The sequence below is a fragment of the Cyprinodon tularosa genome, unplaced genomic scaffold (genome assembly GCF_016077235.1).
Source record: "Cyprinodon tularosa strain WSP-4 unplaced genomic scaffold, ASM1607723v1 ctg376, whole genome shotgun sequence".
NCBI classification, from domain to species: Eukaryota; Metazoa; Chordata; class Actinopteri; order Cyprinodontiformes; family Cyprinodontidae; genus Cyprinodon; species Cyprinodon tularosa.
In genome coordinates, this window is record NW_024039092.1 from 37,946 (window position 1) to 181,735 (window position 143,790).

The window sequence follows — 143,790 nt, forward strand, 5'->3', positions numbered from 1 at the left end:
TATGGTTGTGGGCAGTTGTATAGGTTTCGGTGGCTGCTTCCAGGGCACAAGAAATCCCATTCTACACCCGATCTAACAGAAAATCAGGTCAAACGAGGTTGTGGCGTTAAGCACTCTTTGATAGTCAATGGGAATGATCACACCCGACACAGTTTTCTGTCAGAGGGCTTGCCCAGCTCCTACTGAGATAGACCCCAGGTCTATTTTAATCTGATTCAGCAGCAATTTAGTGGGTCGGACAGGAAGAGAAACGCGGTTACAAAGTAAAACACAAAGTAAAACACGTCCACTTTGGGGAAAATGCTAAATAAAATTTCTTAAGCACACAGGAAAACAGACCGTTTTGGAGTTCCACATCACATATATATAGAGAGAGAGAGACTCGGACAAAGAAATCAATTAAAGATTTAAAAACAATATTTTATCCATGATAGCAGTTGAGAAGGACAAAAAAAGGATAAACTAGTGATTCTCTTTGAGCCTCGCAAAAAAGAAATGAGGGGCATACAGTGCAGGTAATCACATTTTATATCTGTCCCCTTTTTAGGAGAAAAAGAAAACAAAAAATATTCAACAAACTTCCCAGATCTCTCTCTGAGAATCACCTCACTGCCTCAGTCAGCATATAAGCTGTCCAACAGCTTTTATTGCTGCATTTTCCTTTTCTTTAAATGTAGTTCCCATTATATTTTTATTGTAGGCCCTTGAAAAATATTTATCTGTTCTGGTTTGAGATGCTGCACAGACTCGTGAAGTGGGGCTTTCCATTAGCTGCGCCTGTTTTTTTTTTTTTTTTTTTTGCTGTACATAATCTGTCCAATCTACTGTGGAAAATAATTTAAATTTGTGTGGCACAGAGACATAAGAAAAATACTGCACAGATCTGTTAGGACTCCAGTCTGTGTGGTCTGTGTGTTTGTGTGTTTGTCTTTCTTCCTCCACCAGGCGGCGCCTGGTTCTGATTCTCCCCCTCACACACCTGCACGGGGTTACCTCGTTAACAGAGTGTTCTTAAGCTGCTGACTGCCACTACCTCGACGCCAGAGTTTTTGCCAGTTTTGGGTACTCTAGCCAAGCTGAGTTTTGCTGAGTCAAACTAAGTTTTTGTTAATCTGAGTCTTAACTTTGTTTTTTGTCTTTGCCTCTTGGCAGGAAGTCATCCTGCAAACTGGATTTTTCGGACCTTCTCTCCCTGGAAGGATCACCTGAGCTTCAAACCCAGCTGAGGATACAAACCGGAGGTTTGGATCCACTTTTCCCCGAGAAAACGTTTGAGCTTCATACTGAGCAAGGGATTCATCTGCACAACAGTCCATTCACATACCGCAGGAAATCTGAGTGGCAGTCAGTCTTTCTCCGTTCATCTACAAACAACTGCATTCTGGGTAACCCTGTCCGCCTTCCTCCGTATGTGACAAACACCGGAACACATTCCTCACAAGCTGTAGTCTAAGAGAAAATCTAATCTCTGGAAACACGAGTCTGCCAACCTTTTCTCCTTTACAATTTCGAGAATCAATTCTCCTACTGAACCTGAACTAACCGCAGTGTCTTCCCCTAACCTTTCACTTCCGGTTGAGCAGTGTTCAGAGCAACACTGGAACCTCCACAAAACTTCTCAATAAACCTGTTAAACTTTTTCCCTTGTCTCTCTGGACTGGTTTATCTGCATGTGGGTCCGAGCTCTTGATAAAACCATGACAAGATCTGCTCACCCTGCCTAGTCAGAGCCTCTCTATATGCAGTCAGAGTGACATGGAAAAAAGTTGCAGAAAAAGTCATAACCAACTGGTGTGACCCGTCCTTTTAGCTATGTTGTAGCTCTGGTCAGTCCTTTTCCCTTAGCTTTGTTATGTTTGTTCGATTTAAACCAAGGTTCTATTTATTTCATTAGCCTAAGGGCAAAAGCTGATCTAAAAAAGATTTTTTTTTTATATATCTTTTAGTTTAAGAGACATCTGGTCTCCCCAACTACTCACTTTCATAGCTCTCACTCACTTTTTGCGATTTTGGTTAAAGTAAATCTATCTAAAAGTGGTTGTACATCAGATTAGCGCACTGGCAGTGATCTGTTGTGAAGGAAACTTTGTTTTTTGTTGTTTACAGTCACATGTAATGAAGCTTTGATGTTACCTAAGCTGCATCATCATCCATTATAGGTTATTACCTCACTTTTTTGTGCTCCTCTACATAAAGCTCATTGTAAATAAAACAAGTGTTTAAAATGTGCGTGTTTAAATGCTTTCAAAACCAATAGACATGCCTATTAGGATTAGTTAACATCTCAACAGCAACAATGAAATCAGAACATTTTACTTTATTATGAATACGAATCACTTTACAACATAAAAACAACTATTTTTGTTACCTTTATTATACAAAAAAGGTTTTATTCATCTTTACACTTAAACACAACAACCAGCTTTTGCTTCATTATTACAGATACTGTACCATGTAATTCCCCAATAACTGAATGTGTGTTAAATGCTTTAGCCCTCTCTGATATATACTGTACAATAACATATATGTAGTTCATAGATTGATTTTTAATGATTTATTTAACAAAAAAAGTATAATTTAAAATATCATTCAGCTGTCTTTGATTGCAAAAGACCTAAAATTACACTGGATGTTTCCACCAATGAGACTCAGGAAGTAGGAAGTAAAAGGAATTCAGTGCCTAAAGTGACGCCCAACTGCTCATGGTTTGGCCCTTCAGGACTTGATTTTGCAGTAAAGTATCATTGAGACAATCATGGCACACACCTAAGAAGAATTAAACAAAAAAACCAAACATGTTATTACCCCCAAAAGTAGCAAAATATTCACAAGATGTATTTATGTTTTATTTCCTTAAATTGAGTTCTGGATCTTACCTCCAGGGCAGCAATCCCAAGACCAACCGCCACAATCACATTTGTGTTCTCACTAATCAGCTTCTCGATCTTATGAAAGCATCCATCTATATTCTTTAAGAGTGGAACAGAAAAGTTTAATTTAAAATGGATTTGGGGAAACAAAATATAGTAAGAGAAAAATTTTTTCTTTCAGATTGAATTTCAGATTCATACTTTGACGATAGCTGTAGCTTCAATACAGGGCAAGTCGCTCTGGCAGCACTGCGTCGGATATTTACCACCCTGATTATTATACGGGGAACCTTTGAAGTCTGTGTAGTTGTAGAATCCACAGCATTGTAACTGCAATTAGAGATCAGAATAGATCATTTTAGGACAATTTTGTATGGAAGAACTCATTATAAGCTAAGAAGACTTATTTACCGTATCCATGGTAGAATTCCAGAGTCCAGTAATGTCGTCGTTTTTCCCATATTGATCCTTGATGTTCTTGACCACTTCATCGCCAAACTTTTGAAGAATTTCCCCCGCCTATCAAGAAAATCTAATTTTAAGTCTTACATCCTGTCAGTGAAGCTGTTACTTTATAGTCACCACTCACTCACCAGAGGTTGGAACACCAGAAGAACCACCGCCCCTGCGACTTCCGCGATGAAGACCAACAAGATTATGATAAAGAACTGCAAAGAAGATCAGATTGATAAATGTTTCTGATAGCAGCTATACCTCACAATTAAAAATGCATGTTAGACACATTTTCTGTAAATAATTGAAATTTAATTAACAAAATCTTATACTGGGTTATAATTATGGAGAGAAAAATAGCATTCCAGCTGGTCAGCAGTACTGCTGGATTTCCTATTTGAGGTGTGTGGTGGGAAAAATAATCTATTTTTCCTTTAATCCCATATTTACATATTGTGGAGTTAGGAGGGTGAGACAGAGGCTGAGGTTCAGATTTATTTAATGTCCTCAGACGGAGAGATAGGGATCTGACTGGGCAAAGCTCATTACATACTTTTATACAGCAACTCCCAATATACACACTTCCCCCCAGGGGAACCAACCCACCCCCTGCATAAAGAGCTTTCTTAAACTCGAACATTTAGAGGAAAAACATCTTGAGTTAATCAAAGCCGTTCTCTGTCAGGTTAATATATATTTCACTGGCCAGATGATCTTCTCAAAACAACAGTCCTCCCCTTCATGCCATGAAGGAGGCTGTATAACTCATTCTTATCTCTAATGACCTTCGTTTGGAGCCTGTGAGGCTAAGAACAGACATATCTCAACATTTTTTCTCAATATTTTCAGTTAACAGTGCTGAGTTTAATTCATTCAGGCCTCAGTGTTACAAGGCTACAAGAGGTTTAAAGTAGAAGGGTGTTAGGGTTCCAGTTTGTGGGGGTTGTTTTTGTTCTTTTGCAGTTCCTCTGTGCACCCACCAGATGGAGCCATTTTTCTCTGCTGGTCTGGAGGGCTTCCTGTTCTTCTCACCTCTCACACCTGCAGCCTATTGGGTCATCGCTTCCTGAGGAGTATTTAAGCAGCAGACTTTCTTCACTTCCTCACCAGTGTTTGCCAGTATTGGGTACTCTAGCCCCTCAGAGTTTGCAGAGTCTAACTTTGAGTCCCAGTTTCTTCTGAGCTCTCAGCGCTAACCAGGTTTTGTCTTTTAATTCTCCGGCAGGATATCACTGATCCACTGGGTAAGCCAGGCTTTTCAAGTCTTGTAAGGGACTCTCTCGTCACACTGAGAATAGGAGACAGATCTCTTCAGGAACTTTGTGACATTCTGCTCAGCTGCTCCTCAGGACCACCATAGTCTACCTGTCTGCCCTCCAGCAAACACCTTCTACAGATTAAGCCTTCACAAACGGGAACTCTGGAAACCTCCCCAAACAACCACAGTAAGACCAAGTCTAACCTTGAATTCAGACAAACGGCCAGTATTCCCACAGTCCTTGAACTCACCACTATAATCTCCTCTTAGAGCTTCAGCTTACGGTTCACCTGATCGCTGGAACCTCCCCAAGCAGAAGAACTGTTTTTTTCCTAGTCTCTGTACTGTTATCTCTTCAATAAACTGTTTAACCTTTTCCAATCTCTGTGAGTGCTTCTGCATGTGGGGCAAACACATTAGACCCATCATGACAAAGGGTAGTAGGGAGGGTTTGTGATCAGAAAAATTGTTTTCATAACAAGCTAGACTGGTTGTAATGTTTTTTTTATTAATATTTTACTGCTTTCTCCAACTGCAATTGTTTTGACTCATGGTATGAGCACTTCTGCAGGGTTTAAGTTAGTAAGAAAACTTGTCTAAGCAAAGGAGGGCCGGATATCATGCCATCTTTTTTCTTTGCAAATAGAATAAAGTGCCGACTGAGTGATGATCTCCTTTATTAAACAGGAGTGCAGAGTTGAATATCTTTCTCCCACTACAAGTGGAACTAACTACTAATAGCCTGACGCTAGCCACTGTTAGCTGCTCTCCATTTTATGTGTTTAAAAACTGATGCAAAATACAGTAATATCTGTACCATTGGGATTCACATTACATGTTATCCAACCAAATGATCAACCAATAATTTTAGTTTGATAATTTTCAATTATTATTATTATTATTTTTTGTATTTCTGACTTGCTTTCCTTTAGAAAGAAATGTAAATAAAAAAATATGTAATATTTTTAAAAAATATTTGGAAAGTAACCCCCCCCCCAAAAAAAAAACATAATATGGAAAAAAAACTAAGTGAAAATATAATATTTGGAAAGCAAACTGTAAGAATATTGGATGACATCTTGCATATAAATAAAAAGAAACTCTTAAAACTAAAAAGAAACTTAAAGTTGAACATTTTTACAAGCATGTTCTTCAAATGTCCTTTTTTCGAACCTCTTCTTGTCCCCTTTCTTGTTGTTTTCCTCTCTATGTTTTGTACGCTGCTGACTTCATGCTGTCTCAAAAGGAAAGGAGGATTTTTTCCAACCTCTAAACTAAACACTTAGATAATTGCTCCTTCCTGTGTTTCCAAAAAGGCGACCGCAAAAGTAAAATAACAGTCCTTCTTAGAGACATAGTTAATATTCTAAGCGTTCTAATGGCATTTTAGCAAAAGGATTTTTAGCAAAAACATAATTAATGTGCACAAATAAGGAATAGTTGTATTAACCGTACATGTAAACAGAGTTTTATAGGGCCCCAAAGAAATTGGGACCCTAGGCAACTGCCTAGTATTGCCTAATGGTAAATAATTGATGCTGGTTTAGGGTGGCTCTACAAAAGTAATGTAGCCAATGTCCCTCTTACTTGTGCAATTGGTGTACATCCTTTCCATCATATAAAATATCCATTAGTATACAGTAGTTGAACACAACATTATGTAAAAAGAGCTTTTTGAGCGCTGACCTTTTCTGAATCACTGTTCTTATGGCTTCAATGACAATCTGTTGGACAAATGTGAAGCTATCTGTGCTCCTTATGATTGGGAAGGTCATGGCAAAACATTTCTGTACAGAAATAACTTTGTGTAATGAAACTGAATTTTTTTTGTTTTTATAAGCTGTATGCCATTATTAGGAAAATAAATGGAACATAACACTTAGAAATGAATTCAAAACATTTCACTGACAGGATTATTTTCAAATTAATTGTACAACCAAATTTCTTATGTTACTTAAAAAATAGAAACAAAAAGCCCCATAAAATTACTGCTTTGGACTTTTTAAACAATGAACAGAAGAAATCTTACCAGCATCAGCATACACTTGCTCTCCCTGATGGCCCCACAGCAGCCAAGGAACCCGATGATCACAAGGACACCACCAATGGCAATCAATAGGTATCCCACATTGAGCACCTGATTAATTTCTGGTGGAACATCTTCAATTTCTTCTAAGAAGTTAAAGATGGAGCCGCTGTCAACCTTTACCCAGATTCCTACACCCAGGATGGCAATCCCTGCCAGCTAAACAGAAGAGAAAAGAAGAAGGAGAAATTTGTTAGAAGATAACTCAGACTGTTTAAAGAGAGGGTGGAACCACCAGAGGCGGTTTAGACATTTTCTAGCATGGAAAGGGAGCGGTTAGGTTTTTATATGGGCACCAAACAAAAGCACTAAAACAAAAAGCATCCAGGGTTGCAGATCCCTGATTTAGCAGATACATTTATCTTAATGAGGTTTAACCCTTATGTGGTGTTATGGTCTTTGCGACCCGTTTTTATTTTTTACCTAAAGAAAAATGATACAATTAATACATTTTTCACACTCAGACTCACTGGCCTTGGATCATTTTCTGTTAGGAACATACATTAGAAAACAATTTTAAAGGAGTAATCCATTCTGTTGGTGTAAAACCTGCCAGGAATCCGGAGTGATTTTTCCTCTTTGTGCAAAGCAGAAAAACCTACAAAATCTTGGTCTACACCAACGGTGCTGAAGTCCAGTCCTCTAGAGCCAACATCCTGTAACTTTTAGATGCATCTCTTCTTTAACACCTGAATCTAAAGGCTCAATATACTAATTTAGTTCAGCAATCACAGTAATAAGCCACTCATTTGACTCAGTTGTGTTAAAAACCGGGTGCATCGAAAGTTGCAGGATAGAAGCTGTTGGACTTTAGCACCCCTGGTCTACACAAAGCACAATTTTAGCTTCCCTTCTATATTTAGGTCAATCACAAGAGGATGCTATCATTACCCCGTCTTGCTAGTAACCGTCTGTTCCACCAATCAGGGTCTTTCCTACTTGCAGTCAGAACATGTTGCTGTTAGTGTAACTTTTTACCTATTGCATAATAAACCAAGAAATTATGTCTAACTGCTAATATTGCTATCTCTATATCCACATTATGTACAATTTACACAACTAAAAATTCAAATGAATACTCTACAAAGAAAAATAAGGGCATCAATGGGGGTCTGAATGATCTCACATTTTTTTCCTCCAAAATGTATTTACCATGAATTTAAAGACATCTTCAGAAGGATTGTATAATTAAAATATCAGGTTATGACTCTTTTTATTTTAAAATAATTGTTAAAGTAGAGGGCTGCTCACTGGAGCAGTGGAAGAAGTTTTTGGATTTGATTCTCAGCCCTGTATATTTCTGCTTGGAGTTTGCATGTTCACCCTGAACATGTGTAGGTTCTCTTAGTGAACTGCTTCCTCAGGCAGTTGCTGAGTCAGTGCATCTTTCTTTCATTTAAAGTTTTTTTTTTTTCTTAAATTGATGTAATTGATTTGTAATTGGATTTTGGTTTATTGATAGAAAAATCTTTGTTTTGATCAACCAAAAATTATATTACTTCAAAAGAGAAATAAAAAAATGGTAATTTTTTGTCACCTCATTGGAGCATCAAATGTGACATGGTGTCATTGCTGCTTTAACTCAGCATTACATGCCTTTAGAACCTTGGTTATGATTTTAGACGGGGGAAAACAAGTCCTTTCATCCACAGAAATCTCAGCATAGGTGTTACATGTAAGTAAGGGAGCAAGAAGATGTTCTGCACAATGCATGAGGAGATTTAGCTTTTAAAAAGGATTAAACAGTCTGTAGTTATACCTACAGGTTTCAGGACAAAGCTTTGACCTCCTGAGCCACAAGGTTTAAAATCTTTCTTTTTCTTGCAGAAGATGTTGCTCTCCGGATTATTTGTTTTATCTGCACACAGTCAAATTAGGTTATCTTATGAAATAATGGCGGCTGAACAGTACAGCAGGGGGAAGCAGTGCTGCCTTGCAGCATGACGGTTCTGGGTTTGATTCCTTTCTGCCTGGAGTTTGCACGTTCTCCCTGAGCATGCGTTGGTTCTCTCCGCGTACTGCGCCTTCCTCCACAGTCCAAAAACATGACTGTTAGGTTAACCGGTTTCTCTAAATTCTCTTTGTGGTTTGAGTGTGTGTGTGAATGGTTGTTTGTCCTGTTTGTCTCTGTGTTTCCCTGCGATGGACTGGCGACCTGTCCAAGGTGGACCCCGCCTCTCTACTGTAGACAGCTGGAGAAAGGCACCAGCACCCTGACATGCTGGGATAAAGTGTGACGGAAAATGAATGGATGGATGTTAAAGTAGACTGTGAAGGTACCTTTATCTTCGTTAAGTCTACTTAACTTTCAAATAAACAATAAATGAAAAATGAAAAAATGAAACTTAACAAAAGTTAGTCTCAGTCCATCGCAGGGCAACACACAGACATAAACCATGCAGACACACCTAAAGAAAATGTAGATTATTTAGACAATTCAGTTATTTTCCTGGACTGTAGTAGGAAGCCAGAGTACCTGGAGAGAACCCTCCAATGCATGCGGAGAACATGCAAACTCAATGAAAAAAGACCCATGACATTCTTGCTGCTAGGCAACAGTGCTACAGACTACTAAACCGCACAGCCCACCAGCCCATCATTTCAAAGTTTGGCTGACAGATCCTTTCTGTGTTTAATTTTCCTTGAACCATATGTCTGATTTCCTGATGAAAAGCATGGAAACAAATTGCTCTTAAAGGACAAATGTTAAATATCTCAAAAATCATATATCAAATATAAAAATCATATCTCTATTTATACATAAATTAAAAACAGTTTCCCGTTTTCTAAAATGTTCTGAATCACAGTTAAAGATATCAAACGTTTTCTTTGTAAATTTCATCTGTTTATTAACTTTCAAGAATTTCTTTAATGACACCAACAGCATACTTCAAGATAATTTTAAAAATCTGATTTATCTGAAGTTAGCAAGCAACTTTAAAGTGCATTTAAGTGCATTAAATTAGCTTAACTCTAAATAAAGGAAAAGTTCACTTTTAATTCTAAGTATTAGTAATTTTCACAACAAAAGTGACCAAAACTTCATTAATATTAAGTCATCTGTAAAAAGTCTGAACAGCTGTTGGATTTAACAGTGAATTGAATGCCTCATTATGTCAATCTTTCATATTCAGTAGATTTTTATGAGAAACGGCAGCCACATTTATAGTCACAGAATTTAAGCACCAAATATCTGGAAATTTTGCTTTAGAAGTTTAATTTGGAGCTTTCTAAAAAAAAGTTCTTAAAAATAACTTTTAAAGTTGCACTGTCACAATTAAAGAAACATAACGTGAATTGTTAAATGGACTAAAAAGGAGAGTAAAACAAATCACCAAGCTGTGTGCTAAGAACACAAACTTAGTCATTTTCTCTACAGATCCAGACCCAGATTATTTAATTTGGTTTAAGTGGATTTGAGATTAAGGCTTTCTGCAGCGTGGCCACTAGATGTCTGTGTTTGCCTGCAAAATCATTCCTTTACTTCCTGAAAGTTTAGAGTCTGACCTAGAACATTGTGTCTAACAGACTCTTTGGAAAAGTTTGGTGTGAAAGAATAACCCATTTATATATATTAATAGGTCATTCAAATGATTTTTAGATGTTTAACAAAGATCTATTGATGAATGTGTCCCATAGTTACATGTCCTCTCTTCATTTGCATGTTTTTTTTATCCAAATCATTTACGCAGCAGCATGTTCTGACTTTAGATTCTGGTCAGACAGAGACGTTTGTGTAATATGAGAGCTGAATTAGTTTTATTTAAAAAATGTAAAAGTTACTTACAAAGATGATGCCGTTAAAAACAAACATCATGCCTTTGAGGAATCCAAAGCATCCCATTTTGTCAGCTGATAGTTTCTATAGAGGAGAAAAAAAGGCATGTTTTCACATTTTATCACATTTTGTTCATGTTTTTCAGTAATTTAGTATCTTTTTTTGTAAATCATACTCTTTATCATTGTACCAATATAACTGAATTTTGGGTATGCATATCAGGATGATGCATATCAATTAGATGATTAAGTAGGGGGGCCTTTAGAGTCACTTGAATAGTGAACTACCTCACAACTCTGCTCTTTATATCTCAATATGCGCTTAATAAAACAAATTCCATAGTCGAAGAACCTGCAGAATTTATAGAAAGACTGTGACAGAAGAGAAAGGGTGAGGATTGAAAAAATATGCTTCTCTGTTTCACCTTTTTCTTTTTTAAAACATATTTCATTGTGAAACTGTAGGCAAATAAAGAAGGCAAACTTAGTTGTTGCTGAGGAAAAACATTCCCGTGTCTCTTTGCATAGCGAACTCTGTGGTCAGCTCTCAGAACACATGGTTGTTGGAGCAGCTACGGTTTGATCAGAAGTCATCATCTATTCATAATCACATTCTCTGTAAAAAGGACCCAAAGATAGATCTTACAACACTCACATGTTGTCATTTCCTCCTTTCTTAATTCCAATTCACACCCTTGAAAAAAAAAATCTTTTCACACTAGTTATGCAACCCTTGCTTTATGGTCTGATCTATTTAAAGTTAAGTGCATTTCTGATTCACTGAGGAGATAAATAATCACTAAAATATTCTAATCTCATACAATTTAAAATACCATATTTTAGGGGTAAAGATGTTTTTTTTTCACCTAATTTCTTCAGATTTTGGTTTTGATCAGTTTCACTAACCTCTTCCTGGCAGATTTTGTTGTTTTTAAATTTATAAGCATATAAAAAAAAATTAATAAAAAAAAATAATGAATCATCAGTCAAGGAAGAAAGTGATGGACTGATGATTAATGCAGATTTTCTAAAATATTCCTATATTCCTCTTTGAGGAAATAACGAGGTGTGATTGTGTGGCTGATAAATGTTTTTTAAATTCAGTCATTTTCGGTTAATCAGAGGAGATTTTGTAATATCTGAGATGTGAAATGACGCAAACAGAGCTTAAAACAACCAAAATAGACATTTCAAGTACAGTACATTGGTTTAGAACGGTTAAAATGGGAAGTGGGGGATGTTTATGTTTTTTATCTACTTCTGCATTATTGAATTCAGGCTGTTTAAAAAAGGTCATTAGATCTGTTTACCACTTTGCTAATTTATACTCCCATTTCTTCCACTACAGAAGCAGCATTACAAAAGTACTTAAAGAAGAACATATCAGACTTTTTTAAGTCAGGTAATTTTATGAATTATGATCAGAAGCTGTTCTCATTAGATAAGTTGAAATTTGAACTTTCTTTTAAAATTTCTTATGAAATTTTAAAATTAAATTTTTAAATCAGGTCTAATTTTACTCAATTGTGATTTCGATGTCTCTTAAACCTAGTTGACTTGGCTTCACCCAATATTGCTGTAACTCTAAATGGTTAAAAAAAATGCTTAACGTTTTATAGTTTTCAATTTTTGCTTGTCAAAGCAGGAATGAAACATCTTCCAGGCGAGTGCAAACTGACCTATGGACAGGAAAGAGAACTCTAGTGAGTGCTAGTTTGGTTTTATATATATATAAAAGTGCAAAGGCGGTTAAAAGAAATTTACACCTAGAACACGGAAGTAAGTCGGGATAAAGCAGCTACCAAACCGGGACATGAAATGATTGGAAAACATTTTTCTATTCAGTTTTTTTACACAAACACTTAAGAAACATAGAAATAACTCCCTTCCATTTTACGACATTTTACACCAGTTTGCTTTCTTTGAAAGCTTTTATTTCTGTGACCCTCCAGGGAGCAGAACAGAGCTCTTTGTGTGGTGCAACAGAACAAATAAATTGTTGTTACCAAATACAATGACAAGGCAGAGGCCCATTGTCTATAACAAGAAGCTTCTTCTAAGAAAAGCTCTTATCAGCTCTTATTTCCTGTAGTGTTATATATTTATGCCTACTTTTAGACAAACAAGTGTTTCCTCAGGTGTTCTTTGAGACAAACAAGTTGTTTTTTAGTGCATTTGGCCGTAACTGATCTGTTAACGGAAGGCCTAAAGTTAATCATACAGTCACGGACCGGATGATGTCCAAAATTTAATGAGCTGTTGCATGGGCATCCCCGAAACTCCAGCAATGTTTCCTTTGCTTCCTCATGGTCAGTAGTTGCACTCTGACACCAAGGAGTCAGCTAAGTGATGTATTAACAAGCTAAAGTCACATGAAAATCTTCCAGTGCTCTGGTAAAGCTTGAAAAAATGCCCATCAGCAGAACTTCAACTAGAGACGAAGAAATATTGATGTTTTTGCTTTTAGGAGAATCATGTTAAATATTTATATTTCCAAAGTAAGACGTTTTCTAACCGTCTCTCATTCACCGACTTCATCAAAACAAAGATGGACAAATCTCAAAGGGTTGCATTCAGGGGAATAATTGCAGGCAGGTCCCATTTAACAAAGGATCATTGTTTGATGGATCCCTTTCCATGATGCTGCAGATAACAAGGCTGGAAAACCCGAACAGATGAATCCCTTTCAGAGGCCTAAAGCCACAAAGTAAGGTCACTCAATGACTTACCTATTAGAGTAGAAATCCAAGGAAGAGCTCTGTGGCTTGTCTCAGTCTCTACCTTCGCTACTGAGGTGAAGCTGTTGTGAAGGGAAACGGAGAAGTCACAGGAGCACAATATCCCTCTGTGATTTTTCAATGACCCAGAATATATACACCCTCTTCTTAGTTCCTCTCTTTCTTTGTCGCAACGTTACACCCAAAAGAGCCTCAGGAGTACTTTCTAAGTAATATCATATTATTTTGAGGCTACCAACTGGTTATAAGTAGTAGAAAGGGGAGGGCGAGAGAGTGGGTGTGATCAAAGCAGCTGAGTAATAACACATCACCATGGAGCTGGGAGTTTTAGCTCCAAAGGGAGGGAGGGAAGGGAGGAGAAGAGAAGGTCATGTATATCACCTGTAGGCTTCGACACAGGCACACCTGTCAGCATGCATGCAAATAACCTAAAGGCATGCAAACCATGAAAACATCCACCTGTTTTCCAGTGTCTTTGTAAAAGCAATTTCACTTTTAGAAATGTGATTCGGAAATTATTCAACTGTATTTTAGATTAAAAACAACCAAGAAAGCAACTGCATCTTATAACCACAGACTATTGGAAAGCAAGTTGCATGTCGTCCCTTTTTGTTCCATAGAAAGTACCCACTTTGGTTTTAATAAGCTCATACTACTGCATGTGTGCTCTACTTTTCCCAGTAGAAAGTGAAATGGTCTAGCACTTTTTGTTCAGTTCTCCTAGAAAAGGAAGATTGTTTGTTACCTGAATTTGTGTATCCTCTTCCTCTTTACTGTAGAAAGTACCACAGACCCAGTGCTTCAGTATTTAGTTTTCTCTATTCCTGAGATGGAGCCATTGAAGAAACTGCCTGGCCATTAACCTGGTGTACCTTCCTTGGTTTTCTTAAACTGTGCCCCTGGACTGGTGCCATCTCTTTATTCCTCTACCCGCTATCCTTTCATTTTCCAACTATTTCAGGCAGATAGTTGATGATTATGAGCTTAGTTATGCTGAAAGATTTTTTATTTCTTTGATCATTGTTATGTGCGTCGGGCACATTAATTATTTTGTTTCTTTTTTTTTTCCCTTTAGGTGTTGTATAGACCTTAGTCGAGTCACTTAAATTTTAGAGTTGATAATTATTTCTTTTTTCTTTTGTAAATGATTCGATTACGTTAATTGGTTGTGATATTGGTCAGCCTATAAGTAGGCTGGGTTTTTCTCTCTCTCTCTTTCCCTTCGAACCTTCTGATCGAGCCACCGTCACAAAGAGAGCGTCCAGACGTGATGAGCACGTCTCACGTCTTTTGTTACTTTGACCTGGTGGGACCGGTTGTCCTGTTTTCGTTCTTTTATTTTTTATTTTTTAGGGGTTTAACCGTTAGTTCGGTACTAGCAGAGGCTTCGACGGCCCTGTATAGGGTTGGCCCTCTGCTGTACCGTTTTGTTTCTTTGGATCGGCTCACCAGGTCCAACTTTCTCTTCATACTTTGGGGGTTTTTTTAGAGTTTTTTTGGACACGGGGAACTGGGAAAAAATCTGACTGTTTTTTTTTGTCTCTTTGCAGAAAAACAACACAACTGATCTAAAAAGAAGTTCCAGAGATTAAGAATAAAATAATTCTTTTGAACCTCATGTTTGTCTCGTGTCCTCAAATATGTTGTTGCCTGGGTGGTCGTAACAATAATTTATTTCCCATAGTATAAACATTAGGCCTTTATGACCAGCTGAATACATTTTACAGTGTTAAAGTAACACTTTAAGTAACACACTAAGAGTTAAAATTTAACACAAATCCGAGTGGATTAGGTCCCACTCTGAATTAGTGTTAAATTAACTCTCTATATAGTGTATATATTACTCCAGTTGTTGTTGCAATAACACTAAAAGAGTCAATGTACTTTGACACTACATATTTAACACTTTGGAATTTACTGTTTATTATATTTAGAAGAAATTATCAGGATTTTACAGCTTGATATCCCTAATTGAAATATTTTTATTTTAGTTTAATTGAGTTTAACCCTACAGAGATATAAAACATTGTTGTTTCAACTGTCTCTAAATAAGTAATTCAAATTTAACCCATATGTGGTGCATGAAAAATACATTCTGTAGAACTGTTAGGTTGCATCTGTATTCTGTAGTTATTTCCAACCTATATTTCATACCCTTTGTCACAGCATGCAAAACAGTATTCTATACATCCAGAAGGGAACTGAGGAAAGTGGTTGAACTGGTCAAATTAGCAAACAAACAGCGCAGGTTAAGTATCAGAGTGAGGAAAAAAGGGAGATGTTTGCCTTGATGACGTATTGGAGATGAGCCGCCGCAGCCTCATTGTAGTTAAGGTTATTTTTAACGTTCAATCAACACAATAAAAAGGCTTCTGTTCTTTGAGAACACAGATCCACGTACTCAGACTCATTGCCTTCAGGTCTGAAACCACCACCCTCTAATCTTGCTTGTTGTTACCTAATGCAAAATGTTCACAACAAATGTAGCCTTTTTGTATCAAAAAAGTAGAACAGTATTTCTTTTTTGTTTTTGTAGGGACCTGTTAATAGATTTCTGTTAGATATTCAAAAAGAAGAGATTCTAACTGGGTTTTCTTGTTGTTGTTTGTTATTATATCTTATGTTTCCTGATTTGGATCATTTTGAATAACCAAAAAACTTATTTACATTTGCAAAATGTCAGAATAAAGAGAGAGATAATTTATTTTTGGCACCTCCCACAAGGATCCTGTCACAGTTAGCTGGAATCTTAGCTTACATCTAAAAAAGGAACTGTTGAGGTATGCTGCCTCTCCCACACAAATCTTTGCAACTCAACCTAGACATTTCATTGGTACCAAGATCATATATTTTGTGTTTGCCTCTTATAGACATTTATTTTATTTCTATCAAACAAATATGAAATGAACTCGCAGTTAGTTTAGGACCATTTTTCATTCTTCTCATCCATTTTTGCCAATCTTTAACAGCCTGAATAATGCTTTCAGATGTTGCCTTATTATTCTGATGTTGTTCTATTCTCATATATTTTGACGTATATTGTGTGAAATGTGTGGCAGTGTTAAATCTTTCTTAGAGCAATTCAAAATGTACTTCCTTGACACATTAACAAATTTGTTTTGAACAAAAATATCCAATTTCCGGACAACATATAAAGGTATGGGAACATTCAGCTCTCTCCTAAACAGCATCATGGATAAACCAGCCGATAAAAGAAGAACATTAATAGTAACTGATGATGCTGTGAGTGAGAATAGATGCTTCTGCAACAAGAAAAACACAGAAATAATGAATGTAAGCTGTAGCATGGTATCTGAAATAAAAAGAAGATAAAAAAGATCATAAAATTACACCCAACGTTAAAAACTTAGTCCTTTAAATTGGAGGACATGGATAAAAGGAAGTAAAAATATTAAAGAAAGACCTGATTGTCCTGCTTACTACTGTGAAACTAACACATTAAAATGATCCTTAGTGAACATGTAGGAAATCCTTCAGCAGCAGATTTCAGTGTGAATAAATGGACCAAACAAGCCTGCTCTGTATAATCAGTTGGCTTTAGTGATAAAGAGACACCTCTTCAAGAGAGATTAATTTCACCTGTATAGGTCAGATGCAAAATTTTTGGCTTCCAACATTTTCTATTCCCTGAAGTACATGAATGAAAAAACTGATAGTGTCTCTTTGACGATAAACATCAACCCCCAAAACCCCCTCTTCACCTCCTCTTTGCAGCCAAACACCAACTAAAATCTACAGGACTCCAACTCTCTTTCCTCCACATGCAAATGAAGCTGGCAGTGTTGGCAATCAGGACTTTAAAGTTAACTTTCTTTGATGTTCTTTGGGTTCTATTGCTAACTTTATTAGAACTGATCCTCTCCAGAAAAAGCCAGGGTCCCAAAAAGAAGATGGATATAAAATTTCAGTTTTAATAAGTGGTGGAAAACACTGAGCTTAGAGGCAAGGCAGGTTAATTTATACATCACAGTTCAGCACAAAGACAATTCAAAGTATTTTACATGAATGAAAATTAGATGCAGAATAAAAGGAAGCAAAGATTTAAAAAAGTTGGACCACAAATTTAAATTAACTCAGTTAACAGTTAAAAGAAGCTCTAAACAAATGAGTTTTTAACTTTGACTTAACAGAACTTCAGCTTTACTGTCTTGGGAGTTTGTCCCAGAGAAGTGGAGCATAGGAACTAAATGTTACTACTCCATGTTTGGTTGTAGTTCTGGGTGAACAGAAGATCTAAGTGGTCCGGGAGGTTGATGCACTGACAGCAGATCTGTTATGTATAGAGATGCTGACCATTTCAGTGATTTCTAGACTAACAGGATGATTTTAAAGTCTATTCTCTGAGCTACAGGGAGCCAGTGGAAGGACTTCAGAACTGGGCTGATGTGCTCTGCTTCCGTAGTTCTAGTGAAAACCCAATCAGCTCCTGTCGTCTGATCCAATTTGTAGGCAAACCTATGAAGACACTGTTGCAGTAGTCAATTCTAATACATAAAAGACTTTTTCTAGATCCTGTTTGGACATGACTACTTTTATCCTGTTAATGTTCTTCAGGTGATAAAAGGCTGACTTAGTAACTGCCTTTCTATGCCTACGAAGGTTCAGGACTGAGTCCAACATGACACAAAAATCAGAATCCTTGGTTTCTAGCTGTAGTAGCTACGCTGTGAGCCAACTCTGGATCCCTCCACCATTGGTCGGAAGATTATTACCTCTGTTTTGTTTTTACTCAGTTGGAGAAAATTATGGAACATCCACCTATTGATCGGTTCTAGCCAATGTTCTGATGGGTTCATATTAACCTGTAGACATTGTGACATAAAGTTAAGGTGTCTCTTGAAGAGCCCCACATGTGTTTCTCTTCTGACACATAAACGTCCCTATCCTTCAAGTAGAAATTAAACCTCTAAAGTGCTGTACCAGAAAGGCCAACAAAGGTTTCCAGATGCTATAATAAAATCCACTAAATCAACATTGTCAAATGTTGAAATGGGGTTCAATAATACCAGCACGGTGCTTCATCCAAAGTCTGAATTTATATGGATGTCATTCAACAGTTTAATCAGGGTAGTCTCTGTACTGTGATTAGAAAGGAAAGCTGACTGGGAGAAATCAGAGCAGCTGGTCATTTTTAAGAAGATATTTAAATGTTGAAACACAATTTTTTCAATAATCTCACTGATGAAGGGAGGTTTGAGATGGGCCTGTAGTTCTGCAGGACAAAATCTCTTTTTCAATAATGGTTTGATAATTCCTGTTTTAAAGGCTGGGTGAATAATCCTGACCCAAGTATATATAAATGTTTTATCGATAGTTCCCAATAAAGCAGAAAACAGAACAGATATTTTAGTTATTAGGCCCTTATCCTTTGGCACAAACCACCAGTTTTAGTCCATGAGGCAGACCCTCTGTCTAACTTTAAGTCTCAGTCTCGGTTTATTATTACAGCACTAGTTTTAAACAAATGTCATTTCAAGGCACTTTACAGAGACAATAAAGTCAGATTGGTTAAAAGTTTATGTCAAGGGAAACTATTCGATTGCATCCAGTCATTGACTTCCAAGAAATGCTCCTCCTGGATAAGCTTGCGTTGACAATTTTAGCTTACATTTTGTCATTGACTCTTCAGCAATCCCTCACACCGAGCATGCATGTAGCGACAGTGGAAAGGTAAACTCCTTTTAACAGGAAGAAACCTCCAGCAGAACCAGGCTCAGTGGGAGAGGCCTTCTGCCGAGGCCGACTGGGGTTCAAGGAGATAGAAGCAGATATGCAAAAAGACGCAGTTAACTAGCGCCACATGCGGCCCTGTCTAGGTAAAACATAACCAAGCAGACAAGGTCTGCGCCAATTCTCATGTCAGAAAATATAAGGGAGCACATACAGTTAGTCACAGTAAAAGAAACAGGACTACCTGAAAAAACAGGCCAAGCCCCAGCATCTCTATACAGATGTTGATGGCAGCTGCGCAGTTGATATTTCTCTCCAGGATGGTGTCACAGCCAAACAGGTATAGACCAGATAAAGCTACTATTACAGGAAAAGCAGAGAGTGTAAAGTTTTGATGGGAACTTAGCAAAAATTGTAGAATGGGAGAATATAGATAGAATAAAGCAGAATAAAAAAGGTCCCTACTGTATGTCCTCCAGAAGCCTAAACATATAGCCACATTAATATAGCTCAGGATAACCAGTTATATTGGATGAGATATAAGAAAGGTAGAGCCACATTAGGTCCAAGGTAGAGCCAAGTGTAGTCTTAAAAATGTCCTTTATGATATCTATCCATCCAAGAAGGACACATCCAGACTGGACAAACTGATCAGACGGGCCGGCTCCGTGGTTGGCATGAAGCTAGACTCTCTGGTGACGGTGGCAGAGGAGAGGACACTGAATAAACTGATGGACATCATGGACAACAGCAGCCACCCTCTGCACACCACCATCAGCAGCCAGAGGAGCCTGTTCAGTGACAGACTGCTGCTTCCCAAGTGCCGGACCAATAGACTTAAAAACTCTTTTGTCCCCCACGCCATCAGACTGTGCAACACCTCACTGTGGGCTAGGAGGCGACACAGGACAGGGGGAAAAGGGAAGAAGTAGCAACACTTGTATTTTTTATTTTTTCTGTTAAATGTGAACTCCATATTTATTTGTATTTTGCTTAATTTTAACTTAATCTCACTTAATTCTTTTTTGCACTGTAAGCTGCTGGTAACCTTAATTTCCGGAGGGAATCTTCCCAAGGGATCAATAAAGTACTGTCTAAGTCTAAGTCTTATAGTTAGAGGTGCTCAGGTTACTCTTGGTTATCTCTATATATGCTATTATAGGCTCAGACTGCTGGAGGACATAGTGATCACTTTTCCTTATTGCATGCATACTTTAACCAATCTGACTGTATGATCTGGTTAAATTGTCTCTGTAAAGTGCCTTGACATGTGTTTTGAGTTGGGCCTATATAAGTAAACTGAATTAAACAATGTGATTATTGGACGTAGTTTTTATACGTTTGTGTAATTATTTGTACTGATCAATGTTTTACCCTCAGACACCTTGGAGTTGTGCCCACAGTAGAGCTAGGATTGTAGAGGTCCACAATTCTCTTCCTTATACACTATATTTCAAAAGTATTCGCTCATCTGACATGACTTGCATATAAACTTAAGTAATATCTCTATCTTAACTCACAGGGTTCAGCATGATGTTTGTCCACCATTTGTAGCTTTAACAGCCTAACCTCTTCTGGGAAGGCTGTCAACAGGATTTAGGAGTGTGTTTATGGGCATTTTTACGATTTTTTCAGAAGCGCAGTTGTGAGGTCATAGACTGATGTTTAACAAGAAGGCCTGGCTCTGAGTCTTTGCTCTAATTCACGCCATTGTTTGACTGGGAGCAGGTCAAGCTCTTTCACACCAAACTCTCTCATCCATGTCTACATAGACCTGGTGCACAGTCATGTTGGAAGAGGAGGAAGCCATCTCCAATCTGTTCCCACAAGGTTTGGTGTATGGGATTGTCCTGAATGGTTTATGTGCTGAAACATTCAATTTTTCCTTCACTGGAGCTTAAGGGTCAAGCCCAGCTCCTGAAAAACACCAACAACAAATTACTACCTCAACTAAACTTTACACTTGGTACAACACAGACGAGTGCAGTTCACCTACACTCTACACCCAGACTTCACAATCCTTTAGTAAAAAGTCAACATGCCTAGATGTCTGATTTGATTTCAATTCAATTCAGCTTCATATAGCGTCATTTCACAACACGTCATCTTAAGGCACTTTACTACTTAACCAGATCATACAGTCAAATTGATTTTAGGTTTTCTATCTAAGGAAAACCAGTTGATTGCATCGACTCATTAACTTGAAGGGATTCGAAGAGACAAACGCAGACATAGAAAAAGAAGCAGGGATACAAAAGGCACCTGTAACCCAGCTCCACAGGCAGCCCCGTCCTGGAAACACACAGGCAGGCATACAAGCTCTGAGCCAGCTCCCATGTCAGAGGATGAAGAAAGCACATAAAGTTAGTCACAGTCAGAGAAACGGGACTACACTGAAAAATAGGCCAAGCTCAAACATATATAAAAAAAAGGCGTTGATGACACCAGCACAGCTGATGACTCTGTTCAGGATGGAGTCACAGCCAAACAGGAACAGATCAGATGAAGCTACTATGAGAAAAAGCAGCGAGAGCAGAATGTTAGAGATTGAACTAACAGATTCTGCAGAGTGGGGGAATAGAGAGAGAATGTGGCAGAATGATGAAATAGGGGTCCCTATGTCCTCCAGCAGTCTAAACCTAAAGCAGCATAACTATATAGATCGCTCAGGATAACCTGAGCCACTGTAACTATAAGCTTTATCAAAAAGGAAAGTTTTAAGCCTAGCCTTAAAAGTAGACAGGGTGTCTGCCTCATAGACTAAAACTGGTAGTTGGTTCCACAGGAGAGGAGCCTGATAACTAAAAGATCTGCCTCCCATTCTACTTTTAGAAATTCTAGGAACCACTAGTAAACCTGCAGATTGAGAGCGAAGTGCTCTGTTAGGAACATAAGGAACAATCAGATCTCTGATATAAGATGGAGCTTGGCCATTTAAGGCTTTATATGTGAGAAGGAGGATTTTAAATTCTATTCTGGATTTAACAGGAAGCCAATGAAGAGAAGCCAGTTTCATCAGAACTCTGGCTGCAGCATTTGATTGGATCAGCATTGGATCAGCTGAAGCATTTTATCTATAGTTTGTGGACTTCCTTTATGACATATATTTTATAGATGTATGACAAAGGAAATGATTTACGTAAACTTGGGTTTTCCGCTGTATGGGTGCGTGAGCGACACTTTCGTTATTTTAGTGCTTCTTATATGATGTCATACAAGGAAGCAGAGTATTGCATTCATTGTCTTAAACAAATTCATTGGTTTAACCTTCACTAATCTTGTAAATTAAGCTTTTTAACAAAGCAATGAGAATGTCTGACTTTCCCAAGATAACACCTAAATACATTTATGAAAACTTCTGAATTTCAAGAAAGTGATGAAATATTCAGTTACTTGTCAGATTGATTTAGTAACCGTCAAAAAATAAATAAAAAAATCCTAAAACAATGAACAATAACATCTGTTCATTCATTGTATGGCCTTCTTCATCTGTTAAGAATAAAGGAAGATATACATTAAAGACATACACTATATTGCCAAAAGTATTTGCTCACCTGCCTTGACTCACATATGAGCTTAAGTGACATCCCGTTCCTAATCCATAGGGTTCAATATGACGTCGGTCCACCCTTTGCAGCTAGAACAGCTTCAACTCTTCTGGGAAGGCTGTCCACAAGGTTTAGGAGTGTGTTTATGGGAATTTTTGACCATTCTTCCAGAAGCGCATTTGTGAGGTCGCACACTGATGTTGGACGAGAAGGCCTGGCTCTCAGTCTCCGCTCTAATTCATCCCAAAGGTGTTCTATCGGGTTGAGGTCAGGACTCTGTGCAGGCCAGTCAAGTTCATCCACACCAGACTCTGTCATCCATGTCTTTATGGACCTTGCTTTGTGCACTGGTGCACAGTCATGTTGGAAGAGGAAGGGGCCAGCTCCAAACTGTTCCCACAAAGTTGGGAGCATGGAATTGTCCAAAATGTCTTGGTATGCTGAAGCATTCAGAGTTCCTTTCACTGGAACTAATGGGCCAAGCCCAGCTCCTGAAAAACAACCCCACACCATAATCCCCCCTCCACCAAACTTTACACTTGGCACAATGCAGTCAGACAAGTACCGTTCTCCTGGCAACCGCCAAACCCAGACCCGTCCATCAGATTGCCAGATGGAGAAGCGCGATTCGTCACTCCAGAGAACGCGTCTCCACTGCTCTAGAGTCCAGTGGCGGCGTGCTTTACACCACCGCATCCGACGCTTTGCATTGCACTTGGTGATGTATGGCTTGGATGCAGCTGCTCGACCATGGAAACCCATTCCATGAAGCTCTCTGCGCACTGTTCTTGAGCTAATCTGAAGGCCACATGAAGTTTGGAGGTCTGTAGTGATTGACTCTGCAGAAAGTTGGCGACCTCTTCGCACTATGCGCGTCAGCATCCGCTGACCCCGCTCCGTCAGTTTACGTGGCCTACCACTTCGTGGCTGAGTTGCTGTCGTTCCCAAACACTTCCATTTTCTTATAATACAGCTGACAGTTGACTGTGGAATATTTAGGAGCGAGGAAATTTCACGACTGGATTTGTTGCACAGGTGGCATCCTATCACAGTTCCACGCTGGAATTCACTGAGCTCCTGAGAGCGACCCATTCTTTCACAAATGTTTGTAAAAACAGTCTGCATGCCTAGGTGCTTGAATTTATACACCTGTGGCCATGGAAGTGATTGGAACACCTGATTCCAATAATTTGGATGGGTGAGCAAATACTTTTGGCAATATAGTGTATATTGGAGATTTTTATTCCATGGAAATCAGTTGTGAGAGATCGAGCTAAAAAACTCTTGGAGTTTGACCTTTTTACTTTATTAACCATGTTATATTTTAACCTCAGACGGAACTGAAGAACATAAAAAATAAAAGACAATAAAAACAGATTTTTTTAAACAAAAGATAAAATTCCAAGTTTTATTTTCAACACAATGAGTTAAAAATATGACATGTTGGGTAAACGATGAATTTGAAAGGCAATCAAAGGCACATTGCTTGCCAGGGAAAAATTTAAAGTTTCAATTTCCCCTTTAATAGTAACTTCCTGTAATCTCCACCTTTCATTTACATAGAGGCAATGCCTGTATGTTCAGCTGCTACTCGTATTTCGTAAGCCTAGCTCAGAAGTTAAGTTTCTCTTTCTCTGCAGTAATTGAGGAAAGTTATTCTGTAATTAACAATCTTTTCTACTTGCTATGTTTACCCTGACCAGATTTTTATTCTACTCTCTGTAGAAGGTACCCTGGGGCACTACCATTTACCTGCATCTTTAATCCTTAAAGGAGTCGCTAATCCTTAAAGGAGACTTTAAGGATACTGTCTTGTGTTGTAGCCTTTACAAATATTTCTTAATGTATAAATCATTCAAAATCTATACCTTAAAGATAGATTTTATGACGCAAGGTGTCACAAGAGCTTTTATATGTTTGTTTTATTATCTAAGAGCAGCTAGACTGTGTCATAAGTGCGCACACGGTCCAGGTTGGGGTGACGCATGAAGCAGGAACACACCGGGTTGCATACAAGAAAGTTCTTTTGAAGAAAAAAATACTTTATTAAAAAAAAAAAAAAAAACTCAGAACATAGTGGTTAATACAAAAAGGAAAATTGCTTTTATTGAGGTCAAGAAACAGAGAAATTGAAGAAAGAACAAAAAGGATTTTATGAAAATTCCTGAGCAGAGTTATTAAAATCACATGGGAGACACAGATACTGTGTTACTGACCCAATTCAACTGTTTCCTCATCATAAAACCAAGCATGATGTCTAACAGATGACTCGTAGTCCAGTATTTTTACAGCCTAAACTTTTACTGGATATTTACCACTGGTCATATTTCTTTATTATCAACCGACCTCTCTGGTTTACAAACTTTTTATAAACAGTCGGCAGTAAAAGGATAATTCAAATTCCCACTGGTTACAGTTCTGCAATTTTTGGTAATGCTGAATCCCGGACTGGCCCCCAAACAAAGACACTGACCAGTTTCTGATGTTCAGGAATAAAAACATGATCTGCATCACAGAATAATGCAATCCCTGAAAAGTAATAGTTACTACTGTAAACGATAAGGTTGTTAGTGCATATTAAGAACATGTTGAGCCCCCTTTGTATTTTCCTGTGGTCGTAATGTTAACTCAGCAGCTTCTACTGTCACAGCCTGTGTCCTGCACAGGGTTGGACTGTCTCACTAAGCTGATATCCCCTATAAAGAAACATGAGCCGTTTGAACAGAGGAGACACTCCCCTCCAGAGACCTCAGCTTGTTTGTTTTTCAGGGTGGCTTTTCACTTTATGAAATTTAACGCTGTCCAACTTCTCGAACCGCTTGTTGCAGAACTCACAGGAGAAGTTGTAAAGTGCCTCCGGAGTGTGTTTCTTCATGTGCCAGTTCAGGGAGGCACGCTGGCGGCACTGGTAGCCACAGATTTCACATCTGAAGTGGAGAGGAAAGGGGGGAAAAACGGCAGAGAGAAGTTTCATGGTCAGGTATTGTGAGTTCTGCTAGATCATTCACAGAATTTATCACAGCCATTCATGTGTTTATTTGGGTTTTTATGTGTTAAATAAACACACAGTAGGGCATAATAAAAAAAGAAACAATTGTTCTTTGTTGTGTTTATACTAAATAAAAACTGTAAATGTGGAGTATTGTTCATATCAAGACTCAATGGCGCAATCCCAAACCAGCCCCAAAGCACTAACCCTGAGCACTAACCCTCCATTTGCGCGTTTTCACAGAGGGTGTGCCACATTAAGTGCCATCCCAAACCAAGTAGTAGGTAGCCCAAGTGGAACGTTCATCCCTTTAATAGCAAGTCTGTCTCAGTTGCAGGCTTGCTGGAATTAGGCAGCAGGTTAAATAGCGGCCTGTTGGCAGAGGAAACACATTACCCCATGTGTAAATTCTGCCATTTTGCTGCATCTTCGTCATTCTGACAGAAAATCACAAGTTAGAAAATGAAAAAACAAAATTTATTCCAAAGTGGAAGCTCCTCTTTAACATAGTTTCATTTGACCGTATACATTTGTTTTAAGAAAGGGGCAAATACAGCCATGTACATGGGGCATCAATGTGTCGCTATAGCAATGACTGCTTTCCTTTTCTGTTGGAAGGAAGAAGCCCTCCCATTCTAGTTTATATCCCCCCCACACACACACCTTCAATTTAGGCACCCTCCACAGCTGCAAGTGAGACTTCCATGGGAGTGACCCTTGATTGTTAAGGGTGCTTAAGGGGTTGTTTGGGATTCAGCCAATATTCCTTTAATTTGAAAAAAAAAAACCCTACCAGCTTTGCATATCTAAATTAGAGATAGACAGATATGCTCATGTATTCTCTTATTCATTAGTGCATTCAGCAAACGTGCCTTGAAATCATGTGAAATGCATATATTGCCCCTTGCCACCCTCCATTGGTCTTCGTTGTTAATTTCCTTTGATTAGTTGAAGCAGCACTAATTATTGAGATGTACTCCACCTACAGGACCTTTTCAAAATAGAAACGTTGTAAAAACTGACTGCCCTTGGTGTTTGCCGCACCCAACACTGTCACACTCAAAGCAAGAAATGCAAATCTTATGTATGGAGAGAAATAAAAATCTCTTTCAGCTTTTTTTTTTTTTGTCCAAATTTGTCCACAGTAACAGCAGACTATGACATCAGTAACTCACTGGAGCGGCGTCTCTCCTGTGTGCGTCCGCCGGTGGACTTCTAGATGATTCTTACGCTTAAATGATTTCCCGCACGTTTCACAGATGAAATCTCTGACCCCTGGTAGAAATAACCACATAAATAAATGAGTTAGTGTGAAGAATTGCCTTCGAGTCAATAAGTCGATGCAATCAACTGGTTTTCCTTAGATAGAAAACTTTGAATTAATTTGACTGGATGATCTGGTGAACAATAAAGTGCCTTGAGATGACGTGTTGTGAATTGACGCTATATTGAAAAAAGCTGAATTGAATTGAAAATAGCGGTGCTGGTCTTCTGGTAAGAACCCACCTGAGTGTATGATCATGTGACGGTGGAGGTGGTTTGACAGGTAGAACTTCTTCCCACAGCCAGGATGAGGGCAGACCTTGGTCCTTCCTTTCCTGTGAACTAGATTCACGTGATTCTAGAGACAATGGACAGCTTCTTTTAATCCATTTTAAGGATGACAGATGAGAGATGCAAACAGAACGGGTCACGGAGTTCTACCTGACAACTGCTGATTGCTACGTAAACCTGACTGCAGCCTTCATAAGGACAGTGGAACATCTTCAGCATGCCGTCTGCTTCAATGACCGGCCCTCGCCTGTTTCTCTTTGACCTGCAGGAAACGGACAAAGACGGGGTAGATTAGAACATCATAAACACCCAGGATCTCAGCAGTACGTCTGCTTCATACCTGCTGAGAGTCCGCTGCAGCTCTCTGCTGCTACTCAGCTCCAGGTTATCGATCGAGTTCTGGACCAGCTGCGTCTCACTCAAACCTGCTGGGATTAAAACCCCAAAGCTTAAGTGATCTTTATTCACATCTAGGGCTCACACCATAGTAAAAAGGTAAAAGTGGATATCAGTAGCCAGGAAAATATTTAATACTGGACACCATTTAAAAAAACAGGGAGTTAGGACAAATTGTAAAAGAGATAAAGAATATTTTTTATCAACATTAAAGCTCACCTTTTTGTAACCAAATTATGGAACACGGTTTCTCACATACGACGGAGTATTAGGGCCTGGCTAGAGATTTAGTTTTTCTTAAATTTCAAGAATAAAGTCATAACATTACGAGAATAAAGTCACAAGGAGAATAGTCATAAAATTACGAGAATAAAGTCGTAACATTATGAGAATAAAGTTGTAACATTACGAGATTAAATTCCTAATATTAGGAGAATAAGTCCTAAAATTACGAGAAACAAGTTGTAATTTATGACAACTCTTACAAGAAGCACTTTCTGCCCTAAAATGAGGAATGTTGAGCATCATGAGAAGTTATACTTTGTCTCTGTTTTGACAAATAAGGAAATCTTTTAGGCAACAGCATCAAATTGGGCAGAATGTCAAAGTGGAGGTTGCTGATTGGTGGAGCTGGTCGGCCGTCATATGCTGGTCGGAGCTCCAAGCTTTCTTTTTGAAAAGGGTTGTTGTATGACGACTTCATTCTCATAATATTACAACTTTATTCTCGTAATTTTTTTAATACTTTATTCTCATAATTTTATTACTTTATTCTCGTTACGTTACGACTTTATTCTCAAAATAGAAGAAAAATAAATCTCTAGGCTGGCGCTAATACTCCGCCGTACTCACAGAATCACAGATTATAGTTAGAAAAGTTTGTTGCTATCTCTAAACCCATCTATTTGGTGACCCCCCCTCATCGCATGTTGAACAGTGGTGTCAAAAGTACACACATTTGTTACTTAAGTAGAAGTATGGATACTGCAGTTTAAAAACACTCTGGTAAAAGTTGAAGTATCAACTTGACCTCTTTACTCAAGTAAAAGTGAAAAAGTATTTTGCTCCAAAAACTACTTAAAGCATAAATGTATAAAGTAACCTTTAAAAAAAACAGCCAGATGCCACTGTATGAATGAAAGCTTAATTTTTCAACTATTTCAAAAATTTCTTTAAGATTGGGCCAAGGATGAGGGAGGTCTTGTTGGTCTCCATCTCCTGATACGCTCTCGCCTGTGTCCGACCTTTCAGACATTTCAACATCTTTTTCTGAATCCAGCATTGTAGCATGGCATAGACAATTCACGTTAGCAGTTTGAAGAACACCTGCTTACTTCTGATGATTTCCTTTAGCTAACCAATGAGTGTTTGCGTTATATGACTCATCCAATTACACTAGTTTTCACTAGATGGGGATGGCGCCAATGATCTGCATTGGATGGAGCACATGACATTAAATAAGTATTTATAAACATTAAACCAGGGGTACCCAATTAAAAATCATCGGGGTCTGAATAAAGAAAATCATCAACCAGTAAAGAGACATTTTTAATGATCTGTTACTTTAAACAGAATTTAACATTGAAATAAAATGAGTTTTTTTTGCATTCATGTTAAATATTGACATTTTAAATAAAATATAAATAACAAAAAAATAAAATTATCCATTTTAAAATCAAAAAAAATTTTTGAAGTAAAGAACAACAATCTTTCAGTTTGGTATATAGACAATTTCCTGATTCTCATATTTTATAAAACGCCTGAACTGACTGTTTATTTATTAATTGATTTTTCTTTTTTTCTGGCTTAATAAGAGCAGTTGGCTTTAGGCTGCTCCGCTCCGGTCCGGCCAGGTCAAGATCCGCTATTGCAATCTCACCAAACAGGAAAAAGAACAGCAAGAATATCCGGTTTGTCAAATTAAAATATAGTAATAACAGATAGGTAATAACTACAAATTAGAGCATAATTCCTATATATTTAAAAAAACCAACACAGATTATTTAAAAGATTGGATGCAAACTATTGGTACTTCAACATAAAAGGAAGCAGATTTCTCATCTCCATCAGAAACCGCACATATGCAGGATGCTGATGGGGATTTTTTTAATATGTCATATTAAATTAAGTGTTAATTCCTGCATCTTTTGCTCCTAGGAATTTCATGGTAATATTGAGCATGCTCTCCTCAAGAAAGGAGAATAAGTCGGAGCGCAGCAATATGGGAGGAACAGCAGAGGCTGTATGCTTTGCATTGCGCAGGAAGTCTGGAGTGCTGCGGGGCGGAGCGGAGACAAAGGATGGAGGATTTCAGGGCAACAGGAGAAGTGGCGCGTTCCGCTAATCCATGACCTCTGCATTAAACTGAAGCCAAGAGTAACGAGGAACGTTTGTTTTAAAAATGTAAGGAATAGAAAGAACAGATACTTGTGTGAAAATGTAATGTCTAGAAGTCAGAAGTAGGAGGATAAATAAGTAATGGAGTAAAGTATAAATACCTAAAAAGTGTACTTATGTACTTGACACCTCTGATGTTGAACAACTATAGTTTCAGGCCCCGTCCACACGAAGTCAAACCCTGGCCTAAATTCACTTATTTTTCACCAAACCAGCCTCTCATCCATACGAAGCCGGCGTTTCGGGGGTCTGTAAACGATCTTTTTTTAATTAAGCCTTCAGAGTGGGAAGATTTTGAAACACTGTTTTTGCGTTTCCATCTTTAAGCTCTAACCGCATTTTTTTTTCTTACACGCATGCGTCATAGCGTCGCCTCTAAACACGCATACGCGACACAGTATCACAACAACAATGGCGCCGTACTGTGTTGAACGGTTGCTGCTCATGCTACTCACCCTGCTGTCGGGCTTACAACAGAATCTTCTTCTTCTGGAATATCTCCAGGAAGAACAGAGCAATATCGACGACATAGTTCAGCACCTGAATTTGACTGAACTACGAAAATGGACCCGCACGGCCATTTTCCGGTTTTCTGGTTTGGTTGTTGTATAAATATTACTGCGCATATGCCCAACATTTCGTTGCCTGTTTTCGCCTATTTTTGCTTTGGCACCACAGCGCCACTTACAGGCCTGGCATACTTTTTTCAGCGTTTTCATGCATTCATGTGGTCGATCACATTTATTTTACGTCTCCGTCTTTAAGACAAACGTTCTGGAAAATATTAGCGTTTCGTGTTCGTTTTGACTTCGTGTGGACGGGGCCACAGTGTCTTCAGACTGTAACCCCAACAACAGATTGTTTGATAACAAAAAATACTAAATAAATGAACGAGTGATTGAAGTCAATGAATGATTGATTCATCCTCCCTGTTAACTGTTCCGACTTTTTCTCCCTGAATGAACTGCAGACAATCCTCAACACTTTAGAGGTCAATAAGACAATGGAAGTTCTCCTTCAAAGAGTTTCTCACATCCCTGAGCTTTCTCTGACCTCCTTTCATTTTATCTCTCTAGTGACACTAAAACCTGAGTCTTTGACACCAACCCCATTCACATCCAAAGCGGTTATGGTCATCAGATAAGATGCATTCACTGATCAGCAAAGGACATGATGTGCTGTTTGCTTATTTAATGAGCATGGACACTATTTATACTTCCAGCCATTTTTCTGAACTTTGTCTACAACGAGAAAACCTTACAGCATTTGACCAATCATATGTATTTTAGTTATTTGCTTATCTATGTTATATCAGCATCCTCAGATATACTTAGACTACTTATAATTCAGTGTTTTAAGCATCAGTTAATGATTAACATTATTTCCACTGCAGAGACCATATGAGACTCTGCCGTCTCAGCTTTGTTCACCATAAAGCAACCACTGGCTGGTTACTAATCTTCTTAGATTTAGGAGGATGTTCGTTGCTCCCGGAAACATTGTGGGGAAAATTCATACTGATAATTTTTAACTAACACTGCATGATGTAGTTTTACAGGCAAAATAAAGTCAAACTTGAACGGAAACTGTCTGCGTTCCAGTCCTTCCATAAAACAGCGATGATTTTCTGTGGATGTTGTGGAGTTAGAAACTATAGGAACTAACTAACTGAAAGGCAGGAAGGAAGGTTTTCACTGCTGCGCTCTACTTCCTGATATTGGCCCAATCCCAGACTGGCCTCTGTACATTTTCTGTGTCAGAATGTCCACCTTAACCCCTATATAGGGCTGTATATAATGGTTACGCCATTTTAAATGAGTGTCTGAATGTCTAGTTGATGAAAAAGAAGTGGACTTGAAATTTCCCACAATGCACCTTGAAAAGTAGTGATCATTCATGGTCTATGGACGAGCAGATATATCACTGAATGCTTGCGTGGAGAGCTCTTCTCGCAAAGCATTATGGGATTTGCTGTCACAGCGGCCTGCTGTCGCCATAGTATGTCGCTACCTGACGGCAGCGACTAGATGCGGAGTTACGTGACCAGCAGAAAGTGAAAAGTAGTGATCATCTTTCCGAACTCTCAGTTAACTGAGTTCACTATGAAGCTCACTATATAGTCCCCGCTCTTTAAAGTTATCAAGGGAATTAGGGGTTAGGGTGGATGTTCTGACACAGCCACTAACCCTGAGCACTAACCCTTCCTTTGCATGTTCCAGCAGAGGGTCCCCCATATTAAAGACCCAAAAGTTAGGAAAAAGGAAAAACAAATCAATAAGTCAAAATACTTCAATTACATATAGATTTGTTTTTAAAAAGGGGCAAATGTTTGATTTAATGTAAACCTGCAAAGCAGAGCTACAGCCAGACTTATGGGACGTCACCGTGTTGCCATAGCAGCAACTGCTTTCCTTTTCTGTTTGAGGAAAGAAGCCATCCAATTCTCATTTATACCCCCCACATTCAATCAAGGCGTCCTCCACAGCTGCAGGTGTGACTTCCTTGGGATTGACCGCCCCCTAAACCACAGGGGGCCGACCTGATCAATATGGATGGAAATTTTAATGGCTTTAGATAAAATACTGGAATTTCTAACTTCCACAGGAACACAGGAACTTTGACTTCCTCGTGAGGCAACATGAACCGTGTCGGTGATTTGCATTAACAGCTTTGATAGCTGAGTAAGCTGTTACTCTTTAGCCAGTTTCTCTGTTGCTTTTTCAGGAAAATCAGTTGCAATCAGGAGTGTCAGGAATGTTTTTGTTTTATTTAGCCTCTCTGTTCAAACCAGAAATGCCCACAAGGGGGCGCTCTCCACAGAATATCTCCATGAATAACGCAATTAGTGAGAGGGGTCCCGTCTCTTTTCAGATTCTCAGAGAAACATCTACTCCTATGAAAGGCCTGAACACACCGTTTGCGTACAACTTTTTAATCTGCTCTGACTTTTTTTCCCCATGTCACACAGACTGTGTGTAGAGAGGCTCCGACTAGGCAGGGTGGGCAGATTTTTTTCACTTCTGTTTCTGTGCTATTTACAAATTAAAACATCCATTTTCTGACTCACTTAATCCCAAGTGGGGTCGCAAAGGGTGCTGGTGCTTATCTCCAGCTGTCTACAGGCGAGAGGCGGGGTACACCCTGGACAGGTCACCGGTCCATCGCAGGGCAACACAGAGACAAACAGGACCAACAACAATTCACACTCGCACTCATACTGAAGTGAAGCCAATTAACCTAATGGAAGCCAGAGTACCTGGAGAGAACCCATGTATCCTCAGGGAGAACATGCAAACTCCCAGAACGCAGAACCTCCTTTCTGCAGAGCAGCAGTTCTACCTACTGCATCACGGAGCAGCCCCCAACAATTAACACAATATCCCACATTTGCCTCGGATAGATTATGTACACAACAAAAAAAAACAACAACTAAATGAATCTGTGCTTTATTGAAAACATAATGAGATCATAATGAGATTGCACCCCTGTGGAGCAATGACAAATAAAGAATTCTGATTCTGATCTACGTCTAAAGAAAAGAAAAAGATTCCAGAGAGAAATCTGGAAAGTTTATCAGAGATTTTCTTTCCTTTTTCCTAAAGAGGTGAGAGAGAGATAGACAGCGATAACCTGCTCTGTCTGCCCCTCGTTAGTTTATTTGTTGTGGTGCTCAAAGAGCATCAGTAATCTGTCCCGCTCACTATATATGCAATGTGCGACTCCAAAACTGACTCTTTCCTTTTGCAATTAACGTTTTATTTCGGATTTTCCCCCAAAGCAGATGTATTTTATATTGTAACCGCGTCTCTCTTCCTGTCAGACTGACATATTGCTGCAGAATTGCTGAAATAAGTAAAAATGTCTTAAATTAAATGTATCTACCCTTAATTTGTGTAGAGAAATTAGATAGTTTGCCAATCGAATGAGTGTTTTTCTCTTAAAACAAGATAATTAGATAATATGCACTTGAAATAAGACAATGCAGTTGTGTTTTCTTATTTCAAGTGTAAATTGTCTTGTTCCATTGGTAAAATTTCTCTTTTACCTCCTCAATCCAAGAACAAATGCACTTATTTTAGGAAAAAAATGACTTATCTAGATTTTGATTTTTCCAGTGAACCCCCCATTGCATCGTGTCAGGTGTGATCATCCCCACTGACTTTCAATGAGTGCTAAACGCCATGACCTCATCTGGTACGATTTTCTGTTGGATTAGACGCAAAATCGGATTTGTTGTGTTCTGGCCTCCTGCCATCAGGTTTGGGCTCTTAGTGAGATAAAATTATATTTACAATGGTTTGTCGTAAATGTTTGCTACCTGTTAGGGAATCTTCCTCTGCTGCTTTGACTTTAAAGTCGGGCACACACAGCTGGTTGTAGGCGACACCACCGATGACGGTGCAAGAAACCTCCTCCATGTTTCCGCTGCCCGTGTTGAGCTGGACTCCTTCTGACGCCAAGGCTTCATAACTGGAACCACTGATGATGATTAACTGGGAAAGAAAGCAAGAAGCCAAATAGATTCATTAAAAGGTCTGTATTTGTTTTTATTTAATCATTTCCTACACTCCTTCATCCAACCCTTCAGGGGCCGGTTCCTGGTCCAACACATCATCAGGTATTTAGATAGGATATAGAATTATAGGAGAGAGGTGGCCACTCTTTTTGAAGAGACACTGTAACTCTTACGCAAGACCACACAAGATCACCCCCCTAGATTAAATCCTACACCAGAGAACAATGAATATGTCTGATCAGGTTGGGCTCATATCTGGTTTGTTGCCTCACAAGGTTTAGCTTAGATAGCTCAGACTGCTGACCAACCTTCGCATGGTACAGAGGAGAGTTTTAGAGAAGAGGAACCAGCAGGAAGCATCAAAGTAATAAATATTGACCTGAAAAATCAATTACAACACCTCAAACTAAACTGATCGTTGGGTCAAACGTTATACTGTGTTGGTTTAAGGCAATCATTTGAATTTATGGCAGATCATTTTACAGCAGAAAACTTTGATCGTAGTAAATAAGAGACAGGATGAATGGAAGGATAGATGGAAAAGAAAGAAAGAAACAAAGAAAGAAAGAAACAAAGAAGTATAAAAGTAAGGACAGTTGGAATAAGGAAAGGACAAGAGGAAATAAATAAGGACTTTCTTGATTCCTAAAACATGAAGCTACATGGACGTAGTGCTAATCTATTATATTATGCTGTAATTAATCAAATTAAAATGTGTTACCGTTTTTTTCATTTGGGTTAATAGTTTGACCCTAAAAAAATGAAAAAATAAGATTTGCATTTTAACTGCAAGGTTTTGTGGATCAGACTGCTTCTGGCCAAACTCTGCTGTTCATAGAAAAACTTTTCAGAGGTTATTTAATGGCATGACCATCTTACCAACTCTTTACAGTTTACTTTAACATACTCTTTTCTGACCTGCTGCTTTCCAGGCAGTTCTTCCTGACCTTCTGACCTCTATCCGTTTGTGAAATCTCCTGTTTCTAACCTGTGAGCCTTCCAGAGGCGTCGGCTGGGTAGGGATCTGGCAGCCGGTCGCTGCTGTGTGCAGAGGCCGAGGGTGGAACAGCTCCACCTGCTGGTCGTGGACGGCTGGTGGGACGGACAGCTCCAGCTGAGAGCTCAGCGGGACGGAACCATTCAAGCTTTTAGAGTGCTGATCCAGTCTGTCTGCTTCAGATGCCTCACTGGAATCAGACCCAAGAGTCCTGATTTCTCTCTCCCTGAGACTTTTACCGTCTCCTTCATCTGTAACTGGACTCATATCCTCAAGCTCTGCTGCCTCCTCTTCCTCAGCAGAGGCAGAGTGTAAGGATGCTGCATCCCAGGCAGGCTGCCGGGTCCCGCTAGCGTCCTGAGATGAATCCTCTACTCTGGATTGGTTGTATAGGCCTCCATCTTCTTCAGTCTGGTTCACAGCTTCAGTTAGTTCATCTATGGGAGAAAAACACAGAAAAACACCAGTTAGAAAAATAATCACATTAAATCAGACCTCATCGTTATGACGCTGCACCTTTACACTTTCTATGGCCTCCCTTTCTTCTCTGCCTGCTCCTGGTTCGTTTAGCCGTGTCCACTTTGTCGGCAGCCTCTCCATCACTGTTTCCATCTCCTCTCTCTTCCTGCTCAGAGTCACTGACGTCCTTCAGGGGCGAGTAAAGAAACTGCATAAAGGAGTGGTCTGAGAGGCACTGCCAGACGGCGGCGGTGGAGCGGTCAGGCCTGGGTTCCAGAGCTCGGAGCTGCGGTTCGTGGGGACATGAGGCCGAGTGATCCCGGTACCAACTAACCAGACTGTGGAGGCTGGAAACTCGCTGCTTCCTACCTGATAAACAGCAACACATTAGATGATGATGAATATTTCCAGAAAATATAAACTTGTTAGTGCCTTCGAAAAATATTTTTCACACATGGACAAAATGCTGGTTCCCCTCCTTTAATTAAAGAAAAAAAACAATAGTTAGAAAAATAACTTGAATTTTACAAAAGTAACAATAAAATTCTATGAAAATTACTTTTCAAAGGTGCTTCAAGAAAATGATTTGAAAGTATAAGCTCATCAAACAGGCCTGGATGAAAATGATGGTACCCTTAATTCCAAAAAAGTTAAAAACGATTCACTGGACTTTGTTTCCAGGTTTGAAGATGTTTCACTTCCCGGACGAACAGGTCAGCCTCTTTAAAATGGGGGTCGCTAGGGACGACCCAAATGCATGCATGCATGCATGTTTTCTAAGCAAAACAAGGCTTTATCTCTGGTCAAATCTATAAAACCTTAAACTCAACGCTATTCCTGACATTTTGAATTGAAAAAGCTTCCTGGATGGGAAAAGAAACGTCTTCAAACTTGGAAACCAAGTCCAATGGATTGCTTTTTAACGTTTTTGGAATGACTATGACCTGGATGACAGGGAATTTTCACCAGTATGCTACCCTTAACTTAATATTTTGTTGCACAACCTTTAACTACAGCGATCAGTGGATTCCTGTAGCTGTCAGTGAGGCTTCTGCTCCTCTCAGGAGATATTTTATTTCCACTCCTCATAAGCAAGCTAAGATCTTCATTTTTCCTTTCAAAGATGCACATTAGGGTTTAGGTAGGGGCTCCTGGGGGCCACTTCAGAATACGGTAGTAGAATGGTTTCTGGTGCTGTTTTTGGCTGTTTTGGGTCATTGTCCTGCTGAAGACTAAAGACCTGCGACTGAGACCAAGCCGTCTGACACTGACCAGCACAGTTCTCTCTATAACACAGCGATAGTCTTGAGGTTCCATTGGATCCTGCAGAGTTTCAGAAGACCCTGTACCAGATGCAGCAAAGCAGCCCCACAGTATAACAGAGCCTCCATCATATTTACAGCAGGGAAAGTGTTTGCTTCTTGATATGCTTCGTTTTTTTTTTCCATCCGTGAAAATAGAGCTGATGTTAGCAAAAAGTCCACATTTTTCTAATCTGTCCATAGGACTGTCTGGTTTGTCAACATGTAATCTGGATAATTTCAGTCTGAACAATAGTGTCCTCCTTGATCATCTCCCATTAGGTCAACTTTGGCTCAAACGAATACACATTGTGGATTAACTGATCTATCTTCAAGCATCACACGACAACCATCACCAAGACTTCTATAATGCGGTTTTATTGGCTTTGGTAAGCAAACAACGTAAGACGGGAAACATTTGAAGAAATATAAAATTACTCCATATGCCAACCGTCACAACGATGTGCGTGACAAGGAAGGGCTATATATATTGCATGCATCATTTAGGTGGTTAACATTGTATTACTTCTTGAGCTCCTTCAGTTATTTACTGTCACAGGTAGGAGCTTTGGTCGGAGAGGAAGTGTTGGGTCCGGTATGATTAAAGGAGGGCCGGCCCTCGCACGCTGAATTTAGGACCGGCGATACCACAGATTAAAGTCAAAACCTGGTGAGATCTGACACTGATGTTCCTCGAGCCTGAATTTAACCTCTTCTGTTACCGCTCATATTATCCGTCTCTTTGATTCGTCATCTATTTTCCTGCCCGCTTCCAGGGAGGTTGGCTACTGTTCTTAAATCTCTCTAATATTGTCCTTTAGTTCCTTTGACCAGTGTTGTTATTGGCCATCTTAGATTTAGTCTTAGTTTTATTCTTCAAGACAAAAACTATTATTAGTTTTAGTCACATTTTATTCATTAATATAAGTGATAGTTTTAGTCGGATTAAGTCGACTAAAACTTAAAAAGATTTTAGTCTAGTTTTAGTCAGTTTTATGTTGCAATTCATAAAACAGCTAACCTTTATAATGTCGAATAACAACCAGATTCCTGTCCAGACTGACAGCTCTTTCCTAGATGCTACCATTCCCCGTTATAGAATGCTGTCATGCAGTTCATTGTTGCTGTTAGGCAGAAAACTTTGATATATAGAATTACAATTAACTTCTCTATGAATTAATGCTCTACTTTATAAAAAAAAGTGTCTCACAAAAGCTGTGAAAATAGAAGATCCAGTTCAAACATCATATTGGTTAAAATAGCTAAAAATCTAAAAAAACAAATAAATAAAAAATAAACGAATGGTTTCAGACAAACAAAGTTTCCATCCAAAAGCAAACACTTCCAGATTTACTAAAAATTATTTTTTACACACCAATCAATCAATCTCAGTCTGAGTCTTTATCCAAAAATAAACAATATCCAATAAAATATTTGCTTTAGATAAAATTTAGAGATTCCTTTTGGTAGAAATGAAAGAAGTTTTAGCATCACCTCTTGTGAGCTGGAAAAAATAAATCATTGATAGTTTGACAAAGGGACTTTTATGCTTGTTAGAGGATGATCAGCCATATAGTTTATTAAGTAGTGAGGGCAGGAAGAGCCATACTGCTGAGAGCGAACCATCAGAGTGGAGCATAAAGTGCAGACTCTGAGCTAAGCCCCGTAAAGACGCATTTCTGCTAAAGCACAGCTTGAAGAGCAGAGTGTGTCAGAGAGCAGCACGGCTCATACTTGTTTCTAACAGTTTACAGCACAGTGATGCTTTTTAAATGTCTGACAGACCACCCGCTATTTTTTTTATTTAGTCTCGTCAATGAAAACTCACCCATGACTCATCATGTTTGATTCATCAAAGATCCATGTTTAGCTCGCCAGTTCTCGTTATCATTGTGAAAAAAAGGAGCGTCAACGAAATAATTTCATCATCGTTGACGAAAACAACACAGTGACTCAAACACATTAGTCACAGGAACATTAGGTTGCTACGAGACGGTCTAACAGCTTTACCTTCAACATGTTTTTCTAAAATTTGTATTTCTAATCTACTAAAACTACTCTTGCCTTTGCTGTCTCTGGTCCATGTTGAGTGTGGTACACACCATGCCACCTAACAGCACAGTGACTACCTGTAGCTCAACATATAGGCCCAATGACTGATTACAAGAGTTTAGACACCTGTGATACTAATCAGTGGTCCCTTTGGTCACATTATTTTCAGTCTTTTCTAAACCAACCATAACTTTTGTCCAGGTCTGCTTCTTCGGTTTATCTATTAAAGTCATTCTGGTAAATAGTGGTTAAAAAGCAATGTTTGACATTCATTTGTTCATTTTTATTGAATTTTCATTCATAATTACTTTTTATTCAAGTTCTGTCTGTGACCATTGAGGATTTTTCTTTCATTAAACCAGGCGTACCAAGACTTCTGTCTATGAGTGCATCTACACCTTCAATTATTCCACATTAGTTACGTACATTTACATCCTGATTAACCAGCTCATTGTGGTGGTTAAGGTTGAAATGACATGAAAAAGTATTTAAGTAAAAGCTGGAAAAGTTTAGGGTACTTCTGTATCATTATTACTTTTTTTTACTTTCACAGCATCTAACAGGCTGTTTGCAGGTATGTTCCTGCTAAAGGCACTGTCACACCATAATGCAGCCACCGCTATCTGTCACAGATGGGAAATACACTTTAAATATTCTGCTACTCATAACAGTTTGAATTTAAAACATAAAATCCAACTTTTGTCTGATCAGAGATTTTATTTAAGCATCTTGTTTCAACTCATCACTGTTTAAAGAATGTGTTTGTTCACCAATGCTTTCCAACAAACCTCTCCAACCTTCTCAGAACAGCTGGATTAATATTAATGTTAAATGTTGAATTATAGATCAATTGTATTGGCGACTCAGAACAACTAAGACGCTGATCGGCTGATTAGGGAAATCCTTGTTGACGCGCTAAAAAGTTCAGGTCAAGATGCAGTTCAGATCCTTTTGTTTTATTGATCTTCAAAACATGCAATGCAGCATATAAGAAAAAACGAATCCACAGGTATGAGACGTGATCAAGCGTAAAATAGAACAAAAACATCCAAAGCTTAAAGGTCAGCAAAAACTCCCCTCACCCACTCACTGAAACTCACCAGGTGAGCAAAACAGGTGATCTTACAAATCACTGCTGACATCTCGTGATCCAAACCATGCCTATCCACCACAAAGTTATTTTTGAACGCAGATGTTTCACCACAGCAGCTACCGTCCCCTAATCTTTGGATGCATCCCTTCTATAACACATCTGTTACCAAACTCTCTGCAGACCTGAGTCAGCTCTCCTTCAGCAAGGATGCATCTAAAGGTTGATTTTTATTTGATTTTTTTGTATTCCAATAAATAAAAGGAGATTTGGAGCTACGATGAGACACAAGGTAAACACTTTTGATAGTGATGCATCTGAAGAAGCAAATGAATGACAACTAAACCATTTTTGACATCTTTATAGTGGATGTCAAACTGTAACTTGATTCAATCTCAGACTTAAATAAAAAAGGCTATAAAAACAAAAAAAATATATATCACAATGAACTCACTTTATCTAACTTTGTACATTTATACCTGGGCTTTATCTTATTTTTTTGTTTTGTTTGGTCAATTGTTTATTCTTCAGTTTTTTTTTATTTTTATTTTGACTTTACATGTCACTTGCTTTTTAATGCAATTTTTTTCCTAAAACTACTGCCATGGATATGAAAACAAATTCTTTAATAAAGTTTGAATAAATGCTGCATAATCGTGGGTCATCCCTTTATCAGTGCATTACTACAGCTCATCTATACAATGGTGTATGAAACTGGTTCCCTTTCCACAGTCCTGTTAAGTTTTCTAATTAACTTTTTAAGTAAGAAGCTCAAACATCATGAGAACAAATCCTAAAATGATTCATGTCAAATAAATAAATGAAAATACAAACCTTTCTGCTTCCCAGAATCCTCTGCTTCTGCCTCCTTTCTGAAACACAGAAACCGCATCCCCGTTAGATTAGCTTTACATGCAGGTGTGTGTGTGTGTGTGTGTGTGTGTGTGTGTGTGTGTGTGTGTGTGTGTGTGTGTGTGTGTGTGTGTGTGTGTGTGTGTGTGTGTGTGTGTGCGCAGCCCTCCTACCCGCGCTGCTCCTGCTGGTATCTGTCTCCATAAGTGGAGTAGAGCAGGATGAGGAACTCAGCCAGCCCAGCATCACTCAGGCTGGTCCTCCTGCGGAGCTCGCTCCACACCTTATGCGACTCTCCGAGGTAAACCCTCCTAACGTCGTACTTCTTTCGGGATTCCAGCCTCCTCTGAGCTCGGTCTGAGTCCGTGAGCCTCGGTCGACCCCTGCACCGCCTCAGAACACCTCCGGTTCGGTCGGTCTCAGAAGGACAGCCTACCGGACAATGCGCCATCTTGGAATTAATGCCAACAGCTGATCCCGTGATTAGCTGGAGTTGTGTCAAACATCAGAAAAAGCATTTTACTTTGGTTTAAGTTTTTCTAGTTAAACTTCTCGCAAAACAGAAGGAGTGAGAATTAATATGTGGAAGAGTTTATGTGAACATAAAGCAGCAATATTGAAATGTCCAATTATTTCGATGGAGGAAGTGCGCTGGTTTCTACCCGGAGCATATTAGGTGACGGACCGGTGTCCCACCTCGTAAACATTCGCGGGAAACTTTTGAGTTTTATCTGGTTTCACTGCTACTGTTAGTTTTTTTGGTGATGACTGACATCCTAACGTTGGTGTTCAGGACCTTTTCGTCACAGACGGGTCAAAACAAGGACCCCGGTGTTTGTCCTCCAGCAGCAGCAGCAGCCCCCCGATGCAGCAGCCTGGTAGTGGGGCAGCATCGCCTCAGCCGCTCCCTGCTGCTGCTGGCAGCCGTGACCGCAGCCTCGGAGCTCGGCATCAGAGTGACTTTCTTCGCGCAGAGCCAGATCCAGAGCCTCCCGGTGTGTCTGCAGCGATGCAGCACGACCCTGAGCCCAGATGGTCTAAAGGTAAACAACAGTAGACACTACTACCGTAAAACATGTAGCAGAATACCTGAATCTGTACCTATTAAACTTTTGCATAATTCGTCTCTTTAAAGCAAAAAAATATCCCATTTTATCCCTTTATTCTGTTAAAGGTCAGAAAATGCAAAGAAAAGATCAGGACTGGAACTATCGATTAATTTAGCTTTAAACTGTTGATTATTTATTCGATTAATAATCAGACAGGCTTTAAGATTCCCTTAAAGAATATTTATTTACAAAAAAACAGGTGAGAATAAAACTTTTCTACTTGAGGAGTTCTGGATAAAGCATATTGACAGACGAAAATGTTTTTTTTTATGTTAAATGCAAAATGTTTGCCATTTTTATTTATTTCTTAACAATTTTGTTATAGTTCCTGCTCTGAGTGGGCCGCTATGTCAGCTAAAAAATGTTTAAGGTCTCTACACTCCTGTAACGATTATTCGATTACTAAATAAGTTGACAATTATTTCAATAATCGATTAATCACGATTTATCCAATTAATTGTTTCAGTCCCAGAAAAGATAGTTTTTTTTATTAAGCACCCCTCAATCATACCCTTAAACCAAATTTAGTGGCTCTTAAAGTCTCTATTTAATAATCTGATCAAAGTTGTCTATAAATAAAACTCACTATTAGTAAGTTGTTGCATGTTGGTGCTCAAACTGCTTGGGTTTAAACGTTATAAGCTCTTATCAGACCTCAGTACTATGGAAAACTTTAAGATTTCGGTAAAACAGCGGCGCCTGGTGGTCACCTAGCCCAATAGCAACCTTTCAGGAGAAGCAGGTTTTTACATCAGCAGTGAGTATTCAGAAATTAGATTTTTTATTTATAATTACTGGCTATATCATCATTCCTATTTATATATTTGAATTCAATATTAGATTGTTTATTGATATCACATAGACTTTATATTCACCACCTATATTTTTGTTCATAGAAGTAATGAAGTTTACAGTGCAAAAGAAAAAAAAAAGCTCAGAAACTTACGCACAAACCTTAGAGGCATCGCTGATTAAATCAACATAATGCTTTAGAACATCTCAAGCCATTTTACTAGAAAAATTGAAGCAATAAATTAGATTTAGAGCTCCAAATGCTGTCAGTCATGCAACTATTATTTAAACACCTGTGTTAACCTTTCCCTACATATAGAATTAAGCAAACTCTAAAACCTCTGTTTCATTTCCTTATACTACTAATGTAGGACCATTAGTTAGAGAAACACCTCAGTCACTCACTGCTCTGATCTGCAGCTGAGGTGGGAGATTTCACTTGTTGATGGACCAACCAAATGTTTATTGCCTTTATAGAAGAGTGGAAAGAACTGTTTAGATAATCTGTTAATGTCTTATTTTATTTCTTTTTAGTTTGTCAGCAGCCAAAAGGGAAAGACATAAAACATGTGAAGGAAAATTATCTGGTCGGAGGATCCTAAAATTGAACTTTGCTGCAATGCCATGCTTAGCAGAAAAACTCACCTTCCACAACATGAAGCTTGGTGGAGGCAGCGTCATGCCGTGGGGATGGTTTTCCCTAGCAGGCACTTTTAACCTTCTTTAGAGTTAAAATGAGGATGAATGGAGCTAAATGGAGGGAAATCTCAGTAAAAATTTGATAGAAGCTGTTATGAAGCATCTGTTCTTTGCTTCCGTTTAACTTCCTTCCTGCATAACCTGCTGTTGGGAGAAAACATCGAAGTCTGTGTTTAATGGAAGCAAATATGAAACATATTCATGTTTTTCAGAGACTTTAGTCAGGTGCCATATCTCCAGTACATAAGTTGAATTTATTTTTATTTAACATAAAGAGCCTTCCTTTATATGTGATGTTTGTTTTAGGATTGCTGTAAAGTAAGAAACTATTACTTGATTTGTAGTCTTAGTTGAAACTCCAGATGCAGATGTGCTGCAGTGTTAGTAGTTATAGTTTCCAGCTGTTTTCAGTCTTTCTATGTTTGTCATTTTGGTGTATTTTTTTTTTAGAAAATCACGTTTTCCTATCCCCGGACGCTAGAGGAGCTACTCCAGCGGGTTGCCAGCCTCCATGAAGCCCCTCTACCTCCCTCGCTCATCATCATCGACAGACTGGACGGCTTCCTGCGGGACCCCGGCGCCGGCAGCCACGCTGGGTTCCACTCAGGAGAGCTGTCCCGCGCTGCTCATCTCGCTGCTCTGCTCTGTGACACAGCTGCGTTTCTCACAGAAGTCCTCCAGCAGAGGGGGCCCAGCTCCGACCCCTGCCGCGTCATCGCCTCCTTCCTCTCAGATGTTGACGGCGGCCAGGAAAGCAAGGATTCCTCAGCCACAGATCCAGTTCTGGATGTTCTTGATCGCTATTTCCAAGCACGCTGCACTCTGGATCAGGACGAAAGCTATGAAGCAGCAGCAGCTGCTGCGCAGGAGATGTGGCACATATACCTGTCTGGAAGAAAAGTCTCAGAGGAGGGAGCTGCCTTAGCAGAGGAGTGGAAACTCCTCTGCTTTCCTGATGGTCTAATGAAGTTTAAGTCTGTTTAAAAGACTGGTAAAAAAAAAAAAAAAACTTTAAGGAAAAACATTTCTTGAGGACATTAAGTAAACATACATTCCTGTTATTCTGATGTATTTCTTAAACTGTTATTTATCAGCTAATGATTTCTGAACTCTTATCTGAGGTTCCTTTTTCAGATACAGGAATCAGACTTTTCCCTGACTGATACTGATTGTTGTTTTCCTTAGGGGGCCGACATGCCCTTTGCATTTCTGTTTCCCTTCATAAACTAAATTACAGAACAAGGTTCTTTGATGGAGGTCAAATCCTGTTTACGGTAAATTAATTAATTAAAAGTAGTTCCTAGTTAATTCCTGTTTAATCCCACAGAAAACGATCAGATTTCAGAGTTATTAAAATATCTGCATCTTAAATCCTGCTGGTTGTTTTTTTTTTTGTTTTGTTTGTTGTTTTTTTTTACAGGCAAACTGGTTTTAAGGAGTTTTAGTTTTGATCAGTTTGATGGACAAGGAAAAAAATGTAGTTTTTCATTAATTTACATGATGATCAAGCAAATTTGTCCAACCCCAAACGTTTTATTTAGATATATATATATATATATATATATATATATATATATATATATATTCGAGATGTAAAATGTATTTGACTCATTTGTAATAATCAGAGCACTTAATGCTTTAGGTTCAGGTGAATTAGTGCATCAAGCGTATTTCCAACAGTCTGTTACATTACATTCTCTATGGAGTGAATTGTGTTCCATTATTGTTCCAGGGAACGAATGGGTTTTGTAAAAATGCAGTCCAGAAATGAAATCTTGAAAAACAAGATATTCTGTGTGTGATGGGTGACACCTATTTTTTAATATGGAAAGGGGGCAGGCAGAAACTTTTGGGCATCTTTAAAAAGAAAATAAAAATCTGTTAAATATTTGTGAAACTGTGAAAAAAATATTTTTCTCAAATTAATAAATACATAAACGAGAAAGAAGATTTCTTAGATCTGTTTTAGTTTAATCTTTTATTCATATGTTTGTATTAAAAATATCTTCAAAACTTATTTTTAAGGCAAAGAAAGCATTTAACTTCAGAGTAAATGTATCACAAACAAACCATATGTATGCATATAAAAAACTTGGATGTGTGTATTATACAGAGTAGAAAGTTCAAGTCACCATGGAGACGTGTCAGGAATTGAAAGTGGCTGATTGGAAGGCAAACAGCTGCAGAATGCGCGATATAAAACAAATGCTTAGAAATGCAATAAAAAGAACATAATTTCAGATGCAACATATTGTGTCATTCACTGCAAGCAAATAATCATTTTGAAAAGATCATGAAGGATAATCAGAAAAGCAATAAACTAAAACAATCCTGTCAAACAGGTTCTGCTCTTTATATGGCACAATTAACCCAAAGATGTATAAAAATAAGAAAGTTAAAAAGTACAGTTGCCTTAATTTGATTGATGTTTTAAAGCAATGCTGCAGAGCATACAGTAACAAAAAATTTACTGACTTTAAAAATTCTGTCTTTGCCAAAAACAAAACAGAAATATTACTGTCTGCAGCCCGAGACAGATAATAAAGAATGATTTAACATCTTATCCAAATAATTTAGGTTTTAGATTTAAACACGTCAAAAATTGAACTCTACAAAATTCCTATTTCATTAGGCTAAATATTTTTGGAATAGCCCATTCAGAAAAACATGATGACAACTGAACAAATTATTTTAAATTCAACAAGAGGAAAAATGTATGGAAATTTAACGACATGATTGGCACTTAGCTTTGCTTCCATTTTATAATAATGCTCACTAACTAATGTGTTGCATTTCCCTTTTAAAATTCACCTTTCTGAATATTTAAAATAAAATCTTTTTATGTTACATCAACTTTCCAATGAAGTTTAGAAGTTAAAGATGATGCTTTTGGATATGAAGGCTAAACATGTTAAAATGAGATTCAACTTTAGCTTGTTTGATGTTAATTGCTACATGTTAGCTTGCTAACAGATTAAATGAAGATTTTAAATGAGGTACTGTACATGATAACCTAATAAACAGCTTATCTGTGGCAAACGTGTTAGCAAGCTAACATTGTAATGAAATGCTACTAGTATTTTAACATGCAGGTTTATGGCACAGAAAAATACAACAGAATATAAGCGAATTGGTTAACTGTTAATTGATATTGAGTGATATTATCAGTATGCAAGCGTTTTAATTGATATTAGCTTTAAAACTAAATATGGGATATCGGCTGTTCCACCAATACATTCACTGCTATGACAAAAACGTGAGGATTATGCCTTCGTCCGCAGGTTACTTGCACCCAATTGATGGCTTATGGCTGGTTTATACTCGGAAACCAGGTCGTCTGCGTGTGTCGCAGACACTCTGCTGCACCTCTACGAATATGTAGGTGACCGCAGACAGTCATGCAGACAGGAGGACTCTGATTGGTCAAATCTACATCTGATCTACACTATGCGTATTTCGTGCTAGGTACTGTACCGGCTTGTTTTGTTTGTATGACCGAAATTGTGGAAAATGACTCATGAAGATGGACCAGCTAGAAGAGCGAGGTGCGCGAAAACGCGTCTAGATCCCGGCTCTTTTTCGCCCCTCTGTTGTCCCAAAAACGTGCCCTTTGCGTTTTTCCACTTCCTCATCGCCTGGGCCGTATCAAGACCTGCAGCTAGTCCGTGATTGTCCCTCTTACATTTTGGCTTGGAATAACATAGTGCAGACCATGTTTAAATATTGGGCATAAATCAAAAATGTCTGCGACAAGCTCACTGCGACACACTTATGCAGGAGTATAAGCAGGCCTTTATTCTGTCACAAGTTGTTTTTCCATCAGCTTTTTCTAATGTGCATTTTGAAGTATCCCATCAAAAAAGTTTGATGCAGACAGCAAAATAAAATAAAAGAGCTTTTATTCTCGCTTGGGGTGGTTTTATGCTATTGCGAAAAAGGGTTGATACTCAAAACGGGGGATGGAAACACTTCAGATTAGCTTATATTGAACTTTTAACTCACATGACTGATCAGCTGTTTCTGATGTTGTCGTCTTCCTGCAACCTCTACTTTCTGTTGATTACAGCAATGTTTGAGGACGTACTTTGGACAACAACATTACGTGGCGCTTGGTTAATAAGCTTTAAACTGAGAGGAGACACCACAAATTCGCATTTCCTTTCTAAGAACTTTTAAAAGTTCACTGAAAGTTCACAGTTCTGTTGGTTGGAAACATGGGTAAAGAGGAGATGCTGAGGCAAAAATGACGGTGGTTTGGTTGAATTTGAGAAACATCCAAAAGGCTAAAAAGGAGGAGGAAAACTATCTAGTGTCTCAAAGGCCAAGTTCACATTGCAGACCTTAATGCTCAGTTCTAATTTTTTTGTGATATCCAATTTTTTTTCAGATACAGGTCATATATGGGCAAAAAAATCGGATTTGGGTCACTTCAGGCTGCTGTGTTAAAGTAGCCTAAGTAGGTCTAGGGCAGGCATTCCCAAAGTTGTTCCAAGAGGGCCGCTGTCCTGCAAGTTTTAGAGGTTTCTCTGCTTTAAGCACAGCTGATTCTAATGATTGCAGTTAAGCAACAGCCTGTTAATCAACTATCAATGTAAATGAGCTTTGCTGGAGCAGGGAAACATCTAAAACCTGCAGGACAGTGGTCCTTGAGGACTGACTTTGGGGATGCCTGTGTAGAGGGAAAAAAATCGGTATTGGTTATTGGGCAGTTGGGTTGCAAAAAAACATCATAAATGTTATGTTATACATACAATGTTAATCGAAAGTTTGGATTAGCATTTATTATAAGAGACAAAAGAGTTGGAAAACTTAGAGTGCAGAACTTTACTATTACTATAGCCAAATACTCCTACAGATAGTTACGCTATTAAGTTACGCTATTAGTTACTTAGTGCTGCATTTGATACAGTTGACCATAATATTCTTTTAGAAAGACTTGAATATTTTGTTGGAATTAAAGGAACAGCACTAGACTGGTTTAAATCTTATCTATCTGATCGAATTCAGTTTGTTCATGTTAATGATAGATCTTCAACACGCTCAAAGGTTACCTGTGGAGTACCACAGGGATCAGTGCTAGGACCAATTCTCTTTACTTTATACATGCTCCCAATTGGTAGAATTATTAGACAGCATGGGATTAATTTCCACTGTTATGCTGATGATACCCAGCTATATCTGTCTATAAATCCAGATGAAGCTAACCCATTACATAGATTACAGGCATGTCTTGAAGACATAAAAACCTGGATGACTCTTAATTTTCTGCTTCTGAATGCAGACAAAACAGAAGTTATAGTCTTTGGACCAGAGTCTCTGAAAAAGAAACTGATTAGCCAGTCACTTCATTTGGATGGGATTAAACTGAATTCAGATAATAAAGTAAAAAAATCTTGGTGTTATTTTTGATCAGGACCTGTCATTTAAATCCCATATCAAAGAGGTTTCTAGAATTTCCTTCTTTCATCTGAGGAACATTGCAAAAATTAGAAATATCCTGTCCAGGGGTGATGCTGAGAAACTAGTCCATGCATTTGTTACTTCAAGGCTGGACTATTGTAATTCTTTACTATCAGGAAGTCCACAAACTGTAGTTAAAAGCCTTCAGCTGATCCAAAATGCTGCAGCCAGAGTTCTAATGAAAATGAAAAAGAGAGATCATATCTCTCCTATCCTGGCTTCTCTTCATTGGCTTCCTGTTAAATCAAGAATAGAATTTAAAATCCTCCTTCTCACATATAAAGCCTTAAATGGCCAAGCTCCATCTTATATCAGAGATCTGATTGTTCCTTATGTTCCTAACAGAGCACTTCGCTCTCAATCTGCAGGTTTACTAGTGGTTCCTAGAATTTCTAAAAGTAGAATGGGAGGCAGATCTTTTAGTTATCAGGCTCCTCTCCTGTGGAACCAACTACCAGTTTTAGTCTGTGAGGCAGACACCCTGTCTACTTTTAAGGCTAGGCTTAAAACTTTCATTTTTGATAAAGCTTATAGTTAGGGTGGCTCAGGTTATCCTGAGCTATCTCTATAGTTATGCTGCTATAGGCTTAGACTTTTGGAGGACATAGGGACCCCCATTTCATCATTCTGCTTCATTCTCTCTCTGTTCTCCTATTCTGCAGAATCTGTTAGTTCAATCTCTAACCTTCTGCTCTCTCTGCTTTTCCTCAGAGTAGCTTTGCCTCGTCTGTTCCTGTTTGGCTGTGACGTCATCCTGGAAAAAAACATCAGCTGTGCTGCTTCTATCAACACCCTTGTTAATAGATGTTGGAGATCGGCCTGTTTTCCAGTGTGGTCCTGTTTCTCTGACCGTGACTGAGTGGATGTGCTCTCTTCGTCCTCTGGCATGGGAGCTGCCTTGGAGCTCGTCTGCCTGGCTGTGTGTTTCCTGGACCAGGCGCCTTTTACAGCTGCTTTTTGTATCTCTGCTTCTGTCTCCTTGAACCCCAGTCGGCCTCGGCAGATGGCCGCTCACACTGAGCCTGGTTCTGCTGGAGGTTTCTTCCTGTTAAAAGGGAGTTTTTCCTCTCCACTGTCGCTACAAGCATGCTTAGTGTGGGGGATTGTATTTGAGTCAATGAGTCAATGCAATCAACTGGTTTTCCTTAGATAGAAAACTTTGTATCAATTTGACTGTATGATCTGGTTGAACTGTAAAGTGCCTTGAGATGACATGTGTTGTGAATTTGGCGCTATATAAATAAACTGAATTGAATTGAATTAAAGGAGACCATAGAAGAAGGGTTCATTGTGAATTAGTTGCTTGTTTAAGCTTTATGCCACTACGCGTTCCGTCCTGCACATGCACAAGCAGATATACATCGGGGCGTCCATGTATAATGTAATTATGGTACTAAAATTACTTATTTCTATCCTTAATTTTCCAAATAAAGCTAAAACACATCTTTAAAAAATGTTTCATGACTTTTGTGAGACAATTTTAATGCTTTTTACATTTTCTCAGTTAAACTGCTTCTCTGATGCATCATCGGACATAAGCTGATAGCACATGCGCAGAACGGATCATGCTTCCGGGACGGATCGGGTAGTGGCAGTTTGTTAATACATCTTTTCACACTAAAGCAATACCCAGGGGGAAAGTTAGAAAAATCATGTACTGTGCAAGTCTCATTGAATCTTACCACTGAAGAAGAAAAGAAGTACATTTAGCTAGAGTATAAACACTGGAAAATCTTACTCGGATCTAATCCTATTGATAAGGTGGATATGTATGCATGATGCTGAAAATAAGCATTTGCTGTAACTCACAGTTGATACTGCTTCATGTGTGCCATGTTATGTCCTTTACAGATTATCCAAAGAATCATTGTCTTTGAGTCCTTCAGCTGATGTCCGTCAGCTCTGTGTTTATTTTCTTAACAGTTATTGCGAGGCAATCAATAGCTTGCCCTGAATACCCATAACTGGTCTCCAAGTCATCGTCCTCTCAGCCATCGTCGTTGACAGAGTACTGCCTCACCAGGAGAGGTCTTCTATGATGAGGTATCTCATTTTTGTAGTCATTGGCGTAGATAACCACTTTGCCAACGTCGTCAGCTCTGCTCATAGGGCTGTAATCCATGGAAACCCCAGAGTCTGCAACTGCCATGTAGGTGTATCCCTGTTCTTTGCCTATCCAGGCATTGTTAGGATACTCAAAGCTGGACTGAGATGAAAGGTTCCCAGAACCGGTGCTTTGCTGCACAGAGCCCAGGTCAGAGTGAGACTCACTGCTGGGAGTCTTTCTGGAGTCAAAGAGAACCCCAAGCGGTGAGGCTTCCTCAAGAGCGTCCTCTGTGTGCTCTTCTTCGTTGCGTTTGTTGCCGCTGAGGGTGATGTAGGTGTCTTGGGATTCCAGTAGAGAACACTGGGAGCTGGGGAGGGGATGCTGTTGGAACTCCCGAAGACGATCCAACAGCCAGTGATCATGATGGGGGGCTCTCCACTCTGGTGTTTGAACAGAATCAACTCTGTCCACTGACTCTCCATCAGGGGAACTTGTATTCAAAACCCCGCTCTCATTGCTGACGATGTTCTGCGCTTTTGAGGCCTTTGGTGGAAGTGGTGGTGATGACAACGGCGGGCAAAGGTTGAGTTCTGAGAGTACTTCCAGTGGAGAGGGGCATTCTTCAGAGAGGATGAAAGGGGAAGTCAGCCATAGGCTTCCACTGGTCTGTCCCAACCACTCCTATGTGGAAACACAAAGAAATGAGTGAGCATGCTCACAAAAACCACAAAATCAAAGGTAACCATGTTTCTAAGACGTTCTTACCTGGAAGTCCCCACCGTATACTGTGAAAAGACCTTGAAATTTATTGTCAGGAGTTGGAATAACCGGCCAGAATTTCTTGATAAGGAATCTAAACAGAAAGAAAGAATTGAATGCAACGTTCCGCAACTTTTACATTCATAGTTTTTGGGTATATTCAGCCAATGAATCATTTTGTAGCATCGAAATAAGCCATAGATGTGTTTAATCCTAGAACACTGACCTGTGATGGGACAGAAGCATAGCAACACAAAGCAGAACGAGGATGAAAAGGATGATGAGGGTCAGAGACACAATAAGTGGGTCAAGATCTGTAGGGTAGAAGGAAAGTTAAGGTTGATTTAGATCAGTTTTGTCCACATTTTTGTTATTTGGGGCAAAATCATTAGATGGAAAGTTCACACAGCCACAACACATATTTAACACAACAACAGTTCTGTTTTTTTTTTAATTTACCTGCTCACCTATGATCTAAGGATGCAATAGAAAAAGAATAATGTCGTCATAGGAAGGCGATAACCAATTAAAAACCAATTAAAAACCAGCAGGGTCCGAATAAAGAAAATCATCAACCAATAAAGGTCAGGGGAAATTTTTAATTATAATCTGTTACTTTAAACATAATTTAACACTTAAATAAAATTAGGTTTTTATACATTTTATGAATTTTTAACTTCAAAAAATAGAAAGTTTTTCCATCTTAAAATCAAAAGTGTTTTTAAACTAGAGAACAAAAATCGCTCAGTTTGGTATATAGACAATTTCCTGATTCACATATTTTATAAAAAAGTTTTTATTTTATTTTTTTCTGGCTTAATGAGAGCAGTGGGCTTTAGGCTGCCCTGCAAGGCTTTAAACCTGGGTTTGAATGGAGACTAAGCCATTCTAAAGCACAGATCAAGGTGCTCATTTTGAGCCTGGATCCATATTTATTTTTGATTCTGTTCATGGTGGAGAATCCTGCTTCACAGCAGCAGGTTGACCCAAACATCCTCTAAATGTTTGAGCAACATGCGGTAATTTATAAATCTTTTGGTCCGGATTAGCCAGCAGGTGGGTTAGGATCCGGACCGCGGTCGGCTAATCTGTGACCTCTGCTCTACACCAATACCTAAAATTTACTTTCATAAAGTAGGATTGTGCAGTAATCGAAGGTAAACTTCTGCTGGTGAACCAAACCTCTAATTCTGTTTAGGGCCAATATATAAATAGTCCAGGGGCCACAAATGTTCCCTGGGCCACAATTTAGATCTTTAAATGTGCAGATAATACCTCATATATCACTGCACAAACGATCTAGAAATAAGTAAAAATGTCTTAAATTAAGTGTATTCGCCGTTAATTTGAGTAGGTAAATGAGATAGTTTGCCAATGGAATGAGTATTTTTACTCTTAAAATAAGATAATTAGGTAATATGCACTTGAAATAAGTCAATGCAATTGTGTTTTCTTATTTTAAGTGTTAATTGTCTTGTTCTATTCGCAAAATGTCTCTTTTACCTCCTCAATTCAAGAACAAATGCACTTATTTTAAGAAAAAATGACTTAACTAGATTTAGCATATCAAGCACAATCTTTTTAGAACATTCTAATTTAACTGGGATGCATTATAATATGATCATAAATAGGAAACATGCAGAACATCTACCTGCAGGCAAAGTCTCTATGAACACAGGGTCACTCCAGGCGCTCCAATAGCCATCATAGGCGATGCCATCCAGGTTCACCCGGACTTGAACCTTGTACTTTGTACTAGACTCAAGGCCCCTCAGGATCATCTCAGAGCAGGCCTGTATCTCCTCCACCTGCAGACAGAGAGTGAAATTCACTGCATGCAGTGAAAATTCTTCCATGTTTCTTACACTGGTGTGGTCACTAAACAGCCTTCATACCTGCCCAAGTTCACTGTCCACCGGAGCATAACGAATCTCATAGATCATGGTGTCACCCATGTACTTCGGGGAGGGCGGCACCCAGCTCACGTTCAGCTGCCCCTGATGGCCCGTGGTGCTCACCGTCACATTTTTAGGAGGATCGAGCAGAACTGCCAGACAAACATGAAGGTAAACATGAGGTAATTATTTTAAAAAAGAATGAGAAACAAACTTTCTTTCACAATGACAACTTTTACTAATTCTAAAAACCTAACATTGTTTTGTTACATATAAAGTTAGAGGGAAAAGTATTTATTTTAAAACCAATCCAGTTTTTTCCAATACATCCGATACTTGGACTGAGAATATCGCCGATATCTGATAACAATCTGATTCAACAAATAGATTATATATCTTTTCACATGAGTGAACATGAACATTGTTAAAAGAAAGTTAACAAATGAACAATAAATGTGCTTTATATTATTTATTGACAAATAAGCAGCGAAAAGAAATAACAGTTCCATGTGAATTGCACTGGATTGTTTCTCTGATATCTGATATTAAATCATTGATATCTGATACCTGGATTGGATATCGGTGCCTCTTTTTGGATATGTTTTCACCAAGATTTTTGATGACAAAAAATGTCAGTTTTAACCCAACTTTTTACAAAAACAGTCTGATATGACGGAGAGTTCATCAGTTTTAGTTTGGTCCCAGTTTCTTTATTAGATTTGCAGCAGATCTGGATTGTAATAAGAGGGATCTGATCGAGCTTTAACCTGCACCGTTCCATACAGCAGCTTTAGTTACACGTTTAATGCTGCTGTCCTGCCGGTGTGGCAGTCTCAAGTTTCGTTTTGTTTGTTTTTTTACAGCAATTAAATTCTTTTCCTGCAGAATTTTCCTGCAGCTCAATCCATGCTGCCACCCCCGTGTAGGGATGTTTTATTCCAGTTGATAATTAAGTCAAACTGGATAACTTCTAAAGGAAAGTGCACTGGATTTTTATTTGGAATATACAGGTGCTGGTCATAAAATTAGAATATCATGAAAAAGTAGATTGATTTCAGTAATTCCATTTAAAAAGTGAAACTTGTATATTATATTCATACATTACATACAAACTCATATATTTCAGATGTTTATTTTGTTTAATTTTGATGATTACAAATGACAACAAATGAAAATCTCAAATTCATCATATCAGAAAATTAGAATATTACTGAAGACCAATAAAAACAAAGGATTTATAGAAATGTTGGCCAACTGAAAAGTATGAACATGAAAAGTATGAGCATGTACAGCACTCAGTATTTAGTTGGGCCTCCTTTGGCCTGTATTACTGCAGCAATGCGGCGTGGCATGGAGTCGATCAGTCTGTGGCACTGCTCAGGTGTTATGATAGCCCAGGTTGCTCTAATAGTGGCTTTTAGCTCTTCTGAATTGTTGGGTCTGGTGTATTGCATCTTCTTCTTCACAATACCCCATAGATTTTCTATGGGGTTAAGGTCAGGAGAGTTTGCTGGCCAATTAAGAACAGGGATACCATGGTCCTTCAACCAGGTACTGGTAGCTTTGGCACTGTGTGCAGGTGCCAAGTCCTGTTGGAAAATGAAATCTGCATCTCCAAAAAGTTGGTCAGCTGCAGGAAGCATGAAGTGCTCTAAAACTTCCTGGTATGTGGCTGCGTTGACCCTGGACCTCAGAAAACACAATGGACCAACACCAGCAGATGACATGGCACCCCAAACCATCACTGACTGTGGAAACTTTACACTGGACTTCAAGCAACGTGGATGAAGTGCCTCTCTTCTTTTCCTCCAGACTCTGGGACCTTGATTTCCAAAGGAAATGCAAAATTTACTTTCATCAGAGAACATGACTTTGGACCACTCACCAGCAGTCCAGTCCTGTTTCTCTTTAGCCCAGGCAAGACGCTTCTGACGCTGTCTGTGGTTCAAGAGTGGCTTGACACAAGGAATGCGACAGCAGAAACCCATGTCTTTCATACGTCTGTGTGTGGTGGTTCTTGAAGCACTCACTCCAGCTGCAGTCCACTCTTTGTGAATCTCCCCCACATTTTTGAATGGGTTTTGTTTCACAATCCTCTCCAGGGTGCGGTTATCTCTCTTGCTTGTACACTTTTTTCGACCACATCTTTTCCTTCCCTTCGCCTCTCTATTAATGTGCTTGGACACTGAGCTCTGTGAACAGCCAGCCTCTTTAGCGATGACCTTTTGTGTCTTGCCCTCCTTGTGCAAGGTGTCGATGGTCGTCTTTTGGACAACTGTCAAGTCAGCAGTCTTCCCCATGATTGTGTAGCCTATAGAACTAGACTGAAAGACCATTTAAAGGCTTTTGCAGGTGGTTTGAGTTAATTAGCTGATTAGAGTGTGGCACCAGGGGCCATCAATTTTGAACCTTTTCACAATATTCTAATTTTCTGATATGATGAATTTGAGATTTTCATTTGTTGTCATTTGTAATCCTCAAAATTAAACAAAATAAACATCTGAAATATATGAGTTTGTATGTAATGTATGAATATAATATACAAGTTTCACTTTTTAAATGGAATTACTGAAATCAATCTACTTTTTCATGATATTCTAATTTTATGACCAGCACCTGTAGAGGAAAAGTAAAGTAGGAAACCACAGGGGAACATGAACGAGAGCACACACACACACAGACTTACACAGCAGCTCAATGAGAAGGCTGCGGTTATGGATCTGGATTCCCTCTCGATAAACTTGGATGTCCAGTTGGGCAAACATCTGAACCTGCTTCAAACGGCAGATGAAGAGCCTCTTCCCACCTGTGGCAGGCAGGACGTCCAGCGGACACGTGTTCATTGTTTTCTCATTTCTGTTCAGATAAGAAAAGTGGATGTGACACAACATTTAGGGTCTGGAAAGAAGATGTTGGATTGAATTTTATTGACTTTTATTTATATGAAGCCGACTCACTGATAAGCATACGTGAAGGAGTACTGATCCACAGAGCCAGCCCGCTCCTCATCTTCCACCCAGAAGCACGTAAAGTCCTTTTTGGTCTCTGTGAAGCACTTTGGATTCTTTGGTTCCTGTTTTAGAAGCATTGAAACTGAACAGAGAGAATGAAGCTGTGAGATTATCTGGAGAAGATTCTCAGTCATCCAGGTCATTGTCATTCCAAAAAAAAAAAAAAAGAAAGTTAAAAAACAATCCACATGACTTTGTTTCCAAGTTTGAACATTTTCTGCTTCCTATCCAGGAAGCTTTTTCCATTCAACATTTAAGGAATAGGGTTGAGTTGGAGGTGGGCTCCTGTATAAAACCTCAAATACAACCCTATTCCTGATGTTTTGGATTGAAAAAGCTTCCTGGATGGGAAACGAAATGTGTTCAAACTTGGAAACAAAGTCCAGTGCATGGTTTTAAACTTTACTTTTTTTGTATGAGATTATCATATTCACATCAAAATGATCAAAGCTGCTGAAAACACAAACAAAAATTGAACAGTTTCTACACTGAAAAAAATAATGCAACCATTTTTTTGGCATTCACTTAATTTATATTTAGTTACTTTAACACAATTGTTTCATGATAGCAGGGTAGGACATAAAATTGTGTTAAAGTAACTAAATATTATTAAGTAAATGCCAAAAGCAGTCGCATTATTTTTTTCAGTGTATCTTTCTACACTTATTGTTGAATTGATGTCTCACACCCTGCTCTGCATCAATAACAGCTGCATGAAGCTGATCCTACCTTTCCTGTTGAAGTCCTGCGCATCTTTCAGGAGCCCAGCAGCTCCAGCAGCGCAGAGCATCAGGAAAAGTGCCACCAGTCGGATGATTTGGTCACATGTCATCCTTTTGTCCTGTCTGTGCGCAGAAAGACTCGGACTGTGCTGTCCACCTGCATCCCCGGACAACCAACTGTCAGAAAACAGGCGCGTCGAAGCCAGCAGTGTTTGCTGTTTTTTTCCTTTTTCTTTTTCTTCAGATATGGCAGAGATGGCGCTGCGCTCTTACGCGCCTGTTGGACCGCGATAAGACGCGGCGTTGAGATGTTTACGCTCTGCAGTCAGAGGAAAAGGGGGTGGAGCGAAAAAACTGTCCATAAACTGTAAGAAAGCAGTTTGATTCAGTTTTTTTTCTCTGAGATCCAAACTGCGCGTAAAAATGCTCCAAACAGCAGGTTGGGTTGATGCAACTTCCTGCAGAGCTACTGCTGGTTTTATAGAAATAAAAACAAAATCAACCATTTTCCCTCTAAGACATCTTAATAAAACTCAGAACAGCTAAAAATAAAAATAGAAAAAGCCCTGTGGTAACTGTGGAGGAGCAGCAGAGTTGCATCAGCCAGTGTGAAATCATTTGACTTTATAATTTAGAAAATAGCAACAGGGAATCCTTCATGAGCAGTGCTTCATGAAGAAGATTCTCTGATCAGATGAAATCAAAACTGTGAATTTTGTTTGGTTGCAAAACAAAACTAATCATGTGAACCTGAAGGAAACATTAGGATGTCCCAATACAACTTCCATTTTTCCAGTATGATAGTAATATCGCACCTTTGAGTATAAACCGATACCGATATTGGCTTAATATGATATGAGCACATATAATTTATTACTAATTGTGCAGAAAAATCCATTGATATCAGTCACACAAAGAAAAAAAAAATCAACATCAAAGAAATTGAAATGTATATTTGAGCCTTTTCGTTTGAAAGATCCCACTTTAATTTATTATTTTTTTAAATTTTCAAATAAAAGCCCAATTGCATGTATTCAGTGTCTCTATCAGTTTTCTGATGTGGGAGATTTTAGATGCAGGCTGTTTTATTCTGCTAATCATCTATGGCTGATATCAAACCTGTTTCCATCCATAGAAAACATGGTGGAGGAAGCATCATGCTGTGGGAAGGCTTTCCTTTAATAAGAACAAGCACCATGCCGTTTACATTTGATTACTGCTAAGAAATGAGAATGTCATGAAAGCTTTACAAAATGAAAGTTTCATTTTGTAAACACTCTGTGTATACAAAATTGACAATAAAAGTTGTCTAAATCTAAGTCTAAGAAAGTTGACAGAAAAATGTATAATGCTGAAAAAGGGGAAATGATAGAAGAAAGTCTTTTGGATGCAGCAAAATAGTTCTATAAAGGCTGGGATTCCAACTGGAGAACAAACCCAAGAGAGCTACTATGGTCAAGATGAATTTTACATAACATAAATATAGCAAAAAATGTAATAATTCATGATTTTAGTATATTTTCTTTAACTTTCTCTTCAGTACTTTAAAGATACATTATACAAATGAAGTTGGGGTTTTGTTTTCTACATTTTTCTGAATTGATTTTTTACCTTTGTTGCATGAGAAAAACATGTTTATGAATTGTATCAATCCCCTTTTCTTCTAAAACTGTAAAATATGTGATTATAATGAAGTAAAGGGGGGGTACCCAAAAACACACTTCAGTCACCTTTGATTTAAACAAAAGCATATCATGTCAGTTTAAAATCTGAACTCATACTTAAATCCAAAGCTTATAGAAACATTCCCCAATATAAAGGGGGCTTTTATTTTCATGTTTACTCAAAAGGGCACCAAGAAAATCTAAAGATGATTTTCCTTCTCCTTTACAACTATTAACTGCTTTCTGTTGAAATGAAATCCCAATGAAGTACGTCACAGTTTGTGTTTGTAATCTTCCCAAATCTGGCATAACGACTTCTATAAAATACCATGGATACAATGGATTGATTGATTGATAGATTGCAGCACCTTGAGTGATCAGCAACAGCTCGGTGTAATGGAAACCGCAGCAAGCCCTCAGCCTACAGGAGGAACATTTAAACGGTTCCTTATCTCCCGTCTGCACTCTAATGTTTTCATCGTTTGAGCTGCACAGAACCATGTGTCTACACTCGTGATAAGTGGCTTTGATGGGGGAGGGGTGGGGATGGGGGGGCAGCAGCCCATCCCCATCAGTTTGAATGCAACTCGGTGCATATTTACATCACTTGGGTGCTGATGTAAACAGAGATCCACATTGGACCACAAAAAAATAGGCGAAGGATTCATAAACATTCTTCTTTAAAACTTATCTAATTATGAAATATTACGAGGGTTAGGCCGTCCAGGAGAGGTGGTGGTTTCTGTTCCGTATTAGCAGGAAACCTGTCTATTGTGGCTTCTCTGTTTTTTTCCAATAAAGATAAAAACCACAACCTTTTGTTAGTGATAAAGGTTAAATCTGAGGTCATAACTTAAACTTGAGAAAATTGAGATGCTGCCAGGAGTTAAGCCAGGCTGCAGTGCATGAAAAAAACACACAGATAACTGCTTTAGATAGGCTAACATTTCTATTGGATTATCTGTATTTCCATGTAGTTTATTGACAAATACCCTTAAGAGAATGTTTCTGGGTTTTTTCTAATGTTAAGACCTAACTAGTTTAAACATCACAAAACAACTTAAGCAAATATGAAAATATCATTTCTCTAGTAGAAAACCTGGACCCTGGATAAAATTACATAAAATTATCATTAATTAAACACATTTTATGGTTCCATTTGACTAGCAACATCATTGCCTGGTTATTCCCAAACCTATTGACTCAATAAACTTGAATAAACACTTAAATAAAACCAGATTCACATCATGAGAAAGGCAAAAAAATAAAAAATAAATCTGAAAAGGCACACCTTGTGCCTCTTTCTGACGAAAGTCATAAACAGATGAGAAAATAACTGACGTCAACTAGTCTGCCAAACATTTAAAGGAAGCAGGGAGACGACCAACATGGGAAGAAAGTGTTCTGTTCAGATGAGACTGAAGCTTTGCCAAAATTATTGAATCCAGAAAACTAGAACTGCACGTCACCCTGTTCACACCGCCATCATGGTCCTCATAGCAGCAGGCTCCGTATATCTTTTTTTGTTTGGTCATTTGTTTTTTTCTTTTCAAAATGGATATTAAAAACAAGTGGCTATTAGATTTTTATTTTGAAGTGACAGAACTATTCTTAATGCACCTTTTTCCTCCTTGTTTGCACCTTCTTAAATTACTACGCCAATATGTGACCAGTGAATTTCTCCACTGTGAGATCAATTGAGCTCATCTAATCTAATCTAAAATTAAAGCCTGATACAGAAAATACAAACAAAAGGGTTGTTATTTCATCCATCGAGCGGTGCTGGTGCCTATCTCCAGCTGTCACTGAGCGAAAGGTGGGATAAACCCTGGACAGGTTGCCTGTCCATCGCATGGCAACAAAGAGACAAACAGGACAAACAACCATTCACACACACACTCACAACTAAGGAGAATTTAGAGAAGCCAATTAACCTAACAGTCATGTTTTTGGGAGGAAACTGGAGTACCCGGAGAGAACCCACGTGTGCACAGGGAGAACATGCAAACTCCATGCAGAAAGGAATCGAATCTGAAACAGTCTTGCTGCAAGGCAGCACTGCTTCCTCCTGCTGCACTGTGCATCACGCCATCATTTCTTAAGAGGGCCATATTTGACAAAGCGCAGGTAAAACAAATAATCCAGAGAGTAACATCTTCTGCAAGAAAAATGAAGATTTTAAACCTTGTGGCTCAGGAGGTGGAGGCTATGTCCTGAAATCTGTATAACTACAGACTGTTTAATCCATTTTAAAAGCTAAATCTCCTCATGCATTGTGCTGAACATCTTCTTGCTCCCCTACTTACATGCAACATCTATGCTGAGATTTCTGTGGATGATAGGACTTGTTTTACCACGTCTAAAATTACAACCAAAGTTCTAAAGGCATGTAATGCTAAACTAAAGCAGCAATGACACCATGTCACTTTAGAAACATGTATGAAGAAACAAAAAATTGCCAGTTTTTGTTTCCGTTTTGAAGTAATTTCATTTTTGGTTTATCAAATATTCCTTTTGTCATAGAAATTTTTATTTTTTTTCCATTTAAGAAAAATAAAACTCAAAGAAAGATGCAGTGAAAGCAGCATCCTGCTGTGGAGCCAGATAGTTTCAACAGGGAATCTGGTTGAAGGGAAGATGGATGGAGCTGGAAAAACAGGAAAAAAAAAATCTAGCTAGCTCTATTACTGGAATAGAAGAGATGTGATAAAAAAACCACATTGTTACAACGGTTAAGAAAATAAATAAATAAATCAAGAATACTTTTGCATGTACTGTGATCTCAATTGTTTTCACATTTTTATTGGCTTTCCATGTTGCATCAAAGCTCAGTTTATAGATAACATTTTTAGCATTAGCTAACAGCTCTGATGATGAACTTTATATCACAATCCAGCAGCAGCCGCTCATTTAGCAGGAGGGAGGGGGACTGACCACTGCGTGGAGGGATGGGCCTGCATAGTGCACGGGTTATCAGCTCTGCTTCATAGTGACAGTTACTGGTCAGCACTGTGATAAAGTCAGATGGTTCAGCACATTCAGATACTAACCTTAAAAATGAACCAATCAAAGGAAAACTTACATTTTCTTCCATTAAAAGTAGATTTTAATGAAAGACTGAAAATGTTTGGTGAGGAAAAGGTTTAATATTTGTGAAAAACATATAAATCATACAGCACATGATTTATTTCTTGGTCAAAGATAAATGAATTATAACAGTAAAGGGGAAGAAAGTGGGCTTTTTTTGTTGCAACAGCAGCATCATGGAGGCTTTGACTTATCGCTGTCAGCAATCGATGTTCCTGCTTTTCTGGGCTCAGTTTCACTTTAGGGAGAATTACTAATCTCAGCAGGATAATTTACCACCATTATAAAGTAGTGGATTATGACAAATACAGGCTCCAGATAATCTTAGGGCAGCAGTGGGTTTAAAAGTAATGGAATCCATTAATTTTTTGATCACCTTTGGTTTTTCATTGTGTTCTCCAGGTAAAATACATTTAGAAATGAAAGACAAGGCTGGTAAATATTTAGTCTCAGGCAAAACGCCTTAGAAAGAATAGCCCAGTTAGACCACTGAGGACCTGAGGCAGGTCATGTGACTCCGCTTCCTCTGAGATGACGGATTACAGTAAATGAAACCTTTTATTAAACAGGTCTAAGTAAAACAAATAGTTCTAAACAAGCCCGGAGCATCACCAACCTCCCCCATGCATGAAGAGCTTTTAGGTCCAGTATCTTGTTAAAACCCATCTTATAGATGATCAAATATTGTCTCATCTCAGGTTCTACTGTAGTTGATTTAAGAAAGATCTAAATGTTTATGATTGGATGGAAATCGCTTCAAAACAACCGACTGGCATTTAGAAAGCTTTGAATGGTTGCTGTGGTGACCTGTTGCCCCCGACAACCAGCATTGGAGATTCTTTACCTGGGTTTCCAGTAAGGTCACAGTGTGGTGGCCACATGGATGTATCTCAGCCCAACAGGCGATCGCTAAAAAAACTGGACCTGCTGGCCCATTCTGATTTACACCACAGTGGAACAGGAAGTTCCTACAGATCAAATATAAAGTATTAAAATATACAAAGTCTAATGTTTTTAAGAGACTTTGAGGCAGAATTTCATCATTTCTAACATGTAATATTTTTCCCCACACTGATTACCTATAATTGTAAATAATTGAATATTGGATGCCACCATAATAAAAGAAGGATTCCTTTTATTTTTTATACTCAGCTTTATGCTGCATGCAAACAAATTGCTTTAAATATTTATTAAAATTCATCAGGAGCAATTAATAGAATTATTGTACCTGCAGACAGAAAAGAGGTTCCCCCTTTTCTGTCTTTAATAAAATGTATAGAAAACCTTGTTGTGGTTGAATGTGTTTACTGTAGGCTTCTAACCTGAGGGAGCTTAATCCGTACATTAGTGTTCAATTATTTTGTTAACACCATTAAAACCCATATCTTATTAACTTTTTAAATATTAAATGCTTCCTGGCAGCGAGGATAATGCTGGACTGAAGATTGGAAAGGTTTCAATACACAGTTATAAAACTAAATAGAGAGAAAGAGACACAGCAAACATCTTCATGGGGGAAACTACAGCCCTGTTGGAGACATCTCAGCTCGCTGCCCTCTGGCTGCCTGAACAAAGCAGAAGGAGAGGTGCCGCACTTCCAGGGTTCAGGCACAGAGTGGAAGTTGTTCTTCATATAAGTTATCGGTGTATGTGGGAGCGGCAGAGTGTGTTTGGAGGCTTCATTTAAAAAAAAAAAAAAAAAGCGAGGTTTAGCAAGCACAGGCACCGTGGCTTTCTTGAGAGTCTTTAATGTCCAGGTCCTTATTGTTGGGTGGCTGGTCGGCGCCTGCCTCCATCTCCGCATTCTTGACACAGATGACGTCAACGAGACGCTCAAACACTTGCTTGACGTTGATGTTGTCCTTAGCGCTGGCCTCGAAGAACTCAAAGCCTGCGGGGAAGCATCAGAGGAAATCTGTTTGATCTGATCTGCAAACATTTATTAAATGCATACATCGCCTTGGTGGAGTATTATTACCATTTACACTTTTACATTTTGTCTCATTACAATCACTAATTTTGACAAACTGTGCAGGGACTGTGTGTGTTAGGTCCAAACAAACAACAAAACAACTCTGAATGGAAAATAAAACATGTTTTCAAAATCGTATTACTATTAAATAATACAAATAGGCTGGCATGCATTTCCTACAATACAGCTACGAATCTTCTGGCATATGTATGTAGCAGTTTTATGTATTACAGACTTAAGGGAATAGAATTTAAAATCCTCCTTCTCACATATACAGTAAAGCCTTAAATGGCCAAGCTCCATCTTATATAAGAGATCTGATTGTTCCTTATGTTCCTAACAGAGCACTTCACTCTCAATCTGCAGGTTTACTAGTGGTTCCTGGAATGTCTAAAAGTAGAATGGGAGGCAGATCTTTTAGTTATCAGGCTCCTCTCCTGTGGAACCAACTACCAGTTTTAGTCCGTGAGGCAGACACCCTGTCTACTTTTAAGGCTAGGCTTAAAACTTTCCTTTTTGATAAAGCTTCTAGTTAGAGTGGCTCAGGTTATCCTGAGCTATTTCTATAGTTATGCTGCTATAGGCTTAGACTGCTGGAGGACATAGGGACCCCTATTTCTCACTCTCTTCATTCCATCTCTATTTCCACATTCTGCAGAATCTGTTAGTTCAATATCTCTGCTTTTTCTCATAGTAGCTTCATCTGGTCTGTTCCTGTTTGGCCGTGACTCCATCCTGGAGCGAAATATTAGCTGTGCTGCTGCTATCAACACCTTTGCTTTAAGATGTTCGAGATTGGCCTGTTTTTCAGCGTTTTTCAGTGCTCTCTTCATCCTCTGACATGGGAGCTGGCTCAGAGCTCGTCTGCCTGGCTGTGTGTTTCCTGGACGGGGCCGCCTTTTTCAGTTGCTTTCTGTATCTCTGCTTCTGTCTCCTTGAACCCCAGTCGGCCTCAGCAGATGGCCGCTCACACTGAGCCTGGTTCTGGCGGAGGTTTCTTCCCGTTAAAAGGGAGTTTTTCCTCTCCACTGTCGCTACAAGAATGCTTAGTGTGAGTGATTGAATTTGAGTCAATGAGTCGATGCAATCAACCGGTTTTCCTTAGATAAAAAATGTTGAATCAATTTGACTGTAAAGTGCCTTGAGATGACATGTGTTGTGAATTGGGGCTATATAAATAAACTGAATTAAATGAAACATTTTCTCAATTTCTTTTGCAAAATTCCCACATGATTAGTTAAATTAGATGGAGAAAATCTGTTATCAAATGTTCCAAAAGACTCTCAATCATATTCATGTCTGGAGCTTGACTGAACGATCAGCAACTTAATTTAGTTTTGTTCTCTCTGCTGTTCTGAGTATATTACAATATTTTTAGTTGATCACTGCTGAGAACGTTGACTGATTTACCTCATTTATATTTTATTTCAATATTTGTATATTTTTATTGGTGGGAACAAAAACAATATAAACATTTTCTGGTTAAAACATATTTTACCTTGAAGTTGTAGTATTTGTAATTTCTGTCTTTTAATCTTTTTTTTAAGCTTCTAGTGTGGTTTTACAAAAAAAAAAAAAGGAAACATCCAGGATCAAGTGTAAAAATGTGCAAAAAGAGGTTTGATTCAAGAGGAATAAAACTGGAGCTGTGCTGGGAAAACAGTCTGACTCTTGGAGTAAACTCAAGCTCAGGAAAGATTCCCTGGATGTCGCTGCCAAGTTGATGTACATGTGAGTACATGTCCGGGCTGATAGAGCTGCTGGTGTTAGGGATAAATTTAAGCTTTATCTTTAGAGATGTTGGTTTCCTATAAGGTATTACAAAGCAGCCTGGACTTATTTAGCTGGACTAGTGAACACCTTTCTGGACCTTCAGTGGTACAGCCAGCAGATGGCGCAACATCTGTTTATATCAGCTCATCGCACCAGATCCTGGGGTTCTATTTATTCTCAAAAAGGAGTTAGAATCAGGACATATACTCAGAGTATATTGTTTTATCATAATAAATTGGATTTGGGTCTTTTTGTTATAGAAATATAGCCTGATAAACCAGACTAAATGGGAGATGAAAGGTGTAATTTAGTCGGGTCCAGATGAATGAGACATTGAAAGATTGTTGATGAGAAAATATATTTTGTTGCACAACATTTAACCAATGAGTTCTGATAAGCTTCCCCTTTCCAGCATCCTCCCCACAGGATGATGCTGCCCCCGCCGTGCTATCATAGTATTTCATACTGAGCAGTTTGTTTTCCACCACATTGTTTTTTTAGGTTGTTGGGTAAAAATTTCAGTTATTGCCAAAGCATCTTCTTCCACATATACTTAGCTTTGTTTTAGTCATACTTTTTGTTATTCTCTCTTTCAAGGCTAGACTTGTAAAAAAAAAAAAAAAAAAGTGCCTAATAGTTCTCCGGTCAACAGATTCTCGACCTCAGCTCCACCTCAGCTCCAGCTGTATGATAATTTCTAGTCATGGTTTGAACCGTTTCATGACTTAACTGTGCTTTTTGTTAGCTGTGCATTTTTAAACCATGTCTGCTAAGTCCTTTGGATTTAACATGACTATATATAAAAACAGTTTGGTGTCTATTAATATTTTTAAACAATGTCTGATATGAATGAGTTACTATCAGCTGTTCTTACCGAGCTCATCAGACAGCCGTTGGCCATCCTCTGTGGCTATCAGCCTATCATCCTCAAGGTCACATTTGTTGCCAACCAGGATCACCTGAGCGTTGTCCCAGGAGTAGGTTTTGATTTGTGTCGCCCTGCAAGACAAAATCCTCTCACTATAAACAAACCCGCATCCTTCAGAACAAGGATAATTTGGTTTCTTAGCCGATGCAGATGTAAAACAGGAAAATTAAGAAAACCTTCAATTAATCATCAAGTTATGTTTTGGGATAAAATCAAGTAGAAGATATGAACCAAAAAAGATGTTTGTATGAATTCTTTGGGATTTTTGTGGAAAGAGAAACAAGCAACAAATAATTTCAAAATAAGACTAGTAGCTTAAATTTGAATCAAACACTCTCTAATCATCCACATGATGGGAGACGTAGCTTTCAGACTCACCAGTCCTGCACGGAGCTGAATGATTCCTGGTTGCTGATATCATACATGAGCAGGAAGCCCATGGCTCCTCTGTAGTAGGCTGTGGTGATTGTGCGGTAGCGCTCCTGTCCTGCTGTGTCCTGCAGTGACAAACACAAAAACATCAAGTTCATCTGGAACAACAAAACCAACTGATCCAACTCCTTCATGCCTGACCCTCCTGTATACTATGACTGACCACAAGGGGGCGGTGTGGAACTATCTGTCAGACCTGCAGTGGCTCTGGCACAGAAAAGCATCTAAATGATGGTCTGATATTCTTTTGAAGCAGGATTTTAAAAAATATAGAAACTTCTTTACAAACACAGCTAAAGAGTTTTTATTATACGAGAGGGATTTTTACTAAAAATTTTATGATCATCAAAAAAATAAAATACAAAAAGCATAACCCTTCATAGCCTTTAAAAGCTCCTAAAAGAACTTGGCAGCTTTTAGTTAGCATGGTGCCAAACTGAACCTTATACCCTCTTAGATATTTGATCGTGTTCCAACCATAAACATCAGTTATACTGTGGAAGAGATTTTATGTGGCCTCAAGCTTTATTGGCAATGAGGAAGAAAAAGTATTTAAAATCTGAAACGTTTAGTATATTCATGTTCTAATTCTTTATAACAAACCCTTATTAGTTTAACCTGTCAGGCTTTGGGGGTTGGTCTCTACCAGCTCTGTACATCAAGAGACTGACATGTTTGACTGCTCTTTTTTACACCTTTGCTCAAACTCACACAGGAAGGAGAACCTCTGAACATGTCAATTTTAAGATCTTGCTACAGGTACTTAAATGGATTTAGGCATGAACTATGACTAGGAAATTCTAACATAGAAATAAGTTTTGATCTAAACTATCCACTGTAGAAAAGATTAACCTCAGCCCTCCTATTTCAAGGCTTTTGCTGCTTCCAACATGTTTTGTTCCCTGTTTTTTTCAGAGTATATCACCACATATTAACTGATGAACCTACCTGTCATTTATAAAAACAATATTATTACCACAGCATTATGCTGCCACTACCATGTTTTCCCATGAGGGATGTTTTGTCCAGGCTTAGGGCTTTAATCAAAAATTAAAACAGCAATTTTTTCAACAATATTGTGATTCTATTTTGAATTTTCCTATGCACTAACCATATGCCTGCAGACCTTTTTCTCTAGGTTTTCATTGTTTTTATAAACTTGACAGTTTGCTTGTCCAGAGTTCATTGATATTGGATTTTGTCACTGCTACTGTTGAGTGAAGACGTGCTTATTTCTACTCGCATGCATGGATTGCAAACACCATCTTCCCTTTTGTGTGGCAGCAAACCCACTTAGCATATTACTGCCACCTATAGGCCTGGAGTAAGAAAGTTACAGTCTTATCGTTGTTAAATGTAATGTGACCAAAACTGTGTACATCAGTGATTTGAAAATAGCATTTTGTTAAACTGCAATTGTACAGCAAATGTGATTAATTACACAGAACTATTCAGAAGGATTTTCAGCTTTAGATTCAACTAAACACAGAGGATGAAAGGGTGCATGGATGGATGAACACTTTGCATACCCCTAAAATACATTGTTTTAGGTTTAAATGGCAAGAATAAAATAAAAGTTCAAGCAGCATCAACATTTCTGAAGCAAGTGCAGCCGAATCTGTGGCAGAGCATAAAATCTGTTCATAAAACACAATTTCATTATCAAGCAGGCATCTGGTTAGCATTTTGCCCTGTGAGAATACCACCATTGACGTCAGCGCTCCGAATGTTAAATTTAGTGAAACTGTAACAAATCTGGAGGTGATTTATGAAAAAGATTTTCAGTTCAACAAAAATTGTTGATTCAGTCGTTAAATTAACCTTAAAACCCCTTTTAGCTGAAATGAAGCCTTCTTAAAACGGTGCTGATCTTCAGAACACTTATTTGTTCAATATTTGCTTCTTTATGTCACATGAATGTGGACTCAGTCGTCTCTCAACCACCTTCAACTGGTCTAAAAATCAACTGCATGTTTTTAACTGTTGCCTCCTGACCTGGAGAGCAGTTTCAATCAAAATTAAATAAATACTATTATTGATAAATTCTCACTGAATGTTCCATTAAATAAATAAATATACCGTAACTTTCGGACAATAAGCCACGACTTTTTCCCCATTTTTCGACCTTGCGGCTTAAATAACAATGCAGCTTATCTATGGACTTTTACAGCGAACGGCCACTAGGGTAATACCTAAATCTATGGATTTTACCATCCACCATGTTGACGTCACATTTACTTCAACAGACAAGTACGGTAGCCGCGCGTGGGGGAATGCGGAGGTCCTCCGGAAGCAGACTTCTACCGCGAGTGGTACGAGACAGAACGACAGCGAGAACGACGGATATTGCGAGCGCAAGACAGTTTGTGTGTAAACATAAAAAACCTGCGGCTTATAGTACGGTGCGGCTTGTACATGTACAAATCATGCAATTTAGCTTCTGCGGCTTACATTTTTATCTTATTTTATTACATTTCAAGATTTTTTATTTATTCAAAGATTTATTAATTACGTAAATGTATTTATTTCAGAATGAAGTGTTATTTTGTGACACTTTTATTTTGTTAAGCCGCTTTACCTATTGAGTGACTTATTTTTTAACTCCATTTTTCATTTTAAGCTCCTTTTTATGTCATGTTCTTATAAAATAAGTATTAAACCAGCCACCATTTGTCTTAGTAAATATATGTCTAGAGGTGCCATTGAGATGACATGGACCAAACTTCAGTAACAATCCATGGATTCCACACATACAAAGAAATCAAACCATAGATGTCCCGGAATTAAGTGAAACTGCACAGGAAGAAGTGAACCCATTGAACACATGAAGAAAGGGAGGTGCAAAAAGGCATGGAAAGCCTGTGACAGGCTGTGTCCGAACCTCCACCCTAACACCTAAATCCCTATATCACTATATAGAGCGGCGAATATATAGTGGACTTTATAGCAAACTCAGTTAACTGACCGTTCGCACAGATTATCACTACTTCTTGCTCTTTGTTGGGCACGTAACAGGTTAATTATCTGTCAGGAGGCAAATAAAACAAAAAAACCTCTGAATAAATACATGTTCTAGAATATATTTTATTCAATAATCATTAAATTTCACTAAAATCCACAGAATCTTGTGGGATGTTGGCATAGAGAATGATGTAACCTCTCTGGTCTGTTAAACAGTCCATTACAGAACAAGCTAAATTTTAAAGGTGAAAGCTTAGCGTCTAGGCAATATAAACCAAATATTTGCATATTTTGTAAACTGTAGGGCAATATACCATATTTATGTAGTGTTTTTTTTTTCTCCATTCCATTCAGTAATTGTTCGATGGCACCACTGAAAGGAAGCCTGTCCTGAATGTCACACAGGCCCATTTTCTTACTAACAGCGCTAGATAAACATGAGATCATTGCTGATATGGATAAATGACTGACATTCACAAAAATACAGTAGATAATCGCCATATAAATTAGAAATATTCTTTGATCTCTTGTGAAAAAAATCTTATATTGCCGGGCCCTAACTATGGTTACAACCTGAAATCTACCTTTTTTCCCTGATCCCTATATAATAATCTATCAATTATTTTTTCTATTAATCAATTGACCATTGGATTACTGCTCTGAGTAGGTGGCTCTTTCAGTTAATGCTGTGTTGGAGTCTGTAAATTCTGTTTAATGATTAACCGATTACTAAATGAGTTGATGATTATTTAAAAAAATAAATCAATTAATCACATTTCACTGTTTCAGCCCCATAAATAGCCGTTTAGTTGATTACTGAATAATGGAAAGTTGACACTCGAACCAGTTACTCCTGATCATTGCTCGGTAACTGATCTTTTTAAAGAGCGTTTTATTCAAAAACAGTTTCCAAATTTCTGACTTTTACTCATGTAATATTTTATTTTGTATTTATTTGACTTTTTATGAATTATTTTTAAGATTTTATTACAGAACACTGATGTTAAGATGTTAAAAAGAGCTAAAGAAATAAATAAGGGAGCTAAAGAAGGGGGTAATTGAACAGAGATCAGATGCGAGGCTTGCAGTGAGGGAAACATGGCCGCTGTCTGTTTGGGAACAGTGAGCTCTCTTTGAAAAGAAACATCTCCTGATTGAAGGACAGCTAAATGCAATTTCATACAAAATGATGGAAACATTTTGAAGCCTAAAGAAGAGTTATAAAAACTTTTATTTAACTGCTTCTTCTTCTCCTTGGTCTGATTAAGGGGCCTGCAGGTTTCTCTGCAGTTTATCTCATTTTGTGAAGGCGAGGGAGTACGTCGTCTAGGTAACCAGAGGCCAGTTAGGGTCATGAATGTATCCATCACAGGCAGTACTGAACAAGGTGTGATAATGCATGGATCTCCTGAGCAGATAAACCTTTTTTTTCTCCATCTTTTTTCCTCCATGATCTGCCCTCCTGCAGAGTTTAGGTTTGTTTTAGTTAAACAGGAGGCACTTTAGCTCCATCAGTATCTCAGCCATCCAGAAATGATCAAATATTAGCCAGGAAAAAATGTGATGACTAACCAAACAGATGGTGTTTAGGGTTACCACCAAACAAACCCAAACAGCAGACAACACCTGCCCTCCAGCGAGCATGTGTGTGACAGCGAATAGGAGAGGCTTTAAATCAGGCTGCTGCACAGTCAGGTAGTCAGACGTCACTGGGACCCTGTTCTTCAAACATGCGTCACCTCTGTTTAGATTAGCTGCCAAAAAAAAAACACCAGAGTACGTCCTCTGGGATACCACTCACATACGTTTACACACACACTCCCCATATGTCTGGATGTTCGAATGCAAAGTGTATGAAAGGTGTGTGTGTTTACTGTGAGATCAGTGACATCTTCCACTTGTCAGAAAGAAAAGGATGCATGTGTGAACAATGTCAACACACTTATCCTGCTCTGGGTGAGCTAATCGTCTAAAGGACCGTGAGGCGTTTTATCAGAGCAGCTGGTTTTAAACATCTAGCAGAGAATAATCAGCGAGCAGCACTCTCTGCTCTACGGTAGCTAACTTGATTCTAACAGTCAGGAAGCTCTATGTAGCTGATGATTAACAGCCCTCATTCTCAGCAGTGGCTGCTGCTTCCACACCCTTTAAATACACTGTTACAGTGGCGCTGTAATAAATCTCCATTGTGTCCTGCTCAGATGCTGATAGGAGACTTCCTCTGCTTCCTGGACTTAGGAAATACCAGCTTTCTTTGTCATTTGGCTGCACTAGGGGCTCCATAGAGACCAGGCAGTCACACACAGTGTTCTGGTCACCTTTTATTGGAAGTTCAGATCATTGTGTTCAGCTAATCATTGCAAAATGCTCACACAAATGGATGTGATTCACTTTTATTGGCTACAAACTTTAAACTACTTCAGCGGGATTTTTATGGGACAGGCCAACAGTAAAGTCGAGCATGTTAATGCGTTGATAGGAAAGTGAAATGGCTTTCCATAAAAACAAGAACCCCCCCCCGAAAAGACTGACATGCACCAGCCAACTTTATGTTGATGTATTCAATACAACCAAAAGCAGCCTGTTTTCATACGGCATCTATTATATAAATGGAATGTAGCTACATGTAATGTATTTTTGTGAAATAGAGCCTAGGCGGAAGTTCAACTGAAGAAACTGATTGCTCTCCTACATCCACCTCCGACACAGCCGATCGGCTTTGAACCACACCTCCATAAAAGCCAATTAGCATCCAAAGTTCATCTAATAAGGCCTCCGATACGCAACTTGTCTGTGCGCAGGCGGCGGATGCGCTGTGTGACTTCATTCAGAGACACCGTTTCAACCCACCTCCATCCCCTCCTCCAATATCGTCGCTAAAACTTTGTCAGAGTTTCATTCCTCCTGGACTCTTACTGCATTCTGAGTCTCATTTCAACTGGTCCAGCAGAAGACCACCACGTTGAGTCTGGTTCTGCCAGACGTTTCTTCCCAGCGGGCAGTTTTTCCTCTCCACTGTCGCTTCATGCTTGCTCATCATGGACAAGTTTTCTCAACCTGTGTTATCCAAACTGGACTTCCATCTTCCAGGTCCCTGAGTGAAGCTCTAGAATCAGCCCATGCAGTCCACTGGATCTCCCCATAAAGCTCTGCAGACCGTCTCACTAACCAGCAGTCTACAGACTGACCAACTACACTATCTATCTATCTCCACTCCACCACCAGTTTCAGGCCTTCGGTGGAAACAGGCCTGTTCTTTACTGCTGTTCATGCATATCTATCAAAATTTTTCTATGCTGTTCAGTGCAGTGAGGAATGCTCTGATCTTTATATTGGAGAAACCAAACAACCTCTCCACAGACCCATGGCCCAACACAGAAGAGCGGCCGCCTCTGGACAAGACTCCGCAGTACACCTACACTTTGTGGACAAAGGACATTCTTTTGAGGACCAGAATGTCCATATTCTGGATAAAGAAAATAGGTGGTTTGAGAGGGGCGTGAAGGAAGCCATCTATGTTAAGAGAGAAAAACCAACTTTAAACAGAGGTGGTGGACTCAGATTCCAGCTTCCAAAAACATACAATTCAATCATAGACATGATCCCTTCCAGATATCACCAAACCCCCCACCCCATCACAGAGGAACGAGGGACCTACCCGCTCCAGCCGGTGAACAATACCTCTTTAACGACCAACCCTTAACAATCATAGACAGGTTTCAGGTATTACAGGAGACAATCCCCCCCTTAATGACAATCCCCCCTTTAACGACTGACCCCTAGAATCATAGACAGGTTCAGATATTACAGGCTAACGATGGAACTAACGACCCATTCATCGGTTTCCATTGCATGTTTCCAAGCGATACAAGGCGTTGTCTATATAAGACTCAAACTCACTGCGGATCCAGACATTTGAATTGAGAAAGCTTCCTGGAGAGGTGGCGAAACGTCTTCAAATCTTGAAAACCAAGTCCAGTGGATATTTTTTGAATTTTTACGGAATGACTATGACCTGGATGACTGAGAACCTTCATCAGCATCTATCAAAATTCAACCCTATGTTTCCTGCCGAGATCTGAGCGCCAAAGACCAATGACTATTTGTATCAATACATTTCTTCTAATTGTCTTTCCTCTTTGTGAGTTTTTCAGATTGAAATAGCAGCCATATAGTAAAAGTCTGGGAGGAGCCTATTGTTTCCAATGGTGAGAAACAATGATGGCTGCATCATGCTTTGGGGAAACTTTTTTCAGCAGGAAGCAGGAAGTTACAAAACTAATTTGTCTTTAAACTTTTAGATTCTTTAAAAGACTTAAGACAAGGGGACAGTTTAAAAGATGATAATCTACTGAGATTGCCTAGTCAAGGTACAGAAAAAAGGGAATATAAAATTTGAGGCAAAAGTAAAAAAAAAAAAAAAATGCTATTTTTCAAAGGTTACTTGACACAACACTCTCAATCTAGATGTCTTGAAGTGATAAAGATTAAAAAAGAACTGCAGCTGTTCTTGTGGTAAAAGATTATCCTGTTAAATGATGAGTCGGCAAAGTTGCAGTATTTAAATTCTGTCTGTTACATAAGAAATAAAACTGATTCATGTCTGTTTTTGAAGAGGCTAAATGGGTCAAAGTTTGAGAACTCCCGGTACATTTTGCTACAGATCATTACTCCGTTTATAAGAACCAAGTGTTTGGTCACGAAGGTGACCGGCTGTGTGTTTTGGTGTGGGCTCCTCTGCTGCCAATAATGCTGTTTGCCCAACATACCGTGGCTCACAGATTGTTAGTTCAAATGAATCATCTGTTTGATTTGCCAATAGGATCCATGGCTCCACTAAGATGCAGGCAGGTGGGTGAAGCAGGAATGACCAGGCCACTAACTTAGGGAAATTATGGGTGAAAAAAACAGAAAAATCAGAACAGATTGGAACATGCATCCTGTAAATAATCCAGAAATGTATTGTGAACGCCCAGTTTGTACTAATGCGAGTCCTCTGCTCTGATATCCAGGAAAAGCTCCCAGCGTAGGAGGGAAAAGTGAGCAGCTGAAGCACCAGGCACCGACTAGAAATATGAAGAGAGTTTCCTCAGTTTGAGATTATCTGCAACTTTTGTGAAATATGTCTGAAGTCATATCCACACAAACACAAAAATGCTAAAATATTTAGTCTGCCAATCCCCTCTGCATGATTAAAAACCTGAGACTGTTGGAACGACAGGACAAAGCCAGAGGCCAAATCTATCAGAGCTCAGACAGATCAGGGAAAAACTGCAGTATTGTGTAAAAAATACCATCTTATAAACCACAGAACTATCATTAAATAGGAGCTGTTATAAATCCTAAATAAACAAATAAATTAGGAGGATAAAATGAAAATGCTTTTACTGACTTTTAGGCAAAAAAAAAAAAAAAGAAAAAAAAAACTAAAACAAGGAAGTTTTAGTTAGTTTTTTCTTTTATTGAGCCGAAAAACTATTATATTTATTATATTTAGTTGTGTAAACCCTAAACACTGATGGTTTAATAAGGAAAAAATAATTCAAGTCAGTTCAGAAAACCAAAGTAGTTGTATTTCTTTACTTTATCGAGTGAGTTGATAGTATTTACAAAGGTAAAAGTTTAGCTAATGTTTGTGTTTTTGCTGTGAAATGGGGGAAAACCAACTTATGGAGTAGCTCTTTTAGTTAAAGGAAAAACATTCTTTTAATATTCAATTTAAAAAACACAAAGTGCTGCTAAAGAGATGCTACCAATCATGTGAATGTGTCGGTTATTACACATTCAGTGTGGAGCTAAGAACATTTGGCAAGCTCTTGTTTCCCGCAACAACTAGACTCCAGCGGTGTAAGTTATCCTGGACTGTTATAAATGTTGTCATAAATGTGTAATAGAGCTACATTTCTATTTATTTTTGTAAATAATTTTTTTTTTTTTTGTGGAAGGTTGTTTCGTAAAAATGTTGACTTTTGACACTTTATTTACACAATTCAAAGAGCTTTTTTAAATGTAGTTCTCCTTCATTGGACACATCAAATAAAATGCTAAAACCCCACAACTGAATAAAATCCTCCATGTTCTGTGTGGCTCTGTGGAAGTGAAACTCCAGCCTTATTCTGGCTTTAACGTTGCACTTCCACAGAGCCACAGCATCAAGGTAAGCTCCCTCCAGCAGTCTGTCTCTACAGGACAGGTAAACGGCCATCTTTGCTTCACTGATTCAAAAATTTTAAAGTCGGGCCTTTGGCTTATTTCTTCTATTCTGGGAAACTCCTCCTATAAAAAGTCTATAAACACTAATTAAAAGGTTAAACATTATCTTTAGTCTTGTGCATTCCATAAAAACCTGGAACACTTTCCTAAAATGTTCCTAAAATGTTGAGTTCTGCCAACTTTTCTTTATTCTGGGATACTGACTGGACAGGAAGTTAATTGAATCCATGCCCCATTTAAGCTCCACGTCTTCTCTAAATAATAAAATGCTTTGTATAAATAACCAACTGTTGCAAAAAAGGCGATGTTTTAAAGTTTTATATGCTAGTGTCTTGCATAAACTGCAATGATATGTGTGAGATCAGGATTGTTTGAAGACTCTACAGTAGGTGTCCCTTTTTATCATAGACCCCCGAATTAGCTTCTAGCCTAAACTAATCTGAACAGAAGACACAAAAAACTTGACTAAGGAGAGGATAACTGAAAACTAATTTTACTCAAATGTCCTTAATTATCTCTTCAAACCAAAAAAAAAAATCAGTGCTTTAACTTTATACTTTATAGGAGCCACTAGTGCTGCTGCAAAAAAAAAAACATTCTTTAAAGCCAGGCTTAAATGAGGCTGCGTTGGACCAAGCACAGCTCTGGAAACCTGAAACGTGCACCGCACCTCCATAATCAGCACCATCGATCTCTCCACGCATCGACTGTGAACTTTCAGTAGATACAAGGAAACAGCAGAAAGTAAAAATGTGAAAACTTAAGGAAATTCTGTTTTTTCACATGCACGACTGACAAGATAAACTTGCTCAATGGTTGAACCCACAGAGAGAAACACTTCACTTGTCTTAGTGGATTTTAGTTTAAATATTTTCAATGTAAACAAACATTTTCAAGTTTGAATGAGTCTGATATCGATGCCTTCAGCTGAACAACTAAATGCAATGTGGTGATCTGGTATCGCATCACAGATCCCGGGTTTCATCCACTCACCCAAATCTGTAACTTGATCCGCTTGTTGTTGCGAAAGACGGTTTTGACCTTGAAGTCGATGCCCACGGTGCTCACAAACGCAGAGGTGAAGGAGTCGTCTGCGTAGCGGAACAGGAAGGAGGTTTTCCCGACGCTGCTGTTGCCGATGATCAGCAGCTTGAACATGCTGTCAAAGTTCTGGTCGGCTGCGTCTCTCTGAGGAGGGGGCTGATGTAGCCGCGAGTCGTTCGATGCCATCTAGACACCAGGAAGGACAAAATAATCCCTTTAATATAAATGCATTAAAACATGAGGCCATCTGGAATCAATGTGCATTTCGTACATTTTAACTGTTGGCATTCAGTGCAGCTGGTGTAAAAAACGACAAGTTTTGTTTTTCCAAGTCAAATCTCACTTTTAAATGTGAAACATCAGATCAGATGCATCTAGTCTGCTTATTACGCTGCACTGCTGCATGCTATGAGTTTAAATCATGTCAATAATCTTAATTTAACATATTAACAATTTATTCAACATGTTAAACATTGAAGGAAGACTACAAATAGTACTGTGCAATATTAACTCATTAGAAGTATAACAATATCTAAAATAAGTAAAATTGGTGCAATAAACTCAGTCTAGGTAAAGCTGATTTTCTGAATTAACCTTTTTTTTTCCAGATATTTTTTCTCTCCTGACTCTGAATTTGAGGATTTTGACTGAGTATAAGAAAACAAATTTAATCTGCACTTAAAACTTAAGCAATTCAAGTCTGAACATTATATATGTTCCATGATATGTTACAAAGAAATGAAAAGGTAAAGAAAAAAAATAGTTTCTAGTCTGAAGAGCCGGAAATGATCTATAGAATAAACTGTTCAGATGCAGAACTTAAGCTGTTATTAAAGTCTATTTAAAAAATAATTTGTTACTGACTCATGTTCGTGGCTTTATGGATTTTGTCTAGTTTTGTCTTTAAGGCAAATATTTCTTTAATGTTATATTGGATAATAAGTTTGTACAGGATTCTGTTCTAAGTAAACTTGTCAGTCTTTGGTATTTTATTTTGTTCATATCAATACCATACACATAGACTAAATTTAGCACATCTACCACGATATAAGTTTTGGCCACATCGTCCGGTCCTAATTAAAGATGTTTTAAGTTATTTAGATTAGCTTTGAGCTTGACAGCAAACTGTATGGTGATTAATTCCCTAAATACATCAAATAAGGACTTTTTTCCCAAAACTTAAAAAGGTAAAGTGGAGGATTTTCACCCTCTCCTCTTAAAAAAAAAAAAGCACATGCACAACCCTGTAACCTGCTCCCAAGAGGGAACGTCTATTAAACATGTGCAGAACATGCATGAGCCCATTTCTCCTCGTGCATGCTCTGTTTAAAAGTCGCTGTTTGCATCGTTCATACAAGCTTACTTTTCAAAAGATTTGCAATTTTTCCGCTATGTCAGATTCACCACCGGTAAGTGAAAATGGGGACGAGCACAAAGGACGGTCTTACATTAACATATCACCAGAATAATTGACAATTAGGAAGACCACTTATTTTGATGATCCCCCCTGCCAGTTTCAAAAATCTGAATTTTGTAAACTGGCAGTAAAGAATGAGGTAGGAAGAGGAAGTAGGACATTTTCGTTTGATAGTTCCTTTAGGATAAGAGCCTCCCAACAGTTCTCTTAGCATATAAGAGCTACACAGTTGTCAGCAATCATTTGCCTGACAGGACATCTTGATAAGTTACCTTTAAAAATGCCATTTGAGTCATTTTATTTCACTTGAAAATTGTTGCAGTGTATTTTTATGATTTTGGATGAATACAATGCAGACGTTATTCTTGACTGAAACTTAATAGCCTTTTTAAAATACAAAATCCATGAAAGCTACATAATAAAAAGTAAAGTAACTGTGGTTTTAATTGTTGGGGGGAAAAAATCTACATCTTCAGTTTTATCCACAATGTACAGACAAGAATTAGTGAAAAATGAATATAAAAGTTTAAAAGTTGTGGTTTCTCATCAACGAAGCTACGCCAGCTGCTTTATGTTAAGCAGGAATATCTCTTATCTCTCCTGAGGGCAGATGTGAGATTACCTGCCATTAGAGCCTTTTATGTTTCGTTGACCAAACAGTGGGAGGAGGGGAGCAGCTGCACGGCCTTGGGTATTAAACAGAGAGAGCAGCGCACTAATCAGAAGCTGCCCTGCCTCTTTCTACCTGTCTCCTTGGAGACCAGAGCAGGACTCAACTACATGCAGGACCCATTAGCAGTCCGAGCAGCCGGTCTGTTCAGATTTAAATTGGCCAAATGGAGGTTTTCTGAGAGGGGTAGAGGTTGTAGATACTATCTGCTGGCATTATGAAGGCCAGCTGAGAAAAGACATGAGAAGATGATCATGAATGCACATTTTAACTAGCATGTCATTTACCGCATCAACACAATTAGGCTCACAGTAATCAGCAGGTTATGAGAGGATGAGTCAGGAAAATTTCCCTCCCACAAATACATTAGGAACTAATGTGGGCTCCAAAAACTTTGGATGGAAAATGATAAACACACTAGAGGTGTGCAGGTTTGAACAAGGCTGAAACTTTTAATTAATTTGATTTATTGTGATTCATCGATTATTTAAGTAATCGTCAGCTAATTTAGTAATCAATTACTCATTAACTGGAGTGTAGAGACTCTAAAACATGCCTTCGGCTGACAGAGCTACCCACTTAGAGCAGTAATTATACCAAGATTTTAAAAAATATATTCACATTTTGCAGTTAAAATAAAATTTAAAAAAAGTCTTTCAATATGCTCTATCCAGAACTAAAATGGAAATGTTTTAGTTTCACCTGGTTAAATTTCATAAAAAGTCTTCATTATTTGGCTATTCGATAATGAATCCATTTATCGATTTGCAAAATAATCGTTATTTGCAGCCCTAGTTTGAACAATCCTTTAGTATTGCATAAACATTTTTAAACTAATGCCAAAAAAGATTTATTGTGTTTAGTTTTAAAAAAGAGGAAATCAACTTTAGTTGTTCTTTGAGTTGCACTAATTCTTCTCAGCCTTTACATAATCCTCAGCTTCAGCTTTCATACAACCATAGACCTGTCCTGTATTCTGTGCTGGTTGATGTTGAAACTCCGCTGCTCATAGATAGCAGTAAGAATGACCCTCTTTCACAACTTTACTTCATTGTAAAATAGGAGGCCAAACCTATGTTTGTTAAAAGTAAAGTCATGTTTTAAAGTATTACACTGACAAAAAGTAACTCAAGGTTCCCACACTTTGCTTAACATCAAATTCAGTTAATTTTCTCATAGTCAAGAACCACACACAACAGCATGAATGTGTTCAATAAAGGATTTAAAGAAAAACCTAATTTGATGTAAAGATGAACAGGAAGAAGTTGCTGGAAATAAATACATAAATAAAAAAGGGATTGTACAGCCTTGAAGTAAAGATTGATACATGCAAACATACAATCCTACATACAGATATGTCTTCTGGCTGATATAAGTGTTTTATTTCTGCATTGCATCGGTCAATTTATGCTTGCATTAGAGCATTCATTAGTGCAGTGGTTCCCAAACAGTGGGATGCGCCCTCTAGGGAATGCAGAGTGTAATTGAAGGGGGCGTGGTAGAAATAAAATGAAAGAATGGCCAATTTTGACACCTTTTTTTTGATAGAAATGTTAAATCCTGATACACCGTAGAATTAACAGCTAAAATTCAAATAATTGTACTGTGAAGATGGTAGTTTTAGTGATTTAAAATAGGTTGTAGTTTATTTTATTACAATATTTCATTTGCTCAACTTGGAGGCTCCCTCCATTTGCTATATATTGTTATGTTTAGTTAGATTTGTTACTAAATGTTTGTCTTCTGTTTAAATTGAGAATTGTGTAACTTTATCATTGTTGTCATTTTTATCATGTAAATAGAGGAAGAAAAAAGCAATATCTGGTCTAATAATCAGCAGCGCATATCAGGAATCAGTTGGACTGATGTCAAAATAATCTTCTGATCAAAATATTACCTGAAATCAGACTTAAATGCTTAGAGGCTAGCTAGAGGTAAATTAAATATTTCACAAGAAAATAATTTTTAAGTCTACAATTATTAATTGGACTTGAAAAAACATTATCTTAACAAATAAGCACACTGATAACTTCATCTCAATGAAAATATCTGTGATCAATGTCAAGATGTAACAGCATAAATAGCTTCTTTAACTGGGTTTCTCTTTTTCGAGTTCTTTAAAACGTAGCTTAGTTAGTTAGGGTACGTTCACACTGCAGGCCTTAATGCTCAATTCCGATTTTTTTGCAAAATCCGATTTTTTTGTGTTGCCGTTCATATTTCCAAATATATGCGACTTGTATGTGATCTCCTGTGTGAACTGCAGTCATACAACGCAAGTGTCCCGCATGCGCAGTAGAGGACGCAATGACGTCACAAGCCAGTGTGCTCTTTTTTTCCAGAAGTAAACATGGATGTTAGAGCCAGCACGCATCTAGCGATCTTTCCCAACGATAAAAACACAATCTTTTCACTATGGTTAAACATAAATACTGCTCTGTGCATCATTGTCTGCCAAGGTTGTTGTTTTTCTTGCCGCTTCTGTGTAGCAAGACGCATAATAGTGACCTTTGTCGGGTATTAATGACGTTCAGGTCTGACGAATGCAACCTGGCCGTTCACATACAGGTCGCATTTGAAAAGATCAGATTCGTATCGGATTCAGGACCACAGAGTCAAGTGGCGTGGGTCGGATTGGAAAAAAATCGGATCTGTGTTTTTCAGACAGCCATGAAAAGATCAGATCTAGGATGCATATGGGCAAAAAAATCGGATTTGGGTCACTTCAGGCTGCAGTGTAAACTTAGCCTTAGTTAGATCCTGAAATCCTCCAGTCATGGCATTTTGCATTAACTCAAGAAATCTGAATCCACATGAATGGCAATTCACCAAGTAATCCACAAGAACAGCGCACAAGCAATGTATGTGCTATTAAGCACATGTAAACTTTGCTCACAGTGTACAGAAAAATGCAGAATGCAGAGAACAATAGTTAAAATAATATGCAGCGGAAACATGCAAGCGGAGGAAAGTTTTGTGTCGGAGGTCATGGATGAGTCTCCTCCGTCATACATTTTTTTTCAGAGGAGGAAAGTGGGACGAAGATGTTGTGGAAGAGGACGCCAGGGCAGCAGAAGCTTGGTTTGGTGTAGAAGGCTAACAGCCGTACATGTTTGAGCCCTTGCCTCGCAACGCTGCCAGTTCTGTTAGCTCTACGCCTGCTGAAGACACAGACGTCCATCCCCGTGAACACTGGGACGGAACGCAATGGGAAAGAAAATTATTCTTATTTCAACCGTTGCGTATATTAGCTGCGACATATGAATCAAGATGCTATGACCGAAAAAATTAGATTGACAGATGATCGTTGATATATGATTGGCCGAATTTAGGTGTTCAGGCTCACGTATAACTGGCTTTTGAAATAGAAATTGTATAACTTTTGGAACAATATAGTCTGATAAAGAGTACATTTATATACATGTTTAAGCCAGAATGGTTTGACATTTAAATATTATTTCCCTATGACTTCAATCATAAAGCAAGTCTGAGGCTTTTTTAAACCCACTGACACTGGCTTTGAAATTCAGATGATTTTCTTACAAGTGAAGGTCTGACAGGGGCAGATGTGGGTATTTATAGCTCATATTATTAACTAAAGAACTATAAAGTTGGCTCATAAAAGCCATAGAAGATAAACCCAAACATATCCTGTTTACTTATGATGCATATCTCTAACTATAATTTTTACTGCAGTTATAGAAACTCAACCTTACATTTCCACAAACTTTAAGCTCATTCATTTGGTGTCTTAAGTTTCCACTGAGTTCAGTGAGAAGATACAGGATTCTGCCTCAGTGTGACAGTAGCAGCAGACACCTGGCTCAGCAGATCACACTGAGGCAGAAACCATGGCTTTGATAAGCTGCCATTGCTGCCAAGTCATAACAGCCACCTCCATGCAGAGAGGTTAACTTTATGTCACCATTGTAAAACAAATAGAGCTCAGTGAGGCTGATGAAGGTGCAGCCATGTCCCTCAGCTGTTTGCAGAACCAACCAACCAACAGGAAATGGTTTCTATTGATTTTCAGCCAGCTGCAACATCTGTTCACTAATTAGGAGGAGGGGTCAAAAGTTAACAAAGGTGATGCTTCCTTTTCTCTTGGAGAACAAGCTCCAAAGTGTGTTTACATGTTAAATATAAACAGTTATTTAAAAACAGTTAAACTAAATATTGTTTATTTTGTAATTTGAACTGAGGGCCATGCTGCATAGTGAGAAGGAAGTGTGAAACAAGCACCACCCACACCAAGAAGCTTACCTCTTTAAGCAATAAGGAAAATAAAATAAACAGTTCGGTTTCCTTTTGTTTCTTTAGTTGTTTTTTTCTTCTGGCCAGTAAGGTGTGTGGTTAATTTAAGCGGCTGTAAGGAGCTCCTCGAGGAAAAAAATAAAACCAACCCTTCCTGCTGCAGAGAGGGAGGCAACAGCAGCCGCTGAAGCACCGCTTCCTTCCCCAGCAGCTCCTTCTCACCGCAGCTGGCAGGTTCCCGGTTAGTTAAAGAGCTTCCACTGGTTCTGCAAGGTAGAGCCGACAGAGAGAGACTGATGGGAGGGAGGGAGGGATGAGTCCATGGGCAGAAGCGCGACGGAGGAGGAGGAGGAGGAAGGAGGGCTGTCCTGGGCGCGTGAAGGTGTGCGCGCGCGTGGTACTTTCTACAGTTCCAGTCTCTCTCCGCCTTCTGACCCAACTGAGAAATGTTATTCTACCTGAAGCTCTGTGCATTTTACCAAGAGTTTATGAGACACACAATGTGGCTTCTAACTTAGAAGCAGAACGATGCATTTGTGTTTTTTACCATTAAAAAAATAAATAAATAAAAGTGGTGTATGTTTCTATTCCCTACTTTACCCTAGTCTTCATAAATAAAAACAAAGGGAATTTCCTTTAGAATTAGATCAATTTTAGCTATATTAAAACATTTCTATTTCATCATTCTATCTCTATTCTCCCACTCTGCAGAATCTATTAGTTCAATCTCTAACATTATGCTCCCTCTGCTTCACCTGGTCTGTTCCTGTTTGGCTGTGACTCCATCCTGGAGAGAAATATCCGCTGTGCTGCTGCCATCAACACCTTTGTTTATAGATGTTGGAGATTGGCCTGTTTTCCAGTGAAATCCTGTTTCTCTGGCTGTGACTGGCTGGATGTGCTTTCTTCATCCTCTGACATGGGAGCTGGCTCGGAGCTCATCTGCCTGGCTGTGTGTTTCCTGGACCAGGCGCCTTTTACAGCTGCTTTTTGTATCTCTGCTTCTGTCTCCTTGAACCCCAGTCGGCCTCAGCAGATGGCCGCTCACACTGAGCCTGGTTCTGCTGGAGGTTTCTTTTTGTTAAAAGGGAGTTTTCCTCTCCATTGTCGCTTCAAGCATGCCTGGTGTGAGGGATTGCATTTGAGTCAATTAGTCGATGCAATCAACTAGTTTTCCTTAGATAGAAAACTTTGAATCAAATTGACTGTATGATCTCATTGAACTGTTAAGTGCCTTGAGATTATATGCGTTGTGAATTGGAGCTATATAAATAAACTGAATTGAATTTCTCAATGTGTCAAGGTTTTGGTTCTTTTAAAGTTTTATCTGAGTTTTCACTGGTCTTATTTCTCAGTCACTCTTTGTTGGTTTATCGTCATTTCTTTCCCCCTTTGTGACTATTCCTGGTTTTCAGCAACAGAAGCAAAAATCCAAAAACATAAATCCACAAAATCCAAAAAATACTGAAAACCAGGAATACTCACAAAGGGGCAAAGAAATTACGATAAACTAGCAAAGAATGACTGAACAGGAGGAGAATATATGGCAGAGAGGAACAAAGACCAGGCTAATTAGCAGATTGGGTGCAGGTGTGAACAGATGCGGCAAGAAGGATGCTAGGGAAAAGGAGACTGGCACAAGAGGGCAAACAGGAAATATCTAAGGACTCCAATACAATAAAAAATAACTACGACACAAGAATGGAAGTAAGACCAATGAAAACTCAGAGATAAAACTTGAACAGAACCAAAACCGTGACAATATGGTGACACACGGTGGTGGTAGTATCATGCATTTAGGGGGAAAAAAGTTGAAACATTTTCAAACACAGATTTGAAAAAAGTGACTGAGCGCAACTGACTGTGACTTTAATTCTTATTAAGGGAGCTTACTTTATTTTCTTAAGAGCAAATGCAACCATTAAAAATTCTGAAGGACAGCAGTTCATATTTAATTGAGGATGAAGAACTATTTTGATGTTTTGAGATTTAATTGAGGATAAATTGACAAGTAGGAAAGGGGCAGGACATTATAAGATGTATCTTCTACCTGCTCCTTTTCGAACAGAAAATATAAAATTTACATGCACATGGGCAAAATAATTTGTTTTATACTTTCATTCTTAAGTTTGTTTCATTCAATTTTTTTTTCTTTCTTGATTGTTTTTACTGTCTGTTCGAAATAAATAAAATAAATAAATAAATAAATAAATAAATAAATAAGAACTAAACATTTTTAAAGAAGTTATTCTTGAGCGGACTGTTCTAAATCACATTCTGGGCTTTTTTATTGGGTCAACTGTTAGGTTTTACTTTTCTTTTAGTTATGATTAAGTATATAAAAAACTTTCAAAAATATGTATATCTACATTACTCCCTGGGCATTTATTGTATTTGATATTAAAATAATTGGATTTTTTGGGGGGAACTGTTAAAGGTCCTTTTAGGGTTGCATGTTGTGAATTAGCCATGGCTATATACACTGTAATGGAGGCATTAGGTTTGTTAACTGATGCTCTATGCTTATTGTAATAGTTTCAATCAAACAAACAATAAATATTGAACAATTAAGTCAAAACGGACACCAATTACCAAGTAAATACATAATGCATTGTAGTAAGAAAACAACAACATAAAAAAAACGGTAGTATTGGCATTTGTTTCCCTGCCTTTTCATATGTAAAAATGTGTAAATGAACCTCCCAGCAGAGTAAAAACCCTAAATATACAGCCAAAGCAATGGCATAAATATCGGTAAGCAGAGACTGCAGTTGCTTAGGGGCCCCCAACCTCTTAGAGGCCCTGTCATGATCAACTAGTAGGCGCCCTATGCAGTTGTAGACTAGGATGTCTCTTTGCAGATGTAATGGTGCAAAAATTCCTCTCAAACCCACCTGATACTTAATTGACTGACCGTACCTTATTTATACCACAACACATGGCAGATTGGGGGGTGGGGGTGGAGTATTGTACTTTGTATGGGGCCCACCCAGATAATGTTGCTTACAGGAGCCAAAGTTACAATGGAATCGCTAAGGTCAATAAGTCTAGCCAAAGTCCAGACCTAAATTACAATGAGTATTTGTAGCAAGAATTGAAAATTGCTCCTCTTTTCTGCTCAGCTGTATTTGCAGCAAAAGTTACACACTGTTGGCTCAGGTAACAATAATAAAGTCAGTGACATTTTTTAAGATATTCATTTTGGAACCATTTATAATCGAGTAAATCAGCTAATAACTCTAAAAATAATAACCCAAAGTGTCCCTTGGTGACATCGGTTCCAGGTAACTATGAGATAAACATAGCTGGTGGCCCATGCTCCTGCTCTGATCAATGGTTTCCTCTATCAGAGATGGCATCAGCCATAAATTTCATTTTATCATATATTCATACCGCAGTTACTGGGCACATCAGATAAAGGGATACGATTCCTGGCAGTAATCAAATTTCCTTCTCTAACAGAGCCAGATCTTCTATTTCCTCCGGTTTTCACTCATTATCTTAACTTTGTTAACATGTTTTAGGCCAGAACTTTATTATACAGTGTTTAAAAGTTAGCACCAACCATCAGGCTCCAAATCTGGGTGTAGTGATGGACTTAGACCTTCAGTCACATACGGAGAGGAATAAAGTCAGCCTTCTTTCACTTAAATATCTCCAAGATAAAACAATGTGATTATTGCAGCATTGTTTTCACAGGTCTGCCTATAAAGGTGATCAGACAGCTGCAGCTGATCCAGAAAGCTGCTGCCTGCGTCCTCACTAAAACTAAGAAAGTGAAGCACATACCCTCAGTTCTAGATTCCTTCATCTTGCTCCCCATATATCAGAGAATAGACTTTAAAATACTTGTCGTCTATAAATCACTGAAAGGCTAAGAACAGAAATACATTCCAGACTCATCTTCAGCTCCAATAATCTGGAATAATCTCCCATTAAACTGTAAAGGGGCTGAAACCCTCACTTTAAATCAAGATGTAAAACTTATTTGTTTAGCGTTGCTTTCGGCTGTGCAATCAAAAATTATTATTTTACTTACCTTCTTTTTTTTTTTTATTAACATATTAACTATTCACAATCCTTATTTATATAATTGCCTCTTTGCCACAGCAAGATACTTTTCCCTGTCTGTTTTCCTATTAAGTTTTTGCACATACAGCCCTTTCAATTTAACCTGACTCCGCCAGATGGATTTGCTTCACATATCCATCTGGAAACCTTCGGTTAAAGTAATTTTGGGAAGGGGCAAAAATACTGGTTAGCTGATTGGCCTATGTTGGTGATAGACGGGCCAAATAAACCAATCAGATCAACGAAGCATATGACGTACTAACAGCCAGGCTACTCTTGCTGAAACCAGTCGGGAGAAGAGCAAAAACATATTTTCCTCTGAGAAAAGCCTCCAGAGCAGTGTTTTGCTCTTCTTTCAGTGAAGAAATACTCTGTAATTCCAATAAAACTTGCTCGATAGCCACACTAACCCTAGTTTCATCGGCTGAAGCCGCCATGTTCTTTAGACTGAACTGTCGCGCTTCTCGTTGCGTCACACCTCAACCCGCCTCAAAGCCAACGCTGATTTGACGTTCGTTTGGTGAACGGCTCCAAATTTTCTTTGACGGAGAGTCTCCAGACTGATTAGCGAGTGAAATCTTGAAAGCTCGCGAGATCAGGATGGTCTCACGAGGCTACTTTCAATTGTCTTGCTAATGAAATGTGCCATATCAACCTTACATAGTCTTTTTTCCCATTACAAATTTCCTTCAAATGTCACTTTAACAATGAAAACATTAATAGTCAAATTTACCTGCCAACGTATCTTAAATTCCACATCATTTGCACTATTTAATCAGGGTTTATCAGGATATAATGTAAGAACTTATTTTATCTGCGTCTTAAAGAAACTAAGTGATGATAAACAAAAAAAAAAAAAAAAAACAAGTGATAAAACACAAAAAAACTCTCCAGCATAATGCTGCCACCGCCATGCTTGATAATTAGCACAACTTTCTTTTTGGAAACCATTTTGACACCGTCAGTTTTCCTATAACTCCAACTTGGTCTCATCTATATTTTCTGGAATTTCGGCCCAACGTTGAGGTCCTGACTTTAGAGCAAGGGCTCCACTTCCCTTTTTCCTGTTAATGATCAACTCACCTTCGGACTCCTTAGAAGTTCATGAATATTTCAGGAAACGTGCTTTTCTTTGAGTGAGACAGGAAACTCCAAGTGGCAATGCTCTTAAAAACTCATAAAAAGCTGGTTTTGAGAAGATAAGGCAAACAAATACTAGGGTTCTGAAATTGCCCTGACCTTTTCTGATTAAAATAAGCTCTTCCAATTCTCATGAGAGGAACTAATATCCTGTCTGAATGCAGCCAAGGACTACTTTCCTCTCACCTGTCCAGGTTCAGAAGACCCTGACCAGTTTCAAAGGGGAACCGGATGGAGAGATATTTTATTCCAATTAATATTAGGACAACATTAACACAGACTAAGAGAGATGGAAGTTTAACATTTCTAAAAAAAATGTAACCCTTACTGCAGCTGTTGACTTTACTGTAACCTTCCAGAACAAATTCCAGCTTGATTTCTTTGTGTCTCTGGAATGAGGCAGGAATGATGCGTTTGTATCATGCCGGTCCATCAAACTTCCTGCTTGTCCAGCATTTCCTCATACTTAAAATATGTTGCATGAACCTTTACTAAAACACTATTTTCTTCCTTATTTTTTTTGGGTAAAATGTAAAACAGCTTTGTATTCAAGCTGCAGGGAAGATGCAAACACGTCAGGTGAACCCTCTCCTCCAGGTGAGCAGTGAAGTGGACAGACCGGTTCTCAGGCTAAACAAAAATGATTTCCTGATGCTGCTGCTAAATGTAGCAGAAGGGCAGCTAGCATTTCCCAGAAGGTGCAGGATGTGTGACTGCTCTGCTTCCCGACAAACCTAACTTACCTGAATAACACGTTACTCTGGTATGTAGCTTTGATGAGAAAGGATCTATTTTTAAGGGAGACTTTATAACTTACTAATAAGGACAATCAGAGATGAAAAGGGTTGGAAATAATTAATTTATGCACGCTCATCTGTTTGCTGTCAGTTTATATCTCTGATACTAAGATGACACTATTATAACCCATTAGCGATGCTTTAAGTAGAACGGGAACAGTGTTTTCCTGATCCTTCAGTGCTGCTTCTTTACAAAGATGGCATCTCTGTTGAACAAATGCTTCAAACAAAGAGAAATTAAAACAGAAACATTCAGTTTATTCCAATATTTATAGTGTTAATTAGAAATGAAGATGACATGAAATGCATGGTTTGCAGAAATACATTGAAAAACTGGGTAAATGATTCCATCTGCTGGTGAAACGATGCAACTACAGAGAGATTCTAATTTGTTCAACAAAGATTTAAAAATGATTCCTCGGCAAACAAGATGCACACAGTTAAATTAAAATGGAAATACAAACATTTAAGATATTTTTGTGATCTTTAGGAGTAGAATGAGGATGAAATTCATTTTCCTCACTAAAAGTTAGACAGGAAGGCAACAATTGGATAATTACTAGTTAACAAGCTGTTTTCACATTTGATTTAATTGCAAAAGTACTTTTGAAATTATTTAACACTTATGACAAAATATTTATTCTATTTCACAGCTGAATCCACACATTTTTCTCAGGTTAAAACCACAAACCTCGTAATTTTTATTGGAGTTGTATGCAATAAATCTCAAAGGTGTTTTAAATTGAACTTCCGGCTGAGAGATGCCTTCTAGGTTTCATCATACTTTTCATTTTAGCATCAGAAAGATACTAGAAGTCCTGATAAGCCACCACCATGTTCCACTGTGAGATGCTGTGTTTTTGGGTTCATTGCAGTGTTGGTTTTCTGCCTCATGTTGCTTTGCAACATGGCGAAATCTTTCCATCTGACTTCATCTAACCAGAGCACCTTCTTCCAAATTTCTGCTCCCTCTTCGAAAGGATTTGTGGCGAAACGAGAAAGTTACTAATCAATTAGAGTTTATTTTTTTTACTTCTCTTGCTTTTATTTCTCTGAGGTCAGATCTATAGAGCAGAAGAAATAATAGTTATCCTGTCCAAAGACTGTTGAAAAGTCTTCCCACATTGTGGAACACACCAGTAGGAAGCGCAATTAGAAGATATTTCAGGATTTTAATAGACTATAGAGTTACATATTAGCATATTAAAATATGTGGGTTTGGGCTTTGGTGGTGCAGTGGTAGTAGCCTGACGTAGTCCTACTCAATTCTAGTCAGAATATGAGTCTGATACTGCTCCATAGAGCTGTGATTATGGGGCGTGTTTCGAACGAACCAGGAAAAAAAATGCCTCTGCACTCAATTGGATAGATCTACAACCAATAAGAGCAACGGAGTGTGTGACGTATGTTAAGCGAGGCATAGTTGTTGTCCACAAAAATCAAAGCGTGCAGTTGCACGCCTAGAATAAGAAGATGAGCCTTGATTGCGTTTCTCTGTTCCTCTTTTAAAATTAATTTGCTGTCGATATCTTCTAGAACAGACCTAATAGCAGAATCTACTCACCTCAACTCTCTGGCGGCAGCCATTGTTGTTGTCACCCAAGCGCGCATTGGTCACGTGGTGGATTACGTTACTGTTGATCATCTGTCCATCATCGTATAAAGCCCGCCCTGACAATTTGATTGGATCGCCTGACAGTGGGCGATCATACTCGCGCTACTATGGAGCAGAGCCAGACCGAACTTCCCCGAACTCAAACCTTGTGGGCGGGACTAAGTTCGGACTGGCACCCAGGCTACAGTGGTAGTGCAAACAACTCATAGGCCTTATTCCTCATTGTGGCTGAACCGGGTTTGAATCCGGCCTTTGTTCCTTCCCCCTTTCTCATACCCCTTCTCTCAGTCTACTGTTCAAAAAAATAAACAAAAAATGGCCACGGGTGCAAGAAAAACCTCAAAAAAAAAAAAATCATTTGATTTCAAATTCAAAGTGAATTTGAATAAGGCCAATTTATTGTAACTAAGTATTAAATAGCAGAACGGCTCACCTGTTGCTTCTTTTTTAAATGAGTTAGCTGACATTTCTATTATGCCTTCTGGTTTTTTACATATGCGCTGTGTTGAGACTCTAAATGAGGCTTTTAGCTGCTGGTAGCAGCTTCCTTATGTTGGTCTGTGATCAGTCCATATTGCCAGACTGCATTTAGATTCAGCAGAGTATTTTTAACATCCTGGTCCTGACTTTCTCTCACACTAGCCAGTTTTTAGGCTGAATCGTCGTGCTATCTCATAGCACTAACTAGCACAGACCAATGGAGACTTTTCCTGACTATCTGGTGGCCTCTGTCACCAGCTTTAATCAAATAGGGGCCATAAAACCGAACTGTAGAAGCTGGAACATTCAGGAGGAGACTTGACTTTTGACCTGTTATCCATCTAACAGATGCAGGTAACATTCGTTAAAGACTACTTTAATAGTTTTCTAGCCTCTCAGTTTAGGTGGACGGCCATGTTTTGATAGGTTTGCATGTCTGCCATAACATTTTCCTTCACCAGTATGCACCACTTTGAGTTGATTCGTTGTTTAAAATCCCAATAAATACCTTGAGGTTTGTGGTTATGCAAAAGCAATATGTGGAAGAGTTTCAGTCTATAAATCCTTTTTTCAAGGTGCAGCATTAATGTCTGTATCTCCTGTATTTTCCTCTTCATTAAATGGTGGAAAGTTTCAGAGCTGTGTAGATCAGATTGGTTGTGATGCAGATGAAGCCTATCAGGTTGCAGAGGTTGGACAGGCCGTGGTAAAGTCCAAACATTTTCTTGGAGGCTCTGTACTTTGGGTCCTTCTCCTTCAGCTTAGCGTATTCCTCTCTCTGACTGCCCAAGCCGATCTGGTTCCCCAGGCTGTGCTCCTCTTCCACCGCCCTCAACTGAAACATCACCTCTGTGGCTGCTGGGCCAAACCACTGAGCGTTCAGGCCTGCCATGATCAGAGCCACGAAGAACATCCCCATCTGGAAGATAAGGACGACACAATGAGGACAAAAAGTTCTCTGATGTAGATTTTTGATGCCAAACAAAGCTATTAACCCTCACCTGCACACTTTCATGCCAGTCCAGCAGCTCTCTGGGGTGGTACACAGCATACAGAGCCAGGCTGGCAAAGTTACTCCCCAGCAGGCAGTAGAAGTAGACAGGAAACAGTTTGCTCTGGACCAGCCCAAAGGTATGCAGCGTTACCTGCTTCACCAGAGCGAAACCTACAGGTGCCAAACCCAGGATTAAAACAGAACCACTCCTCACGCCGCACTTCCTGCTTTGTGCTGCTCTTACCTCCAATGAAGGAGACCCACACCTGCATGCCCCAGGTGAACGAGAGCAGCAGCAGGTGGAACACTTTGATCAAGTCTGTTGGCTCCCCCTCTGTTGCCATGGTAACTCTACAAAAAAAAAAAAAAAAGACACTCAGAGTTACAATCAATCAGTTGGATGATACAAAGAAAAAGAAGCTGATGTCTGGACTTGGACTAGGCCATTTATGTTGCTTTTTCAGTCCTGCTGCTCAGGAACCACTGATCTATTGATCATCCAGAGTGACTACATTGGTATAAAGGGGGTCAAATGACCTGCCACCCACATGTGGTAGTGGCAGCATCATGCTCTGGGTGCTTCTATTTCTAAAGTCAGTAAAAGTTCATGTGAAGATTTAAAAAAAAAATCAGTTAGAGGCTGAGAAAGCCTTGAGAAAGGAGCAAAGGTTCACCTTTCAGTAAAACTATGACCTTAAACCTACAGCCAGCTCTGCAGTGAAATGGTTTAAATTAAGGCATATTCATGCGTTAGAAAAGTCCAATCTAAATCCAGACCTATAGAGAATAGAAAATCCCTTTATTGTCCCAGAATGTGGAAACTGTGGTGTTAAAGCAGCAAAGGATTATAGGAAAAGTTGTCACACCAGTGAGGACCTTTAAAAAAATGTGTATGAAAATAACAGAATAAGTGTCAGAGTTAAGAAAATAAACAAAATACTAAACAATACACTGTTTTAACACTAAAAATACTGAGCATCTGGAAATAACTAATAATCAATATACACATTTTTACAGTAATGGAAATGTGAAAAACTAGTACCAACACCAGAGATGTGAGAGGGATATATCTATATAGGAATGTTTATTAAGACTGGAAAATACATATTTGCAGAACCTCTCCATCCGATCTGACTGAGGTTGAGTCTTCCTGATGAGCCAAAGGATGGGCAGCCATTACTGCAAGGAAGGTCTTTCTTTCTTTCTTTCTTCCATCCATCATCCATCCATCCATCCATCCATCCATCCATCCATCCATCCATCCATCCATCCATCCATCCATCCATCCATCCACTTCCACTTAACCATGGCCCGTTGCAGAGGCAGCAGTAAGCAAAGATGCCCAGACTTCTAGCCTGATGAACCAGAATAAATGTGAGATTAAAGGTGTAATTTCGTCTGGCCCCGATGAAAGAGACATCGGAAGATTTTTCAAACCATGTCTGTGCCTATTGGCCAACGCTCTGACCAATGAGCACCACTGACTGTGACGTAGTAAACACGACAGAAAGCTGGTGGGGAAAATGGCGAGTACGTCCTTCTAAAAATGAATGAGCGTAGAGCCTCTTCCTGCTCACGTTTCAACAAAAACCCCCAAGTCTAATCCTTCCTAAACTGATTCCAAAGCTGAGTCAAACGAGAACTGTTTAATAGTTGCTTCCATCTTCCTTGTTGTGCTTTCTCCAGTGTTGCACAGCTTTGTCGTCCCGCCCTCAAAACCCCGCTCGTTTTGCATCCAGAAATTCAAAACACATCTCTGCGGTGTGATTGGTCCGTCAGTTCTAGGGCCTGGGGCATCGATCGAGGCTAGATCAACTTGCAGGCAAAAATGATTTTGGCTGCTGGTGGTTGGGGCTAGTTTATTAGGCCACCAGACTTCCCGATGGCGAATCCCGATACCCCGAGGCGATACCAGGCCAGCTCAGAGACATAGTCCGTCCAGGGTGTCCTGGGCTTTCCTAATGGGACATGCCTGGAACAACTCCTTAGGGAGGCGACCAGGAGACATCCTGAACAGATGCCTGAGCCACCTCAGCTGGCTCCTTTCGACGTGAAACAGCAATGACTCCCATTTCCTCCCGGGTACCTGAGCTCCTAACCTGATCTCCACGAGTGCGCCCAGCCACCTTGCGAAGGAAACTCATTTCTTGAATTCGTGATCTTGTCCTTTGGGTCATTACGGATCTAGGTCTTTCTAGAAAGCATTAATTTAGGGGACATGAATAAAATTTAAGCAACACTATAAGGATTTGTAAACTTAATGAAAATAAATTCATACTTCATTCTCTCATCATGAACATTTATTTTTTTCAATAAAACATAAATAATGTGGAAAAGGTTTGAGAGTTTTAAATTGTTTTTCCTCCTGAAACCATGTTAACTAAAACCTTCTGCTGCAGTTTGCTAACCATCAGTTATCTTCAACTGTTGGATAATATTAAAGTAAAAACACATTTTACTTTCCTCTATTTTCTGACTGTTTATTTGACGTTGAAAAAATTTAAGCAAAAGTAGGGAGTTAAAGATAAAAACATTTGGGCGTCACTGAACCTCTGACTTCAGTTATGCAGCAGAAAAGATAAGCAGAAGCAGAGAGATAAGAGAAAAGGAGGCGGAGCCGTAAATAAACTTCATGCTTCATTCATTATTAAATGACAAAGGAGGATAATGAAGACAATATATTACAGAACGGATTAAAGCAGATAAAACCACCAGAAGAACTTTAAATTACACTTAAACTAAGTCTGCTTATAAAGCTAACGAGCTGTTAGCCACTCAGCTAACACAGTTACACAAGGAGATGCCCAGCAGCGAATATTGCTTTACTTAGTTCTTAACTTAAATAATTAGACTCTCAACAAGTCAGCAGGTTCAAAGCGGTTATATCTACCTTATTCCAGAGCGTTTTAAGGAAGAACGAGCAGTTAATCCACCAGAGTGTGATGCTGGGTTCAGATGAACAGCCACTTCCTATGTCAAATGTCTGGAATCTAAAAGCCCCGCCCATTGCGTGACAGCGAACCAATCATATTCTTTGTTAGGTGACATGTGTTGTTTTACCGTTTTTAATTGGCTCATTTCTGACAGCTATTCTCACAGCCTGTCCAAAGAAAACAGATGTTTTATTTACTTTAGACCAGCGCCCCCTGTCTTTAAATTCAGTTTTTTTTCTTACTATCAACAGGCTCTTCGACTTCATGAATTTTTGTGTTATTTTATTTACTTCACCAAATATAGATAAAATGTATTTTTAAGTTCTGTATATTCTGTATGTTTTGTATGCTTGTATGTATCTTCAGAATGTGAGGTTTGATTGTGAACGAGTTTTTATATGGAAGAGTGTTTTGAGTGGAGAGGAAGATATCTATATCTACTGATATCTATTGTTGGATCTCTGCATTTTAGGCGATTTAGATAGAAGCAGCTGGAACTTTTGCGTGAGTTTAGCTGTTGAGGCTCAGTAAAAACAAAATAAAAGCTTTCATGTGTCCCTTTTAGGGATCCTGTGTCTCTGAGCTGCAACCACAGCTTCTGCTCAAGCTGCCTAAAGAAAAAAAGCTTTCAGGTGTATATGGACCTCTAACCTGGATGATGGTTCCTGTGAAGGATCAGATTATTTTAATCCAGTCTGTCAGTAAATAATATTTTATAAAACAACCAGCATACCTGCTCATTTTCAACAACCCCCAGAAGTCTCAACATTAGAAAATCTTTACTGAAGTAAATTCTTAGGAAAGTAAGCAGAAAACAGAAAGGACTTTAATTTTCTCTTGTTTCTCACAGTAAACTGAACGACTCGGTCCAATGACTTCATGTTCTGATCTCTGGATCATCAAACTCATCCTGTAGGAAGTTGTTCTGTTCAATATGACAAAGTCCACAAACCAGCTGTGGTTCTAAACTGCTTTTCCTCCTGGATCAACAGCAAATATGTGACACTGAGATCAGGATGGATTTACAGTTAACTGGACAGAAATTGATGCAAATGATCTGATTCATCTCTAAGAGTTTATTAATGACTCTTTCAATGAAAGCAGTGAGAAAACAGTCAAGACAAGCTCATTTTATTTCATTTATATTAAACAGTTTAGAAAGAAAACTATTCAAAGTGCTTTACATGAATAAATCATAAGAAATGGAAACACATGGAATTAAAACAAATAAAGGCAGGTAAAGAAGAGTTGGAAATATAGAAACTAACAGTTTAAATCAAATTAGAGACTCTAAATAAACAGGTTTTTAACCTTGATTTAGAGGAACTAATTGTTTTAGCACTTTTGTAGTTTTCTGCAAAACACTTTTGTTCAATGTGTTCATTTAAAGCTCTGATTAAAGTAATCATTAGATTGACATTGTTAGTTCATAATTAACTTAAATTTCAATGATCAGGTTGAGGCAGGTTGAACAATGAAAAGGACTTTAGTTTTCCTTTAACTGCTCAAAACCACAACCAAACCATAGAAAAAGCATACAGGCTTAAAGGAGGCAAGAACAGGATAAAAAATAAAAATATAAAAGAATGTTAATGAAAGAAAGTGTGATTATAAAGAAAAAAACAACAAAGAGTAATGTGGCTTAGAATGGAGCAGAGGTTCATGGATTTCTTAAAGGTGTCTGTCTTCATATATTTACTGTAAAATATATGTTGAGTTTTTTGAGGTAAATATTCATTTTAAGTAATTTCAAACATCCCCGTTTATTTTTCAATGTGAAAAAGGGAACAAAAGAAAAATAACACAAACAGATATGCCTGAAATTGTTTATTATTCTACAGAGAACAAAATGGAGTAAAAAACAAAATAGATATTTCCTCAGTTTGACTTTTAAATTGATCATTATACGTTTTATGTAATTTGAAATTAAAGAAGAAACATTTTAAAAACATCTGAAGAGCAATGATTCTTTAACAGGTAAAAACAAACTGGCAAAACCCTTCCTTCAAATATATTTTATTAATATTAATATATTTGTTTAGTGTAAGTTGAAATGTTAAACAGTCGATTAGAATAGTAAGAAAGAAAATGTTCCACTTACGATTGTCTTTAGCAATAGAAAGTTCACCGTTTAGCTGTGAAAGATGCTGCAACAGCACCACCTGCTGGACGCAAACTGAGAAGACAGATTTCATTTAAAGATTGAAAGATTTTATTTAAAACTTGAAAAACAGGTTAAAGAAAGTGAAAGTATTTACAGACGTTATTGAACTGAGCTGAGACGCCATTACTGGGTGTTAGATCTCTGCTGGAAAACGAGAGAAATATTTGGAGGATTTTAAGAAGCTGAAACTTTGGTGAGTCCTGCTGTTGAAATAATTCATTAGAAAATGGCAGAGAGAGTTTTTGAAAGTTTCCTGAGCTGCCATGTGTGTTCAGAGACTTTCAGAGATCCTGTGTCTCTGAGCTGCAACCACAGCTTCTGTTCAAGCTGCCTGAAGAAATTCTGGGAACAAACTGGAAACAAGAACTGTCCCATCTGTAAAAGAAGATCTTCTAAGGAAGCTCTGCCACTGAATTTTAGTCTGAAGGAACTGGTTGATACTTTTGCAGGAGGAAAGAAATCTGGATCATCTGAGACAGAAAGAGGAGAAAAGCAGCTGATGGTGGTCTGCAGTAAACACCAAGAAGACCCTAAACTGTTCTGTAAAGACGAGCAGAGAGCTGTGTGTCCTGTCTGTGAGTTTTCTCTCCACCAGAGTCACAAAGTGGTTCCTATAGAACAAGCAGTCAGTGAGCTGAAGGAGCAGCTGAAATCTGACTTAAAGTCTCTGCAGGACAAGAGGAACAAACACAAACAGGTGGATAAAACATACAATGATGTGATTCAACACTCTAAGAAGCAGCAGTTGTCCACAGAGAGACAGATCAGAGCAGAGTTCAACAAGCTCCACCAGTTCCTGAGAGAGGAAGAGGAGTCCAGACTGGCAGCTCTGAGGGAGGAAGAGGAGCAGAAGGGGAAGACTATCAGCAGAGAGATGAAGAGGATTCAGGAGCAGATCTCCTCTCTGTCAGACAGTATCTCTGCTGTTGAAGAAGACCTGCAGAAAGACCAGGTGTCGTTCCTCAGCAGTTATAAAGCCACTCAGAGCAGAGCCAGAGCCCAGAGCTCACTGTCAGATCCACAGCTGGTCTCAGGAGCTCTGATAGATGTGGCCAAACACCTGGGCAACCTGTCCTTCAGAGTCTGGGAGAAGATGAAGGACAAGGTCCACTTCAGTCCTGTCATTCTGGACCCAAACACTGCTAATGGATGGCTGCATCTGTCTGATGATCTGACTAGTGTGAGAAAAGGAGACACATGGCAGCAGCTTCCTGATAATCCAGAGAGAAACACTAAGTGCCCCAGTGTTTTTGGTTCTGAGGGCTTCAGCTCAGGGAAACACAGCTGGGAGGTGGAGGTTGGAGATCATCCTGGATGGACTGTTGGTTTGGTTAAAGAGTCTGTAGACAGGAAGGGAGAGAGAGATCCTTCACCAAAATATGGAATCTGGTGTTTGTGGCATTGTAATGGTAAATACTCTAATGGTGTTGGTCAGCCTCTCACAGTGAAGAAGAGTCTCCAGAGGATCAGAGTCTATCTGGACTATGACAGGGGGGAGGTGTCCTTCTACGACCCTGAAGACATGTCTCGCATCTACACTCACAGAGACACTTTCACTGAGAAACTATTTCCTTATTTGTATGTTTTAAAAGCTGCTGATGCTAAAACATCAGACATCAAAATCAGTAAATCTGTGGTTTAACAATTCAAAGGGCTGTACATGAATAAATCATAAGAAATGGAAGCACATATAATTAAAAGAAATAAAGGCAGGTAAAAAAGAGTTGGAAACATAGAAACTAAATTTAATAATATTTCAATTAACAGTTTAAATTAAATTAAAGACTCTAAATAAACAGATTTTTAACCTTGATTTCGAGAAACTAATTATTTTAGCACATTTGCAGTTTTCTGCAAATTTTAACACTTTTGTTAAATGTGTTCATTTAAAGCTCTGATTGAAGTAATCGTTAGATTGACATTGTTAGTTCATAATTAACTTAAATTTCAGTGATCAGGTTGATGCAGGTTGAACAATGAAAAGGACTTTAGTTTTTCTTTAACTGCTCAAAACCACAACCAAACAATAGAAAAAAGCATACAGGAAGTGTTTTTGGTTTTGTGGGCTTCAGCTCAGGGAAACACAGCTGGGAGGTGGAGGTTGGTTTTGTTAAAGATTCTGTTGACAGGAAGGGAGAGAGAAAGGCTTTACCAGAATATGGAATCTGGGGTTTGTGGCATTGTAATGGAATATACACTAATGGTGCTGGTCAGATTCTCAAAGTGAAGAAGAGTCTCCAGAGGATCGGAGTCCAGCTGGACTATGACAGGGGGGAGGTGTCCTTCTATGACCCTGAAGACATGTCTCACATCTACACTCACAGAGACACTTTCACTGAGAAACTTTTTCCTTACCGGTATTTTGGTGTTGGAGACGCTGCTGATGCTAAAACATCTGACATCAAAATCAGTTAATCTGAGGTTTATTTATTGTTTTTGGACAAGTTAACTTTAAAGGGATGAAAGTTATTGGGAAAAATACTTTTGATTCTTTTTTTAATGTCAGAAAATTATTATTAAGCTGTAAATGTGAATTTAAATAGATTTTATTACAAACCAAAATGTAAAGTCAAATTGGCTTTGTTAGCAACCTCTGAGCAATGAGATAATTGATTTTATTTTCTTCTTGACTCCTTGATAAATTTTTTGACTAGAATATTTAGCCCATTTTCAAGGCTTTTTTTTTTATTTTTGTCCTGATTATTTTAGTTCAGTGTTAATTTTTAGAGTTTGCCATAATATAATGTGCAGAGTACATTTTCAGAAAGTAGACACAATAAGATGTAATCCTGACATACATGGAATTCATTTCAGTACTGAAAGCAAGAAAACAAGCCGTTAATTTAAAATGTTAAACATTTAAAACACCTTTTTGTTTCTACTTAATAGAGGGGATACATATAATTACTTGTTTGGTGATCTTAGAAACTCTCTACAACAAATCAGGCTGTTTAATTTATTTTTTTATTTCTTCTTCTGTTTTCACTTGAGTTAAACTCACCTCACTCAAAACTTTGGAAGCTGCACAAGTATAAAACCAACATAAACACCTCTTTTTAAACTTTACATGAATTTAAATAGATACTATAATCCAGAATGTTGATCATCACATGGATCTGTTTATGTTGGTAAAGTCAGAATAAATCATAAATCAACCCTAAAGATGAAAATGTTGAATCTCTGATTGTAGATGCTCCAATCAGCTGTTCAACATTAAAGTAAAACAACAGAACTGCTGTTTTCTCTTTGGAAATGATCCAAAATGTAACAGAACAATGAATTCAAATTATTCAAACTGACAGGTCCTAATAAATAGGACTGATTATTATGAACATCTATGTTTCAAATATCTGCATATCTCCATAGAGACAGGTGATTAATAGAGCATAGAGGTGAGGAACCGTCTCAGTTTGACTTGTTTCCAGACAGCAGTTCTCACATCTGTATCATGTCTTGGACTCTGCTGTCTGTACAGTTCTACTCTGAATGTGATTGGATGGAGACACAGATTTGATCAGTCACTTCATTTTAGACTCTGATTATTCTGTTTGTTTCTTGTTGAATTCAAACTTAGCAGGTATGGTAGGACAGCTGAAAATGGCTGCCATACTATACCTCTGAGTGAGTTGCTGGTCTGAATCTACCAAACATCACATTGATCCAGTCACACCTTTATCAGATTATGCACTCTCTGTAACAAAGTGATATTGGTCTCTATTTTTTCTTCATATTTTGTTAAATACATCAGAGTCAAACCAGGAATCTGATCTAGGAAACACCCAGACTGCAAGGCGTGATAGGCCTCGACTGAAAAGTGGATTCATTTAACATCTGCTGGTTCATCCTAGTAAGATGCCTCCTATAAAGCTGCAGCTTGTAAAAATTAGACTTTTGTCTCTACTTCCTTCCCTCACACAGATGTTAGTAAAATAAAAAATAAATATTTAAAGGTATGATGACTCGGCAGCAGGAGATGAAGTCAACACACTAAATCTGAATCTAAATTAAAACCTTGGGAGTAGAAACATGTGCTCACAAAACTGGAACATGCTGAGTTTTTAAATCTCTTGTCAAAACCCACCTTTTCTGTTTGGCTTTTAATGCCTAGCATGACAGTGGACTTAATTTTATTCAAATTTATTTTTTATCTTTTTATGTTTTATTCCTTTTATTTTTTTATCCAATTTTCTTGATTTTATTGTGTGAATATTATTTTTACCCATGTTTTAGCTGTTTCATGTTTTGTTTTTTGTTTTTAATTTTTTTTTTTCTTTACAGCAATTTGGTGTGCTGCTGTTGTGCTTAACAAATAAAATTGGATGAAAAAGGTGAAAACCTTGAAGAATTTGGAAGTGAAAGTTAAAATGTTTTTTCCCAATAATCTTGGTCTCGATCCTAAAGACATTGGGAAAGCAGGTGGAAGGAGGAAGACCCAGAAGAGTCTGCTACATCTCAAAGATAAACATCAGTTTCCATCGTCAGCTAGAAAACTGAAGGCGACCAGAATCTTGATCATTAGCTACGTTTATATGCACAAATTTTACCCGATCTGATCTAAACCTTGATTGATCAGAAATTCTAAATCTCTGTTTACATGGACACTAAATAGAATGATCCAATAATGATGTGTGTACAAGTATGATGTGTTTGATGGGATTAAATATTTAAGAAAGACTGAAACTGTCTAATTATCCATGAAAACATTGGTAAACCGTCACGCTGAAGTTGCACACATCATCAGTGGAGATCATTTTACTCCAAGGATCTGAATGGGTGTGTAGATGTACACCAATCAGAATGGAAAGCTACAGAAACCTCCTCTATCTTAAGGGATACATTTGCTTTCCGACCAGACCAACTCTGATTAGAATCTGTAGTCTGATTTATTTACATGAAGCATTTCTGATCTGATCAGGCCTTCAGTCCAATGATTTGTGTCTAATGAGGATTTCTTAGAGGCTGTGCTGCAGAGGTGAAAGGAAGTGTCGCTCAAACTACAGTAAAGGTTGCAAAGGAATGCAGAGAAAAATCCACATTGAGGTTTGATTAGCTGATTATGTGACCAAAGGAACATAATGTAATTTGGACTTCAGGTTTTCTGACATAGCTTGATTAGTAAATCTTTAATAAATTATTTTATTAAGTTTTAACAATATAATTGACTTTGTTTTTTAGTTTTTTCTAAAAGTGGGTTATTAGCCCCTCTAAATATTTGCAGTCTTATGGACTTACCCTGAAACTTGCGTTGAAGAGAGAAATAGATATGGAGGTTGAGTGTCTCTTTATATATAAGAAGATACTGTTAGTTTTTTGAGAAAGGATCTTTTAATGAATTACTACAGGTACAGATTTAAACCCAGTAGAAGAAGCCTTCATTATTTGGCTGTTGTTATACGTCGCCAATTTCCAATGTTGGCTTTATATTGACCTATGTTATGTTGAAAGGACATGTGATGAAAGGAAGTATTATGTTAATTAATTGAACTCACATTGGAGGAATGTATTTCTGCATTTAACCCATCCCCTTTGAGAGCAGTGGGCTGCCATTATGCAGCGCCCGGTGATCAGTGTGGGGTTAAGTTTCCTCAGGGACCAGAGTAGCAGTCTTTGGGGATCGAATCGGATACTTGCAACCTTCTCAGAGCACAAGCACACTGCTCTATATTAGATGACTTTAATATAGATTAGATCTCCAAATATTGTCCACTGTTTAAGAAGCTGCTTTTTATAACTAGTGTTTGTCATCAATATTGGGTTCTTAATAAGTCGAAAAGAATTTCATGTGGGAAAGACAGGTCTACATGCAAAGATCTTATATTCAAGAATATTCCTGAGCTCTTTTCACAGGTTGCATCAAAGCTGTGAGCTGCAGTGATCATAACATGATTTCCTTATTATCAACTTTCTGCTTCTGAATGCAGACAAAACAGAAGTTATAGTCTTTGGACCAGAGTCTCTGAAAAATAAGCTGATTAGCCAGTCACTTCATTTGGATGGGATTAAACTGATTTCAGATAATAAAGTAAAAAATCCTGGTGTTATTTTTGATTAGGACCTGTCATTTAAATCCCATATCAAAGAGGTTTCTAGAATATCCTTCTTTCATCTGAGGAACATTGCAAAAATTAGAAATCTCCTGTCCAGGGGTGATGCTGAGAAATAGTCCATGCATTTGTTACTTCAAGGCTGGACTATTGTAATTCTTTACTATCAGGAAGTCCACAAACTGTAGTTAAAAGCCTTCAGCTGATCCAAAATGCTGCAGCCAGAGTTCTGATGAAAATTAAAAAGAGAGATCATATCTCTCCTATCCTGGCTTCTCTTCATTGGCTTCCTGTTAAATCCAGAATAGAATTTAAAATTCTCCTTCTCACATATAAAGCCTTAAATGGCCAAGCTCCATCTTATATCAGAGATCTGATTGTTCCTTACGTTCCTAACAGAGCACTTCGCTCTCAATCTGCAGGTTTACTAGTGGTTCCTAGAATTTCTAAAAAATAGAATGGGAGGCAGATCTTTTAGTTATCAGGCTCCTCTCCTGTGGAACCAACTACCAGTTTTAGTCCGTGAGGCAGACACCCTGTCTACTTTTAAGGCTAGGCTTAAAACTTTCCTTTTTGATAAAGCTTATAGTTAGGGTGGCTCAGGTTATCCTGAGCTATCTCTATAGTTATGCTGCTATAGGCCTAGACTGCTGGAGGACATAGGGACCCCCATTTCATCATTCTGCTTCATTCTCTCTCTGTTCTCCTATTCTGCAGAATCTGTTAGTTCAATCTCTAACGTTCTGCTCTCTCTGCTTTTCCTCAGAGTAGCTTTGCCTCGTCTGTTCCTGTTTGGCTGTGACGTCATCCTGGAAAGAAACATCAGCTGTGCTGCTTCCATCAACACCCTCATTTATAGATGTTGGAGATCGTCCTGTTTTCCAGTGGGGTCCTGTGACTGAGTGGATGTGCTCTCTTCGTCCTCTGACATGGGAGCTGGCTCGGAGCTCGTCTGCCTGGCTGTGTTTCCTGGACAGGGCCGCCTTTTACAGCTGCTTTTTATGTCTCTGCTTCCGTCTCTTTTACATAACCCCAGTCGGCCTCGGCAGATGGCCGCTCACACTGATCCTGGTTCTGCTGTAGGTTTCTTCCTGTTAAAAGGGAGTTTTTCCTCTCCACTGTCGCTACAAGCATGCTTAGTGTGAGGGATTGTATTTGAGTCAATGAGTCAATGCAATCAACTGGTTTTCCTTAGATAGAAAACTTTGTATCAATTTGACTGTATGATCTGGTTGAACTGTAAAGTGCCTTGACATGACATGTGTTGTGAATTTGGCGCTATATAAATAAACTGAATTGAAATTGAATTGAAGGACAAAACTATATTATCTAAATCAAGGAAGAGGATTATCTTAAGGTTTATTCTTGACTTATGAGAAGATGTTTGTCAACAACGGGATGTTAAGAATGCTTTAGAAATATTTATGAATACAATTTTAGAAGTTGTGAGCAAGTATGGCCCAATTTGTCACTGCACCATTTTCAGGAAACTGTGAAGACAAGAAAATCTATTGAAAATGTAGGTAACGAAATTTGCGAATTTGTAAATGATGCTAAAACTGTGGAAAACATTGAATGCTCTAATATGTATGAATAAAAAATCTTTTCCTAGGTTTGTGGAATGGGAGATTCATTACTAGGCCAGCAGAGGGTGCTAACTACTTTAATCATTTCTAATATTTTCTTTTTAAATAAAGCCAGTGGGTTAACATCTTAGATTAATTAAATGAGCAAATTTTGTAAAATTTTAAAGACTAAATTCTTAGAAAAACATGCAACTTAAATTAAGAGATTAATAGAAAATGGTTAGAAAGATGCTCCAGGATCTCTGATATGTCTCCTGATATTAAGAATCTCCATGGAAAGGTGATTAAAGGACCTGCCCACATTTTGTTTGCGCTGGCACCGCCTACAGTATCTCCCTGAGGGGGGATGGACTGTGCTGGACACCCCCTTTTGGTACACCCAATTTTAATTACACCCAAGAGCAACATGCAACAACACCACATTCGAGCAGGCGCAGGGAGGATCGGCGTCTTCTCACACCCCTGTTCCCTGGCAGCCGCTCGGAGTCTGGGGCCTGGAGAAATAGCGAGCTCCCTGGTCTGTGGTCTTGGTGGGTGGCTGCTGCGGGGCCTGGGTGGCCTGCCGGTGGCGGGGCTGTCACTTCCAGGGCCTAGCTGGGGCTCCTGGGGTGGGTTGGGGCGCCCCTGGGGCTCGGATCCCTGGGCCGGATTCATTTCGGGGTGGCCGGCTGCCGGCGAAGCCCTCGGACTCTTCCCCGCAGCTCCTCGGGGCTCCGGCATTGTGGTGGCTGGGGGACATCCTCGGGGCTGTCTCTCCTCCTCCCTTGGTGGGGGTCGGAATTCCTGGGCTGGCCCCTCCCTTGTGCCTTCGCTCTTGTGGTCCCTCTGGGCGTCTGGGGCTTTGGGTCTCTCGGCGCTGGACTCAGTGCTCTGGGGGGGCGCCTCTTCGGCTCTCCACAATCACTATTGAGCATTTTCTCTATGGATAACCTTTACATGCACAAGTGCACCCTCACAAACAATTGCAGGTGCTTGGCTCCAGGTACTCAGAGATTCACTTTCATACAGAAAACCCACACTCTTATCTTCAGGTAACACAGAGTACATGTTAGACTTAATAATACTACTTCAGCGATAGTTTCAAGGTGTTGCTTCATTGTATGTCTCATACCATGTCTGTTGATTCTGCTGCTCTTTTTACATCTCGTTGCAGGTGATGAAGCAGACTGAAAATGCTTTATCATTATCTCTCTTCTATCTCCTCTTTCTTTTATCTTTTCTCCTTTTTTCTGTTTTTCCTCTTCTATTCTATTTACATTGCAGTGTCCATATGATCTGTAAAACTCCCTGCATAATTAGAGTCTGGGAGAAGATGAAGGACAAGGTCCACTTCAGTCCTGTCATTCTGGACCCAAACACTGCTGATGGACGGCTGCATCTGTCTGATGATCTGACCAGTGTGAGAAGAGGAGACACATGGCAGCAGCTTCCTGATAATCCAGAGAGAAACACTAAGTACTACGATGTTTTTGGTTCTGAGGGCTTCAGCTCAGGGAAACACAGCTGGGAGGTGGAGGTTGGAGATCATCCTAGATGGAGACTTGGTTTGGTTAAAGAGTCTATTGAGAGGAAGGGAGTGATAAAGGCTTTACCAAAATATGGAATCTGGTGTTTGCTGCATGATGATGGAAAATACACTAATGGTGCTGGTAAGACTCTCACAGTGAAGAAGAGTCTCCAGAGGATCAGAGTCCAGCTGGACTATGACAGGGGGGAGGTGTCCTTCTACGACCCTGAAGACATGTCTAACATCTACACTCACAGAGACACTTTCACTGAGAAACTTTTTCCTTATTTTTCTGTAGGAAAATCTGCTGATGCTAAAACGTCTGACATCAAAATCAGTTAATCTGACGTTTCTTTATTATTTGCAGACAAGTTAGCTTTAAAATAATACCAGATATTTGGTAAAAATACTTTAAATTCTTTTTTCATGTCAGAAAATGATTATAAATTTGTAATTTTTAATTTCAATAGATTTTATCATAAATCAAAATGTAAAGTCATTTGTTTTGTTAGCAGCCTTTGAAGAAGGAGATCATTTAGTTTTTTTTCTTGATTCCTTTATTAGTTTTTTGATTATTTTAATTTTTAGCTAATTTTCAAAGTTTTTTATTTTTATTTTAATCTGTTGATTATTTCAGTTCAGCCTTAATCTTTAAAGTTTGTCACAGTATACTTTTCTGCTGAATAAATTCTCAGAAAATAGAACAGATCTAGAATAAGTTCTAATCGTGACATACAAACAATACTTTTTTAGTAGCAATATCTTCATTATGTTTAAGAAAACATCCTATTGTATTAATTTAAAATTATTTCGTCTAATAAAAAGATTTGTAAATTGTTCAGAACACCTTTTAGTTTCTACTTAATAAAGGAGATGGATACAAATACGTGTTTGACCTGTCATTGATTTTGGAAACTCTAAACCATAAATCACATCTTTTAAAACTTTAAATGGATATAAATAGATGCTATAATCCAGAATACTGATCATCACATGGATCTGTTTAAATTGGCCCACTTGTGATCTTAATTGTACATCTCTAATCCACTATTGATGAAGACGCAATTTATCTTCATTAAATATCTGTCAGCAAACAGGAACTTGAAAACTTGAAATGTGCAACTGTAAAAGGAAAAACTGGAGCAGACCTGGCGTTACATGGCATAGTTTCTGCATCCATCGCTCACTTCTAATCTCTCCTGAGGATTTTTCTCTTGCCTCATCTGGCATTTTCCCCCCACTTGGTTATCATTTAGGATGTGCAATCAAGGTGTTAATTGGTGTGTCTTTACTAGGACCACCGTGTTTCATAATGATAAGATATAACAAACTCCTGACTCTGTGTTACAGGAAACTATCAGGCTGCTATCTGCTCCGAGTGGCCGTTACTGGCAAGTGGATTTGAATTACTCCGTCCACATGTGTCAGACTTAAATTCTAACTAAAGTGGTAGTCTATAGGCCTATTTTAAGAAGAAAAAAATTAAAACATGCATTCTGTAGATGTCCCCATATGCCAGAGAGTCAGACTGAAAATTATAATTTTTTTTTAAGGGATAAATAAATTTTAAAAATCCATGCCCCAGGCATACCCAGGCACCGCAGATCCACAACGGGGCACATGCCCCTGTGAAAAAGGTCTGCCGATGCTCAAGCTGCCTAAAGAAAAAAAGAAAACAAGCTCTTCTCTCTGTTGATAACAGCTGAGTTTCTTCCTGAATCTCCTGCTTCTGCTGCAGCCAGGAGCTTTCAGGTGTATTTGGACCTCTGACACAGAAGATGGTTCCTGTGACGGATCCGTTGATTTTAAACCAGTTTTTCACTAAATAATATTTTATAAACCAACCAGTGTACCTGCTCATTTTCAACAACCCCCAGAAGTCTAAACATTAGAAAATCTTCACTAAATAAAAATTCCTTGGAAAGTAAGCCGAGAACAGAAAGAAGGAATTTAATTTCTCTTGTTCTCTCACAGTAAACTGAACAACTCGGTTCAATGACTTCATGTTCTGATCTCTGGATCATCAAACTCATCCTGCAGGAAGTTGTTCTGTTCAATATGACAAAGTCCACAAACCAGCTGTGGTTCTAAACTGCTTTTCCTCCTGGATCAACAGTAAATATGTGACACTGAGATCAGGATGGATTTACAGTTAAATGGACAGAAACTGATGCAAATTATCTGATTCAACTCTGAGAGATTCTTTCAATAAAAGCAGTGAGAAAACAGTCAAGGCACGGTCATTTTATTTCATTTCTATTAAACATTTTAGAAACAAAACATTTCAAAGTGCTTTACATGAATAAATCATAAGAAATGGAAACACATGGAATTTAAAAAATAAAGGCAGGTAAAGAAGAGCTGGAAACATAACATAGAAACTAAAAGTGACAACATTTCAATTAACAATTTAAATCAAGTTAGAGACTCTAAATAAACAGGTTTTTAACCTTGATTTAGAGGAACTAATTGTTTTAGCAGTTTTGTAGTTTTCTGAAAATATTAAACATTTTTGTTTAATGTGTTAATTTAAAGATCTCATTGAAGTAATTATCAGATTGACATTGTTCTCAGTTCATAATTAACTTAAATTTCAATGATCAGGTTGATGCAAAAACAATGAAAATGACTTTAGTTTTCAATTGACAGCTCAAATCCACAACCAAACCATGAAAAAAAGCATACAGGCTTAAAGGAGGTAAGAACAGGGTAAAAATAAAAAAATATATAGAAGATATATGTGCAAGTTATGAGAAAAAAACAACAAACAAGAGCAATGTGGCTAAAAATGGAGCAAAATTTCATGGATTTCTTAAAGATCTATGTCTTCATATATGTACTTATTTTTCAATGTGAAAAAGGAACCAAAAGAAAAAAAACACAAATAGATAATGCCTGAAATTGTTTATTAATCTACAGAGAACAAAATGGAGTAAAAAACAAAACAGACTTTTCCTCATTTTGACTTTTAAAGTGATTATTATACTTTTAATATAGTTGGAAATTGAAGAACGAACATTTTAAAATCTGAAGAGCAATGAATCTTTAACAGGTAACAACAAACAGGTAAAATCCTTCCTTCAATTATGTATTTTTTATTTTAATATCTTTGTTTACTGTAAGTTGAAATGTTAAAGAGTTGGTAAGAATAGTGAGAAAAAAAATTATTCAAGTTAATCTTTAGCAAGAGAAAGTTCTACGTTTAGCTGTGAAATATGCTGCAACAGCACCACCTGCTGGAGGCAAACTGAAAAGACAGATTGTTTAATTTAAAACTTGAATAACAGGTTAAAGAAATTGAAAGTATTTTCAGATGTTATTGAACTGAGCGGAGACGCCATTACTGGGTGTTAGATCTCTGCTGGAAGACGAGAGAAATATTTAGAGGATTTTAAGAAGAAGCTGAGCCTTTGGTGAGTCCTGCTGTTTAAATAATTAGAAAATGGCAGAGAGAGTTTTTGAAAGTTTCCTGAGCTGCCATGTGTGTTCAGAGACTTTCAGAGATCCTGTGTCTCTGAGCTGCAACCACAGCTTCTGTTCAAGCTGCCTAAAAAAATTCTGGGAACAAACTGGAAACAAGAACTGTCCCATCTGCAAAAGAAAATCTTCTAAGGATTATCCACAAGTGAATTTTGGACTGAAGGAAGTGGCTGATATTTTTGCTGGAAGAAAGAAATCTGGATCATCTGAGGCAGAAAGAGGAGAAAAGCAGCTGATGGTGGTCTGCAGTAAACACCAAGAAGACCCTAAACTGTTCTGTAAAGACGATCAGAGAGCTGTGTGTTCTGTCTGTGAGTTTTCTCTCCACCAGAGTCACAAAGTGGTTCCTATAGAACAAGCAGTCAGTGAGCTGAAGGAGCAGCTGAAATCTGACTTAAAGTCTCTGCAGGACAAGAGGAAAAAACACAAACAGGTGGAGAAAACATACAATGATGTGATTGAACACTCTAAGAAGCAGCTGTTGTCCACAGAGAGACAGATCAGAGCAGAGTTCAACAAGCTCCACCAGTTCCTGAGAGAGGAAGAGGAGTCCAGACTGGCAGCTCTGAGGGAGGAAGAGGAGCAGAAGGGGAAGACTATCAGCAGAGAGATGAAGAGGATTCAGGAGCAGATCTCCTCTCTGTCAGACAGTATCTCTGCTGTTGAAGAAGACCTGCAGAAAGACCAGGTGTCGTTCCTCAGCAGTTATAAAGCCACTCAGAGCAGAGCCAGAGCCCAGAGCTCACTGTCAGATCCACAGCTGGTCTCAGGAGCTCTGATAGATGTGGCCAAACACCTGGGCAACCTGTCCTTCAGAGTCTGGGAGAAGATGAAGGACAAGGTCCACTTCAGTCCTGTCATTCTGGACCCAAACACTGCTAATGGATGGTTGTATCTGTCTGATGATCTGACCAGTGTGAGAAAAGGAGACACAGAGCAGCAGCTTCCTGATAATCCAGAGAGAAACACTAAGTACTCCAATGTTTTTGGTTCTGAGGGCTTCAGCTCAGGGAAACACAGCTGGGAGGTGGAGGTTGGAGATCATCCTAGATGGAATATTGGTTTGATTAAAGAGTCTGTTGACAGGAAGGGAGAGATATATGCTTCACCAAAATATGGAATCTGGTGTTTGTGGCATCGTGATGGAAAATACTCTAATGGTGTTGGTCAGACTCTCACAGTGAAAAAGAGTCTCCAGAGGATCAGAGTCCAGCTGGACTATGACAGGGGGGAAGGTGTCCTTCTACGACTCTGAAGACATGTCTAACATCTACACTCACAGAGACACTTTCACTGAGAAACTTTTTCCTTATTTTGAGGTTGTAAAAGCTGCTGATGCTGAAACATCTGACATCAAAATCAGTTAATCTGAGGTTTATTTATTATTGTCAGACAAGTTAAATTTAAAATAATACCAGTTATTTGGTAAAAATACTTTTGATTCTTTTTCACATAAGAAAATGATTATTAAGTTCCATCCATCTCCTAACATGCTTAATCCCAAGTGGGGTCGCGAGGGGTGCTGGTTGATTATTAAGTTGTAAAATGTATTTTAAATAGATTTGATTATAAACCAACTGATTACAATTTTTAGATCATTTTAAAGGTTTTTTATTTTAATCTGTTGATTATTTCAGTTTAGTTTTAATATTTTAAGTTTGTCACAGTATAATTTTCTACTGAATAAATTCTTAGAAAACAGAAAATCAAAGATCTAATTCTGACATATTAATTTTTTTTAGTAGCAATATCTTCATTGTGTTCAAGAAAACATCCCATTGAGCTAATTTAAAATTATTTCGTCTCATAAAAAGTTTTGTAAATTGTTCAGAACACCTTTTAGTTTCTACTTAATAAATGAGATATATTAAAATATTTTTTTGTTTTTTGATTGATCTTAGAAACCCTCTACCATAAATCACATCTTTTAAAACTTTAAATGAATTTAAATAGATGCTATAATCCAGAATATTGATCATCGCATGGATCTGTTTATGTTGGTAAAGTCAGAATAAATCATAAATCAACCTTGAAGATGAAAATGTTGAATCTCTGATTGTAGATGCTCCAATCAGCTGTTCAACATTAAAATAAAACAACAGAACTGATGTTTTCTCTTTGGAAATTATCCAAAATGAAGCAGAACAATGAATTCAAACTATTCAAACTGAAAGGTCCTAATAAATAGAACTGATTATTATGAACATCTATGTTTCAAATATCTGCATATCTCCATAGAGACAGGTGATTAATAGAGCATAGAGGTGAGGAACCGTCTCAGTTTGACTTGTTTCCAGACAGCAGTTCTCACATCTGTATCATGTCTTGGACTCTGCTGTCTGTACAGTTCTACTCTGAATGTGATTGGATGGAGACACAGATTTGATCAGTCACTGTCTGTCTGTTTTTTTATTCTCATTAAATGCTTCATATTCATTTCACAGCTAAAACATGTCAGACATGTCCCAAACTGATCAGCTTCATTTCAGCAGAGCTGTGATTTTTTTCCATCAGTCTGTCTTTTACTGAGCAGCTCTGTTGAGTCTGACAGTAAACTGGATCCAGAACAGAACTGGGTCCAGAGTCCTCATGTTCTGGTTTCTGTCGGCCTGTAGAGCTCCTGCAGCTCCTCCATGATGGAGGATAATAAAGCTAAAAGTGCAGGAAGTTCTATCTGTACAGAGAGTCAATGTCCAGCTCTGATTGTGATCATCAACATGCTATCGTCCTGGTTAAACATCAACTCTACATTTAATACTGAGATCATTCAGTGAATCCAAAATGTTCTTAGAATTTAGAGAGTGAAGTTAGTCCATCTGATGAACTGGGCTGGTGGCTTTGAGATTTTGGTTTTAAAATGTTGTCTTTGAATCAATTCAATATATTGTTCATTTAAAATGCTCACCAAATCATTCAGAACAGCTTTTATTTTCTACTTCATAATGAGGATAAATGTAATTAATAAAGGATAATGTGAAAGTGTTTTTATTGATTTTTCAAATTCAATCAACAGATATCCCATTCAAAACATATGGAACAAAATAGTAGGTTCAAAATGTACATCACAAAAACCGATCAAAAACACAAACTACTGACAAGACAGATGCTACTACTACCAGACACACCACCACAGTTCCAGACACTCTTAGGTTGAAACTAAATACATAAATGACAATAATAACCACAATGATAATAATTCTGAGAAGAAAAAAAAAAAAAACCTTGTGAAATGAAGTGTGTGTGCCACCTTAAACTGTGCTAATCCATGTCTAACACATACAGATGAAGAATGTATTAGTTCTATTACTCACCTCCATTTATAATCCGATATGTCAAACTCTAATTCTTCCTCCTATTATTATATTTTTTTTCTGTAGTCCAGGGATGGGGAAGCCACCCTGTGGATATTTACATAAAGCCTAGACACCGTCCCTTTATTAGTCGAGTTTATATCCAATAGCCCATCTATCCACCCACTCTTGGATTCATGGGATAAGGAGAATGTCTTTTTAAAAAGTCTTGAATCTGAAAGTATCTGAAGAAGTCAGTTTTTAAGGGGATTCCATGTTCCTTCTCCAGATGAGCAGACGTAGTTACACCATATTCAATGGGGATAAATATAAATACTTATTTTTCCCCCAATCAAAAACACGTTGTTTTAAAACACTACAGGAATTTATATAGATTTTTTTTAACTCTTCACTATTATGTTATTTTCTAACCACTTCTAAGGTCCACATTTGTGTGACCATGTTTAATCTTTTTGCTGCTGAAACTCCATCATTTCTTCATTGTGGCACAATAAAGGATTTTCTATTCTGTTCTATTCTATTCTATTCAAGGATGATAATCTAAAGATGCTGTAGCTCATCATTCCACATTATTGCTGCTTTAAATGCTGACTTGAAATTATGTAAAATATGCAGTAACAAATTCTCACACACACATCAAACCTTCCAACAAACTTTGTCTCCTCAGAGTAGCAGTCAGGACTGTAACTAATGGTACCATGCATGGGTGATTCTAGATATGGACCAACAGGAGCCAGTACCTCTGTTAAATTGGCCTTGGCCCCTGTTATGGCCCCTTTACTGAAGACATAATAAAACCAAATTTTGATGATGATAGCCATGATACAGAAACTACAGCTAACTGGTCCCATAAAGCAATTTAATTTGATGCTCTTACAGTTTTTCTTTGGTAATTGAGATTTTATCTTCAGACATATTGAGATAAGATCACAGTTTTTATCTGTTAGATCAGAGGTCTGCAACCTGCAGCTCCAGAGCCGCAAGTGTCTCTTTGGCTCTGAGGCTCACTTAATACAGTATATTAAATTATTAAATATTTCCTTATAATTATTTAGTTTAATTGGTAAAGTTGGTCATGTTGGTCCAGAACCAGCAATGGTACTGTTGCTCCCAGTTTAACTTGCTGTACTTGTGGACTTTAAACCACCTGCTGCTATAGCTGCTCAGGACAGGAAGTACATGCCCAAAACTAAAAGCAGTTCAAACCAGTAGTCATGGGTCTCACTAGAGTAAATCAATATAAAAACAATGAAATGTAACACATTCAACTTTACTGTAATAAAAACCAGTTCTGGTTATTTAGACTCTCTGTGATAAATTTGGTTGTTTTACTTTGCTGACAGCATCTTAGACAAAATGTCTTTGAGCTTCTGCAGAAAGAAATGTGAACCAGTGACCCAGCAGAGACGGGATCTCAGATCACTGAGTGAAGCAGCTTCTCCTTCCACTGCTGTCCCCAGGAAGAGGACAGCAGGAGCTGCAGGTCTGCCACCTGCAGTGTTTACTAACCTGCTAGAAGCTTCCTGATCTGCTAGAAACTAGAATACAGCTGCAGGCAGCTGATGATTATTAGATTCATTGAGGATTCTGTAGATTATTCTGATGATAAGGGCCACTTCAGTCATTCTGGACCCAAACACTCTGAATAAATGGTTGCATCTGTCTGATGATCTGACCAGTGGAAGATTTGAACATAAACATCAGCAGCTTCCCGATAATCCAGAGAAAAACACGACAAAACCTGCAGAGTCTGTTCATATGAAGGAAAAGCATCCTGCTTCACCAGAACCTGTAGTCTGTGTTTTGATGCATGATGATGAAAAATACTCTGATGTTGTTGACTGGACTCTCACAGTGAAGAAGAGTCTCCAGAGGATCAGAGTCCAGCTGGACTATAACAGGGGGGAGGTGTCCTTCTACGACCCTGAAGACATGTCTCACATCTACACTCTCAGAGACTCTTTCACTGAGAAACTTTTTCCTTATTTCTTTGTTGAAGAAGCTGCTGATGCTAAAACATCTGAAGTTAAAATCTGCCAAACAGATTTATTTTTTAAAGCTCATGGTTGTGTTTTTTTTTTTTTTTTCTTATTTAGAATTTTTAGATTAGTGTTTGTGTCATGATGGGTTCACAGAAGGAGACCCAGTTATGCAGAACACCACTGACGGACACAAGGATGAAAAGTTGAACAGTTTATTAAAGCACAAAACACACAGAATGTACTGATTCTGGTTCGGGCCTGGATACTGGTTCACCGGAGTCTGCGTGAGAGACAGCACAGTTAGGGACTGCTGACAGGGGTTGATTTCCACAGGTTCACTGATTGTACCTTGAGGGTTCTTGAGGTTAACTTTGGGAGAGTCACTGTTGGTTCTGGAGAAGAGTTTGTCAGCAGAGTCCGTTTGCTGCTTCAGCGTCTCGCGTCTTAGCTTGAACAGACCTTGGCTTGGATTTCCAGCTCTAGCTAAATCAAAAGCCGGGGCTCGCCAGAGGATCTGAGGAGTCTGGCGGACCAAATAAACACAAAGAAATCTCCTCGACTGTTACTGCCTGCCACGCTTTTCGACTTAGGCTGTGAACGTAACCTAATCGACTCTAACCTCGTCCAGCAACTCCAGATTAAAACCATTCCTCTCTCTCAACCTCTCAGTGTATCCGCTATAGACGGAAAAAGACTCCATCGAGTTACCCACCAAACCCAGCCCCTCGAGCTACTTCTGTCAGGTAATCACCGAGAGACAATAACATTCTTTTGTTTTTCAGACTTTGAGGGAACGAGCTCATCAGACCTAGACATGACAGAGAGAGAGCAGCAGCTTTATCACCTCATGTGCCTGGTCCAAACTATTCCCGTTTCCACCTCCTCTGTTGAGCTCTCTTTCTCTGCCCTGAAGCATATCAAGCAGTACGCACTACGAGAAGAGAGAGGCGGAAGGATTTTGTTTTCATCAAATAGGGTAGGCCTGTGTTATAAACCTTTTATCATTAACATGGGATTGATATCGTGGCCCAGGGAAACTTTAGTACATCTTCTCTATTGTGGAAGTTGTTTGTACAAATTCCAGAGCCAACTGCCTGTGCGAGCCGATCCCTTCAAGGTTTGGATTTTTACCAAAGTTGTTTATTGTCACTCTTACTGTGTAAATAATTTAGGAGGTGTTGAGAAAATGTTTAAACGTAAATTGCAAATTGAGTTGTTATGCGTATGCTTCATGGTTTCATAGCGCTGTCCATGGAGATGAATGTAGATGTCCCTGTTAACAGCATCAGCTCTTCCTGGGTGGCCTCATTATACTGGGGATTTTGTGTTTGGAGAGTACATGTATTAGATAATCTATGGAACCTCAATTATATTCAGTTTTTTGGAAGTAATGTTTAGAGGGTATCTTGTTGCTGAGGCTTTTACAAAGTTTTTTTTTTTTTGTATTGAGGATGTTGAAGGCCCAGCTGCAGAGTTCATGGTTTGCCAATGGACTTCAGAGGCAATCTATCCGGAATTAAAAGAACCAACAGTATGTTATTCTGCTTAAGATGAAGTTAATAAGTGTATTTTACAACTTGATCAAAGCAAACCATTTAGATTTATTTTAATGGTTCAGACTGACTTTTAAAAAGAATAGTTTCTTACCCACAAGCCTAAGAAGCAACTTTCTTCACATCCACAGGTCACCCTCTTGGAAATCTGTCAGACCAAAGTCCATCTCTCAACCAAAATACTTGCTGTGGGTTCCTCCTAAGTCCCCTAGATGTTAAAGTGAAGCACACTAACTCTAAGAATACAATAATTGCTGACCACTGGGTAGGGTGTCCATTTCTATAGCACCAAAAAGGAGGACATTGTGCGGCATATCAATAAATTACTAAGGTGTACATAAGAATCGGGTAAAGTCACATTTATAGCACAATTCTTAGTAGTTTAAAGAGGATGCTTGTGTAGCTGAATAGAACAAAATATTAAAGAAATGTAAAAAAGAATTGGTTCCCAGCATTTGTATTTATTTAATACATTGTGGTGTTTAAAAAGTGACCATTTTTTAACACGATTAATTTGCGCAGAACTGCTGCAATTGATCATAAAGCAGTTGTTTGGAAAAGAAGCTCGAGAAAGAGCTAGAGAATAGGACGATGCAAACTGCAAAAAGTGGCTGGAAAAGAGGAATTCATGACATGGCTGCAGCCTGTCGAGAGTAAAGATGATTTCACCATGTTCTGTATCTATCCATATCTATATCTATCTATCTATATATATATATATATATATATATATATATATATATATATATATATAAACTTCAGTCATGGAACTGTGCTTACAGCTCCTTATTTCATGTAAACTAATAACTTGTGTACATGATACTTGTTGATGGCATTAAAATTATTTCTAATAGCATTAAAAGAGCATTAAATTAGAGTTCCTCATTCCTGTATAAAACCTGTGAACGCTTAATTTAATCTGACATATTAAAAAAATCCCCATCATCATCCAGCAGATGTTCAGTTTCTGCCCAAATATTTTCTTTCTGTTGTGGATTTTTGTAACAGGGATAACTAGGATCATCCATAGTTTGTATGAACTCTGTTTATTCTCTGCTTCCAAACTCATCATCTCATCCATTCCTGCAATAAGAATTTTCTTTTAAAGTTGTGAGATTCACTCTAGAATCTCACAATTTCTTCCTGGTCTGTTGAAGCACCAATAGTCTGCATCCAATTATTTAATTAATTGCTCTTAGTTTTTGGGAATATATACAAACTATGCTCTAATTTCTAGATACCGATCTGTTTTTACTATAATTTAATTTGACAAACCGGGTCTTCTCTACATTCTTTTTTCTGTTTGGTGTGATTGCAATAGCGGGCCTTGATCTGGACGGACCGGAGGGGAGCAAAAAATAGCTCAGCTCCGTATTTTGACGGTGAAGGACGGAGAAGACGTACGTGGGCGGTGACGAGCGGAGGATGTGGAACAGCTCTCATTGATTTACTTGACAGACAAGTACTCCGTATGTGAGCGGGGCGGAGCGCTGACGGAGTATGTGGAATCTGGGGGTAAAGGAGGACAAATACACGTCCGGCTGGGTGCAGCGCCGGACGCCGGACAGTGCAATGAAAATCCGGACTGTCCGCCCTAAAGCCGGACATCTGGCCACCCTACCACTGGGTGTTGGAACTGGTTTTCCTACAGATTCCTTGCATCATTTCTCTTTTTCTTCCTGCTTCTGTCTTCAGTCTTCTAAATCTTCCTTCTTCTACTGGTTCATCTGTCTTCAACTAGCTCCACTGGCCAGTCTTCTTTTCCTTCGAAGGAGAGGTTGAATGGTTGAATTGATCTGGGGGGACCAGGACTGATGTTCTTCCCCCAGCTTAAATTGTCTCCACCTTGTGGCTGCTTCCTAGGATTACATTACTTAGATAATTCAAGTATGTATTGCCATGTAGCCCTGGTTTCAACAAACCTTTACCCTTTGTTTATTTCTTAATACAGAATCACCACGGGTAAATCTTAATTTGTTATATGTTACATACTATTAGAAAAGGATAATTTTATAATTTCTTCATCTTTAATCCAGTGGGGAAGGCCTCTGTATTCATTCTCACTTCCTCAGTCTAAGTAGCTTCAAAAATCACAGCGCAGCATAACTCTTGCACACCTAATTTCTTCATAACCTCCTATCCCAGAAAAATGATCCATAGATAGCATTACAGGTTATACATTCACAGCAGCATCCGATTACACATTTTATTCCTCATAATGGTGTGCACATGGTGACTGACTCACAGTTCTGAAAAAGAAGCTGTAATATTTTCCCTTATCAAAATCTAACATCTATTCCCTCAGGATAAAACACAAAGAAATTATTATCATAAAATTATACCAGAATGATATTTACCACCAGATCACATCACATTGATTCTACCTGTAAAGAACAGCAGATCTGCCTCACATATAATTTCTGAATAAGCACACATTCATCACTCATATTCTTGGTGGAGAGGAACAGGAAGCAATGTTTTGACTGAAGATGAGGCCTCATTTTCTCCTCTGGTCCAGACAGTCTGTTATGGTGTTGGCTGTTAATGCTTCACTCTTATGGTTCTGAGGATTTCTTTAATAATTCTTTGGGGAAACAAGCCTGAACTTCATTATAAAACTATGTGAGAATGAAATCACCCATGAAAAAATGATCATCCTAAATAAATACCAACCATACATTTATAACTGAGATATTTGTTTCATCACAGCCGGAAAGGAAGGAGTAGAAAAAGTCTGAAACCAGAACCAGTTTTAGAACCGGTAAAACCAGAAACATGAAGGTTCTGGAAAGGGCTTCCCAAAGTCCAGACATCAATTCGGTCTTAAGGCGTAGAAAGCGTGGTAAGAAAGAGGAGAAAAATCCACATTGAGGTTTGATTAGCTGATTATGTGGCCAAATGATAATCATGTAATTTGGACTTAAGGTTTTCTGACATAGCTTGATTAGTTAATATTTAATGAATAACTTTATTAAATTCTAACAATATAAATGACTTTGTTTTTTAGGTTTTACTAAAAGTGGTTTGATTTTAGCCCATCTAAATATTTGCAGTCTTAGGGACTTGTCCTAAAACTTGTGTTGAAGAGAGAAATAGATATGGAGGTGGAGTGGCTCTTTATATATAAGAAGATACTGTTAGTCTTTTGAGAAAGGATCTTTTAATGAATTACTACAGGTACAGATTTAAACCCAGTAGAAGAAGCCTTTATTATCTGGCTGTTGTTATAGTTAGTTAAGTTCCAATGTTGGCTTTTGATTGACCTATGTGATGTTGAAAGGACATGTGATGAAAGACCAGCTACCCCTTCTCTTTAATTTATTTGTTTTTCCAATTACAACAGCCTCTTCAACTTTATAAATTGTTGTGTTATTTTATTTACTTCACCAAACATCGATAAACTTGTGTATGTCCAGGATGTGAGGTTTGATTGTGAACGAGTTTATAAATGGAAGTGTGCTTTTAGTGGAGAGGAAGAGGAGCGACAATGTTTTAACTGAGCTGAGATACTGATGTCTATTGTTGGATCTCTGCTAAAAAGAGAAACAACATTTTTAGATGATTTAAATGGAAGCAGCTGGAACTTTTGGGGAGATTAGCTGTTGAGGCTCAGTAAAAACAAAATAACAAAAGTTCTCTCAGCTGCCATGTGTGTTCAGAGCCTTTCAGGGATCCTGTGTCTCTGAGCTGCAACCACAGCTTCTGCTCAAGCTCAGGGGCGTCAGCCGACCCAATACTATACAGGGGCACAATAGGGCACCAAAAGAAATGTGAGCACGTGAAGTGTTCGAGAACATTTTTTGGGGCAAATAGTTTATTATTTAAAAAAAATCGTGGGCACAGATAATTAATGCAAGCATGCAAGCAAATATTTTATAGCATTTATTATTATAAAGCATCATAAATAAATTGTACATTCAGATTGTTATTTCCTGCATCATTAAATATCTACCTGAACCAAACTGAATTGAATTGGCCCACTTGTGATCTTAACTGTACATCTCTAATCCAGTACTGATGAAGGCAAAATTTATCTTCATTAAATATCTGTCAGCAAACAGGAACTTGAAAACTTGAAATGTGCAACTGTAAAAGGAAAAACTGGAGCGAACCTGGCGTTACATGGCATAGTTTCTGCATCCATCGCTCACTTCTAATCACTCTTCTCTTGCCTCATCTGGCATTTTTTCCCCACTTGGTTATCATTTAGGTTGTGCAATCAATGTTTTAATCGGTGTTTCTTTACTAGGACTACTGTGTATCATAATAATAAGATATGATAAACTCCTAGCTCTGTGTTACAGGCAACTCTCGGGCTGCTATCTGCTCCGAGTGGCCGTTACTGGCAAGTGGATTCTAATTACTCCGTCCACATGTGTCAGACTTAAATTCTAACTAAAGTGGTAGTCTATAGGCCTATTTTAAGAAGAAAAAAATTAAAACATGCATTCTGTAGATTTCCCCATATGCCAGAGAGTCAGACTTATATTATTATTTGTTGGGAGCTGGAGAAATACCAACTTTCTCCAGCAGAGTCCGCCCTGGATCCTCTCAGCTGAGCTGTCTGCGCACCTGCTGCTGATCATCTCATCTGGAGTAGGGATGGGGATCGTTAATATTTATTGATATTGATACCTTTATCGATACTCCTTATCGATCCGAGTCTTTATCGATACCACTATCGATACTTTTCTGTTATTTGGTGGAAAGACGATGCAACATTGCAATTTTTTTAACAGAACTGGTATTGCTTTTATTGCTTAACAAGTGAGCATAACAAAAAGGTTTCTAGCCTTCAATAAACATGGCTAATGTAATAGGCCACTTCGAAATGACATAAAACTAACTAGAATATATTTTCACAATTGTTGGTTAATATATTGTCTACTGTCAATTTTCATCATGTTTTTAGTGATTAGGAAAATATTTAACAAATAAATAATTGTATTTTAAATTAAATGTAATTTTTAATAAATGTTGGCATCAGTAGTTTAATTATATATTCTAAAATAGTTAGAGCAATATACAACTGTATTACTCATGTTTCTCGCCAAAAACTAAATTTCCCGTTTTCTTTACGTTACACTTGAACGCATCATGATAACCTAATTGTCGTTTTACTGAGCCAATCTGAACACATCATCACGCAGCACGTCTGAAACTTTATTTACTTTTCAAGCTAACTAGCTTGTATGCTTCCGATTACAAGACGGATTTCACAATTACTATTTTTAACTGACCGGACAAGCTACAAAGTCTGTGTGCGCGCTTACCAGTGGTACTCTGAGTGGATGATGAAGACGGGCCCGACTGTGGTGCAGTAGGAGGAGGAGGAGTCTTTTCCGTTCAGCCATTCTCGAGTGGCGAGCAAAGTTAAGTGCCAGACTTCACTTTTTTTACTTTTAATATCTGTTTGCTTACAATTTCATTCCAAAACATTGGTGGACATGCTGCAGTGATTGGATTGATTAGATTTAAATGCTGTGACGCGACTCGAGGGCCACACAATTATGTTACAGGACCTCCGGAGAAAAAAAAAAAACGACCAGACTCGATAGTGGTATCGATAAGCCCAAACGTTATTGATTTTCGGGTTTTGAAAAAAGTGGAACCGGGTCCTTGATGGAACCGGGTTTCGATCCCCATCCCTAATCTGGAGGACCAGACTACATAAGCTGTCTTCAGACCTTGCCTCGACGCCGCAGTGTCTTAATCAGTTGGTTAGCACCTAAGCCATAGATCCTCTGAGAACCTAGTTACTTCTGAGTCCTGTTTTGGGTTCTAACCCTTTTTGTCTCTGCTTCCAGGTTACCTGTTTTTCTCCGTGAAGCTCTGGAAGAGCTTAACCTGCCGAGCCTGCCCTCCGAGCCAAACCTGAAGACTCACTCTCTGGATTTCCTAGCAGCTCTGGATACTGAGCTGGAAACTCTAGCCAAGGTCAAACTCGTTTCAAGAAGTAAGACGCTGAAACAGCTTACGGACTCTGCAGAACCAAATCATCTCCGGACCCAACAGTTCCACTCCCAAAGCCCCTTCTACGTTCTTCAAGGTACAAACCTGAACACAACAAAGATCAATCCCAACCAAGCCTTCGCTAACAGAACTGTCTCTCTCACAGACTCCAGTGAACCAGTCCCAGACCAGAACCAGTCAACTGTCCTTATTATTATTCATGCTTGTGCAAACAATAAACTTGTTAAAACTTTCCCTCTGAGTCGTCAGTGTTCTGCATCTTGGGCCTCTCTGTTTACCCATCATGACAGAACACTGCGGCCAGACACAAGGCCCAGCAGATCACATCCACCGTCGTTTAGAGGAGCAAGAAGCCCAAATCCATGGACACGCCCTGGCTCTCCGTGAGTTGAACACGCATATTGAGATGCAAAATCAGATGCTCCAAAGCTACGCTAACCATATCAATAGTGCAAATGCCATACCGGCAGTTCAACCATTTCCGGGTCCAGTTCCTCTTCCGAGGTCACCGGCCGTGACGTCATCCGAGTTCCGCCCAAGTCTCCGATGAAAAGTTTTCTGGTAACGTAAATGATTGCAAGGAATTTTTATTTCAATGTCGACTAATTTTCCAGAACTCTCCTGGCAGTTTTCCCACGGACCACAAGAAAATAACCTTCATTCTTTCTCAGTTAACAGGAAGAGCTCTGGCCTGGGCTCAAGCCAGATTTGCCTCAGATGAAAGCCTTGATTGTCATTATACAGATTTCATTTCAGAGTTTTCCCAAGTTTTCAACCTGGACACCGATCAAACCCTTGATTCACGAGCTCTTTTTCATCTTAAACAGGGAAATTCTTCCGTGGCTGAGTTTTCCATAAACTTCCGGGTTAAAGCGGCTGCTTCCCGATGGAACCAGAGTGCCTTAAAGGGAGCTTATTTTGAGGCTTTAAACGAACATATTAAAGATTAGTTGGCTACCCTTGATGAACCGGCTACACTCGAGGAATTGATTCAGCTAACCATTAAGCTGGACAATCGGATTCGGGCTAGAAACAGCCTTAGGCACAGGAATTTGGGGTTAATTTCTTCTGTCCCCGCCTCAAATAATGTGACTATTGTTTCTGCTCCCACAGAACAATTATCCAGACCAAAGCTTAAGAGCCAGCCTCTCCCTATGCCTGTTCAGGCTACTCATTCTGGAGATACTAAAATGGAGCCTATGCAGGTTGGACACACTAGGCTGACTCCAGAGGAAAGACAAAGGAGATTTCTGGGCAAACTTTGCATTTATTGCGGTGAGAGTGGACACTTCATCGCTTCATGCCCAGCAAAATCAAAAGCCGGGGCCCGTCAGAGGTTTTGAGGAGTCTGACGGGCCACGAAGAAACTGAAAAACCTCCTCGTCTTATGCTTCCTGCCACGTTGTTTGTTTCAGACCAGAGCCTCTCTTTCTCAGCTTTCATTGGCTCTGGATGTGAACGAAACTTAATTGATTCTAATCTCGTCCAACAGCTTCAAATTGCTACAGTTCCGTTAACCCAGCCTCTCAGGGTCTCTGCGATCGATGGGAAGAAACTTCATCAAGTCACCCACCAAACTCAACCTCTTGAACTGCTAACCTCAGGTAACCATCGAGAGACCATAACCTTCTTTGTTTTTTCATCCGCATGTTCCCCTCTGGTGCTGGGTTTTGAATGGCTGGAGAAGCATAATCCCCATATAAATTGGGCTGATCGTCATGTGGAGTCCTGGTTCACATTGTGTCATGAGACATGCCTCCGTTCTGCAGCTCCCGCTGTGGGGCCCCCTAGAGGTGGGGGGGAGATGGACGTCCCTGACCTTTCTTCGGTACCTCCTGATTACCATGATTTGGCTCCTGTTTTCAGTAAGGTCAGTGCTTCGTCCCTTCCACCACACAGACCATACGACTGTGCCATCGAGCTGTTACCCGGGGCTCCGTTACCCAGCAGTAGACTCTACAACATTTCCAAACCAGAACGTGAGACGATGGAAAAATACATTAACGAGTCGCTAGCTGCAGGAATAATTCGTCCATCTTCATCCCCGTTGGGCGCAGGATTTTTCTTTGTTGGAAAGAAGGATGGTTCTTTAAGACCCTGTATCGATTATAGAGGCCTGAACCAAATTACAAACAAAAATAAATATTTCATAAATAATAATATATTAAATAATAAATTATTTCATAAATATGTATGTTTTTGTATGAATGATGATAGTGTCTGTATTTATTTTTCTATCATGTTAACTGTGGTTTATTTGGGATTTGCCTTCCTGTTCAGTTGGGCTGTCCCAATTGGTTAATTATTGGTGGGTCTATTTAAGGGGCATACTCACAATGTCTTGGGAGGGCTGCTTGGAGGGCTGCTTGGAGAAACTGTTTTGGAAGGTCTGCTTTAAAAATAACTATATTTAATGTCAGCTTGCTGTGAGGCTGTCAGTTTTTTGTATTGCCTGCAATGGCCGGTTTTGTTTTCTTTATTTGAAAGTATTTTGTTTGTTTTGTTTTTTTTGTCTTCACCATCGCCAGTAAATAAATTGCTACACGCTTTTTAACTGGAATTTTGTCATCCGCTGGTTCTTACTATTTAGTTTTTTTTGCAAGTCATCTGCTTACTCCTCCTCTGACGTGAGACGGGAGCTGGCGAGCCGTTTTTTCTCACATGTAGTGTCAGAAGTGGGATCGTGGCGCCGAAGAAGTCTACGAAAAGGAGAGGAGGAGGAAGGCTGCAGTCAAGGTCTGCGATGTCATTGGTCAGGCGGACCAAAGCTGACTCAATGGAGCTTCCTTGTGATGAGGAGGACTTGGTGGAAGTAGAGAGATTCCAGCGCTCAGCTGATGATGCTGAGGGTGGAGCCACAGGAGGAGCAGCTGAAGTGTCCGGGGAGCTTGACCTGCGTTCACTGTACAACCTGCTACAGACTGCTATCAAGACCCAAGCGCATGAGTCCTACAAGCATGAACAGAGGTGGCGTAGCGTTCAGGTCCAGTTGAACAATGTGTGGGATGAGTTGGACTCTGGGCGACAGGGGCGTCAGCGACCTGTGTTTGATGCCGCTGTACCAGCACTGCCAGTCAGACCACCCACTGCATGAAAAGTGAGATTTTCGTCCCCGTAAACCCCCGTAAACTCCCGCAGATCTGCCTGATTTTCGTCAGTTTCCGACAATTTGCAACCCGTGCTTGTCCGCGTTTGTCGTGCCACAAATTGTCGAAAACGTACCGTGACGTATGTGGAGAGCGATCAGCTGTACTAATGGCCCTAATTAGCATATGAATGCAGCAAACCCGCGCGGCTGGCCAGGTCTGGCTTGAATAACCTTCTCAGTATTGGCTGAAACCACTATTCTCAAACAAATGAAATCGCTCGTGATTGGCAGCAAAACCACACGTGGCCACGCCAGGCTTTAATTTTCTTACTGAGTATTGGATGGAACCACTTCTTTTTAAACAAGTAAACTCGCTCGTGATTGGTTGGCATATACACTATATTGCCAAAAGTATTTGCTCACCTGCCTTGACTCACATATGAGCTTAAGTGACATCCCGTTCCTAATCCATAGGGTTCAATATGACGTCGGTCCACCCTTTGCAGCTAGAACAGCTTCAACTCTTCTGGGAAGGCTGTCCACAAGGTTTAGGAGTGTGTTTATGGGAATTTTTGACCATTCTTCCAGAAGCGCATTTGTGAGGTCGCACACTGATGTTGGACGAGAAGGCCTGGCTCTCAGTCTCCGCTCTAATTCATCCCAAAGGTGTTCTATCGGGTTGAGGTCAGGACTCTGTGCAGGCCAGTCAAGTTCATCCACACCAGACTCTGTCATCCATGTCTTTATGGACCTTGCTTTGTGCACTGGTGCACAGTCATGTTGGAAGAGGAAGGGGCCAGCTCCAAACTGTTCCCACAAAGTTGGGAGCATGGAATTGTCCAAAATGTCTTGGTATGCTGAAGCATTCAGAGTTCCTTTCACTGGAACTAAGGGGCCAAGCCCAGCTCCTGAAAAACAACCTCACACCATAATCCCCCCTCCACCAAACTTTACACTTGGCACAATGCAGTCAGACAAGTACCGTTCTCCTGGCAACCGCCAAACCCAGACCCGTCCATCAGATTGCCAGATGGAGAAGCGCGATTCGTCACTCCAGAGAACGCGTCTCCACTGCTCTAGAGTCCAGTGGCGGCGTGCTTTACACCACCGCATCCGACGCTTTGCATTGCACTTGGTGATGTATGGCTTGGATGCAGCTGCTCGACCATGGAAACCCATTCCATGAAGCTCTCTGCGCACTGTTCTTGAGCTAATCTGAAGGCCACATGAAGTTTGGAGGTCTGTAGTGATTGACTCTGCAGAAAGTTGGCGACCTCTTCGCACTATGCGCGTCAGCATCCGCTGACCCCGCTCCGTCAGTTTACGTGGCCTACCTCTTCGTGGCTGAGTTGCTGTCGTTCCCAAACACTTCCATTTTCTTATAATACAGCTGACAGTTGACTGTGGAATATTTAGGAGCGAGGAAATTTCACGACTGGATTTGTTGCACAGGTGGCATCCTATCACAGTTCCACGCTGGAATTCACTGAGCTCCTGAGAGCGACCCATTCTTTCACAAATGTTTGTAAAAACAGTCTGCATGCCTAGGTGCTTGAATTTATACACCTGTGGCCATGGAAGTGATTGGAACACCTGATTCCAATAATTTGGATGGGTGAGCAAATACTTTTGGCAATATAGTGTATATATATATATATTTACATATATATATATTTATTCATATATATATATTTATTCATTCATATATATATATATTCATATATTTATTCATTCATATATTTATTCATTCATATATTTATTCATTCATATGCTGTGTATTTATGTTATCCTACACTACTACACAATTATTATGCTACCATCAAGGACATGAATGAATTTATACAGGAAATGAAGATTTGCCAGGAAGCTGTTTATGCAAAGAAAGAGCTTTATTAAAACACACACAACTATATACAACGCGTATCCAAACACATGCGTTTCTAAAAATTACAACTCTTTGCTTCCTCGGGGTTGGAGGTAACTGGCAGCATTCCCTCCGAGGCAGGTCCGATGTGCAGACGCATACTGTGCGTGGCCCTGTACTTCGGCATCGCTTCTAACCGGGACTGCAGCTTAACACAGAGTTCAGTGAGATCCGGCCTACGAAATGGCGGCGACCGTACAATCCATCCAGAGACACCGCCGACGACGCCATCTTCTTCGTCGGACATGAGGTCGACGGTGGCGGACTTACAGAGTTCCACTTCCTCATCTGCCAGCACACTCTGCCTCGCCTTCAGCAGCTGAAAAAAAAACAATGAATCAGCGCACTGCATATGGGCACAACACATCTATTAATGCACCTGAAAAATAGTCACCAAATAAAGTCTTACCCTCTTTCTTCTGGCCCGACTCCGAGCAGATAGCCTGGCAGCCTCCGCACGCAGCGTGCTGGCTAGCAGCGTGTATCTGAAGCTCCTGCATACCGTCTCATAATACGTCTTACAGGCAGCTGGAAAACAATTAAATGAGAGTGGTATGAAAAAAAAATAAAAATAAAAAATCAAACGCAAGTCACAGTAACAAGGAAGGAGAAAACATTAAAACAAGTCACTTACACACAATGTTGTCTTTATCAACATCGTGCAAATCCGAGCAAATAGGAGGTCACCGCCTCATTGTGAGGCGACTGTAGTCTGTGAAAAAAAAAAAAGTACAGCTATGGTCGGTATCCATCCGTATCCATGTCCTTTTACCGCAGAATGAAAGCATATTCTTTAAACCTTACCCCTGCTCCGGTTCATAGCGCCTGCAATTATTCTCCGAGTTGTTAAGACGGCATATTGCTTCCTGTGAATCACAAAAAATACACTTTAATAAAGCTTTAGGCTAGGCTGCTTTTAGCTTACCTAGCTAGGCTAGGGTGTCTTTAGCTTGCCTAGCTAAGCTAGGCTGCTTTTAGCATAGCTACCAGTAATCGAACATATATTTACCGCTAGCGTGGCGTTGTGCACCCGTCTTCTCTTCCTCGAGTTCGTATATCCCGCAAAGTTGTCTCGCAAAGCTGACGAGACAGTCCGCTGATAGCAATCAGCAGTTTCTTCTCGTCAGTCTGTGGGCTGGCCGAAAGTTTTGGACTAAGAGCAGTTGGAGGCGAGTTGAACGCGAGACGTCGTGCAGCCATTGTTCACGTAACAACAAAATACAAACACGGTAACTGGAGATGAAGCTCTTCTGAGCATAGATATCCATAATAAAGGTAACACAAACATGTCTGCTAATATGCTGGTCTCGCGAGAAGTCGTAGTGCACAAAAGCTCACACGTGATTGGACGATGGGGCCGAAGGCTCATCAGGCTCCTCCAATCACATACGACGTCATTGTTATACGGAAGGACTCGCGAGAAGAGCTCGCGTCGCTCCATTCTGGAAGGTGGCGGTAATGCACCTATAAATTGTTTGCAATTGCAATTGTTTGTCTCCATAAGATTGAATTTGAGCAGGTGGACATTAGAGATAATAAATGCAACAAAAAGTTTTTGAATCAATATTCTATAAATAATATGTACCCAGGAAGAACAAAAAGCACAGCTCTCTTACAAAATTTTAAGAAATCTATGATAGTCAAAATTAGGACAAATTATTTGAAATTCCCAATTCCTCCTAAATATAAAGAATTACAATTTAAAATAATAAATAACATATATCCTTCAAATGAGTTTTTAAGAGAGAGATTTAAGTTTAATGTTGAGAATTGTGGCTTTTGTACAACTCAATTGGAAACAACTAAACATCTTTTTTATGAATGTAAAGAAGTATTAAACTTATGGGATCAACTTCGAACCTTTCTGTCTTCTAAAACAATAAATTTAGATTTTATTTCCTGGCAAAACATTCAATTCGGTTTATCCATTAAAGAAAAAAAATTTGGAATTTTTAATCAATATTCTAATAATTGTAACAAAGTATTATATCCATAAATGTCGCTATGCAAAATGCTCCCTCTCAATCTCTGCTCTCAAAAATGAACTTTCCCTTTTCAAAAGATGTCTGAGAAAGATGCAGATTTTAAATGCAATTAAATTGTTTGAGTTAATTGAAGAATTTCAGTTGGTAGTCCCCACTGATTAATTTACTTTAACTACTATTATTATTTTATTTATTTTTATTTATTTTATTTTATTTTATACTTTGTTCCAGCCTGTGCATTTAATTTTATTTTTCAAAAGCAGGAGTTGTGATATTTCTTCTTGTATTGAAATATTTGTTATTGACTTGTTATTTGAGATTGTTATTGTTTTCTTATATATTCAATAACAAAAAAAAAAAAACAGGTGGAAATCTAAAAAAAAAAAATAACCATTACAGCCAACTGATTCTGATTAAAACTAATTTTTGAGGTAAATTATTTTGTGTATTTTTTTTTTCCTTACCTTTGCATACACAGTAATCTAGCGTACTTTAATTAAATAAATCAATTCAAGCTAAAATGTAAGAGTCTATAATTAGGCTATACTGAGCCTGATCTATTTCTACCATCTGTTTGGGGGATATTTATTGCCACACTTTGGGCCACTTAAAACCAATTTAGCATGCTGACCTATGTCCTTATGACCACAGTGTACCAATCTTCTGATGGCTACTTCCAACAGGATAATGCGCCATGTTATAAAGTGAATCATCTCAGAATCATTTCTTGAAACTTTTCCACTTAAGTAATTGTGAATTGAGCATTTTGACAGACAACATTTTATTTTTTATCTTAAATGCAAATTTAAAAAAAAAAAATTACTGCTCTAAATGTATTGCTCTGTCAGCTAAAGATCTGTTTTGGTCTCTATACTTTAATTAAATAAATCAATTCAAGCTAAAATGTAAGAGGGTATACCTGATCTCTTTGTATCAGAGATTTTCTTACCCAGGGTTGCAGGGGGGGTTTTACCCCCCCCCCCCCCTGCAACCCTGGTTTGCATTTGTATAGCTCACAGCATGTTCATTTACATGTTAAAGCCTCCCCTAGAATTCCATGGGGGGGAGGCATGGGGGGAACACTGCCTAAGAAATTCCACGTCAATTTCTGACAATTTACGGGAGTTTTCGTCGAAGCCTGCAAATTGCCGTAAACTGCCGCTAACCTGAAGTTCCACGACAATCTACAGTGCCGTATATTGACGAAAATCCCACTTTTCATGCAGTGACCAGTGCCATCTCCAGAAGCCCAGCGGAGTCCGGCTGCCAGACCACCAGTGCCGTCTCCAGAAGCCCAGCGGAGTCCGGCAGCCACACCACCAGTGTCACAGCATCCAACGGTGCCACCTGAAGTTCTGCTGAATCCGGGGGTGACGTCGGCCGTACCATTTCCTGTGTCAGTTCCAGCAGCCTCACTGTATCCAGCAATCGACCCAGCAGCGCCGTCCCCAGTGGCCTGGACCAGAGCAGCAGTGCCAAAGCTGGAAGAGGGGGACGACATTGAACAGTACCTCACAACTTTTGAACGACTTGCTGTCGCCTATAGGTGGCCGAGAGCCAACTGGGCTGTGTACCTGGTGCCATATCTTACCGGCCGAGCCAGGGCAGCTTATGTGGCAATGGACAGTTTTGATGCCACGGACTATGATGAAGTGAAAGACGCTATTCTCACCAAGTTCGAGATAAATGAAGAAGTCTACAGGCAGCGTTTCCGTGATCCAGAGGTCAGGACAGGGGAGACTCCACGGGAACTGTACAACCGCTTGATGGACCTCTACAGGAAGTGGATTAAGCCGTCCGGGAAGTCGGTGGAGGAAGTAGGAGAAATTCTGGTCCTGGAACAGTACCTGCGTACCCTAGCTCCAGAGGTGCGTGTCTGGGTGAAGGAGCACCGCCCAGCTACAGGCCAGCAAGCTGCAGAGCTGGTGGAAGCCTTCCTTGCTGCTCGTCAGGGACCAAAGACTTTCCGGGTTCAGACCTTCAGCCGACCAGCTATTGGAGGTAAGTCTGGGGGGTTCGGTGGTGGAGTTGGTCCTAGGGGGTCCGTACAGAGTAGGATACCGGATAAACAGGCCTACCCTTTTCCTTCTACTTCACAGCCTAGACAGGCCCCAGCCACCTCACAGCCTAGACAGGCCCCAGCACCCACAGCTACACATAACAGGACTTTTGTTATCTGTCATTACTGCAGCCAACCTGGTCACATGATTCGGGATTGCCCCGTTAGGAAAGCTAAAAACCTGTGTAGCCTGTCAGGGCCTGGAACTGGAGTTGTTGCCAGATTACAGACTACACCGGTCAAAGTGAATGGCAAAACTACAGTTGCTCTCTTAGACTCAGGTAGCATTCACACCTAGTCCAACCCCATCTGGTAAAGCAGCCAGTTGAGTTGGGGAAAGGGCAGCTCAGGGTTTGCTGTGTGAATGGAGATGAGCATGTTTACCCGGTAGCAGACATTTGTCTGGAGGTCAAAGGTCAGGTCTTTTCATTAAACGTGGGAGTGGTTAAAGGATTGAGCTATCCTGTAGTGTTGGGGCAGGATGTGTTAATTCTGCCTGAGCTTATTCAGTCTTCCAAGCCAGTTAGCCTGGTTGTAACCCGCTCTCAGGCCAAGGCTCAGCAGAAAGAGTTTCTAGAAGAGGTTACTGCCCGAGCACTGATAGAAACTATGCCTTTTAGCCACACTGACATAGACTTCCCTGAGCATGAGAAGTTACACAAAAGCCGCAGACAGAGAAGACGGGAAAAGCTATTGGGATCAGTTCAGAAAATGGCAGAGCAGTTGCCAGTTCCAGATGTTGATAAAGCAGACATATGGGAGCCTCCAAGTAACATTAGGGATCTGCAGAGGGAAGATGAGTCATTAAAGGAGCTTTTCAGTAAAGCAACAGAAACTGAAGGGGAAAAGAATGGGATAGCCACTGCTTTGTATGGGGAGGATTATTTTATCAGGGATGGTTTGCTTTTTCATCAACTTGAGGGGGGCAGTATTGAGCAGGTGGTAGTGCCACAGTGTCTGAGGGGAAAAGTGTTGGCCCTAGGTCATGATGTTCCCTTAGCAGGACATTTGGGTAATGTCAAGACCTTTGAGAGGATAGCACGGCGATTCTACTGGCCAGGGTTATATACTGATGTCCTGAAGTATTGCAAGTCATGTCCCATCTGTCAACTGACCAGTAGCCATAAAGTTAGGCCTTCCCCACTTAAGTCTCTCCCCATTATTGGTGTCCCATTCCATAGAATAGGGATGGATATCGTTGGTCCCCTGGAGAGAACAAGGTCAGGTCACCGGTTCATCCTTGTTGTATGTGATTATGCTACCCGCTACCCAGAAGCCTTCCCCTTGCGCAAAATCACAGCCGTTGCTGTTGCCCGTGCCTTACTCCAGCTGATCTCTAGGGTAGGCATACCTCAGGAGATAATTACAGATCAGGGCACTGCATTTCTATCTAAGACACTCAAACAGGTCTATAGCTTACTGGGGATAAAGGGGATACGGACTACTCCCTACCACCCCCAGACTGATGGGTTGGTTGAGAGATACAACCGCACACTGAAGAGCATGCTCAAAAAGTTTGTTGCTCTGAATGGCAAAGACTGGGACCAGTGGTTGTCGTACCTGCTTTTTGCCTACAGGGAGGTTCCCCAGGCCTCTACAGGGTTCTCGCCCTTTGAACTGTTGTACGGGCGCCATGTTCGGGGCCCTCTGGATTTATTGCGAGATGCCTGGGTGGCACCTCAACCGGAAGCAGCAGACGGCGTCCTCTCCTATGTCCTTAGGATGCGGGACAAGCTGGAGGAGATGACCTCCTTGGTGGAGGAGAATATGCAGCAGGCGCAGGAGACCCAAGCACGGTGGTATGACAAGTCTGCACGCCAGAGAACTTTTTCACCGGGGCAGCAGGTCCTGTTGCTGTTATCGACAACGGAGAACAAGCTCCTTGCCCGTTGGCAAGGGCCGTACAGAATTACGCGTCAGATGGGCCCAGTGACTTACGAGTTGGAGATGCCGGGGAGGCGGAAGACTCGACAGGCCTACCATGTCAACCTTCTCAAAGAGTGGCACGGACGGGAGCCACCTGTCAGCCAACAGCTGATGGTACAAGCAGTGCAGGAGGATGAGGATCCACCAGAGCAGTTCTTTCCAGCTGCTGTTTCCCCCACTGAACCAGACCTTTCACACCTGACTGCTCAGCAGGCCAAGGAAGTGCAGGCTGTCATACCTGCAGGTCTGTTTTCCGAGCAGCCGGGGCATACTTCATTGGTGGACCATGACATCCCGCTGAAAGACTCCACTCCGGTGAGGCAGCGGATGTATCGTATCCCTGAGCGCTTGTTGCCGGCCCTCCAGCAGGAGCTGGAGGACATGAAGCAGCTTGGGGTCATCGAGCGTTCCAGCAGTGGTTGGAGTAGTCCCATTGTGCTCGTGCCGAAGAAGGATGGGAGCATCCGTTTTTGCATTGACTTCAGGCAAGTTAATGCTCAGTCTCACTTCGATGCATACCCAATGCCGAGGCTGGAGGACCTTATCGAGCGCCTTGGGAGGGCGCAGTTCATCACAACCCTTGATCTCTGTAAGGGGTACTAGCAGGTACCGTTGGCGGAGGGAGCCAGACCATACATGGCCTTCCGTACCCCTCAAGGTCTTTATCAATTTACTGTTAAGCCTTTTGGCCTACAGGGAGCACCAGCCACTTTCCAACGTCTGATGGACCAAGTCTTGGAGGGCCCTGGAGCCTATGCTGCAGCCTATTTGGACGATGTGGTGATTTACAGTGCCACCTGGCAAGACCATATTCAACACCTGGCCGAGATTCTGAAGCGCATTCACGCAGCTGGGCTGACAATCCAGCCAAAGAAATGTGCCCTAGCCCAGCCGGAGGTCCGGTATCTGGGACACATCATCGGCAGTGGGGTAATCAAACCTCAAAAGGACAAGTTGGAGGCTATCCGAGACTGCCCACAACCCCAGACCAAAAAGGAGATACGGTCTTTCTTGGGGCTGGTGGGGTGGTACCGGAGATTTGTCCCGAACTTTGCTACCCGGGCTGCACCTCTCTCTGACCTGACCCGGAAGTCGGGGTCAGTAAGGGTGAAGTGGGAGGAGGTGCATGAACGGGCTTTCCAAGACTTGAAGGCAGCATTACTCTGTGAGCCGGTGCTGCAAAGTCCAGACTTTGAGAAACCTTTTGTTGTGCAGACTGATGCCTCTGGAGTTGGGCTGGGGGCGGTCCTTCTCCAGGGGGAGGATGAACAGCAGAAGCCTGTGGCTTATATCAGCCGCAAACTATTTCCTCGGGAGACCAGGTATTCTGTGGTGGAGCTGGAGTGCCTAGCTGTGAAATGGGCTCTTGAGTCTTTCAGATATTACCTGTTAGGAAGAGACTTTCTGCTTGAGACTGACCATAGGGCACTCCAATGGTTGGGGAAAATGAAAGACTCCAATGCTCGCATTACAAGATGGTTTTTGTCTTTACAGCCATTTCGGTTTAAAATTCAGTACAGGGCGGGGAAGCTGAACCCTGTAGCGGATTTCCTGTCTCGCCACCCCTGTGTCAAGACTTCAGAAGGGGGAGGAAATGTGAAAACGGAGCCGTTTTCCCCCTCTGTTCCCAAAGTATAGCCGCCGTCTATCACACACAGCGTTGCATCCTTCACTACATTTCCCAGCATGCACCACAGACCGGCCATCATGGCGGCGGCAGTTCCAAACATTTCACCCAGTAATTATCACTAGTTCTGAAATTACAACGTCACCTTTCATTTAACATTTTTCTTACTCACCAGCGTAGCAAACTCTGACAGTATCCACTGTGTCAGCATCAGTATACATTCCGTAGTCGGCAATAAAACTTCCTAGTCAAATTACACTTTCTCTTCCCTTGGTCCGTCAGAATACTGGTCCGTGTGGAAACACGTACCGCATCGGAGCCAATCTCTTATTCATTGTCCCAGGGCATTGGAAAAGACTATTAGGGGGCAGGGGTGTTAAGTGGGATTTCAGTGTGTGTGATAATTGTTTGCATGATAATAAGTAGGTGAAATGGTAATGTTTGTATGGTTAAATTATTTCATAAATATGTATGTTTTTGTATGAATGATGATATTGTCTGTATTTATTTTTCTATAATGTTAACTGTGGTTTATTTGGGATTTGCCTTCCTGTTCAGTTGGGCTGTCCCAATTGGTTAATTATTGGTGGGTCTATTTAAGGGGCATACTCACAATGTCTTGGGAGGGCTGCTTGGAGGGCTGCTTGGAGAAACTGTTTTGGAAGGTCTGCTTTAAAAATAACTATATTTAATGTCAGCTTGCTGTGAGGCTGTCAGTTTTTTGTATTGCCTGCAATGGCCGGTTTTGTTTTCTTTATTTGAAAGTATTTTGTTTGTTTTGTTTTTTTTTGTCTTCACCATCGCCAGTAAATAAATTGCTACACGCTTTTTAACTGGAATTTTGTCGTCCGCTGGTTCTTACCATTTAGTTTTTTTTGCAAGTCATCTGCTTACTCCTCCTCTGACGTGAGACGGGAGCTGGCGAGCCGTTTTTTCTCACAATCTCCTTAGGATATGTGAAGGGGATGAGTGGAAGACGGCATTTAAGACTCCCTTCGACTCCCAGTTCGAGTATTTGGTCATGCCTTTTGGGTTAACTAATGCCCCTGCATGTTTTCAGGCTCTAGTGAACGATGTTCTCAGAGACTTTCTAAATGTATTCGTGTTCGTCTACATAGACGACATTCTAATCTACTCCAAGGATCTTTCTGAGCATAAGAGACATGTCCGCCTGGTTCTTCAGAGACTGATGGAGAACAAACTTTTTGTAAAGGCTGAGAAATGTGAGTTTCACCAATCTTCAGTTACCTTTTTGGGGTTTGTGCTCGAGGGCGGGCAGGTTAAGCCTTCTGAAGAAAAAATAAGAGCAGTTTTGGAGTGGCCTGTTCCGGAGAACCGCAAACAGTTACAAAGATTTTTGGGTTTCGCTAATTTCTACCGGAGATTTATTAGAAATTACATCCAAACCGCCCTCCCATTAACTGCCTTGACATCATCCAAGAGAGTTTTCCAATGGTCCTCCGAGGCACAATTTGCTTTTGACAAACTCAAAACCTTGTCTTCCAGAGCTCCAGTGCTGATCCAACCAGATCCATCAAAACAATTCATCCTTGAGGTTGACGCTTCTGACTCCGGCGTGGGGGCAGTCTTGTCCCAAAAACTCGACTCAGATCAACGAATCCACCCCTGTGCCTTCTTCACACGTAAGCTCTCTCCCGTAGAACATAACTATGACGTTGGTGACCGAGAACTTTTGGCTATCAAGTTAGCCCTGGAGGAGTGGAGACACTGGCTAGAAGGAGCTGAGCATCCAGTTCTAGTGTGGACTGATCATAAAAATCTCGCCTACATTCAGTCCGCAAAACAAGCGACTCCTCAACAGTCAAGGTGGTCTCTCTTCTTTTCACACTTTAACCTCATTATCTCCTACAGACCAGGATCAAAGAACATCAAACCCGATTCTCTCTCTCATCTCTACGCTGTGGATAAATCCGAGTCATCTCAACCTGTCCTCCCTGCCTCATGTACTGTTGGAATGGTCACCTGGGAGATCTCAGATTTAATCAACGCTGCTCTGGCCACGGAACCTGATCCAAGTAATGGTCCACCTAATCGAACCTATGTTCCCTCGTCTGTCAGGTCTCGCCTCATCCAATGGATGCATTCCGCAAAATTCTCCGCTCATCCGGGGGTAAGCCGAACAGTTTCTCTGATCTCAAGACGTTTTTGGTGGCCCTCTCTTCATCGAGATGTTAAGGAATACGTGTCGGCCTGCTCCACCTGTGCACGGAACAAGGCCTCACATCAACCACCCTCTGGTTTGCTGCAACCTCTCCCTGTGCCCACACGTCCATGGTCCCACATTGCTATTGATTTCGTCACTGGTCTCCCTGAGTCTCGAGGTATGTCCACAATTTTCACCATTGTAGATCGATTCTCCAAGTCCTGTCATCTGATCCCTCTCAGAAAGCTTCCTACGGCCTTCCAAACCGCTCAACTGCTGATAAAGCACGTCTTCCGTCTCCATGGAATTCCCCAGGACATCCTCTCAGATCGTGGACCCCAATTCATCTCACAGGTTTGGAAGGCTTTCTGTTCCGCTCTCAATTGCAAAGTTTCACCAACCTCTGGCTATCATCCCCAGTCCAACGGTCAAACTGAGAGGATGAATCAGCACCTCGAATCCACCCTCAGATGTCTCACTTCAAACAACCCCACCGATTGGAGCCTGTATCTCACCTGGATAGAATACGCTCACAACTCACTCAAGTCTGCTTCTACCGGTCATCCCCCTTCCAGGTCAGTCTCGGCTATCAACCACCCCTATTCCCCGCAGATAAGAGAGAGATATCGGTAAAATCAGTCAATCACCACATCCGTCGCTGCCAGCGCATTTGGAGAGAGACCATCAACACACTCAACCGCTCCTCCGAGACCACCAAGAAGTTCGCTGACTCCAAGAGACGCCCAGCCCCCGAGTACTCTGTTGGACAGGAAGTCTGGCTGTCCACCCGGGACATTCCCCTCAAGGGGATGTCCCGCAAGTTGTCTCCTAAGTTCATCGGTCCATACAAGATCATCCAAGTCATCAATCCCTCCGCCATCCGTCTTCAACTTCCCCCGACACTCCGAATTCATCCCACGTTCCACGTCTCCCAGGTAAAACCCGTCATTTCAAGTCCCCTTTGCCCTCCGTCCGACTCCCCTCCACCCGCCCTGGAAGTTGATGGACATCCGGCCTTCACCGTCCGCCAGATCGTGGACTCCCGTCGGCGAGGTCGCGGCTGGCAGTACCTCGTCGACTGGGAGGGCTACGGTCCGGAGGACCGACAGTGGGCTCCTGGTTCCTACATCCTCGATCCTTCACTCATCGAGGAGTATGAGCGCTCCCTCCCATCAACTTCTTCCGCACCGCCAAGAGGCGGTCGTTGAGGGGGGGGTACTGTTGGGAGCTGGAGAAATACCAACTTTTTCCAGCAGAGTCCGCCCTGGATCCTCTCAGCTGAGCTGTCTGCGCACCTGCTGCTGATCATCTCATCTGGAGGACCAGACTACATAAGCTGTCTTCAGACCTTGCCTCAACGCCGCAGTGTCTTAATCAGTTGGTTAGCACCTAAGCCATAGATCCTCTGAGAACCTAGTTACTTCTGAGTCCTGTTTTGGGTTCTAACCCTTTTTGTCTCTGCTTCCAGGTTACCTGCTTTTCTCTGTGAAGCTCTGGAAGAGCTTAACCTGCCGAGCCTGCCCTCGGAGCCAAACCTGAAGACTCACTCTCTGGATTTCCTAGCAGCTCTGGATACTGAGCTGGAAACTCAAGCCAAGGTCAAACTCGTTTCAAGAAGTAAGACGCTGAAACAGCTTACGGACTCTGCAGAACCAATCTTCTCTCTGTTGATAACAGCTGAGTTTCTTCCTGAATCTCCTGCTTCTGCTGCAGCCAGCAGCTTTCAGGTGTATTTGGACCTCTGACAGAGATTATGGTTCCTGTAAAGGATCCAGTGATTTTAAACCAAAGTTTTTCACTAAATAATATTTTATAAACCAACCAGTGTACCTGCTCTTTTTCAACAACCCCCAGAAGTCTAAACATTAGAAAATCTTGTTAGAGTGATAACTATCCTGTGTTTCAACCAGAAGGGTCATAAACTTTTATGACCTCCTGTAGGTCATGAGGCAGAATCACACGGATGTGTGACTTCCATCCAGCCAGTTGGTCAATTCACACTATCTTGTTACCTGCATCCTCCCAGACAATGATTACTGGCTCTTCTGTTTTAGGCCCGCCTGTTTGATGTTGTAAACTGTTAATAAAAGGCTTTGCCATGAAGGGATCGGTGGGAGAAGGTGATGGCTTTCCAAGCCAGCATTCTTCTCTCCACCCGGCACACGCTGACGTCACAAAATCCCGTCTCTGTGTTGATCATTTTCCTTTTAATCTTTTAAACTCACATTTCTCTGGATTAAAAACCCAACATTTTTGGTGCTGAAACTCCGGGAGTCAAGATCCAAATGTCCAGGACCGTGCGGGACCAAGGCCAAGAAACTGACGACAGCCGTCCACCCTTTGCCGGACAGAGCCAATAGGTTGGTCCAGCCCTGCCCTGGACATCCTGGTGACGACTCAAGCTGAGGACTGATCTGCACAGAAACGGTACGCCTAAGGTTTTTTATTAAAAGCTGGTCTGGGACCATGTGAAAGCTATAACTAGTTGTAGTCGCTAGAATATTTGACAAACAGGGTTTGTTGTGGGAGATCTGGGATCGGTATTCTATGCGTTTGGGTCTGGGACCCTCTGTGTGAAAGCTATAACTAGTTGTAGTCGCTAGAATATTTGACAAACAGGGTTTGTTGTGAGAGATCTGGGATCGGTATTCTATGCGTTTGGGTCTGGGACCCTCTGTGTGAAAGCTATAACTGGTTGTAGTTGCAAGAATATTTGACGAAACCAAGTTTTGTTTACAAGTCTGGGACCTGGATATTCTGTGCATTTGGGTCTGGGACCCTCTGTGTTCAAGCTATAACTGGTTGTAGTTGCAAGAATATTTGACGAAACCAAGTTTTGTTTACAAGTCTGGGACCTGGGTATTCTGTGCATTCGAGTCTGGGACTCTATGTTGGTTAAAAAATAAAAAATATTAGGCCTTAGGTGTGTGTGACTGTGTGAAAGTGTGTGAGGAAACAATCGAACCGCTGTGTACTGGACTAAATTCTTTAAAAATGGGACAAGGCAGTAGTAAGAAGGAAATGCCAGATGATGTTAGATGGATGGTGGCGTGTTGCGGTGGTGACCCAGAGTTTGCCAGAAAGTGGATTGAGAAGGAGGACTGGGATGGAAAGTTGAAAGTTGAGCCGCTGACAAAGATTCAGCAGAAGGTGGAGAAGAAGTTGGTGTATAAATCAAAAAGAAAACAAGCTAAATACAGAAAAGAATTAGAAGAGTTAAATAAGTGGATTATGCAAGCAAAAAATAGGGAAAGCCAAATACAACAGAAGAAGGATAGAAAGACAGCTACAATTGCTGCTGTAAAAGTTAAAGCTGATGAAGAAACTGTTGTATCCCGTATGCTTCCTCAATATCCTGACCCTAATCAAATTCAAGGGGGTGATGGGGTTCAAGCAGTGGCATCAGCTGCGCAGGAGGGTGGAGATAAACCCCATCACGGTGAATATGAACACAGCCATGCCACTGTTCCTCCTCTAGTGGCTCCACCATCGTGTGGTGATATTGGAGGAGCAGGAGCAGGCCCCCTGTCCGTGTCGTCCTCTGTGGATGGTATGGAACTCAGTGCCTCTGACTCTTGTGAGCATGAGTTGGGAGGATCAGGGGGGGATGTGAAGCTTGATTCGAAGTGTTACAGGGATGATTATCAAGTGGAGGCTTGTGGAAGGGGCCCATCTGCCCCTATTTATCCAAGATTGGCTGAATTAAAAAAACAAGAACAGGACCAAGATCCTGGGGAGGGGGCATGTGCTTTTCCGGTGTTGGAGGTGGCCAACCCTCATTGTGGTCAACACACGGGACCCCAAGATGGTGACCCACTGGATTGTGGACCCACTGTTCTTGTGTGTGGGCCATGGACAGATGCAGAGATGCGGACTTCCTGTCGAGGTTTACCTCCAGCCAGACAGAACCCAGTTAAATGGTTCGAGGATGTTAAAAATAGATTGAGAAAATTCATGGCAGAAACAGGAAAGCCATGGGCAGAAAACGAACAAGATGACATTGACCCGTTAACTAAGTGGATGCTGAAGCTTTTCAGTGACAAAACTGTTCGGAAAACATGTAATCTGCCTAGTGCTCCTTTTGTTTCCCCACAGGAAGGCCTGAAGCCTGGAGACCGAGTGCTGATTAAAATCATCAAAAGGAAAACTTGGAAAGCTCCGAGGTGGGAAGGACCCTACATAGTGCAACTAACAACCCCCACTGCTGTGAAAATCCAGGAGAGAGACACTTGGATCCACCAGAGTCATTGTAAACTGATTAAAAACTTTCCACAGCAAGAAGCCCAATTACCTTCACAGGAACCCCATAACTAAGAGCTGATGAAGATAATGATGATGATGAAGTTATGTAAACTTTTACAGGGATAATGGTCGCCTCCTCGGGAGGGGGGGCTGGGTAGGAATTTTTTCTCTATTGGAGAGTTTTTGCCTACTCAAGGGACAGATTATTTTGAAAGTTTTTACATTCTTTTTTACCTTTGTGCTTGAATTTTCCTTTTAATATTGTTGTGTTTTGCATATTAAACTTTGATTACTGAATTCCCTATCTGCAATGCATTCATGATGTATGTAGTGAAAATCTTTTTAGAAGTGCTATATGCTGATGTTTTTATGTATAAGAGGAGGGAAATGTTAGAGTGATAACTATCCTGTGTTTCAACCAGAAGGGTCATAAACTTTTATGACCTCCTGTAGGTCATGAGGCAGAATCACACGGATGTGTGACTTCCATCCAGCCAGTTGGTCAATTCACACTATCTTGTTACCTGCATCCTCCCAGACAATGATTACTGGCTCTTCTGTTTTAGGCCCGCCTGTTTGATGTTGTAAACTGTTAATAAAAGGCTTTGCCATGAAGGGATCGGTGGGAGAAGGTGATGGCTTTCCAAGCCAGCATTCTTCTCTCCACCCGGCACACGCTGACGTCACAAAATCCCGTCTCTGTGTTGATCATTTTCCTTTTAATCTTTTAAACTCACATTTCTCTGGATTAAAAACCCAACAAATCTTCACTTAAATAAATCCCTACGAAAATAAGCTGAGAACAGAAAGAAGGACTTTAATTTTCTCTTGTTTCTCACAGTAAACTGAACGACTCGGTCCAATGACTTCATGTTCTGATCTCTGGATCATCAAACTCATCCTGCAGGAAGTTGTTCTGTTCAATATGGAAAAGTCCACAAACCAGATATGGTTCTAAACTGCTTTTCCTCCTGGATCATCAGTAAATATGTGACACAGAGATCAGGATGGGTTTACAGTTAATTGGACAGAAATTGATGCAAATGATTTGATTCAACTCTGAAAGATTCTTTCAATAAAAGCAGTGAGAAAACAGTCAAGGCACGGTCATTTTATCTTTTTTCTATTGAACATTTTAGAAACAAAACACTTCAAAGTGCTTTACATGAATAAACCATAAGAAATGGAAACACATGGAATTTAAAAAATAAA

The 143,790-nt window shown here is 39.5% G+C and overlaps 8 protein-coding genes and 1 pseudogene across 8 annotated transcripts; 3 read left to right on the plus strand and 6 right to left on the minus strand.

Moving 5' to 3' along the window:
* Window positions 1–2,314: 2,314 nt before the first annotated feature.
* tspan35 (tetraspanin 35) lies at window positions 2,315–13,436 on the minus strand. The gene is made up of 8 exons (XM_038296735.1): window positions 13,174–13,436; window positions 10,455–10,529; window positions 6,611–6,826; window positions 3,464–3,538; window positions 3,282–3,389; window positions 3,072–3,200; window positions 2,877–2,969; window positions 2,315–2,766 (listed from the first exon to the last, which is right to left on the minus strand). Exons 2-8 carry the CDS (start codon window positions 10,509–10,511, stop codon window positions 2,716–2,718), a joined length of 729 nt encoding a protein of 242 aa, XP_038152663.1. The 5' UTR covers window positions 10,512–10,529; window positions 13,174–13,436; the 3' UTR covers window positions 2,315–2,715.
* An 11,009-nt stretch (window positions 13,437–24,445) lies between these two features.
* Window positions 24,446–42,040, minus strand: znf653 (zinc finger protein 653). Its single transcript, XM_038296748.1, has 10 exons — window positions 41,198–42,040; window positions 41,007–41,044; window positions 35,787–36,098; window positions 35,262–35,707; window positions 34,076–34,250; window positions 27,305–27,389; window positions 27,115–27,226; window positions 26,917–27,031; window positions 26,586–26,685; window positions 24,446–25,348 (listed from the first exon to the last, which is right to left on the minus strand). Exons 1-10 carry the CDS (start codon window positions 41,473–41,475, stop codon window positions 25,171–25,173), a joined length of 1,839 nt encoding a protein of 612 aa, XP_038152676.1. The 5' UTR covers window positions 41,476–42,040; the 3' UTR covers window positions 24,446–25,170.
* Window positions 41,144–44,623, plus strand: swsap1 (SWIM-type zinc finger 7 associated protein 1). Its single transcript, XM_038296747.1, has 2 exons — window positions 41,144–42,067; window positions 44,075–44,623. Exons 1-2 carry the CDS (start codon window positions 41,789–41,791, stop codon window positions 44,606–44,608), a joined length of 813 nt encoding a protein of 270 aa, XP_038152675.1. The 5' UTR covers window positions 41,144–41,788; the 3' UTR covers window positions 44,609–44,623.
* Window positions 44,624–50,398: 5,775 nt separating this feature from the next.
* On the minus strand, window positions 50,399–57,821 carry epor (erythropoietin receptor). Its single transcript, XM_038296746.1, has 8 exons — window positions 57,526–57,821; window positions 56,743–56,878; window positions 56,472–56,641; window positions 53,786–53,937; window positions 53,542–53,698; window positions 52,117–52,204; window positions 51,897–51,984; window positions 50,399–51,812 (listed from the first exon to the last, which is right to left on the minus strand). Exons 1-8 carry the CDS (start codon window positions 57,626–57,628, stop codon window positions 51,072–51,074), a joined length of 1,635 nt encoding a protein of 544 aa, XP_038152674.1. The 5' UTR covers window positions 57,629–57,821; the 3' UTR covers window positions 50,399–51,071.
* A 5,857-nt stretch (window positions 57,822–63,678) lies between these two features.
* Window positions 63,679–84,284, minus strand: rab3db (RAB3D, member RAS oncogene family, b). The gene is made up of 5 exons (XM_038296724.1): window positions 83,943–84,284; window positions 77,542–77,778; window positions 67,321–67,439; window positions 66,889–67,013; window positions 63,679–64,160 (listed from the first exon to the last, which is right to left on the minus strand). The coding sequence occupies exons 2-5, from the start codon at window positions 77,776–77,778 to the stop codon at window positions 63,979–63,981; spliced, it is 663 nt and encodes a 220-aa protein (XP_038152652.1). The 5' UTR covers window positions 83,943–84,284; the 3' UTR covers window positions 63,679–63,978.
* Window positions 84,285–92,418: 8,134 nt separating this feature from the next.
* tmem205 (transmembrane protein 205) lies at window positions 92,419–96,030 on the minus strand. Its single transcript, XM_038296733.1, has 4 exons — window positions 95,921–96,030; window positions 93,275–93,381; window positions 93,038–93,201; window positions 92,419–92,955 (listed from the first exon to the last, which is right to left on the minus strand). Exons 2-4 carry the CDS (start codon window positions 93,372–93,374, stop codon window positions 92,653–92,655), a joined length of 567 nt encoding a protein of 188 aa, XP_038152661.1. The 5' UTR covers window positions 93,375–93,381; window positions 95,921–96,030; the 3' UTR covers window positions 92,419–92,652.
* A 2,184-nt stretch (window positions 96,031–98,214) lies between these two features.
* Window positions 98,215–107,769, plus strand: LOC119790974 (nuclear factor 7, brain-like). The gene is made up of 2 exons (XM_038296750.1): window positions 98,215–99,220; window positions 107,070–107,769. Exons 1-2 carry the CDS (start codon window positions 98,354–98,356, stop codon window positions 107,604–107,606), a joined length of 1,404 nt encoding a protein of 467 aa, XP_038152678.1. The 5' UTR covers window positions 98,215–98,353; the 3' UTR covers window positions 107,607–107,769.
* Window positions 107,770–110,674: 2,905 nt separating this feature from the next.
* Window positions 110,675–112,126, plus strand: LOC119790976 (annotated as a pseudogene).
* A 14,195-nt stretch (window positions 112,127–126,321) lies between these two features.
* LOC119790973 (uncharacterized PE-PGRS family protein PE_PGRS46-like) lies at window positions 126,322–132,218 on the minus strand. The gene is made up of 2 exons (XM_038296749.1): window positions 131,791–132,218; window positions 126,322–126,646 (listed from the first exon to the last, which is right to left on the minus strand). Exons 1-2 carry the CDS (start codon window positions 132,059–132,061, stop codon window positions 126,597–126,599), a joined length of 321 nt encoding a protein of 106 aa, XP_038152677.1. The 5' UTR covers window positions 132,062–132,218; the 3' UTR covers window positions 126,322–126,596.
* Between the last annotated feature and the right edge of the window lie 11,572 nt (window positions 132,219–143,790).

Bases quoted from the DNA above. Each gene is read 5' to 3' on its own strand.
- tspan35 (XM_038296735.1), bottom strand. From the start codon at position 10,511: ATGGGATGCTTTGGATTCCTCAAAGGCATGATGTTTGTTTTTAACGGC. The intron at 6,827-10,454 runs GTAAGTAACTTT...TCTTCTGTTTAG, and splicing joins TTTTTAACGGCATCATCTTT to CTGGCAGGGATTGCCATCCT. The intron at 3,539-6,610 runs GTAAGATTTCTT...TCTTCTTTGCAG, and splicing joins GCAAGTGTATGCTGATGCTG to TTCTTTATCATAATCTTGTT.
- znf653 (XM_038296748.1), bottom strand. From the start codon at position 41,475: ATGGCGCATTGTCCGGTAGGCTGTCCTTCTGAGACCGACCGAACCGGA. The intron at 34,251-35,261 runs GTTAGAAACAGG...TTTCTTTCCCAG, and splicing joins CGCCTCTGGAAGGCTCACAG to TTAATCATCATCAGTGGTTC. The intron at 26,686-26,916 runs GTGGGTTCTTAC...TATTTCTACCAG, and splicing joins TCACATGATCATACACTCAG to GGGTCAGAGATTTCATCTGT.
- swsap1 (XM_038296747.1), top strand. From the start codon at position 41,789: ATGACTGACATCCTAACGTTGGTGTTCAGGACCTTTTCGTCACAGACG. The intron at 42,068-44,074 runs GTAAACAACAGT...TTTTTTTTTTAG, and splicing joins TGAGCCCAGATGGTCTAAAG to AAAATCACGTTTTCCTATCC.
- epor (XM_038296746.1), bottom strand. From the start codon at position 57,628: ATGACATGTGACCAAATCATCCGACTGGTGGCACTTTTCCTGATGCTC. The intron at 56,879-57,525 runs GTAGGATCAGCT...CTCTCTGTTCAG, and splicing joins GCAGGACTTCAACAGGAAAG to TTTCAATGCTTCTAAAACAG. The intron at 51,813-51,896 runs GTAAGAACGTCT...GTTTCCACATAG, and splicing joins TATACGGTGGGGACTTCCAG to GAGTGGTTGGGACAGACCAG.
- rab3db (XM_038296724.1), bottom strand. From the start codon at position 77,778: ATGGCATCGAACGACTCGCGGCTACATCAGCCCCCTCCTCAGAGAGAC. The intron at 67,014-67,320 runs GTGAGTCTGAAA...TTTGTCTTGCAG, and splicing joins TTCAGCTCCGTGCAGGACTG to GGCGACACAAATCAAAACCT. The intron at 64,161-66,888 runs GTAAGAACAGCT...GCTTCCCCGCAG, and splicing joins ACGGCTGTCTGATGAGCTCG to GCTTTGAGTTCTTCGAGGCC.
- tmem205 (XM_038296733.1), bottom strand. From the start codon at position 93,374: ATGGCAACAGAGGGGGAGCCAACAGACTTGATCAAAGTGTTCCACCTG. The intron at 93,202-93,274 runs GTAAGAGCAGCA...TGGCACCTGTAG, and splicing joins GTGGGTCTCCTTCATTGGAG to GTTTCGCTCTGGTGAAGCAG. The intron at 92,956-93,037 runs GTGAGGGTTAAT...CTTATCTTCCAG, and splicing joins ACTGGCATGAAAGTGTGCAG to ATGGGGATGTTCTTCGTGGC.
- LOC119790974 (XM_038296750.1), top strand. From the start codon at position 98,354: ATGGCAGAGAGAGTTTTTGAAAGTTTCCTGAGCTGCCATGTGTGTTCA. The intron at 99,221-107,069 runs ATGAAGGACAAG...GTCTGGGAGAAG, and splicing joins CCTTCAGAGTCTGGGAGAAG to ATGAAGGACAAGGTCCACTT.
- LOC119790973 (XM_038296749.1), bottom strand. From the start codon at position 132,061: ATGTCGTCCCCCTCTTCCAGCTTTGGCACTGCTGCTCTGGTCCAGGCC. The intron at 126,647-131,790 runs GTCACTGCATGA...TTCATGCAGTGG, and splicing joins GGCTTCTGGAGATGGCACTG to GTGGTCTGACTGGCAGTGCT.